We start from the raw sequence: 144,179 nt of genomic DNA, 5'->3' as shown, positions 1-144,179 counted from the left end.
TTAGGAAATAACATCCATAACACCATTTCCCTGCTCAGTCTTAGCCATTGTTTCCATCCTTTCACTTCTGATGACAAGTGAGTTTCAATTATAGTCCTTTTTATGAAGACTCAGTGTATAAATTATGCAGATTCAAGTCTCTAATTTCAGAGTAAATTTCAAAGATTCTTCTTACCTCGAGATGTAACACTCAAGGTTACATCTTGAGTAACAGCTGTGTAACACTTTTGGTTAGTTCTTTAAAGGCTTTATGACAAAAATTTTTGTTTTAAGTAATGCCCATAAACTCCCTACATTCACTTATGAAAGCGGAAGCTGGAAGAATTAAATAACAAGGTTTAATCTTCACTTAATTTGTTAAACTCAGGTAAATAATACTGATGTTCATCCTGTAACATGTAATTTGAAAGGAAAACTGTTTTTTGTAGCTTTTAATTGAGTATGGCTCATGGCTAGAACAAACTGATCAGGAGGCAGACCTTCACCTGGTGCAAAGTATTTTTGAAGTTAATGCAGCAAAAGCAATGTACGTCAACAAAGAACTAAAGTATTATCAAGGCTCTGATTCTGGAAAAAAACCCTGTGTTGATCCACACTGAAACTGAGGGAGCTGCATGTAGGGGACAAGGCTTCAGCTGTTTGGATTTTTAGGCTCAGGGCTTAAGGTTGGGAAATAATTTCCTGCATTACCATTTTCATTTTTGAGCCTTCCCTGGCTGTTTTTCTGTGACAAAATGAAGAACCCTTTCCTCATTCCACAAAATGTTTTTGGATATCCAACAAACTTCTTGTTTGGAGCTATTAAGCCCCAAAATGTTTAGATGGCATCAAAACAGAGAGAAATATGAAATTATCTTGAAAATCATGCGCACCTTCCTATTTGTGTTGCATGACAATTAAACAGCTGAAGGTCGGCTACAGTTTTACAGCTATTAGGTTTGGATTGCTGTGCGTCACGAGCCTTTTCACACGAACCTGACAAATCTTTCTCATTAACAACAAATGACAACCTCACTGGTGCTACAATGCGTGTTACATTTAATCAATTTGCTATTTGTATTCATTTTGTGCATCTCCTATTTTGAGTCATGAAAAATTGAAAAGTAATTACAAAATGGAAGAGCATCATGGATAACAAATGAGATAAGATGAGAAAAAGTACTATTAACTGGTCAGTTGTGCTTGTCAGTACATTTAAAGTAATTAAGGCAAGGAATAAGATAAGACCATTTATGCCTTTGAAGTAAAACAGAGCATCAGGATAACCACTAGTATAGTACCCTGGTTATGACAAAAATTCAATCATCTAAACATGTACAATGTTAAGATGAGCTTTAAAGAGCTGTTTAACTACTTAAAGAAGTCAAAGTAACTTCCCTGAGTGAAATATTGTAATGCCTGGCAGCACAACCATGCTATAAATAGGTCTGTCAGCATCTCTATTATAGCCCCCACTGCCAGGGGTTGCTAACTCATCTCTTTTACATTTCAACAGCCTCAAAGAGGGCAAACAAATTAGTGACTCGGATGCCTATTTCTGTATTAAAAAAGGAAGAACAAGTTAAACTGTTTTCAATCAAGATAATATCAAGATGCTGACAAACATTTAGGATTTTGTTTACATTTTCCTGTGAACCAGAGCTTAATGTAAGCATTACCTTAAAAAATGGAAGTGGAAGGAGCCTTGTGTCTCTATGAGACAGAGGCAGGCTGATGCAGTTTTGCACCTTGGTAAGACCTTGAAAAGCGCAACAGCCACACTATCTGCATTTAATGAACAGCTGCAGAGTACCTCTACTTGTTAGTTGATAAGCCTTTTACCAAATCTATTAGTCCACATTACTTCTGTTGCTGGTGTACATAAACACAAAAGAACAAAGGTTCACATTCAGAAACAACTAATGTGCCTAATTTAATCTTGAACAGAACTTTAAGGAACTTGCGTTTCCATGGCCAATGCAGTAGTCCTGGGAAGTCCTCTGTCCAGCTGTTTGCTCTGCGCCCCAGAGGTATGTAACTCTCTGGGCTCCACAGTGTCAGCCAGGATCATGCTGAGCAGTACACTCACATCTGGACCCAACCAGTGCAAGCAACAAGCACTGCAGGGGCTAGTCCTAGTAATCACACTGGATTTGGCTTCTTAAAAATGCAATTATGGACCCTACTTCAAATTAAAATATCTGATACCTAAGATAGTACTCAGAAAAGTAGAGTGCAGCTTGGTCTGGTCACAGGAAGTATTCAGTGTCTGCGTGATAGATCTTCCTAAAAAAACACCATATCTGCAATTAAAATACATACACCAAATTCTTAGTAACTACTTGTGCTTCAGAATTAAAATTCATTATTATAATCATGCTTTAGGAGAGGCAGTGGTCAGGGTTCCTGCTATGCAGAGTCACAAGTGTAAACTTTAGACCATTTCTGCTGAAAAGGGTAGCTTTAGGGCTGAATTAGAACAGAAAACAAAGTAAGAACAGAAAAAGACATGTCTGACAATGACTTTCTTGAGAAAGAGAATCACAGTGACAAGGAAGGGCAAAAGTGCTGAGGAAGGTGATGACTGTATTGCTGTGACATCTGGGAAGTAGAGTTTGGTTATAAAAAAACCTGCTCAGCATTAGCAATTATAGTAGCTTCTCTTTGACATTGCCCCTGAAGTTTAGAGGGAATATCATTGATTTCATAATGAAAGCTATTCATTTTGCAAAGGTTTATTGTAAAGTGTCATGAGAAAAGGCATCCTCAAGACACTGAGAAATATAATGAAAAACCTGCAGAAAGGTGTAAAGAATTCTAAATCACTGCATTGTCTAGATATTAATGTAAGTAGGTACTAAATGCACTGGCTGATTAATGCTTCCTTCCACTTAAGGAAAGAGAATTACTAAAACAATATTTAAAGAAATATAGGAGTGAATAAAGCCAATACTAACAGCACAGTGATTACACAGGAAACAAGACACAGTAAAGCTAATGTGCTTTCCCAGATAGGATTTGGTCTAGAACTTGACAGCTAAAGCTATTCAACTAGGCAACACAAAGTCTTCATTACCTTCACATAAACATTTTTTATCACTTAAGTACCTTGCCAGCTGTGTGTATATATACACTGTATAGTCTATTTCCCATCAGCAGTGGGGTGTGAACATTCTCAATTTAAGTCATTCTAGAAAAGAGTTTCAGCTTATCAGGGAGCTTTTTATACTGCTTGTTCAAAAGAATTGCAACTGTTTATTTGTCACCAATCTGTAGCCAACAAAAATATTAGGGTTTTGTGAAAATCATAGAAGTATGAACTTTCTGAAGAAGAGACTATACATGTATGTCTACTCTGAAGACCCTCTCTGAAGGAGAACAAGGATGTCTGTGTCCTGGATACAGGGTTTTGTAAACAAGGCTCCAGACAGTTCATTGGTATAAACAAAAGAGTAAAGGCAAAGCTAAAAAAGAAGGTGATATACAGGACAGGATTTTCTAGACTGGTGTGAACTTCAAATAGAAAGAGGTTTTAGTGTTTTATAGAACATGTCCCAGTCAGCCTCAGCACAATAAAACATGCTGGCTCCCAGCACTTCATAGTGTTTGCTTGGCCAACAAGACCTTGATCCCTGTTCTGCATGTCAGACTGCCGCATCGGTGCAGACCCTGCTGTGGCTCTCTGCAGGCACAGCAGCCTCCACAGCTTGAAAGGTTGGGGTTGAAGCAGGTATATTTTATATGCAAATGCGTAACAGATATTCCAGGTATTGCAAATACTAGGTGATATAACTATGCAACTTAGGGCCATGCATCCAGACTCCTCCTATTATTAATATATTGTAGGTCTTGTGTTTATTTGAAAGGAAATTTATATATTAAGCACTCTGAGTAGTGGTATGTACGCAATTTCTATTGACTCACAGCTGGTTGGAAGTAATTATATGATTTCTCAATAAGCATCAGAAGTCAGCCACAAAGTTCAATTATTTTGACATAAGAGATCAATAACAGGAATCTGAAGCAATTATAGGCCCATGATTCAGAAGCTGCTTGGCTAAAAATGATCACATAGTGGATCAGTCCCTGACTACAGCTACAAGTTCAGTCAGTGGTGTGGATCTTCACAGCAAAGCACATGTAATCAATGGTTTATGCTTTTAACGTAAGCTGTTATTTTTTTGCATTTCCAGAGCACACCTCACACCATGGACTGAACACATCCTTTCCCAGGGTAATTCTAAATGTAATATTGAAATCTGCCATTACTCTTATCTGTGAAAAGCACACACAACACTTATTTTCTAAATCAAGCACCAACAAGCTGTCTCTCACATTAAATATTGATCAAACTTCTGAGCCAACAAATTTCATCACTGAAGCAAACAGAAGGCAGTAACTGGGATGCCCACTGCCAGGCCCAGTCCTGAGCAACTGCGCTGGATGCTTTTCTAAAGCGCTCCTGCTGCCCTTTCCCTCCTGGAAAGTGGACTGGCAGCAAGCTCTGCTGTCACAGCTCAGCTGCGTGTCCAAGTCATTGCCATGTGCTTCCTAGCTCCACACCATGCTGCCTCCTGCCCACTATCCCAAAGCAACACTGCCAATACCTAAAAGTGTCAATGATACAGAGGTACCGTATCTTTTTAATGATTGCCTTGCTCCTGATGCCTTCTCCCAGTTCCTTTGCTGTAATAAGCAGACAGCTGGCACTAAACACCAGTGGTTTTTCCTGGGTATAGTAATGATTTGACATAAAAGATAATGTTACACACAGTTAGGTACAGATGTGACTTTGGCAGTTTCCCCCTCCTTTCCTGTTTCTTTTTGCTGTCTTTGAAACAAGTCTACAGCAAGCAAAAATGAGCAATGAAGTATTGCTGCTTTTATTTACTAGTGCTTTTAGTTACTAGTGCTGCTGCATCTGGACAGACATTGACTACTGTTTCGTCTGAATGGGCCCAAACAGAGTCCACCCTTACGAAACTGAGACATTTCCATTTTTGCATTGCAATCATTACATTCCGAGATCATGGAAGACAGTTCTGGAGTACAACACATTTGCCTACAATGCAAAAAAAAATTAAAAATATGTGTAATTTGGCCTCCAGCATTTGGTGCTTAGGGTCACAGCCTAGGCTGTCAGTAATGTATTAAACAGCAGGCAGTGTATCTAACAATTTGACTCTGCAAACTATTGGGCTATGCTCAAAATGCATTGCGTTATTTGTTTGCAAATGATTTATTCAACGAAGTAAAAAAACAAAACCAAACCCAACAACAAAACCACCACCAAACCCCCAAGCCTAAGAAGGATTTATTTTAGTAGGTTCAATAGTTTGGATATTGTTCACCTTAGAGATGAACATGTATTGCGTCCTTGTGCAGAAAATTAAGAATTCTAATGTGTCCCTCTCTGGCTGATGGTAACCAGAGACCATGGCTGCAAAAAGACAAGATAAAGCCTTTTCCCTTTTTTCTTACTTTCTATCCTAATCCAACAATCAAAATTTTAAATAGTTTGACCAATATTAGAATGGGTTAAAACCAGGGCAAAAAATGTAATGGAGATTTTGTTTATATTTTTTTCTCCACCAACAGTCAAAGCTTTCAGATTTTATTTTCAAATCCATAAATTTTGACAAGCTTTGCTTAGCAAAACACCTGAAAAGCAAGACAGACTCATGCCACTGAGAAATGTTGAAGAGCATGCTTCAAATTTCTTGGACAGCTGAGTATTAAGGAACCAGAACTTTCTTCAGAAGCAACCAGAAAGACTGTGTGTAGACAAACACTTGAGAAGTGTAGCCTATAAGAAAAATAATGTCTTGTATCTTTCAAGCATGGCATCTAATACTGTTTTATATCCTTAAGAGCTATAAATGAAGTTGTTGATTATACACTAGTATCATCACAATAGCAGTGTGGTCTTAATCAGTCACCATAATAGCACATCTAATTTTCATGTGTGGGTTCATACCGGACAGAAAGATCCCAGCTTGCTCAAGACCATTCAAATCATGCCTTAAAGCGACATGGCTATGTGCTGGTTGTGCTATGTGGGGACTTCCAAAATTAGAGCTTTGCACATGGGGCTCCTTATTATATTCCCAAAGGCTGCTCCTGTAAGCCACTATCCATGTGGGCATGCAAGATCACAGCACTGGCTACTTGTTTCTTTTGAGGACTTCTGTGAGCAAGCTTACAAGGAAACATCCAGGCCTGTAAAAGCTAAAGCATGCCAGCAACCCAAGCGGCCAGCCAGTTCTTCAGAGGAATCTCCCAGGCTTGGCATTACTTGTGTCCTTTGTCCAGGGACAGAAAATTTGTTTCTTAAAACTGGAGCAACTAGCATAACTCAGCAGCCAAACCAGGTTGCACTGCCTGGATTGGTCCTGGCGCCACTGCCACCTGCTTCCATACCATGGCTCATCTGCTCCCTGCTTAAGGCTTTCCAAAAACAAACTCCTTTCTGGCTTTTCCCCAAAGGCCTAAGCGTTCTCTGACCACTGGGACAAAAATAAGGTAGCAGAAGTGAGACTCAGACCACCTCTGTTAAAGGGAGGTAACATCTGCCACTTGACACCACTATGTGGGTTTAGCACTGCCCTGTGTTTTCTGCCATGGTTTTTGCTCTTTCATAAGTATTCATGTGTATTTTATTTGTGGTTTTTTGCTTAATCTGTAAAATCTGAGGTGAAGTTATTTTTCTTTTTCCTTCCTTGGTCTCTGTGGAAGGCATCTGTGCCATTCTGCTTGTATGAGCACCGACAAATCCATCCCCTGAGAGGCACCTGTTTAGTCACAGGGAGGCTTAAGTCTAATTTCTAAGGAAGGAGCCAGTGTGGTGGTGGCAAAACCTGTCCCCTCTGTGTGAGCAACCTGAAGGAAGAAAGACTGTTACCACACAGTCCAATCGATTTGTGTGACAGGGGAAATGATACTGACTTATCTAGGGTGGAAAATGTAATAATATAAAAGTATTCAAAGATAAATCATCTCCAAGCAGTGCTAACATTTTCACCGGCAGCACTCTCTTCCAGCGTTACAAATGAATCAGAGTATCAGCAACTAAGTGATGGGCAGTTATTTAATGAGTTAATCTCATTAGGATACTTGAACTCTCAGAAGAGGCTCAAGCCATTAGCTACGTGAGAGCTTTAAAATGAGACTTTCAAAAGGACTATAAGAATATACTAAAAAGCAGTTAATACACTGTGGACTTTGCCAGGCTGTCTGGCAGGAGGAGCAAAAGGTCATTGCTGGTGAGATTCTCCACAGGCCCTGCAGCCATGGAAGCTAATGGGCCCACTGCCCCTTGTTGTGGTTTAGCGGCAGCTCAGTCCCACACAGTCGCTCGCCCACTCCCCCACCGGTAGATGGGGTAGAGAATCAGAAGGGTAACGCTCGTGGATTGGGATAAGAACAGTTTAATAATTAAAATGAAAAGAAAAAACAACAGAAATACAATGTAAAGGAGAACAATGAGAGGCGTGAAACCCGAGGGGACGATGGGACGAACCGCTGAAACAAACCGCATGCACCGCAGCCGCTCACCGCCTGCCGACCCGATGCTGAGCCTCCTCTGAGCGGCAAACTGCCCCCCCCTCAATATATTGGTCATGGTGTCACATGGTATGGAATGAACCTGCCATTGGCCAGTCGGGGTCAGCCGTCCCCACCATGGCCCTGCCCCTCCCAGCTCCCCCCCCGCCACGCGGCAGAGCTCGGGAAGCTGGAAAGGTAGCTGACCCCCCACGGTGAGGAGAATTAACCCCTTCTCAGCCAAAACCAGCACACCCCTACAGACGATCAAGTAACATCACTAACAGTCTGAATTCCTGTTGTTTCTAAGGTTAGCTTTGCTATTCTGTGCAATTTCACCTTGCTTCCCAATTTTGAATCCTATAGCTTTACCTGATCTGGATAGTTAAACCTAGACTAGCCTTACTTTGTATATAAGACAAAAAATCCCCACAATAATAGTTTTAAGTTAGTTACTTAACCTTACATTCTCCATAGTGATGGCATCCCCTCTAAACATATATTTTTTTAACTTTAATTTAATTAACATAAACAGAGACTAACTGAATTAAGAAGAAAAGCAGAGTCTCATCTAGAACAACATTATGTCATTACTTCAATTTCAGTGGAATACTACAGCTTACACAATCGTGCCTCTGGAATTTACATTGTATAACTAGTTTCTGCTCTATGTTTACTTACATTAGCTGCAGTAGAACTATTCACATCAATAAAGTGAACAGTATTTGATCCTATAACATTAAATGAAAGGCATCAATAGAAGAACCTGGAAAATATCTTCCATCAATAATTAAAACTCAGGGCATTATAGTTTTTTTCTGTCATCATAAATCACAATGAAATGTGGATACCTAATGTCTGATTATTCAGATCTGCTCCACAAAAGCAGTCAAGAAATGTCCACCACTTAATTGCTAATGCTAATTGCATTTAGTCTATGGTTTTAAAAGCAATGATATGAAAGGCTCATATTGTTTAGAGTATTGTAAAATGTAACTGCATTTTGAAGAGTTTGGGGAACATTATTAAAAGTTCATTTCCATGCTGCAGCTGCAGGAGTTGGAATTATGAAAGGAAAGCAGCTGTAAAATTGAAAAGGTCAGGAACGACATTCATCTATTCCAGCTGTCAAATCAAGGGAATATTAACAAAACTAGTCTCTGGTAGAAAAGCTAATTGCCTGCTTTTATTTTGCCTGCCCCAAAACATGTACTCTACTGTGACTAATCTATAGGAAAGACCACTCCGGAACAGCGCATCATTTTTTGAACAGGCCTCTTGTAAACAAATGAACCTCATTTCCCTGAATTAGCAAGCTCTAATGATTCTATAACCCCAATCTGTCTACAAAGCAGCCAAATGTTTCAAGTCACTGTTTAAAGAAAGTAGTATGTGAATGAAGTTCATATACTCCTAGAAGCAGACTTCAGTTTTCAGAGTGCTCAGAGTACAGGGTGAATTTAAAATTTTACTCTAATGTATTCCCGCAAGCAGCATTTCTAAAATGTCTCCTACCAAGGCATGTGTTATTATAACAACATATAGAAAAGTTTCTGTCACAGACCAAATCTTTTATAGATGACCTGGATTTAATGATCCCACAGTATGAACGACTTTCTCTTCAACAGTTCATTCCTACGAGGTGAGACAGTGCAAATGTAACGCACCTAAACACAGGTCACCAGTGGAGACCAAGTCCAAGACCTTCGTTATTGAACGACAGACCCCTGCCACATGCAGTAAGAGCCCTCAGCAAGTAACAGTGAGAGACTTTGCTTTTTTATGATGCACCAAATCCTGCCTTACACAGAGAATGACACTCCTCAGCAACTGAGGCCAAAGAAAGGGGCCCCAGATCTGTAGCATGCCACATATTAAAGGGAATCCAGTGATTAATCTACACAACTTCATTGCAAACTCCTCTGGCTATTTTCTATTGCTCTTTGGTTTTGTGTTTTCACCCTTTATGCTGCAGCTGGTACTAGAGGTCTATATGTACAACTTGAATAATGACACATAGCTGACACTCAGTGTGCAGACTGTATTCCCATAACACACATATACACCACCTTTAAATTTTTATTTGCCCTGTGTTATGTAACACAGATGTGACAGAAACAATCCAACTTGACCTATGACAATATAAGGTCAGTATGTAGCTTTCTAGGCAATGTTTTAAAAATCTTTGTTATCTGACTTTTTCCCCATGGAGAAGTATTGCAAAAGCTAGAAACACTACTGACAATTCATGAAATATTCAGGTGTACAGTTGCAATCCTTTAATAAATGGAAGTGACCTTCAAAACAGACACGCCAAAGATCAAGAGAACTTCTCAAAAGATGGCATTTGTCACTAATCAATGACTTGAAGAACTTATACTCTTCCTAGAAATGAATACAAAAAAGACCTTTCAGAATTATACCACTTTAAAAGCAAATCATTCACAAAACCCACATAAGATAACATTAATGAGCTAACAAAACAACAGAACAAAACATCAAAAAAGCAAATTGAAAGGATATATCCCCTTCCGCCTATCAGTAGCTACGTCCATGCCTGGAGTGCTAGAAAGCCATTCGCACATTCACATGCTGTTCCCAGGGGCTGGATGATGCTATCAGCATTAACTACATTTCTTTTATTGTGATACTGTACATCAAAATATTTATAACATTTTACAAATGGATTTCCTTTTTCATAGTCACACAGGTATCTTGGCTCTAACTGTGTCACTGTATTGGAACAGATGTAATCTCAGCAGAATACTGTGAGAAATCTGGGCTACATTAATGGCTGATCCAATTACAGAGGAAATCTCTAGAAAACCCAGATTTATTAAGAACCAGGAGATAATTACAATATTGTCGTGGTTTAGCGGCAGCTCAGCCCCACACAGTCGCTCGCTCACTCCCCCACCGGTAGATGGGGAAGAGAATCAGAAGGGTAACGCTCGTGGGTTGGGATAAGAACAGTTTAATAATTAAAATTGAAAGAAACAACAGTAGAAATGCAATGCAAAGGAGAACAACGAGAGGCGCAAAACCCCGTGGGAGGAGGGAAGGGAGGGGAGAGGGGAATGAACCACCGAAACAAACCACACGCACCACAGCCGCTCACCGCTCGCCAACCCGACGCCGCGCCACCCCCGAGCCGCAAACTGCCCCCCCAATATATTGGTCATGGTGTCACATGGTATGGAATGAACCTGCCATTGGCCAGTCGGGGTCAGCCGCCCCCACCATGGCCCTGCCCCTCCCAGCTCCCCCCCACCACGCGGCAGAGCTCGGGAAGCTGGAAGGTAGCTGACCCCCACAGTGAGGAGAATTAACCCCTTCTCAGCCAAAACCAGCACATTCTCCACCCCTCATTCCATACCATTTACGCCATGCCCAGGTCCCATATGATGCAATACAACCGTACCAACCACCACCCCTCCCCTTCCCATCCTTTAACATAATACACAGACATCATTCCCTTAATTCATGGACCTTCCCTGTAAAATGTCCATTAAAATGTCCATCGAGTTCACCCAGTCCATGACTCTGGGCTCCATCTGTTGTATCAGTCTTTCCGGGTGGGAGAGATGGTGTGTGTGGCGGTGGGTTGCTGCATACTGAGTCAGTCATCGTTCCATCACTGCTGCACGGCTTGTTTCACAGTTGATCTTCCATGGGTTGGGAGGCTCGTACTCTGATATCATTGATACAACACAGAGGTGACACACAGTATTATATAGCAGTTCGCATTGTGTCATTCAGTTCATTGACTGTTTTCACCCAAAATCAAATCCCCTTGAGGCACACATCGGATTTCTCCATCCTCCCGCATCACCCACCAAGTGCACCCAGGTCCTCGAGCAAAAGCAATCCCACGAATGGGTTTGCCTTTGCCTGAGGCAGGAAGAACCCAGACTGTTTTGCCCAGCATACTTTTTGTGTGCACTAGAGGGACTCTATCCCCTTCCACAGTATGTAGGATTTCTGACTGGGCAGGACCAGCTCGATTGGCAGATCCCCTCATGTTGACTAACCACGTGGCTTTTGCTAAATGTGTATCCCAGTGCTTGAATGTTCCACCCCCCATTGCTCTCAGTGTAGTTTTTAACAGTCCATTGTACCGTTCAATTTTCCCAGAGGCTGGTGCGTGATAGGGGATGTGATACACCCACTCAATGCCATGCTCTTTGGCCCAGGTGTCTATGAGGCTATTTCGGAAATGAGTCCCATTGTCTGACTCAATTCTCTCTGGGGTGCCATGTCGCCACAGGACTTGTTTTTCTAGACCCAGGATAGTGTTGCGGGCAGTGGCGTGGGGGACAGGATATGTTTCCAGCCAGCCGGTGGTTGTTTCTACCATTGTAAGCACATGGCGCTTGCCTTGGCGGGTCTGTGGGAATGTGATATAGTCAATTTGCCAGGCCTCCCCATATTTATATTTCAGCCATCGTCCCCCATACCACAGAGGCTTTACCCGCTTTGCTTGCTTGATTGCAGCGCATGTGTCACATTCGTGGATAACCTGTGCAATAATATCCATGGTCAAGTCCACCCCTCGATCACAAGCCCACCTGTATGTTGCATCTCTCCCTTGATGGCCTGAAGTGTCATGGGTCCATCGAGCTAGAAATAATTCACCCTTATGGTGCCAGTCCAGATCCACCTCAGCCACTTCAATCTTGGCAGCCTGATCTACCTGCTGGTTGTTCCGATGTTCTTCAGTGGCCCGACTCTTGGGCACGTGAGCATCCACATGCCGTACCTTTACAACCAGTTTCTCTACCCGGGCAGCAATATCTTGCCACAATGTGGCAGCCCAGATGGGTTTGCCTCTGCACTGCCAGTTGCTTTGCTTCCACTGCTGCAGCCAGCCCCACAAGGCATTTGCCACCATCCAGAAGTCAGTATAGAGATAGAGCACTGGCCACTTTTCCCGCTCAGCAATGTCTAAGGCCAGCTGGATGGCCTTTACCTCTGCAAACTGGCTCGATTCACCTTCTCCTTCAGCAGTTTCTGCTACTTGTCCTGTAGGACTCCATACAGCAGCCTTCCATCGCCGGTGCTTTCCCACAAGGCGACAGGACCCATCAGTGAACAGAGCGTATTGCTTCTCTTTTTCTGGCAGTTTGTTATACAGTGGGGCTTCTTCAGCATGTGTCACCTCCTCCTCTGGTGATAATCCAAAATCTTTGCCTTCTGGCCAGTCCATAACCACTTCCAAGATTCCTGGGCAACCGGGGTTTCCTACTCAAGCCCGCTGGGTGATCAGTGCAACCCATTTACTCCATGTAGCATCAGTTGCATGGTGTGTAGAGGGGACCTTTCCTTTGAACATCCAGCCCAGCACTGGCAGTCAGGCTGCCAGGAGCAGCTGTGCCTCAGTACCAACCACTTCTGAAGCAGCTCGGACCCCTTCATATGCTGCCAATATCTCTTTTTCAGCTGGAGTATAGCAGGCTTTGGACCCTCTGCACCCCTGACTCCGAAACCCTAGGGGTCAACCTCGGGTCTCCCCATGTGCTTTCTGCCAGAGGCTCCAGGTAGGGCCATTGTCCCCGGCTGCGGTGTAGAGCACATTTTTTACATCTTGTCCTGCCTGGACTGGCCCAAGGCCTACTGCATGAACTATTTCTCGTTTAATCTGTTCAAAGGCTTGTTGTGCTCAGGGCCTCATTTGAAATCCTTCTTTTTCCGGGTCACTTGATAGAGAGGGCTTACGATCAGACTGTAATGTGGAATATGCATTCTCCAAAAACCCACAATGCCCAAGAAAGCTTGTGTTTCCTTTCTGCTAGTTGGTGGAGACATGGCTGCTATTTTGTTGATCACATCCATTGGAATCTGACAACATCCATCTTGCCATTTGATTCCTAAGAACTGGATTTCTCGTGCAGGTCCCTTCACCTTACTTTGTTTTATGGCAAAACCAGATCTCAGAAGGATTTGGAATATTTTCTCTCCTTTCTCATAAACTTCTGCTGCTGTGTTGCCCCACACAATGATGTCATCAATGTATTGAAGGTGTTCTGGAGCTTCTCCCTGTTCCAGTACAGTCTGAATCAGACCCAGATTTATTAAGAACCAGGAGATAATTACAATATACTTCTAGGGATGACCAGATGGACAAGCCAGTCTCATACTCTTTACGGGGGCTGAAGCTGAATGACTGGTACCTATGCCATTGCCTATGTAGTTGGAGAAATTCCCAGTCTGAGGATATGATGAAAAAGCTGGAGACTCACTGCAGATACCTGGGGAGACTGGATCTAAACACATCCTATGCCAGGAAGCAGCATGGCTCACACACTGCTATGAGGACAGTGTGACAGATGAAATGGTGTCCAGGAGAGAATGACAGAGTAGGAATCAAGAAACCCCAGGCAGCTTTTGTCCAAGGGGAGCATTTACACAAAACAGCTCCTTATGATTTAATATCAGGTCCTCTTGAAAACTACATTTTCTCTCCTGAACAGGAAATAAGTGCCACCTTCCAAGTAGCAATCTGATCCCACGCTTAAGCAAGTCAAACAAGCTACCACAGATTTGCACCCATAAAAGAGAGAATGAAAAATACTTGAGAAATCTGACTATAAGCAGCTCCTCTTACCGCTCCAAAGGCAGGTAAAATTTCACAGCATCCTCTGTGATCTTGATAATACACTTCATCAGAGGGAACTGCCCTTGCCTCTAGTAAAACTGCATCTATGAGTAGTGCCATTAAGGTAATTTGGATCTAAGAGGATGTCTGAAGTGAAACATTTAGTTAATTAGGAACTTTGCTGAATCAAGGTCTTTTTTTCAGCTAAATACTTTACTTGAGAAGATATATTAAACAGTAGAAGATAATATTTCTCATTTATAGAGCTTCCTGCCAGCTCCAACCTAGTAAATATTTACATTTCAGCTGCTCTGATAACTAATGTGACCTTTCCGTTGTACACTTTATACCTGTGCTGTATTTTACACTTTCAGTGTTAACATTCTTTCTGGTCCATCTTACATTAACAAGCAATATTTAAATATATGCAAATTTCATATTTTAGCTGATGTTTTAGGAACATTTTTAAGGTCACCCTGTTTGATCTATTACACAGACACAGCAAATTTATGCACCATATATCCTATCTCAGCTTGGTTTTTACCTACATCCATCTTCTCTGATTGCATTTGAATAGGGTTATTTTCTATTTTAAATAAAAGATTTATGCCTTAGCTGTCAGTTTGCCTTTATTTGAAAATTTAATTTTGTTTCTAGAAGTCTAGATTAACTTATTAGATTTAACTGTCCCTTGTGCATTGCAGCAATAGCGGAAGTGTATTTTCCCTTGTGGATAGTGTACATAAACAAAATGCTCTTGACTTAAAAATAAAGAACGTTATTACTTAGACCAATACAACACAGTCAGTCCAGCATACAGAAACTGGAGTTGTCATTTTTAATAATGACGGTGAGTAGTGGGAATTGGCTAATAAATATGACACCTCACAAATCCAGGAGCCTTCAAAACCTGGGAAATGCTTTGCAGAGATGGCATGTTGCCCCACAATGTCTCCTACACTTAGGTTAGTGAATATCCTTTCATGGCACAGCACCACTGGGACACACAAATTGATCCCTTATACTCATGGATTTATTTAAATGAGGCAGAAATTAGAATCTGCGCTGCTGTTACCAGTTGGTCAGAGGCCTATTTATCGATTCAGTGTGGTATTTCACATCTTCAGTGTGATATGTTCTTTAGCATCTCTCAGCTGTGCTACAGTCATAATATTGTTTCTCAAGCCCTGGAATTTCAGGGCTTTCCTAAAAGGATAGCCAACTTATTGCAGTTCTGCCTGTGGTCTTTGCAATGCCCAAAACAGCTGAGTTCTCTGGTGGGGGGTGGGAGGATGGTGGATGTGCCCGCAAGGTTTATCTTTTTAAATGTGTTCACAGATTTTGACCCTTTTTCTCCATTTTTTCATTTCTAGGGTACCTGGGCTTCTGATTGGTTCTCTTATTTTGTCTTTACGTTGCAACACCCACATAGACCTGGACAGAATCTGTTTTTGATCAAAACAGATCTGTTTTGACCCTGTACCTCCTGTAAACACTAAAATCCTACAGCCTGTGATTCCGCACTCTCAATAATATGTACTGCTTTTGTAAGGAATTAACATGTTCCTGTATCAATTAAGTTCATAGTCAGGACCACCAAGAGGTTGCAGTATAATGGTGCCAAGAACAGAGAAAGCAAAAAGCTGAAGGATAAGTATTTACTTGGCTGTGTTAGTAAACCTTCAATCACATAGTGGCAAACTGTGTCCTGATTCACTTTGTTAAATACTGAACATCACGAGCCCAGGTCTTTTGAGGAGAAACAAGAACTCCTTATACAAAGAAAACAAATGTACATATGTGATGGCTTTTATCACTCACAAAATATCAGCTAAGAGCTGAAAGGCATGTATGACCACAAAGCCCTCTACCCTCCCATTCAGGGCAACACAGCAGCTATTTAACATAAGCAATGAAGAAGAACAGCATGGCAACCAGTGAAAAAAGAAGGCATTAAGAAAGGCAGCACAGGGCAAAGCTGAACATGTTCAGCAGCCTTCGGTCTCTGCCACTATATGCACAAAGTGCTATCAGATCCAAGCAATCACTGCAGTAACTAGTGAATCTTGACATGAGCCTGTAAAAATTAAGTGAAAATACCACAAAGCACAATCTCCATGTACACACCACCTTCAAAACAAAAGTGGAGCCTTCCCAAATTTCTTGAAATATCTTGTCGGCTCAGAAACACTGAGAGATAAATATTTTAGACACAGTCATGAGTATGAGCCTCTTGCTATCATATCCAGGTAAGGATCACACATGAACTGTATAACATCACTTTCAGCAATGTATGACCACACTAGTGGAGGTCCTGGGCAGGTAACCATCCAGCAGGGAAGGCTTACACTTATCTGCTCTCTTGATAGCAGGTTCCCCAGCTGAGGGGCATGATTAAATCCATTCCAGCCTATCTCTTCTGATGTGATACCAAGAATTTATCAAGGATGCGTTACTTTAAATCCCATGCCAATAACATTTCCAAGCATCATACCAGACAGAAAAAAAAAGTAAGACCTGCAAGGAAGGAAACTGTGCATTACACACTTAAAGATTGCTTCATTATGCTTAAGTAGTAGAATATATTATCATGACAATTATTTTGTTACTGAAAGCAACTTCGAATACCAAATCAGTTGTACAAACCACTGCACCAACACAGCTGAAAAGACGGTTCCTCCTGCAAAGCAGCGTTGCTTTGATTCAACAAGTAATTAATGAATACATAAACCCTGGACAGAACTTTAATCTATCCCAGTGCCAAATAATTAATCATTCATTCCACATTTAATCCTGTTCTGATAAATGTAATTAATATATCACCACGGCACCGCAGAATAGAGCAGTACCTGGGAGCAGAGAAAGGGAGCCTTCCATTTCTCCCTTGTTGTAACTCTGAAGTGATATGCACTGTCTACATCTGACAGGTAATCCAGAATACAGTGTTCCCCTGCGGTTGTAAATTAGGGTTTATGCATGGCATATATTGTGATTGAGGCTTTTCTTCCTCTGACCTATTATTAAAAAACCAAAGCAAACCCCAATAACTATGAAAAATAAGTCACCTGAGCTTGGTTAACCATTTTTCTGATCTGACAGCATTTGGGAAACTAGAGTTTGCTCTAATGTCTTGGTCTATACAGTGTCACTGAACATATGCCAGGGCGGTGGATAGAGAACAAAGCATGTGCAGATTGTCTGCTTCTGTCCTCAGAGAGAAGTGCTGTGAGTAAAAACAACCAGATAAAGATTTAAGTCCTAATATTACTGCAGGAAAATACCGACATCTTTTTTTGAAAGCTTGAAGTGTAATCAAGAAATGTGTTGATGTGTACAAAATTAAATTGCAGGAAACCCTATGTTGATTTTTTTCAGGATGACATATCACAGGAATCCATGTATTGCAGCAAAGAGTTTTGTGAAGAAGAGTCTATAACAAACAAGTTTCCTTGGGATCCTGCTGCCCAGTTACTCAGAAACAGAGAGGCATCCAGTATGACCACAAATTATTCTCTCTAAACATATTCTAACTACACTATTACCGTTTCTTCTCGTTCAAATGCAGAAAAAAACCCCTTGATTGATAACACCAATTGCCCTGACAAGTATTTACAGTTCTTACAAGAAATCCAGCTTGTGGCACAAAACTTTGCCAGAGTCATATACTGGTGCTCAAAGGCAGCTGTAATTTCTTCCCTTCCCAAGATCCTATATCATGCTACTACCCCAGCTATCATTAATCTAATTCTACATTATGTCCCAAATCAGTAAAGAGACAAGTGGAGTATGACTAAATACAGCCACCTGGAACCAGGCAGTTTTAATCTGGGGACCTGTCAAGAGCTGGTTTATATGCGAACTAATTCGCACACCTGACAACTGCTTATCTGTGGTGACTGATATCTTTAACATCTAGATGGAAAGTCTAGTCAATTATGCTGGACAGCATTTGCACATTTACAAAGAGCTTTGATTTAGGATCAAGGATTTATCAGCTGAAATTAATTTCAAAATGCTTTGCTTTCCATTAGCTCCAAATACTCTAAAAATTCACCTAAATTCTTGCTACTTGAATAGAACTTAAAACTGCTATAAACCTGAGTCGTACCCCTATCTCAGAACACTTCTCAATGCTAAAATAAGACTTAAGTACCTAGTAAGTGCTAGTTTTATGTTCGTAAGAAAAAACTGACCTGAGTAGAAGCAATGGATCATTGAGGCAAGTATCCTGCTTCTGACAGCAGCCAACACCAGAAGCTTCAAAGGAACACTCCCTCCCCCCCGTAAAACCTAAACAACAGGAGGTTTGTATTTATTGTGTTTCTTTTTTGAGTCAACAGTTCCTTTGCACGGGAGACAACTTAACAATTGGTTGTATATGCCACTTCTTTAACTTGTGCTTGCAGCAGTGGATGATACTTATACACTTGCACCAACAGTCACATGGACTCGTTGCCCAGCTGCTGCACTGTCACCTCATTTCTGAATCCCACAAGGAAACATTTTCCATACTCATGAAAACCGCATTTGTTTCTAGGATACTGGAAACCCTCACTGAAGCTACATGTTATAATCCAATTGGGGTTTTTATTGCTTAAGACCAACAAAGCCTTAATTTGCTGTAGAAACAGTGTTGTATGATGTTTGATTTACATACACACGTGACATTATTACATCTTTGCTATTGCATGTGGATTTTGTTTCTATTCATTCATTCTAATTATTTAAAAAGGGGGCAAGTTTAAATTATTGACAGATGTGAATATACCATTCTACATTAGATTTGATGAGGTTGCATTATGAAAAGTAACTCCTGTAAGAAAAATGTATTTCTGCTTTATAAGAAAACCAATGTTAAATTGAAATGGTAGCTATCAGCCAAGGTTAGACCCATTCATGCTAATATGACCTTCAATTAGTGAAGCACACATCTCGAGATCCAGGTATTTTATCACACACATAGTATAGGATGAGGAAATGTTGGTATCCTCGAAAAATTCTACTTTGATGTGACCTTCTATTCAGCCAGGCTCATTAGGCAAAACAAAAATAATTGTCCAGCTTCTTCCTGGGCTCCCTTTAGAAGGTTTTCAGGAAACCTCAAATTACAAATAATGATTTAACACATGGATTCATGCATAGCAACTTAGACAGTTAATGCATTCATTCTGTGCGATTCCCCAAAGATGCTGGTTTACAGTGTTTTCCTTTACTTAACCAAAACAGCTATTAGCTTTTACTTAGAAAACACTACAAACCCACTTTGGTCCAGATTTTTGGGATAATAAATACCATTGTGACATCCCTAAATCAGCAAAGACGACCTCAGTGGTCCCCCTTATTTTCAGCCACATTATCAGGGCCCAGTAGTTTTCTTACTGAGGTGTCTAAAGGGCAGTAAAGCTCTTCTGAAAATCTGGCTAACTTCAATGCTTAAGTAGCTGGATCATGAGACTTCTTTTTATTCTCATCCAGAAGTATAGCACCTCTGGGACGGTAAACAAGTAGATATATATATTATATTCCGTTTGTAAGCTCTAATATGTTCAAAGAAGTTTGTGGCTGCTAAACAAATACTTATCCTAGCCAGAAAGAAATTTAATGAGCTTATTATGTGGAATTTTCCCTAATTTTTACATGAGCCCTTTCAGCAACATGCTGCAGGCAACAAAGGAGTTACATATAATTATTATTTATAAATAGTCATATTCCTTTTAAGTTACCTATTAGAACACAGAGAATTAAATTAGAGAGAGATGCTTAAGTACCTAAGAAGAAACAAAAAATGCATGTAAGAGATTTTAAGGAAACAACTGGAAGGCTGACTATTAGGAAGGAACCACCAGGGCTAAGAACAGTGCAAACTTCATAAGACTGAAGAGGATATTAAATCATCCTAAGACTCAGCATTGAAAGACACAAGAATTGGTTGAATAAAGGAGAGCTTCCCAGAAAAGATCAAGGAGTTGGCAGAGGTGGAGGGAAGAGACAGCTGGTATACATTGCCATTACTGAAGTCAGCTGAGATATAACAACTTACGTTATAGTTAAGGATTTGGCTGTGCGAACCTAGTAGATTGGATGAGAAAATGGACTAATACAACTGGGTCATGTTATATTCTTAGTACAGGACAGAGAATCTGAAATAAACTTTGTCGTATATACAAACACTCTATACCCTTGCCTTTAGTTTGCTGGCATATTCTGAGTACTCAAATATCTCATAATGCTGCCCCCCAAACTTCTCTTCTCTTCTGAAATTATTTCATTTATATCTCTCTTTGGCTGTACCTGTCACCACGTATCTACACATTTCTCCAGCAACTGTCCCAGTCCAGTAAGGATGGAGACATTCCTGGGTCTTCCAGCATGATACAAACCTTAGAGTTGGGTGTTTGGTTTTGGGTTTGGTTTTTCTTTTCTTTTGCTGTTGTTGGGTTGGGTTGTTTTTTTTTTTACTCAGTTAAATAAGTAAGTAATTTGAAAACAAATAGAGCAATGCATTTTGAGCATAGCCTTATAGTGTGCTCAGTCAATTTGTTAGACACACAGTCTGTTATTTAATACATTTCTGAGTGGAAGTCCTTAATATTTCCACTTTCTTTTTCCCTAAGCGACATTAATAGCCAGAGAAATTAGTCTCTGGAAATCCTCTCCTTTTCTCCCCCCTGTTTTACTTAAATCAATGCGATCCGCAGCCTTCAAGGTGTTCAACAAACTCCGGCTTGCGCGCGGTCGGTGGGAGTGCCCGGCCGTTTCTGCAGCAGCATCCCCATCTGCTGCCCCGCGCCGGCATAGCAGGAGCCACGACACCCGCCCCGGACAGACATCGGCCGCGCAGCCTCTCAGTAACTTCGCATTTACACTTCATCCAAGACATTTCCTTCAGTCTTGCGTTGCCCGTGCACGCGGTCTAGTCAAACAGACTGACCCGGCAGTGTGCTCTGCAAAGCTCCTGCTGGTTTCACGGGTTAGTAATATTTACGTGACATTTTCCAGCAGAGCAGTTCTAAAATCTTGTCTTACTCTGCATTAGTGAAGAAGAACAAAACCAACAAAGGAAAAAACTCTGATATGATTATGATTAAATACAGCCATCAACGTAAACACTGAAGTGGCACCTCTGGCTGAGCATCTTGTGGGGCTAGTAGAGTCAAGGTATGCATGTGGCAGCAGACCAGGGCAGCATATTAAGAGGAGTGTAGCTGTATTTCCCAGAATAATATTTCTAAATCATGCCTTTAGAGTAAATAAATATCTTCGTAAGATCACATTCTGTCAAGCTGCCACAATAATTTAATTTACAACCAATTAAGATACGTAAACTGTTAATTTCACATGCACACTCTCTGCTTGTCTGCATTTGTGGGAATGCATGTAGGCTTTTTTAAGAGGACGTTTTTTCTCTTCACCACTGTTTGACAGAAGACCTTCTGATGTCTTACAGAGCAGCAGTAGCCCACAAGACCACAGCCTGAGAATCAGCCCCACAGATGGAGCTGCAGGGATCCTTCATTAAATGTGGGCTGATACTGCTCTTAGCTTTGCTCTTTCAGCTTGTTTGGGTTTTGTTGTTTGTTTTTAATTTAACTTGTGTTTATCACAACTTCTGTTGGAGATACTTCTGTGCAGAAAAACCTAAAATCATGTCTTGCACGCAGGTAATAAAAGCACTGATTTGCTAGTGTGGCATGTTTCTCAAACTAGTTGCGTTCATTTTAGCAATGTACTTTATGAAAGCTATATTTTGCCTGCAGCAAAACAAACTTTCAGCTGTTACAGAGGAATAATTATTTTTCATATTAAAATGTAGCTATATGACAGTTCATTGTATCCATTAAACAGCTACCTATTCTTCAGGCTGGAATCAGAACTGCTTTCAAAGAATATCCAGCTTGCTACTGAAATTATTCAAATAGGTCAAGTGTAACACTGTAAATATGATCAAGGCAAAAAGCCAATCAATAAAACTGTCAGTTTTACCCTAATAAAGCAGGACAACCTTTGCTATTTCTTTGTTGCAGACAGTTTATTGTCCAGCTGTATGCAACAACTTGAGGACATCTGGCCACTTAACCAATGAGTATGAAGTCCAGAACGCCAAGGGAGCCATAAGCAAAACAATCAGTTGTCTAACTCTCTTTTGTACTGAAGACCCTGCACACAGCTCTGAAATAAACAGACTGCATGGGTTTGGTGTAAAAAGCATGAGATTTTAACATTCCTGGGAGCTGTCAGAACATGACAAGGAATCTTGACTGAAAGACAATCACATCTAAAGAACTGCGTATTTTCTAGGCTAGGTCATACTGCTTATATGGTGGGGCATAAGTCTGGGAAATGCAAAAGTGGATTTAACTCAGCTAGGAGGTGGTAGTGCCTTGTCTTACAGCTGTGCCGTGGTTTAGCGGCAGCTCAGCCCCACACAGTCACTCGCTCACTCCCCCGGTAGATGGGGGAGAGAATCAGAAGGGTAACGCTCGTGGGTTGGGATAAGAACAGTTTAATAATTAAAATTAAAAGAAACAACAGTAGAAATGCAATGCAAAGGAGAACAACGAGAGGCACAAAGCCCCGGGGGAGGAGGGAAGGGAGGGGAGGGGAGAGGGGAACGAACCACCGAAACAAACCACACGCACCACAGCCGCCCGCCGACCCGACACCGCGCCGCTTCCCCCCCCCCCCCCCCCCCGCCCCCATATACTGGTCATGGTGTCACATGGTATGGAATGAACCTGCCATTGGCCAGTCGGGGTCAGCCGCCCCCACCATGGCCCTGCCCCTGCCAGCCCCCCCCCGCCACGCGGCAGAGCTCGGGAAGCTGGAAAGGTAGCCGACCCCTACAGTGAGGAGAATTAACCCCTTCTCAGCCAAAACCAGCACAAGCTGAAACAAGCACCTGCCTTCGAGAGTGCTTCCCCACTTCTTTCCATCAGTGGTCAAAGCTAAATTAAGCTGACTGGAGGCCCTGGTTTCAGTGCAGAGGCACTATGAAAGTGCTTACTGGCCAGCACCAGCTCCCTGTGCCTCCCTTAAGCCACAGCTGGATACATCAAAAGCATCAGTAGTTGCAGCTGGGAAGCATACACAACAGTCTCAGCCAACACAGGGTGGCTGTCAACTGTTCTGCTTTCTAACAAAGTTTGCCTGGCTTACCTGTAACCTAATTCAGAGGCATGAAGGACGGCCTCAAGGCTATGTCAAAAGAGACAGTGCGGTCAATGCTCAGTAGTGCCAGTGTAAGACAATGACATTCTTTGATCTAGTTACCCTACAAGCAGCTCTTGCCCAGAATGAAACATCCACCAATTTACACAACTAACCCAACCAGCTCCTTCACACTGCAAACCCTCCTGTAAGGCATCAGGTAGTCCTGTGCACACAGAAATCCCCTTGCCTCAGCAAACACATCAAACTCTAACTTTCATTGCTACAGATTAGGGCATAAAACCAGACCTGACATCTGGATTTTCTGGTTTATGCAACAGAGATAAAGTTCAATATATTGATATGAGCTGTAAGACTTATTTCCTTCAGGGTGCAAAGCATGTGGATTTCTACAGCTGCAAGTGCCCAGCTTCGGTATGACTGCAGGTACAGAAGCTGCTGTGGTAGCCCACAGGCAGCTGATGTTAGACTAGTCTGTGAGACCATGTTGGTGGGAAATGCTGGCATATCTGTGTGTTTTCACTTCTGAGAGTGATCCCACATCCTGTGCCTTACCCAACTTCCTCCAGGATAGTTCTGGAATGCAATTATGCATCATGATGATAACTGCCCTCATCGCCATTTTCTCACGACGCATTGCTCCTCCCTGTCTGATCAGTCTAACACAGGGATCTGTGTTATCTTACAAAAAGGGCAGTGGTGGATTTGGAAAGCCAAGAGGCTTAAGTGATCTTCTTCCCTCACCTGTGCACTCAGAGGGTCAGTTACAAGGAGGCTGGGCTAACACAGACACTGAATTTGCTGGAGAACTGATGGGAAGTGGTTACCAGCTCATCTGTTTAATTATTGTAGTAAGTTGTCACACAGCCCCCAGGCACCCTGAGACGACGGAGATTTCTAAGATACAGGAAACAAACATTAACCGTTACACAGGAGAGGAAAATAAGAGAAGGACACAACAAGCCGGTGGTGGTGGTGTGGGGTAAAAACAGCAACAAATCCCAAATACCTCTCCAAGCAACTTCTCCAACCTCTCCAAGGAACTCCTCTCCAAGCAAGTTCTTCCTTTACTGAACTACAGAGCCATCCTCTGTCACCTACCGTTTTGTTTGTGCTTGTTCAGCCGTGGAGAAATCTGCCTGAAGAAATGAAACATCTCCTCCCAGAAATGAGGTAGCTGCTAAGTGAGAGTACTGGCTTCACACAGTCGTCAGGAAAACGCCTTAGGAATGAGCTGTTCAACCTGCAATGGAAAACAATTTTGCTTTTTTTCTTACCACTGGGCATAAGTCTTCCCTGTCTCTCTCTTGTGCTAATGAAAGCAAATTTTACTGGAAACTGAATCCATTTACAAATATTTTGACAGATTGAGACAGTTGCTCAGGAAAAAATTATGTGTATGCAGATAAAATATAGCGTCATGTGAACAGCTGCTGTACAGACCCATAGCCTGTGTGGACTTCATTTTATTTATGCTTTTTAAAGGATACATGGGCGTCCCTGTAAAACAGAAACAAAGCGAACATTATTCCTATTGGTGATAAATTAAGGAAAACCCTCAGATGATTAATCCTCCAAAATGTGCAGCAAAATTGTACCAACACTGCTTTTGTATACACTCACATGTCTCATTCTGTAGATCTCGTCAGCAACTCCCTTTGAGGCTGTCTCAGTTTCTGACTGGAACAGGTCATTATGTGTATGCCTCAATTCATCACCTTTGAAATATCCTGCAAAGACATTGCCATTAGAAGCCAGGGCAGCAAAACCAACTATCTTCCATCTAAAACATGACCTCCATTTTTGTGTCATATCTTTTTTTGCTATTCCTAACATATTACCTATCTATATAGTTACCTTCCTGTAGGGGCATAACTCGTGCTGTACCTGCTTTTTCTGCACCAATTACCATTAAGACTGTGTAGAAATGTCTGCAAAGAAACATTAGCTGAAAGTTCCTGACGCTTTCCCCTAACACTGTCATTGGAACACTATGACCATAAACCCCCCTGCCTATAGCAGTTATAATTTATTTTGTTTCAAATTCTGGACACCTGAGCAGTGAAACAAAGTGTTTCAAATACGAGGATCAGTCTATAAGCAAAGGGCAACAAATTTCAGATGCAGCTGTGGCACTGAGTGACATGAGCACACAAAATACTTCTCCATAAATGCCAGCACTTACTATAACCTCTCTTCCCAGGCTCTGCATAGAGAAATCACAATCTGTACAAAGCTGTGATGCTTACTGCATATACACAGACACATTTTCTCACCTTTACAGAACTTGAGATACATGCTTTGACACCCAAATTCACATACTTAATCCAACACTAGAAAATAACACCAGTAGGGGAAAAGTAACTCATTACGCATTGGTCTCTGGCAGGACAAACTATCTTTTAATACTGTAAGACTGTAATACATAGGTAAAAATATGCTACTTAACTGGATCACCATTTGAACTGGAAATGGAAGTGCAGGGTGCTCAGCCTTGCACAGTCAGAGCTACATTGCACGTGAGCTGCCCCCCACATGACGTGATCCATGAATGGGAGAGCAAGCTCAGCACATTTGCTGACTCCTGCCTGGCCCCAGCGAGGGCAGGGCAGGTGATATTCTAGAGCCTCACAGGGCCAAACCTGGTCTTCAGACAATCAGCACTGTAAGCTGCCTTTACGCTTAAACACAGGAAGCCACACAGTACCCAACATGAGGTCATAAACAATTTAGGGGTGAAAGGCATACACTCACCCAAAGACAAACCCCGCAAGGATAACTTTGCTGCTTGGAATAGTGCTGAGAGTTTTTAAAGGGTGAACAATCCCATGGCTAAAAAAGCTGATAATAAAAATAATCTATAAATGCCCTATTCAAATATACAAGATGCCTCCTATTACTTGTTGCTCTCTGAACACGTCTCTTGTCAATTCTACTTTGCGACTGATGAAAAAAATATCTACAGTGTTTCATAATGACAGGGCACAGCTACTTCAAGGCTGCTGCTGAATAAGGAGACCTTGAAAACAGCTATGACAGTACGTTGTTTGTTTGCCACATCAGAAAACAAATGCCAAAGCACTTCATTCAGGGTCTTCTATTTATCAACTCCTTAAAAGAAAACAGGAGCAAAAGACAGGGACTAGAAATAATACCATAAGGAACAATGTTCTCAACACCACTGCCAGTTTACTGGGGAGCTGCAGCTTGTGAACTGGTATGCCAGCTTACAACCATGCACAGCTCAGGGAACAGGGACTATTTAGCCCATATTTTCTTTTACACTGAAAGTTTGGTGAGCAACAGCTGAGCTTTTATTTAAGAAACCTGTTCATAGGCTTGGCCATTAACAGCTGGATTATATCTTTGTATTGTTTGTCTTTTGAAATTGTATTTTAGAACACAATCCATTTTGCATTTGCTGCCCCCTGATTAAAAAGCTTTTTTGGATCAGTATCAAAAGACAAAAATACCTACACTTTCACACAGGATGATAAGAAAACATCACAGCAAGGAGAACAAAGGGAACAACAACTGCCTGCGTACCTGGGATGCTGCCACCATGCCAGCACTTATGGGAGTCTGCCTGGAGTGCAGACAGGGCACAGGAGTGCTCAGAGTGGTTAGCCTGTGAACCACAAACCAGAGTTCACCGTCTGGTCCCTTAAGGTGAAAATACTGCAACTTCTAACCTTACAGCAACAGTATCAAATTGATTTTATAAAGGAAGCTTTCTGAACTGTAGAAAATTTTTTTATTACTTTGTTTAGAAATACTAAGTGGGTGCATCTACCCAAAATTTCTTCATAATAAAATGTATTGCAACTTTATTAAGATGCTTATACAACCGCTAATTAAGATTAATAGTTTCAGGAGATTCTGAGAAAAGTAACACCTGTACTCAAAAAACTTGATGACAACATCTGATGTGTTAAGAGAGAAAAGTGATTACTCTAATGCACTATAATGCTTGATACATAGTCTCATGGCTCTCCCCTGCTGTGTTTTGTATAATCTATAAAGTCAACAAAGCACAGATAAACAAATCAAAGGTAGGACTCACATGATTCATATTTCAATAAAGAGGAATTAAAATAGATAAAGGCTCCCAGACAAAGAAGAAAAAAATAACATTTAATGTAGTATTTCAGCCCCGACCTCATTAGAACTTTGTGATACTGCAGATCCATCCTCTCTCTAATTATTCCACATAGTAACAGTTAAGACTCACCTGACTTCCATTTATGATTTACATCTACAACATAAAAACTCAGTACTGTTACATGGCAGTTGGATATAGAAAAAGTTGTATTCTTAAATTACATAATTCAGGAGGAAAAAGTATTCTAGGGAATTTGCAAATGTCTTTGCACAGCATTGCTAGTCCCCCACAGGCTGATGCTGTGATGTGGAAGATCCTATCAGTGGGGCAGGATTTTCCACATCTCTTGCCTCCTTTCACTGTCCCTGGTTATTAAGAGTTTCGAAAATACTCTAACCACCTCCCCCTTCTGCCCACTCTGCAGGAAGCTTTATACTATCTCTCCTTTTCCCCTTGTCTTCTTTTTCTGTTCCTTTTTTAAAACAAAGACCTTGCTGTTACCAGTTCTAATTTTAATCAGAAGAGTTTTCATGAATGGTGCTTTCCCATCCATCTCAAACACTCTGGTTTTTCTTGTTTCACTGTGCAGCTGTGATTGCCCCAGCACAGTGACTTCTCAGCTTTTTAATGATGAACAGCCATGGGTGAAGGAACAACAAAAGATACCTGAATTGTCAGATTATTTTGATAGAAATTATCTATAAATGTACTCAGACTTCTGGAAAAAGAATATATACAAGGGACACATCACAACACAAGACCACAGTTGGGGTGGTGACATTTGTTATGAAACCCAGAGAAGCAAGGTAAATTGCTGATTCTTTTAAACCTCTTTGACCTCATTTGCATGACCTCCTCAATCCACGGGTCTCTTTCCCCCTCTGGGACACACTTCTTTGGATTTTGTGCACAGCTATTCCACAACAATGACGCCAGGCACCCAGAGGCAACTTTATGAGGTAACCAAAGTGCCACTCAGGGAAGGCTGAACACTTCTGTGGTCTTTGGCTTACTCAGACACCATAACGGAGTTCTTGCTAAGCTAGAAAGGCAGAACTCAACAGCACAGTTATAAAAAGCATCAATCTCTCCCATGTCCTACAAAGTATGAATCATATCCATGGCAAAATGAAGTTTTTTAGGTGTTTAAACCAACCTTTAATAGAAGAGCAAGAACTCGGACAGCAATGGGGCTCAACCTGAGGAATTTTCTAAGTGCACTTAGCAAGATTCCAAACCCACAAACCCCTGTTCTGGTAATGCACCATATGGGCAGGTAAGCATATACACAGGATTTTTTAAAAACACGTAAAACAACCCCTCCAGACACACACAGAGCCAGTTTCTACTGTCCTAAACATTGTATAAGTCATTCACATCAGGGCAAAGCAGACAGAAAAGGATCAGAACAATTACATGTTAGTACTGTTACACTCTTTGTGTCAGTGTAAACATCTTCACAAAATGCAGAAGAAAACCCTCCCCCTAAACCAATGTTTTTTGTAATCTATTGAACTGTGGGAGAAAAGAGAAAAATAAACCTGGCGGTAAATAACACATTTGAAAAACATGACATCCCTGTACAAACTGTCTGATGAATGTTTGAGAATCTCTGCCTTTTACTAGAGATCTGCATTTGCAACAAGCCTGAATGGTTGTCCTTAACCTCTCCCTCATCTGATAAAACAGCAAAGTCACCGCATTGAAAATTTCTTTCCATGCACTATTTTCACCTGCATCCTTCTAACTCATCTCTCTGGATTGCAAAGAAACTGAAGAACTGCTTAAACGAATAGGTGAAGAACAGAATGTGAACACTTTACCAACACAACACGCTAACAGGAATCACATCATGTAGTCCTTTGTTTCTGTGAACATACAGATTTGCTTTGGTGACAGCAGCAGCACATTGCTGAAGCTGCAATGGCACTGACAGCCTTGTGTGGGGCACAAAAGCACAAACACTTTTCCTATGACAGACCTTGACAGTACTGCCCAGGAGCTCACAGCTTTGAGTACTATGAGAAATAGCTTGCTGCTTTTCTGTACAACAAAAATATTAGTGGCTACCAGCTGTTGGTAAGCACTTGCCAAAGACATTAGCTTCGTTATTTAAGTGAGAAATAAGGAATTATTTCCCTGCAAGGCTATCTCTTTTCCAGATACAAAGAGGGCAATACACTTTTCTCTTACTCTTAGATGAATTATTTTGTACAGAAAAAAATTCTCTCACTGCTCACACGAATCATGTTGTCAAGAATCACTGAGAAAAGGAAACAAACACTTCAAAAAATACATGTATTTCTGACACTTGGGATATGTAGATGGTTGGTACAAAGATCCACTCAAGAAACTAAATAACAGATGACCAAATCAACCAGAAGGATACAATGGCATGCTGGTGTTCTCATATCTAACCACCTGAAAAACAAATCTGATCTTTTTACAAGGTATTCTACCTTGTGCATTCTTACAGAGAAAAATAAGGCACTTGCCAGCATTCTTCTGTAAAGGTAACCCTCCACACATCCTGCAACTACAGATATCCTGCAGGAGGGAAGCAGCAAGCCCTGTTGGTGGTGTAGAGAGAAGAGCTATTGCCTCCATAGCCCAGACCCCCATGTGGAAATTTATTTCTGGTTCAGAATCCTTTACCCTACAGATAACCAAGAACAGAGCAGCAAATGAGAAGACTTACATGCAGCAACAAACAAGAATAGACAAAGACTCTGTCCTCAAAGTTCAGGTCAGAATCTAAATCTGCCCAAAGTTCAGCAACATTCAACCCTAGAGTTTTCTTCGAGGCCAAATCTGGGAAAAAGAGAGAATGAAAGATCTCATTATATGTGTCCATTGTATGGAAAATTCTCTTCAACGCACCATGTGAAATGCTTTATATTTTAGAAATCTATCAACCAGATCTAGTGCACATTGAAGTTAACAGAAAGCCTCCCACAGGCTTTACTGGGCTTTGGTTTAGGTTATGTGTTTTAATACTTTTTCCCCTACAACAGAGAATCACAGTAAATTATAGAGGTTCTCCTTGCTCTGTTCCCCTCCAGGCTGCAGGCAGCATGCACAGAAGCTTCTTTCCATCTTCTTCCATGTTCATCTTTGATGGGGGCTCCATTAAACTCTCCTGGTTGTTACTTCTCAGAAGGATTTAATGACTGGTGTTCAACCCTGTTAGCACTTAAAAATAGCATTTACGTAAGGAATTTATGCTAAAATGGTCTTATGGCTTGCATGAGAATGTAGAAGCAATAATAATAATAAAACAGATAGCAATGCCTTTTTTAATTCAAACTCTGAGGCAGGCTGATGTCACTACTCATAAAACAAGTGAAAAATCATAATGTCCCATAATATCATTTTCACAATTAAAATACATGGGGAAAAAAGCTTTTTTCCTGTGTTTATCATAACAGAGATGATAAAACCAGAAATGTGTTGTTTAAACTTTTTTGCAAGTTTTAGTGAATACCAGAAGAAATCAATACCAGCAGTATTCTGTGATCAAACCCCAACCTTTCCAAACTTCTGTGTAATGCCCTGGGGGCCAAGATTCCTGAATGTAATCAAGCATTTTTAAAGGCCAAAGACCAAAACTTTGGTGATTAAATACCCCACTTAGCCCTGGGAGAAGCATTCAACATATGCTCCTTCTGTGGCATTATAGATTAATTTTATTTAGTCACATCCATAGCAGGTTTTATTACTTCTAAGCAGCATCCCCTAATGTATAAAATTGCCAGACAGAGACTCTGAAAATGAGAACTAATATTTGGTGGGAAGAGACATCAGAAAGCCCATTTACTGTTTTAAAGTGCAGTACATGGATGACCAATGAAATAATCTATTCCAAAGCAATTTTCTTCCTTTACTACTGAAAGGTTTCATTGCCCTGGATAAGGCGCTCGGTAAAAAAAAAAAAGTGCAGGCAGTTCTTCATGATGATGCATTAACCAAGGTTTGGGGCATTGGGCTTTTTTTTAAAAAAAAAAACCAACCAAAAAGCACAACACACATGCATTTGGGCATTACCAGGTTTCTAAACCAGAGAAGACCAAAGTTTCTGAGTCACATTTTCAGGGAGGAAGTAGAGACAGTGCCTTTGTTTTCTTGCTGTCAAAAAGTATAGTATGATTAAAATATAAAAACAAAGCTTCACATAGTTCCATAAAGCATGTCCAGTCTCATCAGCATTAGAAACATCGCTCAGATCAAATGTTTCAAGAGTCCTTGTGCAAGTCCTGCCAGCCAGGCTCTCAGTGATCTCTTGTCAGCATCATGGGACATGCTACTAAAAAACTGTTCCATGTTTTGACCATTTTCAAAACCCTCTTGCCAACCCTCCCTTGCTTTAAATTCATCTCTACCCAACTGCTCAACCAAATGCTGCCTTCTCTCTCCTGCTCCATCTCATCTGCTGCTGTATCCACTCTTTTTCCGCCTGCTTGGGGCTGTTGCCACAGCTGTTCATACAGCCAAGGAGCAGTGCCGCTGAATTTTGCAAGAGAAGAGCAAGTGCAGCCCCTTGCTTTGTTAAGAGACCCTCTGCATTATTTGTTTCAGAGGCATCCACCTTCACTCTCAGATTTCTAAATGGGAGAGGGGAATCAGGCAAGCAGGCAGGCAGATGCCTATGTAAAAAAAGCCTTTCTTATAAATAAATCTTCCAGATTTTAGTTTACAAACTAGATTAATAATGCAACTACTGGATAGAATTTAGAGAAATTTTGAACAATGGTTTATAAAAATAAGATAATTTACCCTGTAGTATATGAAGACACTGTCTCAGTATTAGTGATTCTCTCTCACCCTGATAACAGGAATAAGTTGGGTTTTCTTTTTGAAGATATCAGGTTCTCATAAATGTAGACTATCATGCTATCACTTTAGTGGCATGGTTTATGGCCTCTAAACATCTGAGCATCTGCTAGGTACTTGAGGATTTATTCACAGGCTGCCACAATGAGGCAGTAGTAAGTTGTGGTGACTGCAGTATTTACAGCACAAATGATGCCAAGGTGCTAATTAGTGGTAATTTGACTCGGCCCATTTTGGACCTCTGAGAATCACAGCTCTTCAGAAGCAAGCAGGTCTGACATACACTCATCTAAGGAAAATTTCGACATCCTATTTCCCTATCTATTATGATATTTCTCAGGGAAAACATTAAGAAATTCAAAATATCTGTGTTCTCCTAAAATAGTAGCCCAGGCCAGCTGCTACTGCAGATTGATTTCTAGAAGAAAATATTATATATATTTGGTTTAATGGGGATTGTCAAAAGTATTAGGGCAAAGCTAGGAAGAAAACATGTCACTAAGTATAGGTTTGTGTGTTGAGTTACATACTGGTTTGAAAGTTAATAAAAAAAAGACACCCACACCCATCCCATGTTTTTTCCTTGAGATAAGCAAAAGCTGTTTCCCAAAGAGAGTGTCAGGAACAGGGGAAGCCAATTTCTCTGCTTTCATTCTCTGCCTTTTGGGCCCTGACAACTGTACTTGCCTTCCTCCCATTTTCAATAGATTAATCAGGCTAGTGAGTAAAAACAGCTTAGAGATCCAAGTAGGTTCATCCTTTGAGAAACATGATGCAGTAAACTTTCTTGATCAGGAATATTTTTCTAGTAAGATGAGCTTCATAATTAGGTTCCATAAAAAAAGAGGACTTTGAGGCTACTCTCTGCCTCCAAATACTTGTCATTTGACCCAGAAGGCAATAAGTGAAAAATTCTGAACAAATAAATGAAAAAGCTGACACATTTTTCTGAGCGGTAAAGCTTTCGTTTGCTAACAAAAGGCTTGATTCCCACTGCTTTTATTATCTGCAGAATGACAGGCCAACGAAAGCACTACTCAGCGATTGACAGTGTAGCAGAATAAGGCCAATTGAGTCATCACTCAGAAAAGAGTAACTGCTCCAGTGATCTCTCAGGTGGATGAAATGCTGGGCAAAGGACTACTGGACATCTTCTATGGATTATACTTAAGTAATAATTTTAAAATACACTTTAATAATTTTAAAACCTCACTTAAATGCTTTAAATACCTAAATTTAAAAAACCCTCTTAAATAATCCTGTTTTGTGTTAGATCAACTGCATTTGTGCTTTATGTGTCCATTGTAACAAAAGGAATAGGCAAAATATTAGATAGATAATTTCTGATAACTGCTCATCTGATCAAACTATTGGTACTAAAAATGAGTGGCTCCAGAATCTTCATGGGGACGGGTAGGTGGGAAATAAATAAACAAACACTGCAACTTCTGATACATTAAAAGTAGGAAAATACTTCTGTTGATTAAAAACCTACAGATCCTACAGTTGAGAATAAGCAATAAGTATACACTGAATTAAAGCTGAAATAATTTAAAAGACTACGGAACAGCATTAGGAATCATGTAAAGCTCTTGTCCCATTTTTTTCTGCTAAACCTACCAGAAAATTAAAAAAAAAACCAAACCCCCCCAAAACCCCTATGAAAGATGCAACAAGAAATTGTGGTGTTGTGAGTAACTCCTAAGAGACCATTCTGTCATGTGTCAGGTCATGTTCAAACTCACCTGCGGCTTTTACACTTAAACATTTCTCACATGAAGTTGAAGCCTGCACTCACAGAAAAAATAAAGCACTGATCACCCCTTCTCAAATCACAGCAGAGATCATCCAAGGGCAACCACAGCTCCAGCTCACCTTGCATTAGACTTGGCACCATACCTGGTTGTGTGGCTAACGCTTCTGCCCACTGCGGTTATTGACACCTAAGGGAATCCAGGATGAAGGGGACTGCAGAGGAGGGGAACACACAGAGCAGAACACAAGATTCTCTTTTCCATTGATTGTTAAAAATATTACTTATGCAATAGGTCAGGAACTGGCCAAATACCATCTGATAAAAATAGCTTTCTGAGATATTTTCTGAGATATGCCAATTCATGAAAATAAACATAGCAGCATGAATTTAAATCTAATTTCAGGTTTTATCCTCTCCCTTCTTTGTCTATTAATGCTTATTTTTCACCCTTATTCTAATGAGAACTGTAAAAACATCAGTAAAGGAGGAATCTTTTTATATATATACATGCACACACTGGTGATAATGCCCTGCAAATACAATGATGTTCTAAGGTTTTGTTGCAGTGGCTTTTTACATTTTCCTTTACTCGGACAACCAATCCTTCCTAATGCCACACAAGATAAAGACACACAAGCTGGAAACCCTGCTTTGCAGAGGATAATGCACTTCAGTTGTTCTTCACTCTTGTTTAGTTCTATTCCAGCTTTGTGTAGTCTTGTACCATCTATTTCCATGGCATAATAATACCTGTGGAGTTCCCCAATAGCAGAAATGGGGAGATCTTGTACATATCCTTTCTCTCTGCTGGTTTCTGAAGGATGAGATCACATTTTAATGACTCCAAAATCAGTCCAGTCTCCTCAAAAAGCAGACAAATATTGTGATAGTAGAAAGTCTTAGAAAATTTTGGTTTGCTACTTGTCTTTGAGTGACCATAGAAGACTGCTAAATTACTTTCCTTAATATATCTGATGGCAAACAAAGTTTTGAAGCTCTAATTTTAAGTGTGCAGATGTGAGAATTCAGTTGCAGCAAACATGACTGTTACCACAGGCATCTAAGAGCAGCAGGAAAGGTGACGTACTTGAGAAAACTTGCACAAAACACCTGTATTCATCTACTTTTAATGTTCCTAACAGCATTCTTGCTTTAGAGTTGTCCTGTGCTAAATAACATTGCTGGGGCTTCTGCAAGTCCCCATTTTACACTAGAAGAAAGAAAAGGTGGCTTTAACTTGCAAAATTCCTGTTGTGACTTAGTAAGACATGAGCTTTTCATCCCTCTCAGCAGCAGGGGGCTCCTGGAAGTGAGAAATGTAGAGTTCACTGACTTCTCAGGAAAAACATTTTGAACGTGCTCTCTGCACAAGGACTTTAAAGGTGTTTGTCTCTGCACTGCAAGACAGGGACTCTGAGATCAGGGCTGGACTTTGAGCACTGGCCTAAAGTTTCTTTTCATCATGAAAATCACTCACTATGCACTACTGGGATGAGCAAAGCCCTTCTGTGTACACCTTAACTAATTCTCTTCCATCTTTAAATCAGACAGTTCAGAGAAATGCCACTGTTAACTAGGACTAAAACTTTTTTCAAATAAAGATCCTACATTTACAATATAAGTCACATTTACTGTGGAGCTGCTTGTGCCAACACATTCTCAACCCCCTTTCTGCTTTTCACTAGTATCTTTTCCCCACCAGCGCTACACATTTAGCAGGTAACATCTATTTCTAACACTGCTGATGAAAGCACCACAGCTACTGCATAAGTGTACAATCCACACATATGCACACAGGGTGAGTTAGACAATTAGTTGTCAAAGATGATTAAGAACTGTGGGCAGCTTAATTCAGGCAAGTCAAATACTGCTCTGAAAATGCCTCAGCTGAAAACAAAGCTTTAGAGTAGGCTGATAAGTGGATGTCATTCACAAACTGTTAGAATTTTGGGATATTTTGTTAAAGGCATTTTAAAAGAGGCAATAAGGACAGTTAACCACGAAGATACTCAGCTCTCGATCCAGACTGCAGCCAGCCATTTGCATATGTAACTAAGTTTTCATGCACAATTGCCCTGTTATTCAAAGTATACTAATGACTGCGATGCATTTAGGGTGAAATTTAATGCTCTGAAGAACAGCCCATGCACGATCTAGGAGCTATTACATATGAGTTTGCTGAGGTGTTAAGAGATACATTTCTTAATAGATGAATTCCACTAGAGTCAAGTATTTCCCTTTGTTGATGCACCTCCAGGTTAATCAGCCCTGAAAAACTGGATACAGAATATGACATCTATAGAAATAAAACCTTGGCACTGTTTCAGACAGGAATGATTCTATTATTTAAAAAACAACAACAAAACCACCACCACCAACAAAACAAAACAAAAACCCAATGCACCAAACCAGATTTTTAATTCCTTTTGTGTACAGGTGAGTTTTCCTCCAAAATATTAAAAAAGCATGAGGATGCTTTCAGACCCTCTTGCTACAGTAAACCTATGCCTGAAATCATACACACTGACCTGTTCAAAATGTGAATTTTTCTTCCATAAGTATTAAAGAACTGTTTTTTAACAGGTCTGCAAGAGAATTAACCAGCAAGAAAGCTTTCTATGGCAAAATATACTCTCAGAATTTCCAATATTTTACTCATGCATTAGAGGTTCCCCTAAAACAAGAGAGAGTTACTTCATGTATTCCAGCACCAGTGTGCCAGTGGCACAGGCTGGGGGGCCAGACTTACTAACACTGGGGAAAAAAGGGATCTTAACACAATTAAAATATTGTTAAATATTTTTAAGCTAAACATCTTGTGCTTGGATTTTTAAAGAGCTCGGAGTGTGCATCAGATGGGGGATAATCCATAGCGATACAGTTAAAGTGCAGTTTCAGGATGACCTGCCTCCACATCTCCCTCCATCAGAGCAACTTTTCTTTTAAGCTGTCCCCTCTGCTTCTCAAATGCTTTTGAAGAAAGAAAACTGAAAGTTCTTGACAGTGCTATTAAGGCAAGTAACTTGTGCTTCCCACTCCCTTCTCCTCATGCCAGTATCCTGACTCACCTCTGGATATATCTGTACACACAGAGAGAAGTGGGTTTGGTCCTCTTTTCTTCTGAAAGTACCTGCAGACACATGCTTATAGATATATCTATTTGACCTTCATGGCTGACACACACCAGGTCTGTCCATGGTCTAATGCAAACTGAAGCAACACATCTGTGTTAGTGTGATCCTAAACCAGTCCTAACACAACCAGTTGAGAGAGCAGAGTATTAAGCTAGGCAAGCTGACCACAGCTACATGTTTTTTGCAAGACTGGATGAATCATATGCAGATTTTACTCATGTAAGCGTGGGTTCAAGAAACCTTTTAGGGTTACCTATACACAGGTAATGCATTTTGCCTTTACAATGTGGTAAGGAAGGACTCCCCATTTTACTAGTGGGAAGGAAAGTACGGTCAAATTCAAAGATTGACCCAGGTGACACAGGAAACCTCTGGAAAAGCTCTCAGCCTTTTATCAGTCACTTTGGTTGACTGTAGAGCCTCCCTGCTTTCTGTGTATTTCCAGACTGCTCTTTAGTATTACAAGCAATATCATGTATTTCTTCGATAACAGCTGAACATTGTTGATAACTTCTCTTTTATTCTGTTGCTGTCAGTCTGTATAGAGCTTCTTGCCTGGAAAAAGAAACCAGAAGAGACCAGTAAGCTGAGGCCAGCACCCTTCCAGTGTCACCAGTCTCCTCCAAGAGGAGTGTCTTGACTGGTCTCTCCAGGACCAAGGGAAAGCCAAACCATCTGCATATCTTTTAGTGCTCACACACATTTATTGATCAAACACTCTGAAACCAAGTACAGCCTGTGGCATGGGGCGGTTGGAACTAGGATACATGGGGAAAGAGCTAACCTCTCTCAGTTTAGGATCTCAATTGTAGTAACGTGTTACACCAGCTCCATTTTTTAGCTAAAGCTTAATTTGTTCATAGCTTTGAAAAAAAGACCTGATTCATGAATAGGCACAGGAATATCTTAGTATGATCAATTGATATTTGTATGATAGTATTTCTTGCTTAAAGGAAAAAGAGTGGCAGATTTTGATGAGAGGTTGGAGATGTTCCTCCAAAACCAAGAAGTGCATGCACCATGGGTACAGACAGTATTGGTACTGGATAGAAGGCTGTACTTTGTAATGAATTTTGATTTGTCTGCTTTCATTTCCGAAGTCTTGTTGAGCAGATGTCTCAGACACCATCCAACTCCTTCCTCCTTTCCTGGTCTGTCTATTTAGATTGCAGAACCATGAAACATGAACGTTTTATCCAACAGCACTATAGTACCTTGCATAATGCAAAACTTTTATCTAGAACCTGAAGAGCCACCTAAGATATACAAAGATGTATAGGAGTGAAGGCTACAATGGAAGCTGCTTGGCATGAAGGCTGAACAGAATACTAAATGGGCAAATAAAGAAACGTCAAAAGCTTTAAATATCATCAGTTAATGGCATAAACGCCTCCTCCACAAAGTAATGCATACAGGAATGTATAAAATATCCCTCACATCATTAGAAGAGCTCTTATTCAGCTTTCACAGTACTGTACATCCTTGTTAAGCTTAAATGGATTTTTTCCCCGTGAATTCAGAGAATTTTCTTTTAGCTCCATGCATAATTCTTGAAGTAATTACACATGCAATAAATTAATGAAAATCAAGGAAACTGCCTTGGCTTAGAAAACCAGCTTAATTTGGCATGCTCTGCTGCGTACTTCTAAATGTTCAAAATCTTTCAGGCCTTGCTTAAACCAAATGCCTCCACACTGTGCAAGTAAGCTTTATAAAATAAACAGTAAATTAAATTTGGCACTAAGTGAAGTGTGAAATTCTTAAGCTGTCTCCTAAAAAAGAAGACATCGGGGTCAGATAGGGGCTGCCATTCTCTTGACTCAAAGCACACGTTTGTTTAGAAAGGAAAATTCACCAACAATCAAGTTAGGTGGAAAATAAGTGTTGTTACAAATCTCTCCTGCTCTCTGCAAGAATCACAGTATGTTTTTTAAACTGTTCTTTTGAAGTCCGCTCATTACATGGCTTGCACTGATTCAGGTGAGCTATTTCTGCTTCTTGTCTTCCTTGAACAGGCTGTTCTCCAAGGTGCCTCTGCTGACTTATGCTGCTTTGTGGATAACCCAGAGCTTGCTGTACCATTTATCTGTCTCACTCTGGAGACAGAAAGTGTCAAATTTTACAGATCACTCCACCCAGTTCCTTTCAGTAGCTATCAGTGTACCTCTTCATATGCCTCCCCTGTAAATGAGCAGCAGTTGTGTCCTAACCAGGAGATTTACTGAGGGGACCTCAGCTTTGCAACACCTTCCCTCCCTACAGCCTGAATCTGCTGATCAAAAGAGCAACTGGTAGGAGTTCTGGGCACTGATGCTCAGTTCTCCACACTGGGAGGGTGTCTCACAGGTGTTCAGCATCACAGTGAGGCCAATTCCTTGAAAGAAAAACCCCCAACAAAAAACAAAACACCCCCCCCCCCAAAAAAAACCCCAAACCCACAGAAGGAAAGGTAGAAGTCTAACCTATAAGAACACACTATTTCTTGCAATTATAAATGTGCAAAGTCTGGTTTTGCCTAAAAGCAAATACATTGAAAGAGTGGTATAAAAATGGAAATAATTAAGGCTTATCTGTTGTCAAATCTAAAAATATTTGAAATCCTGAACCTTGAAAGACATTATAAACACATCTTTAGACTGGAGAAATGAAGTAACTCAGAAGTTTTGAAGCTCTACCACTTTCAGGACAGAACTTTTTCAGAGAGCTCTGAACTGCATCTATTAACATTTCAAAATCCATGTGAGTCTCCCTGGAGTACATGGAATCTGCTCTCCGTCTGTACAGTGTTTTCTACTTACAGGAGCTAAGGATCTGAGGACCAGACGCTGCACTGGCATGTCCACTTCATTTCAGGAGTCTGACAGTGTGGTATCACTTAAATAATGAAGCACACATCTGGCAGAAGATTGCTGAGGTTGGCTAAGTTTGTACAAGGTCAGTTCATCCTCTAAGCTTCTGTATGCTGAAAATTAAGCAAGAAGTTTACATGGCAACAAGCAGAACCAACTGATCAATCTCAGAGTTTGTTTTCCAAGTAGCATGCCTTTCTTTTTAAATCAGTCTTTATTGTATAAAAATAGAAGGGAATGATATTGTATTGCTCTGAGACATATTTTCTGAAACTTTTCATTAGTTAATGCATACCTCTTCTAAAATATCATCCTTTTTCTTTTATAAGGAAAGTAGAAAACTACAATGCACCATACATGGCTAAGGGAAAAGTACACATATCTCTTCACAGGTCTACCCCACTACTGTGCTTTGCAAGCTATGGGTGGATAATCCTTGAAGCAAGTGGAAATAATACAGGATCAGGCTTTGGAAATTTTATTTAGTTAGTGCTTTCATTAATTTTCACAGAAGGACAATACCTGCTCAATATGAAGTGTGATATCCAGTATTGTAAGAGAACAACCCTCCCCCTTGGAAAGAATAGATATTGTATATGTTTAATTAGCATGAATCTAGACTCTTTTTTTGATCAAGCACTGTTTCATGTTTTAATATTTAACCTAAGCTTAGGGATGGGATATCTTGGCCATCAGTGATTATCCATTTAATCAAGGACAAGCATTCTTTTTAGAAGAAAATTAAGGAGAGTTGGCAAGAGAAAATAGCCTTAAATTGTCCTTGCATAACACATGACCATATATAGATAAAAAGGGTTAGGGTGCTTCATCTGTAAAGACCCTCAAAGACAGAAAAGCATGCACAGAAGAATCTGAAGTGGAGCCAAGAAGAGTGACTTAATGCCATTATGCAACCTATGTAGATTAGAATGAATATGTATTAGATAGAATATGTATGGACTTATTGTATTAATATAATGAGGTAGCTGGCTTCAGGCCGCTTGATTTGTTGAAAACCACCGAGCATGCAGGCTTGTGCAACCCTGAAATAAATTAGCAATGTCTCTCTTGAGTGTGTGATTATTGATTCATTGCACATTGGGCAACGAATCTGCTTTTCAGACAACAGTATCTTTACACATTGTTATAATCTTGCTTTACAGAAAAAACATCAATCCTGATATAAAGTTTCACCTAGATATTCTTCCTATGTTAGAAGAAATAACAGACATTTTTGTAAACTCAGAGTAACAATAAAATGAGACAAACATAATGAAACATTATTTTTATCACTCAATGAATGGCAACTGATGGTCCACAGCATGAAAAAAAAAAAATCTAGTGAGTAAGTGGTGTAGGTTAAAACACAGTTCTAAATGATTTTTCACACTAACAATTATCCAAAGTAGCCTTTCTTCAGCAGTGGTGGAAATCAGTTCTCTGCATCCCAGCTCAGTGCTTTAACTGCAAGCAATCTCTTTGCCTGAGTCTCTGGCATTTAAAAAGAAAGAAATTCAAATACTTCTTGCAAGTTTGCTTATTCTCCATTATTTGAATATTTCAACTTCAACATCCTATTGTTCCTTTGGTGGCCTTTTTTCTTTCTCCATTTGGTAAACTTTGGTTTTTCATTAATGCTCCTGTCAGAGCATGAACCAGCTGCTATGTTTGATGAAGCCACAGAGAAAGAGGAGGGCTCACCTTCAGATGGACACACATACAAACACTGAACTATCAGCAGGAACACCACTCACTCTCTCTCTGATCGTCTCCTCCTGTTAGCTTGTTCTTCTTTGAAAGGACAACGTCAAGTAGTTACCAAGGAAAGGGGTCAGAAAACACCATCACAACTTGGTTGTACTTAGCTCCCCCTCTAATGGTCCACAACTGCAATGCCAGCAGACATCAGGGCTCAATAGCTGAGCTTGTGAGACTGAGGCTGGCTCCTTCCACAGGGTGACTCAATGCTTCGGTCACCAGATGTGATGCTTTCTGGTCTCATCGTTTCTTGGCATCTATTTCCTGGGGTTTTGCCCTGAAGTGACGGAAAATCTAGAGGAGAATCCTAACATAAGTGCACAGAGAAATCTGAAACAAGACACATGTTTTCCCTTTTAGGCTTTTCCCACAGGTCTCAGCTTTATATTACCATCTTGTGAGAAAGGCCAGACTCCTCTATGCCCAGGATACTGTAACAAGGACTTTAACACTGTAATTTCCCATTAAAACCATGGCCTTTTGAATGAGCTGCCCAGACACTTTTTAGAAGTAATCTTGGTTTTATGAGTCAGTTAAAAAAACCAAAAAAAGTAAAAAGCACCTCTGATGACCATGGAAAGTTCCAATATGTTGGCACAAGTCCATTAGAATGTCAAGTAACACCCCAGAACTCAAATACAATCTGAAGTGTCTCTCACCCATGGTGTGCTTTGTTGTTTATCCCTGAGTACACAAAGAGAGCTAGTCAAGATGCTCTTTTCCTATGGGGCTCAAGAGCATCCTATATGTTTTACCACCAGAAAGATGTTACTCACGCAACACGTTACCACGGAAAGGAGCCACTTCACACTTTGCTCACATTGCACTTCTTCCCTTTGTTTTTCTACCTTGAAAACAAGGACACTATATTCTTCTATATGTGAAAAGCACCAAACACGTTCACTTTAGCATCACTTTTGTTTACTCTTTTTCTGTTCAGAGCAGCAAAGATATACTGTCAGATTAATTTGTGCTAACATTTGATTTCCTTCGTGCCTCTAACTTAGTCGGTCATTGACTAAAACTATTATTTTGCTTTCTTAATAGACACACAACCCCTCTTGGCAAGCTTATTGACAGGTCCATCTCTACTGATGTCTTTCCTCACAGAAAAACAACTACTTGGATGGGGAAAAACAGTTAGAAAATTCAGGAACAGGCTTGTACCCCTTTTGAAAAGGGGTGACACAATCTGGAGATTCAAGCACTCACCACACACTGCAATAGAAGTCCAGCAGCCTTCCCGCTCCTGAGCCCCACAGCTGTGCTATGGCCTTGCAGCCCTGGAGCCTCCCCTCTTCTGAGTAGGGGCTGGGGAGCTGGGAACAACTTCACTGTAGCAATGACTATCCTGTAAACATCATTAGGATAGGAACTTTGCATTGGCTTCTCCATAGTGCAACCAGGGACCTGGAACTGAAAAAATCAAGGGTTTTGCCAGTGCCTCACCTTTTAAGGCTTCTGGACAGTGACCAACAACCCCTAGGCTCCCCTGTCCATGTCTTCCACTCAGCACACGAAAACCCCTGGGGCAAGGTCACAGCTCTGCACAGTTACATACCAACAGCCACGAGGTGGCATGCAGAACAGAACAAATTTGTCCTGTCTGGAGCAGCACCAGAAAACTGCAGCAGTACCATGAGGATCCAGAGACGGACATCCTGGTTTTAGGCAGACATCAAGAGTCTGGACCTCTATTTGAAAACTTCATCTTCTGTGCCTCCCCTGCAGCTCACTGCTCATCTGTCTTGCTGGAGAGTGGACAGTCAGTGCAGCAAGACTGGGCAAAGACAGCAGAGGGGATTATCAGGGTGATGAGAGGGCACAGACCTGGCTTGACAGGAATGCATGCTGAATGGCTGCTGCCACCTCAGAGGCACTGGCCAGGCTTGTTCCATCTACTTCCTCAAAAAGAAAACCCATTTTTTTATGCTTCTCAAAGCTCTGTTTTGGGAAAAGCTAGTTTCACTTTGAAGCACAGTATGTGCAGACCAGCTGGCCATGACAACAGGGACAATGGAGGTAATAAATGATTTTTTTCCCCCCTGAATTAGACTTAACAGCAAGGAAGAAAACCATATTCAAACTGTATCAAGAGAATAAGCCCCAGTTTTCCTTGGTGTCAGGTGTGATAGCCTGCTTTAGCCAAGAATCTCTTGTGCATAGTGTATGTGTTTAATTACTCCAAGCTTCTCTTCCCATGCTGGACACTGCTACCTGTAAATCTGAAAAGCGAGAAGATCGAGGCTTAGTACCCTGCACTCACAGCCTACGCAAGTCAGGAGCAGGACCCAGACACCCTTACAGCCAGGCAGAGTACTTCACTACTGGAAAAAGTAGCCGTTTCATTTTGCCAAACATGCTCACACTGGAGCAATTATCTTTGTCAATCTCTAACAATAATTTTAAAATTTTCTCTTTAGTATCATCACTGAATTCAAACTGTAATTTTTTTAAAAAAACCCACTGTCCTCCTTTCTAGCTCTAATTATCTGGACTGCATCTACACCATGAAGCGGAATTGTGACAAGAAAGCAATCACTGCAGAGATTTCCCAGAAATTTGCTTTTTAATTGGGTTGAAAATGCCTCAGCTTTCTGCATCACATTTTGAACATAACTGGGTTTTCTATGAACACAATCTATGAAATGCAATATTGTAATTATTTAAGTGGGTTGTCACACCACAGGATTCTTTGGTGCTAGGTGCTGTACCTAAATTCAGGCAAAAAGAGTTTCTGTACAAAAGGAATGAATACTTGAGGGTAAGATAAAAAAAAAATACTGGAGAAAGAGATTAAGAAGATAAGCTTGAAATGAAATGCACTGTAAGCATGATTCTGTAATTCTATTGCAAAGAAAAGAAATATCATCTGTTGGTGAAAATCCAGAACTTTCCAGGCTGTTATATACAGGCATGCCATTTATGTCAACTAACTTCTCTGTCCCTTCTTTACTCATCAGTAGAATGGAAATAATACTTAATATAGCTCCCTTACGAAGCACAATTAAATGTTCATAGCGCTTTGCAATCATTTGTTTGACAATAAGGTTGTGGAATACTATTGCTAAAGACAAACTGTGCAATATTTATAGCTAATACAGTATTGGCTAAGCTCATCTTTTCTGCTTTTAAAGTTTTAACTAAGTAATGCTTAATGAAATTTGCTAGACTAACTGCTCATGTTGTCTCTGCTGGTAATGCAAAAGCAAACGGCTGTAAGTACGATACCCTGAAGGCAGACATTAGGAGTTTCTCTGCTGAATCCAGCAGAGAAGTTTCTTGCATCTCCGTTGAATGCCATCATGCTGTGATTAGTTAATCATTAAGTACATACTGCTTTTAATTAACTGCCAACTCTGCTTGGGCATCTGTTCTGAAAATCACATCCGATCATGCTTTTCCCAGTCTGTGGCTATGGAGCTCTTCAATAATACAGTTGTTGCTCCCTTCTCCAGCTCTCTCTGCTGCCAGACAACTCAAGTCCAGAGTGTCCTACGTGAAATGAAATATAAATTATTTTTCTTCCAAGGAATAAAAGTAAATGGGAATTAAATAAACTTATTTACCTCAATAGGTAATAAATGTTGCTACTAAAAAGCAGATCAGACCAATTAAATTTTTTTCTGGAAGAAAGAAAAGGCTGGAAGAACATTTTTATTCTTCAGTATCAGCACACAATTTTATCAGTTAGCTTTTTTTTAAAAAAAAAACCAAAACACTAATCTTTACCTTTAGAAAATAATCTTTTCTATTTTATAAGGGGCAGAGAGACTGATAATAAATACAACATGTTCTGCAAAATAGTTCATTTGACTTAAAGTGAGAGAAAGATACACAGTGCAAACATTCCCTTACAAACACTACATTTCTCCTTCTACATAGGTCAATCTCTGCTGGCTTCAAAAAGCTCCATTTTAAGTGTATTTTAAAATAAACTCCACAGCTTTGGAGCATATACCAGGGAAATAATAAGATTGTAACGTTCTGTTTTAAAGGTCGTAGGAAAAAAGCAACATTAGAGCAAGGAGAACACACAGTAAAGCTGATAGAAGGCAGAGCATCTTCTGCTGGTGCTGAGAATCTGGTTGAAAACCAAGTCAAACAAGAGATCAGAGGATGACTGTGGCCATTTGATGGCATGCGATGAAATAATGGCAGACACCTTCAGATTAGCAGGGGCACCGATTGTGTGACACTGTATTAGCAGTTTCAGAGACACTAAGAATTTGCTGGGTCATGCTCTGTTCCCCAGCCTAGGCATAGGGGGTGGACCAACCAAGAGCTCTGGCCTGCACTAGAACAGACTGACCTGCCAGGTTAACGACAGAGCAGGTGTTTTATGGCATGAAACATAGCTGTGCCAGTACCTGCCTGCTCTGTTATCATGGCCAGCGCTGGTACAGCTAACCAGAAAGCAATAGTCTCAGCCAATGCTCTCATGTTCCAGGTGAGACGCTCAGTCACACTGCTTATGTGTGCTGGCCATGTAAAGGTTCCTGGATGTATGGCAACACGCTGGAAAAATCTGGAAGAGTGGTCACATGACTCTTTCTACTTAAAACTTCGCAGTATAAGACAAGGACATGCAGAAACCCAACATACAGTAGAGACGACCGCAGTACAGCAACTTCTCTGCTGCCACTCCCACACGGCTGTGTGCCATCTCAGACCCTCCAGCTCCAAGCTGTTACTTATCACGTATGAATCTGGGCTAGTAAAATGTAGAATTCATAGTGCCCATTATTTCTATATAGAAATGTATATCAAGGAAAAGGGCACTCCTTGTCAAGTATTGAGAACAGAGAAGAATAAATTATCATTAAGCTTTAAACTTGTGGTTCTTTAAGGAGTGGAGCTAAGAAACTCGTATGAACCTTGCAACATGGAATAAAACACTGCAGTTAAACAACAGCCAGTCTATAGCAGATAGGCATGTAATGATTACGGTTAATGTAACAATCGCTCACCCTCAGATACACATTTTACATAATAACCCTTTTTCAACAAGTTCAAAGTAATTATCTTGTTTTCTTTAAAAATTCCAATGCAGATGTCAAGATGTACCAGCACACAGAAAAGAGGTATTTCATAACGATATAAAAACATGCATTTCTAATTGTTTCCATACTGAACTACACTGAGGGCAGCACTTTTATGTATGGAGTTCAAGGTATTCCTGGGAACAGGCTGTTTTCTGATGACATCATAGGAACACTGTCACTCAGGCAACAACTTGCTGCTATGGCAACCACAGCTTTTACAGATGCTGAACGCCAATGAGGTTAAAAAACTATTTGGAGATTTGCTAGTTAGAAGTTTGCCGATATTTGACACTAGAAGCAACAAAGAGTCCATTGCAGATGCACAGCATTGTGCAGTTCTCAACCTATTATTGGGAAGCTGTGAACAATCAGTTTTATCTTCCAGCCAAGGAGTTCCTTGGGTAATCACACTTTTAGATACATCTTTAAATGCCACTGCAGCTAGAAATAGGCCTGAACACTTTGTGATTTGAGGGGGAGCTGGAAGAAAAGGGCAGCTGCCTCATCTAAAAGAATCCCTAAAAATGTAGGTATTTGGGGATCTAGAATTTTAATACCCTCAGAGCAGAGACCATACAGACTGTAAAAATAGTCTGGTATTATATGAAGATATGTCTTTGAAAAGAAGTGCGATTTTATTTGGTTTTGGTGTTGGGTGGTGGGTTTTTTTTGTTTGGTTGGTTTTTTTCCCTGACTGCAAAGAATTATAGGATGTGAGATAAAAACATCTAGTTTTGTAAGCAACTGTTATCTATGCAGAGACTACTGTCAGATTAGATCAGTCAGTTAGAAAATGTTTTAAAACTAAAAGCCATGTGTTTGTTTCAGAACTTTATGCATTTCACTAACTGCAAGCAAATCTCAGAGGCTCTAGAACGTCTAGAATGTCAGATTAAAGACACCAACCTGGCCTGTAACCTGCCCTCTGCAGGACATTAGACAATTTCCTAACTTTAATCACAGATTTGTTCAGCTGGTTTTGTCCCCAGCTGATGCAGCAGAGGCTTGCAGTCAACATTTCCAATAAATCAAATTTTCTGTATTAGAAAGGGTCATAAACACAAATCCAGTCAGAACCCACTCTTAAACTTGACTGAATGTCAGCAGAGTATTTTTTCATTTTGCAGCAGTAAACCTCAACTCCCTTAGATCCTCCAGGAGTTTTACTGTCTGCCAGGCTGGGGAGCTGCTTGGAGTGGCCTGGCATGGGGAGGAAGAACTGGAGGGGGAGAGGAGCATACAGATTTGCCCCTGGGACTTTTTTCCTTGGCAACACCTTACAGTGAAGTTCAACTAAAACTGTAATAAAAGTGAAATTTAAATGTACACATTAAAAATGCAAAACCTAAGGTATATTGTTTATAATGAGTTTGCTGCTGCATTTGAACTAACTGGCCACTACTGGCATGCTCAGAGGAATAGCGAAAGCCAAATTATAACGCTTATTTGTGGGGTGGTCTTGACAATGGGATACTGAGAGGCAACAGCAAGCTTTGAGAATCGCTCCTGCTCTGGGTCTATATGAAAGCACCCAACTCCAGGGCAATGAAGACAACATGATTTCTATACACCCACCTACTGTACTCCTATGTTTTTTTCCATATATATCCTACCAGGCATTTCACAGCATTCAGGACAATTCTTTTTTAGTCAAGGAGAAGATTAAGGCCATTGCTGGTTTTCACATCCACACATTATCCACGAATCCTGGCTCCTACTGGCAGAGGAGCGCCCTCTCCATGTAATTCTCCCCCATCATCTGTGAGAACAGAGATGTGGAAGAGGCCAATTACCTTTTGGAGAGAAGGAAATTACTTGCTTATAATTGAGTTCTCTGAGCATGGTGTCCGCTATTAGAGCCACACTCATCCTCCCACCTCCCCCTGAGAGCTGGGGTTTTATTCCTATTTAAGTTCTAATTATTATAATTAGTCTGAAAAGGATTTGGGAGTTAGGGGCTATAATATGCCATATAGACCCCTCAAGGCATCTTTTTGTACTAACTCATTATGACCAGTTCTAAACTTTACCATTTAATCTAGTGATTCAGTACCCAAGGTCAAAACAGCTGAGACCCCCTGAGCATCAATCCACAGAGACTCCCACCTTCAGAGAACTACAATTAAAAGGTAAATAATTCCCTTGCTGCCTTCTCTGTGCTATAAGTCAGAAAACTGAATCCAACCTCAGCCTAATTACTACTTTGGTAATTTACGCATTTGCAATGAAAGAGTTGGCAAACGCTTTTTCATTTATCAAAACAGAAACACAGGGCCAGCTACAGGTCATTTCAGACTGGATTTGACAAGCTTTAGAACAGTCAAGTTGCAAACTTTGTCTGCCCATATCACTCAAACTCAAAGAAATTATGAAGAGCTAGGCTCCAAGAAAGTCAAATCATCATCATAACATGCATGGAAACAGTATTCTTCACCATGCTAATTAAAGATGCAATCCTTTTCTTTGTTTACTCCATCACAAACCTCCTGTTGAATCAGTACAGTACAAATTTTAAATTATTTGAATCAGGCTGTGCATAAAAGGATTTGAAACACTCAAAGCTGAATTGAAGTATGAGCAAGTACAAATTCTTAAGATACCATCACCCAAGTTGACAGATTCCTAGAAATTCAACAGATGCTGGCATTTTCCTTAATGACAGCAGCCTCCAGGCCTGAAAATTGTAAAGCAAGGCTTTGAATTTCACAGGAAAGAGCATGAAATGGTATTAAGCAAAGTAGTATGTTACAGACCAGCAGCTAGAGTCCAGTGCAGCAACAGTACATGGAGAACGAGGCAGTTTTAAATACGTCTATTGCTGATTTTTTTGAAAGATAAGTGAATTACATCTGCAAATCAGAAAAATGCATCCATATTTCTACCACCAAAATACACCATGCAACTTGCTAATTATACATGCCATTAACCACAAGTACAAAACTCAATGGCTGTATTGAATTCTTAGTGAAAAGGTGGCTCTTTGAATCAGAATTTACAAAGTGTAAATAATAATGGGCACCAACTTCCAGATAAATAAATCCAAGTTCATTAAAAAAAAACCCAAAACTGCCGTCTAGATGTGTTTTTCTATGGAGCTAATCACAACTTAGTACACATTATTAGAAGACTGTTACAATGCAGAATGTCAAATTTCCATACTGGTTTCATAGTACATACTTACATCACGCTGGAAGATTTGTCAGCTCCAAATCTTTGAGCAAGAAAATGCGTCTAGAGGAGGCAAAAAAATATAAAATGCTGTACTTTTCTCTCATTTTCTGCTAGAACTACGAGTGCCAATTCTTCAGCCTGAAAGCAATCTGAATCTCTGCCCTGGGAGCATAGGTGTAGCAGCTTCAGCACTGTCCCTAGCCATACTATGTCCTCCTAAAGAGCGCACACAGTTAAAGAGGATAGGTAATCTTTGCTCTGAAGCAGGGTCCACAAAATGAATTCTCTTACTCCCAACCGACATCAGTATCACACTAGGGACCAATGTGAAGAAGTTTGCACTGTTGCTGTCCAAGCTCTGTGTTTGCAGGTGACAAATAGACTTCAATTTCTAATGCTGCTGGTTCAGAAACAGCCTTCTAATTTTCCTTCTAATTATAGGCTACTGTCATATTTGTAGCCAGGCACATTAACTACAGAAGCAATACTTCAGCGGCTGCTGTTTCTTCCTCTATAACAATAAAGTGGAAGAGCAAGTTGAAGGACAAAGGTGGGAGAGTAGGTCAAATATTGATACCTTAATCTGGACATCAAGACACTCTTGTAGCTGTTCAAGTGGCTGATGCCATATAAGAACTGTGGCAAGTCCCAGGCATCATGTTACTTACGGTTCCTGAAAGTCAGTTTTTACTGGTGACCATTCAGCTTTAACTACATTGTCAGACACATACAGACCTCTGGGGGCATCATTTAGGGGAGAAAATACTTTTGTTTCCACCTGTTGACCGAGAAGGTTGTATGTTATGGGCTACTCAAAGGTTCCCAGCACCATAGGCAAAAGTTATTTTCCCTTCCTAAAGGATAAGGAACAAAATAATATATTTTGTATTACCGCTGGCAGCAGCAAAACTCCACACAAGGGTGGGGGAGCCCAGGAGGACACATAGTGCTCCAGGGAGGGTTGACAGCTCACTTGAATCTCCAAGCTGCTTCCCTCCTGAGCTGCTGACCCTGAGAAGTTCAGACCCCAACGATGGCAGTTAAAAGACATGCAGGCAAGAACCAATCTGCTCTGTGCCTGGGATACAAGTCCGTGATCCCCACCCCCTTCAAGACTACACTTTCCCTTTCCTCTTCAACCACCAGTTCCCAGAGAGATGGCTGCTCCACCTGCCCAGCTCTCAAATGAATCCCTCTGCACTCCCACCTCTCCCCTCCTCATGGAAAGCACAAGTTCCTCTAGTCCATCTCCTTCTTCTGAGCTCATCTCCTCATTCTTCTCTCAAGACATACAGGCTTGTGCTGACACACAACAGCCAGCTCAGTCCAACCCTGCCTGCCTCCATCCTTCTCCCTCTAAACATCACCAAAATCATGAGTTTGTGGGGAAAGGAGGAGAGTGTGGGCTCCATTCTTCCATCCAGCTCAGCTCTGGTGGGAAGCCAGGCCAAACATAGGCTACTGAGTCCCAGCTCTCTTAAACACCCAAAGGCTATAGGAAGCACCCTGCCCATGCCCATCCTCTGGGTACAACACTGCACTCCCCTCCAGTGACTGCTTGAAAGCAAAGGGTTATTTCCATCCAAGAGAAGTTACATGTGAAATGCTCAGCAGACACATAGACTCAAGCAGACTATAATTATAAATTAAAGGGGAAAATTAAAGTGCCAAGTCTTTGATGTGTATTCCTGGAAGGGAACTGTCAATAACAGGGGAAGCTGCATTTTTTGGTTTTTTTCTCATACATGGCTTTTACAGAAGGTTTTCTTTTAAATCAGAAGACAAACATGGAGGAAGCATGGTTTAGTGGTGGACTTAGCAGTGTTAGGTTAACAGTTGGACCTGATGATCTTAAAGGTCTTTTCCAACCTAAACAATTCTATGATTCTACAAATATTCCTACGGAAGCTTGTTTATAGTGTGTTTTCCCAGGCTTCATCCCCTCCTGTACTTAAAGATCACCTCAACTGGAACTGCACAGATTCCCTCCCAGGTCTTTTTGTGAAGTGTTAATAAGAATCTACACCATGTAATGTTGTAAAAATACTGCCTTCCTCTAACAGTGTGGCTAAATTCTCAATAACAAATACTTTATTTAATCTCTTGGGTCTGATATCTAGCATATCCTACAATCATAAAAAAGTGCAAGTCTTCCCCATAAAACTGCTCTCAGTACATTGTATCCCACAACTGTTAGTTCATTGCTCTTCCAATAGCTCTGGGAAAGGCCAATTGCTATTGATATCTACATCCCAGCGGAAGCACTTTCCTTTGAGCTACTCTGTTTCATCAGGCTATTAGATGACCTGAAGTCCCTGGGAGGCCCAGACCTTTGCAAAAGTATTTTATTCCTGATGTTCCACCTTCTGAGAGGTGGTTGGGGGTGAATGATTTTTCTAGTGTGTCAAAACATGTATTGGTTTAATTTAACGTATTTCTGCAAACAGAGTCACATTTATTCCTCTCCACAAATAGCTACCACATGTGAACACCACTAACATGCCTCCCTTCTCCTTGTAACCACCAGTAACCAACCTCTCCTCAAAACTGCACATCATAGTGAGTGTGCAGCTCTGAATTCAGTGCTGCAGGACAGCATTCAGGGATGAAAGCACCTGCTGAGGGGCTCCTTGCACCTCCTTATTGCAGTCTGCCTCGGAGTTGCTCTGACTTCCCACACATCCCTCTATCTCTTCTGCCCCTTAATTTATTCTTTTGGATGTTACTCAAATAACTAGTGATGGCAGCACTTGCGGATGATGAAATGGAAGTAAATTCAAGCTCTAACAGGGAACACATGCAAACATAGAGAAAAACATCACTGACTAGACATGAAAGAAGCTGCAAATTCTGCTTTCCTATGCCTCTTCCATACCTAAAGTTTAGCTAATTTTTCTTCTCTAGTAAATAGGGGCTCAGCTCTGACATAAAAATTGCCTGTGCTGTACCTTTGGTCCCAATCATACTTGTAACAAGTCTCCAAATCTTGCCAATTGTAGTCCACTCTGAACATACAGAGATTAAATATAAATAATCCTGAATATGTATAAAACTGCTCATTTGTGGAATTTTTAAAACCTCTCTGTACACAGGACCCTAAAAATGGAGAAAAGGACACTTTTATCATGACCAGCAGCCATATGCTATTTTCTAAACACCAAACTACAGGTAGGAAAGCAAATCTGTTGTGTACCACATGGTAGTGAAGACATTCTTCTGTTAAAATGCTGGTTTACAGTGATTCAGCTGCAGATAAGGAGATAATATCTGATTGTATAAACACTGAGAAATTTGTTTCCAGACAGGATGTGAAGTAGAAAAAGTACTTGCTATATTATTTTGAAAAAAGTTTTATAATCCAGTAGCTAGACTGAAGGCTTTTATAGCCCCTCAAGTTTTCAGTGTGGAAAAGACAAACTGGGAACCTTTACGAGGCAACAGAAATAGAAATGCAGCTGCTTAAATTATTGCCCTCTTCAAAATGCTTTTCTACAGTAAACAGTTTTACAGTTGGCCTCAATTTAATGCCTCTGTTCTGGTCACTTGAACATGGCTAAGCCATTGCCCCAGTTGAGCAAGCTGGCCTTGCCCTGCTATAGGGGTACTGCTCAGTTAACCCTTTTTGTCTGGTTGCCAGGATATTGGTCCATGGCACAACACAGTAAAAGCCAGTTTATTTCTTCCAAATTCTGTAACTACCTACCACCCTCTCTAAAATAGACCATCAGTAGATATTTTCATATAGGACTGTATATATTAAATTTAGGATAACAATGTTATCATTAGGTAACATCACTACCATTCAGTTGCCATTCACCACCATCAGGACTTTTTTGCCTCAGCAGCTCAATTACCTTTGAAATTAACATCCTCCTCTCCTCACTTTTATGAAATCTGGCTAACACAGATTAGAATACTGTAGTCAGGGATGTTACCAGCCAGCTGGACAGTAAAAGAGCTAAGACATGGAGAGTCTTCGGTACCAGTGAGTCATTCCAAGCATGGAGTAGACAAAAAATGGGTACTTTGTCTTTCCAACATCTAAACAGGAGGGGAAATAAAGAAAGGGGTGGCGGGGGAAGAGATTAACTGATTTTCTCATATACGTATAATCTAATGGAAGAGAAGATCTAACTAGCCATAACGTGTTAGGAATTCGCTTAATAATAGAAATGACACTGGTTATAGCTTCAATTAACTAAAATCATCAAACCTTTGTTTTCCTCACAGACATACATATACTGTCACAAGTAATTGCAGAATGCTAACTTACTAAGAGTTGTGACGCTTCTTTCTTAATATCTAGTTTAAGAAGACTAACAGAGTCCTTGACGCTGTAAAGAGCTTGAATGACAACCTGATAAAGCAGAAGGAAAGAAAAATGAAATGATTCCTAGCAAAACAAGATAAACATTTACCTTTATCATCATTTAAGAAAAAATCCATAAATAATAATAAATTCCAGTGTATCTGCCCACCTTCTATCAATGTAAAGGGCAGCACACTGATAAGGTAGGCAGCTTCTAAATGCCTATTTATTCTGCTATTCAATTTAAAATACCTACTAATAAGCATTATATGTCTTACACTTACATTCATCTTGGCTGATAACAGCAAGCTATTAAGTACTGCTTCAGTACAGCTGAAGTACTAAAAAACCCTGGTACAATTTACATACATTATGACCACTCAGACCATTTTAGTTTGATGACTCTCAATACCCAAAATGATTTATAACTCTGCAGCAAATGGCTGCTAAGGACCAAACTTTCCTCCCTCTTTTCTCATGCCTGACAGAACAAATTCCTTCTCCACACACCCCAGGCCTGTCTCAGGACTCCTTGACATTTGCTATCTAGACAGGACTTTTGGTTACATACCACCTGCCTACACTAAACATTAAGAATGCATTTCCAACTAATGTAAAGATGCATCAACATTAGAATAAAATCATTATGGGAGTGCTGGAAATAACCATAAGAACCCTTAGTGCTATAAAAGCCCAAACTGCAGAATTAACCTTAAGCTTACAAATAAACACCCTTTACCAGCATGGAAATGAACTGTTTTGACTCACAGACAATATTAACTATGTCCCTTGGTGTGGGATGATCAATTTGGAGCCATTAATGTTGGAACAGAGTTGGTGAGAAATAGCTTCTGTTTTAAAAAAAAAATAATTTTTACCCTCACTCATTTTTTTCAGACCAGACTGGAAGGAGGTGGCAGACAGTTTGGAAAAAAGCACTTTTACATAAAATTTTCTGAGGAAAAAATATTATTAATTAAACCTCTGCAGATGAAAGCTTCACTTATCGAGAACAATCCAGTGTCATGTCCTTTGTTCCCTGCACAGCTTCGAATATTATTTTAAACAGGACAAATTAGAGGATTCCATCCTTACAGCTAAGACTAAGACTGTGAGGGGAGAAAATCATTTGACCTGGGGAACTAAATATTCTGAAAGGCATGTGCTTAATTAATTTTTAATCTGTAAATTGAATAAAGACTCTAGTTTAAAATAAGTGTTTTGGAATTATAAAAACATAGTATTGTTCAGATGTGAAAGAGAGGTTGGTCAGCCCTAATTTACATGCAAAACTCAATTAATTCCTAATTATGAAACCATGACCAGTTCTTAGATAGGACATTTTCCCTCACCCCCAATTCAAGTACACCTTTGCAGCATTTGCTTCTACTGAGGAATGAACACAAATTCCTGTTTGCTGTTTGCTGTCAACAGCAATTAAAAGGGTGGCTGCCATTCAGACACTGCCAGAGATGAGCAGGATTTAAAACACAGTAATAAGAAAAAGATAAATTCCATCCCAACTATCCTGCAGTTAAAGCTACAAGACAGGCCCGTAATTTGTCCAAGTAATCAATACCACTTTTTGATATGGGTGAACTTGATTCTAAATTTTGTCCTATTTTATTCCTATTTGATGTTTATATTCCCTGGAAAAACCATCTTAAGCATTTAGTTTCTAATTATAGGATTTGCTGAAAACTGGTTAAAAAAAGGTTTGTATGACTATGATTTGTATTGGCAGTAAAAAGTAACGGAAGGTACCACCTAACTACGTGAACCGAGAGGCCAACACATTACATCGAGGTTCCAGCGAAATCAATTCAGTGACTATCTGCCCAGCTTAGCTTCCTGCAGTTATCAACCAAAAGAGCAGCTTCCAACAGGGGACTTTATAACACTCGTACCATTTTTGTGAGGCTTGACTTACCAGATGAAGAGACAAATCCATCTTCCTACTACAGCAATTACACTGAATTTGAAGAGCATCCCCCCTCTGCTTTATTGACACAATCCTTTAAATCTAAATGATAGTTTTAGAAAGCATACCTAAGCAGTAAAATATTAGGTTTTCTTCTTTCATTTTAATATAATTAAGAGATAATGTCAACAGAACAGAACCTTGCCAGGAGATAATGATGTCATGCTGACAGACAAATAGTAAGGTGGAAAAAAGAATTTAACGAAAGCATATTTTTAATCCAGTGATTTAAATTACTACTATATCAACTGATTAGCATCTAAGTACAACAGACCGGTGAAGTGACAAAGCTGGTATCATAAATATTTGTCAATTCACATTCTTATTGTCTTTGGAGACTGCCTGTAGCAGCCATGGTGAATGCTTTCCTCCACCTCGGTGGAATGTTGTTGCTTGGCATGTACAGGCATCTAATAAGTTCAAACAACAGAAACCAAGCATCTGGTCATCAAAACACTGATTTGATGATTACCCAATTTCTGTATTCTTGCATCTGGGAAGAGGAGGACTCCTGGATGGCCTGGCCCTACCTCCTGGCTCAGCAGAGACAGACCAAGTGACCAACCTTTTGAACATGCACACTGACAGCCTTCCACAGGACATGCAGAGTTACCAAAGGGACAGCCCTGCTCTTTTTGAATTATTTTTTTTCTTATTAGTTTTCATGCAATTCAGCCCTGCAATTTCTGAAGATCCTGAGGTTTTCTCTCAATATGTAAATAGGATGCCTTTTCCCTATTCAATATAATAAAACATCCACTACAGCTGCTGTTATCAAGCTCACTTTTATTCCTAAGCTACCACCAATTCAATTGCTTTTCTCACCAATTCAGCCTTGCAATTTTTGTGTTGTTAGGCCTGGTGCTTGTCAATAAATATGACACAAGAGATACTGCTCTGTCGCATGCACTGGGCACGTTCAGCTATGCGAGCAACAGGAAATGCAGCAGGTCCCTTTAAGAAACCTGCCAAATATCAATGAAAGATCTCCTAGCCTGGTGCTCACCATCATTTCTCTTACAAGACCACTTCTCCACAACATCTGATCCACCATGCTGAGTCTGTTCAACATCAGTATGATATTTTTTATTATTCTGCTGTAAGAAAGACTCTAAGACCTACCAGTATCATGGAAAATCAGGTCTTCACACTGAATATTCAGCTTCTGTCATCAAGGACCTAGCAGATTAAAGAAAGTGATGATTCATTCTATCTTCATCTTTTTGTGCATAGCTTGTACTAGTAATATCAGCTCCTCAACTTTTCAAACCTGTGGGCAAAGCAGTGGTGGGACAGGTGAACACTTAGTGATGTGGATGTATTTGCATTTCTTAGACACCATATGCAGGTATTTGGGATAAAAGTCTCTTTCACTTTTGAGAAGTTACAAGGATTTGCCACTACATAGTCATCTTTCAATATCTGTGGACGTAGTGGACCTTACATATCGTCCATATTTAGACAGGCACAAGATGGCCTAAAACACTGATGACTAAGGTCAAATTAAAAGAAAAAAGAAACAGAATTCTATACAAAGCAAATTGAGACCAGTAAGAAAAAAAACGCTTAGAGCCTAACGTATGAATTATAACTATAAAAGTAGAATCAAACACTGCTAGCACCGTGGTATGAAATACACACAAAGCCAGAAGAAAAGATTTAATATTTGATAGTAGTCGACAAAATGGGAGCATACAATATTAAGTGCAAGGGCACAAGCTAGTATTGGTCTTGGACGAATTACAGGGAAAGTGAATATTAAGTAGGCATTAATAGCACTGCCCTGCTTAGTGATACAATACAGCTGGCTCAGGTGCCTGGAGTTTAGGAAATGTGTTTAAAATATTAGAGGAAATACAAAGAGGCAAGAGAGGAATTAGAGGGTAAGATGTGTGAGGAGAGACTGCAGGAGATAAACTTACATAGTCTCAAAGAAAGAAGACTCAGGGGGCCTCAATCACAGTCTATAAATACCTTCAAGGTAATAATATAAATGAAGGAAGGGAATTTTTTGGTCTCAGAAGATAGCAGGACAAGGAGCAATGGCCTGGAGCTAAGGAAGCAGGAGCGTGTGGTAGGTTCCAGGGAACAGTTCTTCACTCTGGCTTCTGCTCCACTGCAGGGAGGAGCAATTGCTCTCCTTCCACTGACTCCAGGGCACGTTGCCCACATACACACACGTGCTGCACTTGATGCATCCAAGACAGTGCTAATCAGCCAAGGACCCGGGCAGCACCAAGTCGTAACATCAGCACGGACAAAGAGTCACATGTGGTGTGGGCTACCACACTCTGTGGCTGACTCATAGGTCTCCCTCCAAGCATGGGATTGTTAATATGGAGTGATTTTAGCATGAAGGCATTCATTAACCTGGCACCATTTTCCTGAGCAGAGGAACAGCATTGTGTTTCTACATGGCTGCACTTTGCTACACTGGGATTTTTCTCCTTCTTAGAGAATTGTTACAAAGGCTGATTTTGCACATTTTGCAAAGGGTGAATAAAGCTCCAACCACGTATTAGCTACTACATGTGGTGATACGACTTCCTTTTATCCACTTGGTTCACTGGAGAACAAAAATTCAGAGCACTGACCAGTTAAACAGAATGAGTCCTCATGTAGCTTACCTAGGATACATTCCACATACAAAAACAGTAAAAACAGGACTCCTCCATTTTTCAAGGAACATCTTTCTTTGTCCTGGGAAAATACTGTCCCAACATTTTCATTTTTTGTGCTAGTTTATAATCAAATCCCAATTTCAGGTTCTCTGGCTATTTTCTTATCCTCCAGTCTACTTGAAATTGTGATGGTGGCAATTCACAAGCCCCAGAGCAAAAAAGAGAGCAAATTCTGCAGATGCAGAGTGGCACCTGTACCCAGAAGAAGCCAAAGCACTGAAAACGAGGAAGGACTATGGAGATTGTGACAATAATTTGAAGTTTCTGAAGTGGCTTGACTGGCTGACATGGCTGGTGGCAGAACAAGAAAGCAATCCAGTGAACATAGGCAACGTACAGCAAAAAATAATCATTGCACCAGTCTAAAGTACTATGCATAGGGTTCAAAGAAGAAGAGTAAATGAAAATGCCTCTTGCTCCAGTCACCCACAAAGAAGTCACTGCAGTTTCTGTACATTAATGGATGGCTTCCCAGCAAATCAGCTTCTTTCCTCTGGACAGGAAGCAATCAACCTCCTCCACTTTCCAGGAAGACCCTTTCAGCTTTACTGGAGTCCTAACATAGCACTTAAACACAGAACAAAACAAAATCCCCAACACTTCATGACACCTCATCTGTCCAATCTGGTTATGTTGCCCTTGCTCCAATGACAGGGAAGAATTTCAAGCAAAGGGATTTGATGTGTATGCTGTAGGCACTGGTGATATTAATTTTATTTTATTTAACAACAGTTGCTCTGCTTTATTCAAAAAACACCATCCCTCCTGCATCAGGATCTCTATCTACCAAGCTAACAAATTAGTCCAGCGTCAGACAGGAAACTAGGTTGCAGCTAACAACAGCATCATTTTATACACACCCAGATCACCCATCTGTAACTTGGTAAGCCACGTTCCTCCTTAAAGGAACGGCAGAAAGAGGTCAGGAGACACTCCGGCTTTGTATCAAGGTGGCTTTTCAAGCTCCTCTATGTTTTCTCATTTGACATCTCCTGAACTTGTGCTTTATGTTTGGAACCTTGCTGGGAACTTGCATCTTTAATGCCTCAGCCTGAAAGCTACCATGCCTGTCAGAGGAAATTTATGTTTAAGAATGCCAAAGCTGTTATTAACGACACAGAACTTAAATATGGCTGGACACTTCATATATAGTGCTCAGAACCTTTGGAAAAACAGATATCTCAGTACAGCACTGACATACGTGTAAAAACTCCATAGGCAGACTATCCTGAGACGGTAACCTGTGAAGGACTCTTTGCCTTGTTAAACATAATAACCTGCCTAAAAGGGTGTCAGGATAGAGCTCCTGGACAGAGATCTATTTGTTTTAAAAGGTGGGTTTAGTGCTACTGTGTCCCCCCAAGTAAATACTGTTGTTATAAAAAAAGATTTGAGCTGCTGCTAAGACAGATATGTTTCAGGGTTTTAAAAACTGTTTTCTATGTTTATAATTGAACACACATAGCAGTAAAAGCTCCGGTGAAGGCTTCCTAGCTTGTATTTGCATGCTGCAAGTTACAGCTTAAATGTGCTGAAGTATATATTTGTGCAAGCTACCACACCACATATTGACTGAAAGGCTAGGCAGCTTTGTAAATACACAGTGAAAAAAATTATCTGCCTTATTTGCGTGTTGTCAAGAGACTGGAATCACTTCTGGGTAAATAAGATGCAATTTTAAAATTACCTAATTATCTACAGTATCTAACTTGAAAGACCTGTAGCCATTTTAGCCTCTTAGGAAAAAGAGCATACATGTTTTATAATTCTAAAATAATGATTTCTAATAAAATATTATTATTAGGAGATATTACAGCCTTTAAAAATAATTAAATAGTCCAAATTAGAAAGACTACATCAAGCAAGACATACATGGTATCTATGAGAGTTTGGTTGGTAATACCAATTTTCACTGTGAATTGCTTCTGTAGTAGCAATAGTTTTCCTTTAACTTCTTTTTTCCTGTATTTTAAAATAATGGTAGTAAGTAAAAGTAAAATAACTTTTGCTTTGTATAGTGTAAAGCAGAGAAAGAAAATCTCTAGTTTTGGTATCTATCAGAACGTGTTACTAGTGACCACTATTAACATTTATACTTAGCAAATCCCAGGGCTTTTCAACACACATAGAACAATACATAACTCGATAGTAGCTCTTAACAAAGGGCAGCCTTATTTTTTCAAATACCAATCACTGAATATGTGTCTGTCCTAAGTAGTTGCTCTGGACAAAAGACAGCAAGAGAACAAGCAAGCATTTTGAGGTGAAAAACATCGACCCACTATTAGAGGTCTTTATTATTATGCAATCCTGCTTGCTAACAGTAGGGATCCAGAGACCATCAAGTGGTGCAAAGTGATGCAGAACTATGTCACTGTCCTTTGACATCCATTACTACCCATCCTTCTTCTTGGAGCTGTATCCTCTGTACATCCAGATTGGATTTTTATTTTAGACACATTTCTAAACTGACACCTACAGTCAGAGGCTATCTATGTCTACCCTCTACAGTGCAGGGCAGATTTCTCAAAATTGGGAAAAAAAGAAAAAAAAAAAGGAAAGTAACAAAATGGGGAAGAAGGGAGAGGCACAGAAAAAGAATATGGCCCAGTAAGTACTGAGGGAATCTCAGGCTCTAGAGACATGCATTCAATTCTCTGCTCTGCCAAACTCCCTGCATAATGTGAGGAAATCAATTTGTACCTCATCTGTGAAACGGGGATACTCAGTTACACACAGGGGGATTACAAGACTAAATAAATAGTCACAAATTTCAAGCGATTTAGACAGTGTAGAAGTAAAAGCCAAACCAGTACCAACAAAGAGAGAAGCATATTAAGATTTCTGTTCTCCACACACAGAGCAAAATTACTCCAGTGATTTTACCCCCTTCAACAGAAACAACTTCTCTACACCATCAGATTCAACTACCAATTCCAGTGGCACAGAAAGCATCTCTCACCTTGTGTCCCAAATGACTAACACCTCCAGGATGGGTAGCAGCATCAAACAGTTTTAACATTGATAACAGTAGCTTACCCAACCAAGAAGCTACAGCAATGTTTCCTTCCTTGCAAAAGTTATCAGAAATGGGAAAGAAGCTGTTGTCTCCTTAGCTTCCTTAGGCATGAACCAGTTCCTATATCTCCAACTGTATCTCTTAAAGTGCTTGCAAAGAAGAGAAATTTAACCAAAGACCCTAGCTCCAATCAAACCTGAAGAATTACTGAGCTGCAGGTCAGACCATTGTTTCTGAAAAAGGAGAACATATCCAAGATTTATAGAGGAAAAAAACCAGGTATAATGGGTGTCGTTAACAACTCACCAGCTCCCAACAGCGAGCATACAATGTTATGTGAGTTACTGTATTTAGCTTCTGGAGTTATCCTGGGAACCAACCTACACAGCAGCACCACGTGCTGTTGCTGGCAAATGATATTTTAATGCTAACAGCTATACGGGGTTGCTTCCATTCAGCTACAGCATTGCATAATGATGATAAATGATAATGAAAAATTATTACAACTATCAGAAGTATTAGTAAATATTCCTACTGCTTGGTATTACAAATCTAGAGAAGTCTTTAAGACTGATGTCAAACCACATGACGCACACCACAGTTAGTTTTGCAGCCGATAACTTGAATTTTGGGAGCAAATTCAGCACTACTGGAGCAGGAATCTATTAATTCTTTAGCATGTTATAATAATAAGTCATCAATGAAAGATGTTTAAACATAACCTACGGTAGTATCTTGACAGTAAAAAATAGTCGAGGATTGGTGCAGAGGGTGACAATTTCTCTTTCAAGAAATAAGAGTAATTTATGTCCTCTTGTTCTGTCATTCCACCTCCAATGGCAGAATCACACCCGTGTTTCCAGTGACAGCTTTTAAAATCTTCTTTGAATTAGTGAATAATTTAGGTTAGAATGGATCTCTAGAAAACATCTGGTGGAAGAGAAAGAGCTAAGCACATGCACTCCTATAAAGATTAAACCAAAAACCCCAAACCAACCACTACCTCAACCCCTCTCAGCTCAGGAACCTTAGGAAGCCACGGTGATGACCTGGCCTAATCAGTGATGCTTTCTGCTCCTGTAGTGCCATGGAGGGCGGGCTCTGGCTTTGTGTGGTTACCCAACCTTTGCTTACACACCTTGTGCTTTTGGGGCACAGGTGGGATGCAGTGAGAACACCTTCTAGATAGCTGAAAATGGTTTCCCTTAATAGTGTTGTTACTAGGGACTGTAATCTAAAGAGCCTCTGTACCGGATTTTTACCTTCCAAGTAAGGTTGTTTAATACAAATAAATCATGATTTTTTTTTTAAAGTAAATGTCAAATACTCGGCTGACAAAATGTTTCCCTGATCTGCACTGGCAAATGATCAAACTCAGGCATCCCTCTGCATACAGTGCTGCAAAGAATTTCAAGTTTATACAAACTCATTCTGGTCATAGTCAAAATCCTCTAAGCCAATGGCTTAGTTCTGTGCAAAGGTGCATTATTCTATCTTCCATGCCCACTATAAACCATCAGTGAGGTTTGAGGCCTGTTAATGCTTCTACAATATTTTTCATTATTCTTAAAAATCCTATTCCATCAAAGGATAATTTACCCTGCCTGAAAGGTGGAATTGTGTTTTGAGTTTAAATGCTTTTAGTAAGGTTTCCCAAATCACACCTTCCCTTCCACTCAGTCTAGTTCTTTTCCTGCTAACATATCATCCCTCATTGAATTAGCTATTGCTGCTCTTAGACTTGATTGCACCCACCGTACTACCGCCCACCCATAAAATTACTGATGCTGCTCAATATACATAGCAGTTGCTACTGCAAGGCCACATTAGCTCCCTCTGTCCTCTCTCCTCTTCTACTTGCAATTTTTCTTCTGATCATGGGTTACAACCACCTGACGTTTCACAGCTCTTTTTTCACCTAGTGACACAAAAAGAGGCTTTATAAGGCACCAGATGACAGATTCTGTGGTGTTTCCTTGGTGGAATGATGAGCAGAACTCAAAATCTGTGACCCAAAGTAGGAATGGGGCCACTTTTGAACCTGATTAGTCTTTGCATCAAAACTAGCTAGTGCAGATATAAGGCACTTCCAAACTTAAGTCTCATATATAGATTGTGTGAAAGGAAAAGTAAATAAAAACAAAATCCATGGTCCATTTAAAAAAAAAGGTAGAAAAGAATTATTTGTATTATTAAACAATGCATTGCTGTTACAAAAAAGAACAGCTCTAATTTCAGCAGCTACCAGAATCAATTAAAGAACAAACAAAAACTTAATATGCCACTGATGCATTTACTTAAGGCTAAACCAGAAATGGACAACTTTGACCCCTAGAGAGACATTGGTGTTATTTTTGGTTTGGAGACCTAAAATCTTAATGGAAAGAAGTCTTAACTACACACAGTCTAATAGTTACAGCCACTGCATTTAACAGTTCATAAGCAATTCCATTATACAAACATCACTTACAAACTTCCACTTTCATTGCAATATAAGCAACGTCATAGCTGAAACAGGTCAAAAGAGAATGGTAAATACTGGCACGGAAATTAGTCTCTCTGAGAAATGCGAAGTACTGCTGTGTGATGTTAATTTAACTCAGCGTAGTCAGAATTGAAATCACACACACCCCCCGCCCTCCAGCAAAGTGGGAAAAGGGTTAAGTTTACACAGTTTGTACAGCGCAGGAAGATAGTGCTGAAGGGAAAAGAGGGAACTCAAAATCCCCATACACAGAGCTTCATGAAATAGCTTCTCTATGGAGATTCACAGCAAATTCACAGCACCAGATAGCGTAAAATGATCTAAATATTAGTTCAAGCCTGGATGCAAAATGCGTGGTTAACTTAGCTATCACACAATTTCCTGATCTTCTAAAATGTCCTCAAACAGGAAATCCTTTCCAAGCTGTTCAGAAGAACAGCATGCACTGAAAGAGGTCCTCAAATTGGTGTTATAATTAAAAAGTAAAGCTGAAAGCCATGCAGTTCATTAGCAAAATCTAGAAGAAAAAGAAAGTGATTGAGCTAGAACTAACAGAACTGTAACAGAAGACCTGCAGAAGAGCAGCTGGCACATTACTGATTAACACTATATGCTGTGCAAACTTCCTGAACTCTGTATACAGAACTCTTAAGTACCCAACATCCATTTCCTCCTTGCTAAAGGAATCCAGTCACACCTCTTCCCCTGTAATTCTCACTAAAATGTTAGGGGTAAATGCATTCCTCCCCAGAGATAATGATGCCATATTGGAACAAGAAAAAACATGAATGCAGATTAACAGCATGTCGCAGTCCCCATTCAGAAAGTGGAAAACAGGCAGCCTAGGGTTCATGCTGGTACCTGCAGGACCCCAACTGCACCCACGCTTCATCCCCCTCTTGAACACACCAAGACAGTGTGGGCATTTTCTGACTCATATCACAAAAGAACAAACTACTCACCAAATACCTGAGCATTCCTAAGTGTAACAGACTTATAAATTACATTTATAAAAACACCTAATAAATCAGTTTTACATTAGTTAGACCTAGAGCCAATATGGACCATACAAAGCTATATACAGCTATAAATACCTAAACTTGAAGAAGAGTATAAAAGCATGCATATTTTGAGAAATGAATGAGAATTAAACTCCTTCCTGTGGAATAATAAGGAACTGAAACTATTATTTTGGATGCTCAATCCCAACCGAGCTCTTCATAACACTAGAGAGGCTCCATGCGAGGCTGGAGCACAGGAACTCGTAAACCCCACATTCCTGCAGCTTGGTCCTCTACCTGTCCCAAACCTCACATATCCGCTGGTTTAAGCCAGGAACAGGTTGACCTTGCTGAGCTGGCAGGCCACATACTGAAACCTGCCTACAAGGAGAGCACCTGGCAGGCTGAAGGGATGGTGGGTTTAGCCCACATGCAAGAAAAGGCCACCAGGACCTGACCCAGTCTGGTGTGGGCATATGGCTGGGGCCAGCAGTCCCTGCCTCTCCCCTTTCTCCAGGGCACCCCAGCAGTCAGTGTGTCAGCTCAGCCCATCACAGCCATGAGATGTAGCTCCCAGGAACTGCATGCCACCTAGCTTTTGCTGTGATGGGGCCTCCATGCAAAGGTGAAAACCAAAATGTTTACCACACTGATGGCAAAATCTTCCCCTGGAATCACACCAAAACAGACACTGGTGTGACCACCCTTAACTCTTTAATGATCGCTACTAGCCTTGAAGACAAATCAGCCTAGACCAGCTTCAGAGGAAAAAAACAATGGAGATGCCCAACTTGAATTTCATATGCACAGTGTGTCTGTGCTACCCTTCCAATCATTCTTGTCTTCATTAGCTGCTGCACTGCTACTCTCTTGTACAACAAAACGACAGGAGCTTGTGATAATTAAGTTTTTCCAGGAAGTGATTGAGTCCACAAGCAAAAGCCAATTCAGTATTGTTTTTCTAAGCTGAAGAAATTGTTGACATTTATTTCAACCAGAAACATGAAAAAGTTAGTACACCGCAAGCATTTGCATTAAAATTCAATCCCCACAAAACACACAAAAAAAAACTATCTGCAAACATTCCAAAAATTTTTCATTCTTTATTGAGATAGCTATTAGTTTGTACTATAAAGCTGAGTATTTTTTAAAAGTATAGAAATTATATTACACCTAGATGCATATATATATATAATTTATATTAGTTAAATCTTTGATCTTTTGAAGATTCAGAGTTGTTTGTTGTTTCTTTACATCACCACCAGATGGGGCTCACTTATAGCTGAAATCATTGGACATCAAACAATTTTATATTGCATACACAATGTATGTTATACACTTACATACATTTCTATTGCATGCATTCATTTTTGCAGCATATTTGCACACTTTTCATCTCATGAAAAAATCCACATATGTAATTTACCAATACAACTGGTTATGGATCTTTTAAACTTTTTTTAATAACAACATTAATCTCAGAACTATTTTTACACTTAATGCCCAGTTTAGATCAAGTTTGTAGTGGCAAGAGGAGGGGATGTATTGCTCAAGAATTACAGTGTCAGCTTTCTAACTAGTTTCCAGGTTGAGGGGTTCTGTGATGAGGATTGTCTCATTACATGCCGTAGAATTATAGAATGCTTTAAAACATGCTGCATCCAGCTCCAGTGTAATCAATACTATCGAAATAAAATACAATTCTTTGAGCAGTACTTCAAATCTATTAAAAGACCTCCAGTATTGTTTTGATTACCAACATCTCTCCCTCCCCTCCCCCTTTTTTTTTTTTTTTTAAGGTCAATAAAGGAGGAGTGAAACCTCTTGCTGTACAGCCTGGAAATTCAGTCAGGGAAATGCCCTATTTTTATCACCTACTTTCTCTCTTTCTGAAGGCTTTCCTTGCTACATTATTTTCTCCCTTCTTCCCAGTTATACATGAGCAGTAATCCCCCTAGAAAATAACTGAGCTTCCATTTTAGCGAATCAAATTTCTCAGGACAGAATTTGTGAGTGAGGTAGGGCTTTCGCCCAAGTAAGCAGCACTGGGTACTCTATGCTTGATGTCAATGCAAAATGTACTGTTCTTTGGTTAAGCAGCAACAAGGACCCCCAAATGCCTATGTGATAGAGAGTTGCCATAATGGCAGACAAATAAAGGAGGTAAGAATTGCAAAATGGGAGAGAATAACTTAAAGTCCATCAGACGCTTAGCCACAGTTGTGAGAATATAAAACTAAAATTAAAATGTGTAAATCCATTTAATTATTGATAGTTTAGAGCCATAGACAATACAGTAAATAATTCTGTGACTACATCTTTGAAGACTCCAGGAGCTTGTCAGACCTGGTTCCTGCACAGGCTAATCCCAATTCTGCATTGAAAACTGTATCTCTGTGCAGAGCGCTTCTGACTACATGGTTTGGCAGCACCTACCTGATTCACATGGTGACCGCTACTGTAGCATGTCATCAATATTTTTCAACAAACATAATCACAAGAGCATCTTTGCAGGCAGTGAAATTTCAGACAGCAATTGATTAGCTATCAAGAGTAATCAGTCTTTAAATAAAATCTGTATGCAGAAAAGTCTTTCATACAACATCACCAATATACAGTGACAAAAGTCAGCCCTAGAACAACAAATGTCATGGTGCCAGTTCATTTCTCTAAATGGGTGCCTGAAGTTGAAACTTCTCAGTCCTAAGACAGGACTCAACAGAAACACACAGCGTTCGCAGATCACATCACTTGATAAGGAGACTGAAAAGTTAAGATTCCAAATAATTGGGCACTTGACAAAAAATATTAGCCTGCTTCTGCAATATTTTATTTTAGTAGATGCTGGATTTTCCTCTGGTATTTTGATTTTTTTCCCCCACTAACATACTTCTGAGATTAAAATATCTGAAACTCTAAAGTTAGGATAATATAAACACTATGGAAAACAACTTAAGACTTCATGATGATGCTTCCTAATTTCTGCCTTTTGCAAAATATTGCTAGAATTGCCCCGCTTTTAGAGATCTTTTTTTCCTGCCCAATGCTGGAGAGACTTTTCTGACTGCTGAGCTAGAAGGGAGATCAGCCACTATTTCTGGACAGCCACTCAAACCCAGTGCCCCTGGCCCTGGCTGCATGCCTGACTGAGCAGCCCCATCGGGGGAGGCAGGCACAGGAGCAGCGTGCCTGAAGTCACCAAGGAAAGGAGGCAGACAGCTAAGCAGGCACACTCTGCCACAATGGTCACCCAGTCCCACTCCTGGGCTACAGCTACAGCTGGGTAGAGGGAGCCAAAAGCAAAAATATGGAGCAACAAAACAGAAATGAAGGGAACTAAGGTCTGCTACTCCAAAAGATATGAGAAGTAGGGAAGAAAAGGAGTTGCCTCCGGCTCAACCATCCCTCACAAGCAGGCTGAAGTAGTGGACAAAGCTATTTTCACACAACTAAAGAACAAGAGGAATCAAGTGCACGGAGCTGGCATAAACAAGCAACGAACATCATCACATACAGCATTGGAATATGTTCAGAAGCTTCAGACCACTTGGGTTGTACTTGCTTTTTAAATGTTTATATGTACCAGCCCCAGCTTCCCAAATCTTCCAGGTTCTTCCACTACATGGCCAATATCTAGTTGTGTAGGGTAACATTTGTGCTAACACTGACTTGCAAATATTTTGTTTCTTCCAACAGATCCAGGATGAGGAACAGAATGATTTTAAATGAGAAACATGGCCAAAAGTTCCTGTATGATTCCAAGAGTCCGATTCCCCTTACACATTTCAACTTCTTTAATCATCTGCCTATCCTGAGGAGTTTAACAGTGACTGTCCCCTTCACTAGCAATACTGTTTTATTTAATATGTTGTTATTAGAATAGATTTAGAGGAGGAAAACCAAAAGGTATTCTGCAGCCAGTACAGTAGCAGACAGACATAGCCAAACACAATAAGTACTTAATTGTTCATATATTCAAAACCAAAACTAGCAGCAAAACAGCTGCTATTGAGCAACTTTAGAAGCTGGATGAATTCACTCCACTAAACACCTTGAGTTCATATCCCAGTTTATTTACTTCTGACTTGAGCCACTGTATCCAGTATCAGAAGCACACTTGCATCAGAAGGCAATATTGCACTTAAGTCTCAATTCCTTTCTTCTTTTTTCCTCCAGACTGGCACAATAGAGACCAACAGATACATCTTTGAAATGTGGTTTCTGTTGTGCTACTGGAGCATGCCTAAGCGGTCATCAGATCCAATTGCTCACATTTTCCCTAACATATAAACATGTTTTTCACCTTTCATGCTGATACCATTGCTTCCTTAACCCTATGAACAGTACCAATCAATACTGTTGGGTCCCATGTAATCTGTCACAAATTTGTGTTTCACATTTGCACAACCAAGACATCATTTCTCTCTCTAAAGCCTGCAGAGTCCTGGTAGATAAGGTCAGATCCAGACAGCCATTCTTAGCCCCAGCTGCATGCTTCAGTGTAAGCTCGTGTCTCAGATGCATCTGAAAATGGGTTATCTTCTGCTGCAACAGCCCTTTGGTAAGGTAAGCACCAGGAAAATGTTTGACCACTGTTGCAAGGCTTTTACATTGCATTCATAATTTGGCAGTTAAGGTTGGTGGACATAAAGAAATCTCTGAATTTGCTCATTCTTCTGGATCCAAAATGCAGAAGAATAATGTTGGCACATCAAATAAACTTTAGTAGACTGACTTGAACATTCATTTATTCTTACAGTGCACCAGCAGCTATAAAGAAACATATTAAAACATAAAGCCCTTCACTGAAGAGCTTACATCTGAATGCTTGACAAGACCATGACAAGCAGTAGGAAGGCAGAGGGATGCACACTGAGAAAAGGAAGAATCACTGTAATAGGATCACATGACAACTTCACTTAGCAAGGGTAGTTTGCAGATCTATGAGCTTTCCAAGAACTAATTACTGCTTTTGTGGGTGAAAAAATAAAAGTGAACACTTAAGAGTTTTAAATGGTGCTGCATAAACATGGAGAAAGAAATAATGTTTGATGCAAAGTGTGAAAAGAAAAAGGTCTCAAGGCTCATATAACTTACAGAGGAGGCGAACAAGAATTGACAGGTCACAGAGATAGGCCAGGGCAGAACTGTAAATGGTTTTGGAGAAGCAAGAACAAGCTGCAGTGTTTCTCTCGGGGCAGAATCTGAAAGGGTCAGAAAAAAAGGCGTAAAAAGCTAATTTCGAGACAACGTAATAAAATATTAAGAAGGCAAGTACTGAAATGTGGCATTTGTACTGAACACACTTGACTGTCAACCCAAATGCCATAAAGTTTAACATTTTAGTTTGAACAGATGCTTAATTGTATGCAGTTAATGAACCATCATAAACCAGGAAGATTCCTGATATGGTTGTAAGCAATGTGTTACACTGCATAATGGCAAGCACAGATAAAGGAATCTCAACCTGATTACAGTGAACAAGGTATGGCAGACACAACCAGCCAAAGAACTGCTAAGGTCCTGATATTTAAAAAGCCTTTAAAAGATTTAAGCAGACAAAATTGGTTTGTCTAACAAAGGTGATGAATGTCCTAGAGTACAGAAGGCAGCACTGGCCTTCACCAAGGTAAGAAATGTGCACTCTATTTATTACCTTTAATGGAGTCCAAGAATAGTTATGGCACAACAAAGTGGTTCAGAAAAGCAGTAACCCTAGAAAGAATTCCCTATTCAAGAAGAAGCTCTCTTTAGTTATATTCCACCCACAATGAGAGGCATACTAAAGTTAGGGCTAATCATACCTTTTAAGGGAATAGTGGAACATTCTCAGAAAAGTACCCCTTATCACAGATTACATCTAGTTCTTTTCATTTACAGAAAGAATTGGAGGACATAACTCCTTCCATTATTGTAACCTGTCCTTAGTGTCCTCTGAAAATTTCACATTCAAATCATAGAATCATAGAATCGTTAAGGTTGGAAAAGATCCTTAAGATCATTGAGTTCAACCGCTAACCTATCACTGCCAAGTCCACCACTAAACCATATCCTCAAGCACCACATCTACCCTTCTTTTGAATACCTCCAGGGATGAAGACTCCACCATCTCCCTGGGCAGCCTGTTCTAATGCCTGACAACCCTTTCGGTGAAGTTTTAGCTAATATCCAACCTAAACTTCCCCTGGCACAGCTTGAGGCCGTTTCCTCTCGTCCTATCGCTTGTTACTAGGGAGAAGAGACCGACCCCCACCTCTCTACAACTCCTTTCAGGTAGTTGTAGAGAGTGATAAGGTCTCCCCTCAGCCTCTTCTTCTCCAGACTAAACAACCCCAATTCCCTCAGCTGCTCCTCATAAGACTTGTTCTCTAGACCCTTCACCAACTTTGTTGCCCTTCACCGGTGCTGAGTACAGGGGCACGATCATGTCCCTGCTCCTGCTCACCACACTATTCCTGATACAAGCCAGGATGCCATTGGCCTTCTTGGCCACCTGAGCACACTGCTGGCTCATGAGAAAAAGTATCTGCTTTGGTTTTACCCATTTTATGTACTGACCCCTTTCAAATTTAGAACAGTTTGTTAAACTAAGGTCATGCCTAAAGGAAAATTTTTAATGACTCAGAGGCTCATGTCATTATGGCCTGCAGCACCAAGAGAAAAGCAAGCATAGAAGCATACAAACAGCCATACAAGCCCTAATCTGGACCTGCCCCCTTCAACAGGAATCAAGCAGATAAAATACAGCAAAGGAAGATACTTTAAACGTGTGGAAGGAAAACCAAGAAAACCTATAGCTGCTGCAAACAAGAAAATAATGGAAAATGCAAGATCACATGCTATTAGCATATGAAAGCAATTGGCACTTGAATGTCTCCTGGGACTTGAGCCACGGTGCATCACAATACTATTAATCTTTGTGAGGAAGGTGTTGATAAGGTTTCAAGGGCAATGGACAGGTGCAGGCATCTCTGGCTCTTCCATTTCCAAAACTGTTTGCACCTGTGAAGTCAAAACCTTCTTCTAGAAGTTTTTCTTATGGCATAGACACTAAAGGCACGTGATGGCAGTGATGTCTGCCTGCTCTGCACCTCCCTCATGCATAGTCCGTTTACCCCAGCACAGCATGCTCTCTTCACACTCCTCCAAACCCGTGAGCCTACACGTACAACTCTGCTCAGGCACTTTGCTGGGGAGATGTCTCAGCAGCCAACCAGGAGAAGAAAGAGTGCAGGCAAAGAGGTGCACCAAATGTAGCACTTCCAAAAGGCTCCATTAGCCCTCGAAAGCACCTGGGGAATGAGTTGCCTCTGCTCAGCATTCCATTTCCCCTCCTCTGCTAAAGGACAGGCCATGCTGTACTCCCTTTCCAGTTCTGGGGAAAGGGGATGCACAAGGAGGTGAGATGAGGTGGTACAGAGCAAGCTGAAGCCCATTCACTATAGGTTTCCAGGATCAGCAGTTATTAGTTTCAGTGTCACCTAGGTGCCGTTTTGATATCAATATATTGCATGTTGCTGCATGAGGACATTACACAGCACCTCAGGGCTTGATCACCAAGACCTTGATTTTTCCAACCTCAGTTACAGAAAGTATTAGATTTATATCATGAACGCATGCACATTATTAACAACTACATTAATTATCTGAAGAGGAGTTAATCGAAAGGATACATGCTACACTCTCACTGACATTGTTTAATCTTTATGTGCAATATGCATACTAAACAAATCTACAGCTCCTGCACCAAACAGCCAGAAATCCAGGACTCTAAAGATAAGACTGCTGAAGTAAGATCACTTCTTATACTTGAAGTTCCCATTTTCTGAAATCTTTTATTTTTTTTTAAAGGATCCAACTATGGAAACACAGTTTGTCAAAGTGCTATTGATCTGGAAGTATACCCCTCCTCCCCCTTAAATGAGCTGCAAGGGGGAACTGAGGTGCCTGTTAAACCTAAACCACTTAAATATATTTAAAGGTAACTTGTGACATGAACTTTAAGGAATGGTTGCTCTGCATGTTTCCCAGCTCACAGCTCCTTGATGCTTGCCGCCATGCTGTAGGTGGCATCCAATCAGAGCAGCTGCCACTGAGGGCCAGGGAGGCAGCTGCCGGGTTTTATTTTATATTCCAGCCACAGTGCAGGGAATGTAAGGCAAGTGTGTACAGCACGAATAATGAATTGTACTAATTCACATAAATTTACTTTTTTTGCCATCACACACTGCTTCTTTTTCTATAGACCAAGACTTCGAAAGTTAATTTTTATGTGTCATATACTTCCCCAGAGTGTAAAGCCTGCCAAAAATACCACCATTCTTCTCCTCTGATAACAGATTATTTATGCAAAGGCAGAAGGTAGTTGCAAACTAAGGTAGTTTCAAATGTTACCTTCATAAAATACAGCAAAGGTCAATATTGTTGGCTAAAGCTCAACATTGAACACAAGTTTTCTGAACTCAGGATATTGGTAGGCTTGTTAAAGGAAGGAAATTATTTTGCAGGGCATTTGATTTGAAAGCATGAAGGGAACATGACTGGGACAATGAGGTTTCAGTAACCAGTTACCTCATTCAGCCCTGAAGAAAATGAAGTAAGAGATGTGTGGTATAGAAATATGGTAGCAATTAAACCAGTCAGAAATATATGTGGGGGAAATCCTGACAACTGGCATCAAGAGGTTAACTCTTCTTTTCTTTTTAATCAGTAACTAGTTCTGTCATCTTTCGGTTCAGTGCAAAATCTCCCCAGAGAAGCGCCTCCATTCTTTGAATGTCCATAAGGCAATTAGGTTTTACATTTTTAAAACTGAAGGGTTTTACAGGATGAGCCAATTTATATGTTTCTGTAATAAGAAAAGACTCAGGGCTACTGAAGTATCTATTTCAAAATGGCTTAGGTGGTGCATTATTGAATCCTACAAAGCCAAGGGGCTTCCAGGTCCCAGAGTCTTTAGCAGTCATTTTGTGGGAACTACCTGGGCAGAATACAGAACAGCTTCATTTTTGGAAACCTGTAAAGCAGCCGTTTGCTATTTGAGTTCCTTCTACATGAGCAGTACAGAGCAAAGTAAAGAGAGGTCCTGGCTTGAACACAGGCACCCAGAGGTAGAAGGGTGCTGCCACAGCACTGGGCAGTTATGTTTCTTTGTTCCTGAGCCTTTTTATTGTCTTACTAAATGCTGGTCAAGCCTCAGTCATAAAAAAATCACGTGGATATAGCTGTGAGCAAAACTGGGTGATAGCTTTCAAACTGGAATAGTATAACAGCTCTATCTATCAATTAAAGCCATTCAGTGAACAAATCTGATGATTAACTAGATATGTAATTAAGCCTTTATTATTAGTCTAATTGGATGGTTAGGGGAATTATTAAAGCTGTTAAGATTCTGTGTAGCAAGCTGACTGTGCAGTACAGGCAATATGAAATTCAGCTCATTACAAGCAAGGCCAAATGAACATATTTGAGTAGAAATTCAAGACAGCTGCATCCAAGTCTTTCAAAACAAACACAAACAAACCTTAAAGCCATGACTTCAGCTCAGCAGAGCGCTCTATAATGCCTCACTCCAACATGCATAGCAACAAGCCAAGCACAGACCCATTCCCAGAAGGCTAAGGAGAGGGGAAAGCTTTTTCTGTGATGGTGGTTAAAGCATCCTCGGGTCCCCCAACCCCCACCCCCATCATTTCTGACACCAGGATAAGGAGGAACTTTGGCAACAGAGGCACCTGACCAGCTAGGCAGGTGAAATACAACTCCTGAAGCATTAAGAGGAGCAAAAATCTGGTTAATTCCTGAAAGAACTTGGTGCTCCAAATCTGGTCTTGAGAACATAAAAGAATGAGAAGGAAAGTACATGCAGACCAAGACCACTGTGTAGGCCTAGTAAAACATTAAGCTTTCCAGGACCATTTAGTCCGTGTTCCACTTGTCCCAGGTCAAAGCCTGGACTCAGAACTAGTAACATGCAGAGTTGAGAACCAGGCCTCCCACGTTCCTTACCAACAGTAAATGTCACTTAGCTGTCACCTATCCTTACCAAAAATTAATAGTAAAGAAACTAATAAGAAAATTCCCAGGTTTCCCTGATGATTGAGAAGGCAATTTATGTAGCATGCAGGCAAGGGGAATTATGGCCACAGAAGAGTTATCTCCATTGGCCTCAGTGAAGTAATGCCTTACAGTTGTTGGATCAATATAATGCTAAGTGGCCTGATACAAATCTGTTGGGGGAAAAAAAAAAAGAGAAAACAATAATAAATTTTTTCCCAACAACCAAAGCAAACTCCTCCTAAATTAGTATGTTCGCTGCACATGTCATTTATTGCCCTTCCCATCAAAAAAGTGCAATAATAAGAAAGTATTCTAGAAGTACAATTCAAATAAGCATAGATGGAGAACAATTAGCCAAGAATAACAATTGCTGCAACTGAGGCTGAAACAAGCACTGATCAGCCATATAACAGCAAAACTAGAAGAGTGCACATCCTTACCAGAGGAACTTCCAAGGACTGCACCTAGCTGAAGTACAGAAGTACACAGTTTTCCCTGGCTTACATATCCTTCTAGACCCAGGTGCAATCTCAGTAGAACAGCAAAAGAGGTCAAAGCTAGTGTCATGTGTGTAGACAGAGATTGTGCCAAGGGAAGCCCCTCAGTTCTGTATATCAGCAGCACAAACTTGTAACAAAAATCTGACAACAGATATATAGATATATTTGGGCTACATTTGCCAATAGCCATCTGTTACACCTCCAATTAATGTCAATGGAAAACCCTACCATCACACTCCAGTTGCAATCAAGCTGTTTTAAGAACTCCAAAAGCGATATGACACATGATCACAATGCTGTTGCACACATACAGAGTATATCTAACTCTCTGTGGAAACCAGCAATAGATCTGATGTGCTTTAACACTCCGGATAAGATAAATCTTGTAAGCGACTGTAAAAATGATACAAAACATTACAGAAGCCACAGTGTGTGTTTTAGATCTGTTTTAAGTTCTTCTCTTCCCCTGTATGAGCTACATGCTATTACTACTATGAATGAATTTCATTCAGAGGCAATTGCCTCAACTCAGAACGATGTAACAAATAATACTATTCTGTATGAGAAAGCCTGGTATGGACAGGGCACTGACACCTCCAATTAAGTAAATGTAATGAAAAGAAAGAAAACAAGATATGAGTCTATTAACTCAAAAACTTGTTTTCTAGAATAATACAAAGAAATTGTAATTAAAATATATGGTAACCAGAAATAAATAAGCAAAAATTATAGAAAAGAGCATACACTAATATTAAAAATAAAAATCTAAGACAACTCAAATTCATACATGTGAGATTAGTTTTGTGCTGGTACAGATCTCTTAAACCAAAATAACATGGTGAGGCGAAAATCGGTAATTTAAAATAAAAGGGAATGTTAAGTATAAAAACCAAAACAGACTTTCAGTTTCCCTTTGCTATAAGTAAACATATAAATAAAGATCTTAAAAGAAAATAACCTTTTCTATTATCCATTAAATCATAACAGTTACTTTCTACTTTTATGTGTCAAAATGTTTCCTTATTCTGTAGAGTATCATGCCACAAGGTTTACTTAATAAATAAATTAAAACCATTACCCTGTTTTAAATTATTTACTTCATGGATTTAAAAAATAATCTAAGAACAAAACTTCACAAATAATCCAAAGATTTTCTCAAAAACTCAACCATAATGCAATTTGAGTTTTTATATTCAAATTAGCACAAACATAATTAAATATTACACTTTAAAACCAGAATACTTTGATATCACAAATCATGGAAGGAAGGAGTTCATTACAGAAAGGTACTTAGTCACAAAAATAATACATTAGAAGAGTAAGTACTAGAAAGGCACTTGGAGCAGCTGCAGTTCGAAAAACAAAAGTTCAAGGGAAGTATGCTTGCAGGGTAATATGGATAGGGCAGCATTTACACAGAAAGAAACCCTAAAGCATCTCATACCAGTGTCTCAAGAAAATGTCATATTAAGATTTTCAGATGTATGCTACTTCTCATTGTCCTTGATAAAATCTGTTGCACATATGCACATACTCATAGGTGGGCAAACCACACTGCCTGCAAACTTAAACATGAGAGAGCTGATCTGGGCCAGATCTCCAGATGTATCACAGAATCACAGAATGGTAGGGGTTGGAAGGGACCTCTGGAGACCATCTTGCCCAACACCCCTGCTTGAGCAGGTATACCTAGAGCAGGGGGCACAGGAACGCATCCAGGTGGGTTTTGAATGTCTCCAGGGAAGAAGACTCCACAACCTCCCTGGGCAGCCTGTTCCACTGCTCTGTCACCCTCACTGTAAAGAAGTTTTTTTCTCATATTGAGGTGGAACTTCCTATGTTTCAACTTGTGCCCATTGCCCCTTGTCCTGTCATTGGGCACTATTGACAAGAGCCTAGTCCCATCATCCTGACACCCACCCTTTAGATATTTGTAGGTATTTATGAAATCCCCCCTCAGTCTTCTCTTCTCCAGGCTGAACAAACCCAAGTCTCTCAGCCTTTCCTCATAAGGGAGATGCTCCAGTCCCCTGACCATCTTGGTAGCTCTCTGCTGGACTCTCTGTAGTAGTTCCTTTTCTTTCTTGAACTGGGGAGCCCAAAACTGGACACAGCACTCCAGATGTGGTTTCACTAGGGCAGAGTAGAGGGGGAGGATAACCTCCCTCAACCTGCTGGCCACACTCCTTTTAATGCATCCCAGGATACTGTTGGCCTTGGCCACAAGGTCACATTGTTGGCTCATGGTCAACTTGCTGTCCACCAGCACTCCCAGGTCCTTCTCAACAGAGCCACTTTCCAGTAGATCAGCCCCCAGCCTGTACTTGTGCTTGGGGTTGTTCCTCCCCGGGGGCAGGACCTTGCACTTTCTCTTGTTGAATTTCATGAGGTTTCCCTTGGCCCAGCTCTCCAGCCTGTCCAGGTCTCATTAGATGGCAGCACACCCTTCTGGTTTATCAGCAAATTTGCTAAGGTTACACTCTATCCGATCATCCAGGTCATTGATGAATATGTTGAACAGGACTGGACCCAGCACAGAGCCCTGGGGAACACCACTAGTGACAGGCCTCCATCCAGACTCTGCTCCATTGATCACAACCCTCACAGTTCTGTTGTTGAGCCAGTTCTCTACCCACTTCACTGTCTGCTCATCCAGCTCACACTTCCTTAGCTTGCCTGTGAGTATCCTATGGGAGACAGTATCGAATGCCTTACTGAAGTCAAGATAGACAACATCCATGGCTCTCCCATCATCAATGCAGCCAGTCACGCCATCATAGAAGGCTATCAGGTTGGTCAAGCATGATCTTCCTTTGGTGAATCCATGTTGACTGTTTCTGATAACCTTCTTGTCCTCTACGTGCCTGGAGATGACCTCCAGGATGAAATGCTCCATCACCTTTCCAGGGATGGAGGTGAGGCTGACTGACCTATAGTTCCCCAGGTCCCCTTCTTGCCCTTTTTGAAGATCGGAGTGACAATCCTTGTGTTACCAATTTTCCCAGACAACACTGGAAAAAAAGATCTCCAAGTTATTGCAATGTTTCAGTTTTATTTATTTTTCCAGTAGTTAAACATTTCGTTTTTATAAAACCCTTTGAAGCTTATATAAAATAAGCAATAGACTTGTGTGAAAACCACTGTCACAGGGTTAATTATAAGCAGGTACTGAGCTTTTCCACAAAGAAAATTCTTTTCAGTTCTTTTAGACTCTGAAAGGAAAACTGCAGGCTGATGAAAACCAGTTGGTTTTTTATAACCCCCTAGTCCAGCAACTGGGTGCACATATCTGTACTGGCATATCTTCATAGACCCTCTCAGCAATGGTGCTGAGGGAGCACCACAGTGCATCTGCCTCCAGTGAGTTGCCAGGATTGAACCTTAAACAACTCAGAAAACCCTTCATCATCTTGTAGAATGATAAAACCAACGAACCAAAAGAAAAAAACAAAACAAAACAACAAAAAAAAAAAAAAACAAACAAACAAACAAAAAACAACCAAAGATTTACGTTTTGGTGACAATTCATCATCTCTGGGGTGGGGTAAGTGTTTCTGAGGTCAACCTTCCAGGACACTAACGCAAATTGGAAATCTTCTGCACATTTTCATAACATGGCACATAAACCTCGGGTGTGTGTGTGTGTGGAAATTCTTAGACCACTGGAAAAAGAAGATACCAGTAGTATAAAGATGACATTGTAACTTATGGAATATATTGTAACATCCCTCCAAGACAACGGTGAATCAAAGCTGATATTTTGCTACTTTCTTCCCCTATAAGAAAGATGAAGACCTGTCATTCATCAAAGTAGGCTATTTGATTTTAAAGGAAAGTATTAAAAAACCCTACCACATAACATTTCAGAGCAACAAACATTTCAAGTGTCATCAGCCAGTTTTTCTCCTAGAATCATCCTTACCTTTATTACAAAGCATGCACAATACAGACTTGTGTAACAACAGAAACAATCACTTGGCATACTTGCACAGAAATGGCATTGCAGCAAGCCCATGCTTTCTGAGCTGACCAAGGGACCACAGGCACGGACAGCCATGTGCTCCCAGATCCAGAAAGAATTCTGTACTGGGCCTGCTGTAGGCAGCACCTACATGTCATTGACAAGGCTGGGCGAGTTCCTCCTGCAGATTTCTGTGTCCCCCCCCATTTAATAGTGTATAAGAGACTGAGACTCCCTAGTAAACAGCAACTTAATTATCACTATCATTATCATTTAGAAAACAAGGATTATAAATTCCATAGTGCATATTTTAGCTTACACCTGATTTATATTACACAAAAGTTTTCTGAAGTGGGAAATTATTGCATAAAAATATTATATCCTCAAAGAGTTAATAAAATTTTATTCTCTGTAGAGTTTCTATCAAAATATTCTCAGTGATGCAGATATCCATGGCAAATAAAGCTTACAGAACCAACATTTCTAAGGCTGTGCAAAATATCAGACAGGGCACAGGGCCAGCTGGAGAATGCCCTTAATTAGAAAATATACATGAAAATTCACTGTCCCAAAGGCTTCTATAGCACTTCTAATTTTAGTAAAGTTGAAAGTGATTTAATTCATTTCAAGTTTTGGAAGAAAGCTGTAGGTGGAAGCAGTGCCTTAAGAGAAAAAACAGAAAATTAAAAAAAAAAAATCTATTTTCATCCATTCATCCTAATCCTAATTCATCTTTTTCCACATAGGAGCCTCTAAAAACGACTAAGAACAAATAAATTACATCCTTCCACTGTATACTGCTCTGCATTGCTTTCTGTATATAGGTTTGGTCTTTAGTTAACTCCAAATTTGCTCCTTCAATTTTTCCTAAGAAGGCCTAATTTCAAGGTTTTGCTGTAGTGTTGAGAGCTACACTAAATGTCATTGTCAAGGTGCTGCATACTTGCCTGTATTTCTGTCCCATTACACTGTAAGGAAAGCACCAGTCACCATTATCAGACATACAGATCTCAAAAATAGAAGCATTTCAAGTATACAAAATAACATGCTTTAATCGATGCACATGGCCAGCTTCAGATTTTTCACAAAGTCTGATCAGCATTGTGTGATACGCAAAAAAAATTTTAAATATTTGAACTTCAAAGTGACAAAACAGCACCTGTCTGAATGAATGCCCCTCTCTAGTAACTTAATGCTTTGGAAGTATAAAGAAACAGAAGATCTTGTGTTACTGAGATTGTGACATTAGGAAATTTTGTCACTTGGTATATAAAAGGAAAACATTCCTCAAAAAGCTTTCTGTAAAAACAGCAAACAGTTTAACCAGAGAATAAAAGTACATTTACCTTCTAAGTAAATTTTACCTGCTTGACTAATAATCTACTAGAACTTTCTGTATTTGGAAATCACTATTTGTAGCCATAAAAAAAGCACAAATCATACAGAGCTATAAAAGGGTGAATGGGACACAATAACCTAACAATTACCCTGAAGCACTGAAGGACTGGGACACTGATGAGAACTGATTACAAGCTCATACCCTTTAAAAAGCCCAGTCTCTGGGCGGGAAGGATATCAGAGAGATATTCTTCCCCAAAAAGCATGAGAAACTGAGCAGTGAGAATATAAAAGCAAGCCTAACAAGGTAATGCACACTTCTTAAAATAAACCCTTTAAAACTGAGGACTAAATTGATTTTTTATGAAGTAGAATTACAAAAGAAGAAAATTGAAATATTCATATATTGTGTCAGTGCTCAGTATTTCTGAGTATTTCAATAAAACTGTGAAAGAGATGCGAAATCACTAGAAATCCAGAAATGGCTTCTTAATCACTAGATTTGTGTCATTAACTAAATACCAACTATGTGTAGATGCCAAAGGAAAAAAAGTAACATTTATTCAGTCTGCAAGTATACTTAAGAAAGGGTGGTCAGAATTATTTTGATTGACTCTACTTCTCAGAAAGGAAATATTGCAAACCTTCAAAATGTAGTCAATGTTAATTACTCATGTAGACAAGGTTTTATTTTGGTGTAGATCTTGAAGTCCCATTTACTTTCAACACAGCTTATGTTTCTCACTCAGGACAGAGCCTTTGGAAAATTTTCCATTGACTGCAGACTCCTCTGGTCTAGCCATCCTGGGACCCTAAATTAGTGGTCCCAGCCTTAGATGCCTCCTGGGAGTTGTGACCTACATCAGCAGGACTCCAAAGTCTCCTGAGGCAGTGTGTCAGCTGCTAGTTAAACAAGTACTCATCACATCCCTAAAGGAAAGCAAGAACCAAAACCAGGCAGAGTAAGACTGAAGAGGAATAGGACAACCAAAACACTTTATAGATATTTTGCAGCTGAGAGACTGAAAAATCTCCCCCGAAATAGCACAGTTAAATGCTGGTAGCTGTGGAGGGCTCAAGGTAGGGATTTCCAGGATGCTTCTGGTTTGACTGTGCCATTCTCATCCCAGCCTCTGCATCTAGCACTCTTTTCAATAATTCTTTTCTCAGGCTGAACTCCAGTAAGATAATTATTTTCCACCCCTTTCTTCCCAATGTCTTAACTCAGTAAAGCTAGAGAAGCCTCTGCCCTTGCTGTCTGCTCTGCATCAGTTTTACATCTCAAGAGCAACTGATGACCACTTCTCCAGAAGGCTTCAGTGGAAGCTCAGAATTGAACACACTATTCATTAGGTACCAAACTATATTAAACCTCCAGTACAGAGTTCAAAAATTTAGCTATTACTTGTCATCTTCTAGTTCAAACATTCAGCCAATATGTCAGAAATCTAAAAAGTATCTATAAAAATGAAACCCTTGTGTACCAAAAAGCTTCTGTCCTGCAATGTGGTGTGCATATATAGGAGAAACTGTTGGAATAAATAGATATGATTCTGGCATCATGTAAAAGAGTACGTTTGCAAATCAGAGGAGGTACATGTACAGTTCATGCATGCATATACTGTTTCTGCTTTGCTGTAAATCCATTTTTTTACTGCAATTCTTACTAACACATGCACAACAGCTGTCAGGATAAATACTTTTAAGGGAGTGTAGTCTCCAAGTCTGAAAGTGAAGAAAATCTAAACATTACTGTGAAAGGAAGACCTTGCAAGGTCAACTGTAGAACAAGAACAAAACCAGCAGCTACACGCAGAGGCATCAAGCTGCAGTATGTGTGGTTCACATGCAGGACTCTAAGGAAACTCTGAGAACAGTGGGTCAAAGAAGAAAAAGGAAGAAGTATTACAGTATCAGCTATGTCATGGTCTTTGCAGCTGAGCAGCAAGAGATACGTGAGGATTGCTGCAAATGAAGGGGGGGGATGGACCCAAAAAAAAACCCCCCAAGACAAGCGCTCTGACAGCTCTTGAATACAGCCTCAAACCCATCAGTGTCTTGTGTCTGTTAAAGAAGGAGCTAAAAAGTGCTTAGCAACCACAAGCACCAAACACAGCACTGAAAGGTCAAGAAACATAGTATAAAAATAATCATCTAAATGTAAAGGGCAATTCTCATTTGTGGTTTTTCTGCTGAACAGACCCAGCCCTTACTCAAGAACAGTTCAAATAAACATACAGGTCAGCTCCAATTATACAGTCTCAAGTCAGTTGAAATTCCAGAATAACCTTGGATATTTTGCCTTACTTATTCACTGAAACTACTTTTACAAAGAAACCTATTTTCCTTAAAGATTTTAAGAAATCTGGTGTGTAACGTGGTGAGGAAAAACAGAATTCAGGGATATTCCCTAGTGTTTAGCAACAATAATACTTAATGTTTCTATGTAAAGCCGTCCAGACCTATGTCAATGTGCTTCAAGAAAGGCAGCAATGGGCATAACTACTGTGACGTGAGAGTGCTGCACAGAGATACAGAGAAACATGCCCAAGATCAGACACAAATACACAGAGAACCCAGGTCTTCTGACTCCAAGTATGGTGTCACATGGATCAGGTCTAAGCCATGCAAAGGAGCATGTCTTCAAATCAGCACAGAGCAAGCTGATTCCAAGCACAGGGAATAAAGACAGCAGCATGTTGTCCTGTGTGAAGGTAGAGCAATGCCTGTGGAGCACAGTGCTGTGGTAGCATACCTATTTTGATTTGGGGACTTGAGTTAGAAGTAGTCTATATGCCATGATGTAGAGACAGTATGCTTAGAGCCCTCCCCAGTCACACTGCACCAAACCACACTGACAGTCCCTACCTCCTTGCTACCTAACAGAGACACTGTCCTCATTGTACGTGCAGTGACAGAAGTTACTAGTAGTGGACAACACTCAAAATATGAAAAGAAGCACCCAAGAGATCCATGCTATCCATTTTGAAAACCTGAGCGAAATAGTTTCATTTGAAAGAAAAAAAAAAAGTACCCCACCATTCTCAATGACTTCAACATTCACTTATTAGTTCAGCATCATTTACAGAAGATATTTCAATCCATAGGGAGTTTTATGCCCTGCAATTTTTTTTTTTAAGGTCTTGATCATCTTCCTCCCTAGCCTTTAAGGTTAAACAGCTTAAATGCAGCTGTTAATCATCTCCCTTGATGAAGTTAATGAGTATATCACACCCTCACCTGAAATCCCATCTCCTGGGAAGGAATCCAATGCAGCACCCAATTCAAGGCTGACTATGTAAAACTATACCTAATTTCTGCCCCATGTTAAACTTCACAATCCCCCAGTCTATATACTCAACCTTTGGCAAAAAAGAAGGTAAGAACAAATGAATGGGCAATTATCTGTGTAGATATGAACTATCCAAGTAAATCTGCAAGGCCCCTCCCATACCCAGAATTATATTCCTCCTAAATACCAACTACTTCTATCCTTCCCAGGGAGAACCTAATCTGTTTCTATAATTTACCCTTACTGATTATTCAAAAAATACCTAACTTCTGGTTACATGTTTAGCTGTGAGCTTAGAAAACAGATAGTCCTTTCACAAGACTCTGAAAATACTCCAGAAATACTAAGTGAATAAGTACATAATTAAAAAAAAAGGCAGACAGGCATTTAAATTCACATGAAAATACATAACTAATTTCCTTGTAACACTGTGGCCAAGTAAAAATTAAAATTTGCATTATCAAACAGGTGTACAATATCTGCATTAATTACATACCAGAGCAGCCTGATTCTAAATTATACCAACTTCATAGACATACTAAAAGAGGGGGTTTTGTCATGCCTGTAAGCATTAATCAGTTTTGAAGCTGTAACGTGTAAATATACACACACAAATGTACACATAGCTATTTATGACATAACCCAAATTATTGCTATTTGGCCAGAAGGGACAGTGAGGATGTTTTAGTGGGCAAGATGACACACATGCTGTTTGTGTGCAAAAGCCTTATGTACTACAACTTTGGCCCTCTTATATTTGTTAACACATTTTATTTAGTGACAGGAATGTGTACATATTTGTAACAAACAGATTTGGAAGCCCTTTTCTTTTTTAAATTTATAAGTCTCTTACATGAGGTTAGTACTCCTCATACATGTAATAGTCATACAACTAAATAGATTCCTATTAACTAAAAAGATTCCTAGATGACCTGATTAAGTTCCAGAGACCGCATATACACACGCGTGCGCAAAATGAAGATAAGGTAGGTTCTTCTGTCAAAGATGTATTTGAGATTAATGGCAAGCTGGCAGACTGAACGGGTTCCACTGCACTGAGGCAATTACTGTAGTAGGTAAAGCAACTGATAAAGATTTATTTAGTGCAAGACTGATATTCATTAATCTCTTTAAACCCAGCGTTAAGTTGTTTAAAGTACTGTAGCTCTTCTCTGGAAAGGTCTGTTGAATTTATGACAGAAAAGGCAGACCTGCATAAACGCGGTGCAGGTCTCCACGGATTATGACATTTCTATACCTCCACAGGGAGGCAAGTATTTTAGATTAGTTTGGTTAGCACTGCAGATGCAGCATGCTGATTTACTAAACTCTGATGCAAGTTCCAAAAATAATTAGCTTATCAAAGATCCACTTTCCTTCCTTTCTTTTATTAGTGTGCTAAATATGGCATTGTTGCAAGGAAATAATTCATTTCACTAGCATTCAGACACAAAGCACAGACTTGTCAAAAGTGAGTCTTTTTTTAACAAGAGTTCATTCTCAGTGCTGGCTTCTTTTGAAAGATGCTTATGTTACGTGACTAACTAAAGAAATGTCATTCAGCTGTATAACTCCTTCCATGCTATTAAAAAAAAAAAAGAATTAGTAAGCATTTCTGAAAATCAGGTTATTTTATTGGTCCAATATCACCAGAGCAAGCATCACAACAGACGACTAAACAGACACATGGCACACAAGCTCTTTATGCACAAGGTTTGAGGTACCACACAAGAAACTTGTTGAATGGAGAAGAGGCAAAAATTTCATACTTCTATGGTAGTTGTTTTGTTAAATATTCATTTAGGGGGGCTTTCTTCCAAATAAAAAAAATCGTTTTGATTTGTCATACAGAAAGTACTCCCTTTGAAACAGGTTCCTTCAGTATTTTACGAGAATTGTTGCACAACACATCAGTAAGAAAGAATATTATTTTAAGAACCGCGGTCAAGGTTCCCAGATACTACTGACGTGCATATAAATAATCAGCAAGACACCCACTACTCCTCCTAATTTTTTATCTTCAGAAAGCATATTAAAATGATTTATTTCTAGCTTGCTACTCCTAGTGAATGCAAGTCAACCTCTCCTTACCTTGCCAGTGACGGGGATATCAACAGAACCCCAGGTACCAGCTCCCCAGTGAACTGTGCCTGGGGCAAAATCAGCTGCAATAATTCCAGCAACTGGAAATAAAAAGGAATGTTAACAGTAGAAGCTAATCCAGCACACATTGAAGTTACATCAACTACTTACACTATGTAGCAGATAAAAATAAAAATCACCAATTCTAAATGCAAAAATGCATTCCATGAGAGCACACAAAAGCAGTGAAACACATTTTAATCAATTTCAATTAGAAGATATTTCAAGTCTATATTAAAACTTTCTCAAACTACTAGAATCATGCAGAAGCAGAATTATAAAAGACAAGTTCATGCATAAAACCAGAGCAAGTCAGCAGGTGTCATCTTCATTTTAATAGCAATACATCAACCATTTGTTGTTGGTGCTGGGTTTTTTTTGTTTGTTTGAAAAAAAGGTTTCATGCTGTAGGCTTACTTAACACAAGTTAGCACAAAATAATGGGGTTGGTCCAGTGTTTCTCTAACATTTTTTCACCCATACTCTTCTTTAGCTCTTCCTTGCTTTCCCTCTCTCTATGTGGCCTCTACAGTTTCATATCTTCATTGAAATGCCTTCCAGAAATGCCTTTTATTCTAGCAACATGTGATGGTTCCATTGTGCTGACAGACTTGCCTTTTCCAAAAGAGCAAAAACCTCTAGAGACTGGGGTTTCCAGATCTGAATGCTTAATTTTATATTCCAGCCCAGCAAGGGCAAGGATTCAAAAATACTGGATCAGGTGATCAAACTACAAGAGCTAGTTACGTTGAAATGTTCCCTCGTTTTCCAATGCTGTTTCAATATTAACATCAAAATATTTTTTAAGATCTGTATTGACATTTCATATAAAATTAATATCCAGCCTATCAGTAACCCTACCCACTACTCACAGAACTCTGTGCCAGTTGTTAAATGAAACCAAAAAGAAAGGATATCCTTATTGCATTAAACATCTGGTTTCCAAAAAAAAAAAACCCAGAAACAAACTGACAACCCACAACACTCCAAAACAAAAAAAAAAAAACAAGTGAGCCCTGCACAAACACCACCCCCCCAAAAAAAACCCCAAACCAACCCAAACTCAAACCCAAAAACCCCACGTTTTACCAGTCAAACAACAGCAAATATTCAGCAACCACCAGTTTCTTTTATCCCAGTTATTACTTGCTTTGCTTTCCTTGGCTATGAGGTAAACAAACTACCTGTTTCAACAAACAAAATTAAAAGAAAACCAATACCAAAACACTTTGCTCTGAATTTGGGGGGGGGGGGGGGGGGGGGGAGGGAGGAAATCTTAGCATCACATACATCACACCAGTGTTACAGCTAGATTTATCTGACAACTTAAGTTTACATTCAGCTTAGAGAATTCCTAATCATTATATTTTTCACAAGTCTTCTATGCTAATTCTGATATTTGAAGAGGACCATTATTAGTTTCCAGGCCAAAATCTAGAAATAAATTTATCTGACTGAACAAGAGTTATATAAAAGAAGTATTAAAGTCTCTAGTGAGACAAATACTTCCTCCTCTTTCAGGTTATTTCTTAAATGCTAGAAGTATAATGTATATCAATGGAAGGAGAATTATGTCTTTCATGTCATCTATATTCAGTTTCAAACTGTATCTCCCATAAAAACAGCATTATAAAAATATTTCCATGAAATAACTTTACTCTATGTGATTGTTACCGAATCACAAAATATTCCTGCTTCTAAGTAATAGACAAGCAAGGCACTCAAAATTTTCACAGTCATCATTGCCTTCTAAAAAACAATATAAAAACAAATTTCCTAGACAACTTACTGATCTACATAACACAGGGCTCTCTCCTACCTTCTCAATACCAATGACAGGGCAGCTTTCTTACTTGAAATACCTCTAATATCATGATTAACTGTAGGTAAACAAAACATCAAGGCCAAACAAAAACTAAAAACTATTTTTGCAACTATTTTCATCAGCTCAACAACAACAAAATATCAAACCCCCAAACAAATGTATTGCACCCTCTCCTCACATGTATTCACCCCAACATCACATCTGTGCTCTAATGAGTTTGTCCTTGCAAATGAATACATGAAGGCTCTCCTTTTGTTCAGGACAGCTTGGTTTCATAGGAAAGGTCTTGAAAGGGATTGCCATGGAATGTACACAGACTGTGTAGTTTAGCTCTCCTCAGGGTTGTAAGGTACAGGAATGAGATTGAGATGGTGGAAAGCAGATGCAGACCTGGGGAAGCAGACACTGAACTCTCTCTGACCTATTCATCCCACTCAGCAGAGCAAAGGAGGCAGTGAGTGCACTTGTGCCACCGAGCTCAGGGTGTCCTGATGCAAGATTCAGACACTAGGTGCATGAGAGGGCTAAAGGGGACTGCATTAGAGATCCTGTCTGCTCTTCAGCAGACTGTTGAAGCCTGGCTAACAAGGACAAAGTGCTCTGGATCTATGCTTTCTGCAGATGGGTATAGAGCAAACAGCAAAAGCAGAACTTTGCCTCTTGTCCTGTCACTGGGCACCAGCAAAATCAGCCTTGCTCCTACTTCTTTGCACCCTTCCTTCATGTGTTTGAAGGTACACTGGTAAGATCTCCCTGAGCTTTCTCTTCTGCAGGCTGAACAGCCCCAGCTCTCTCAGACCTTCTTCAGACGAGAGATGCTCCAGTCCCTTAATCATCTTCATGGCTCTTTGCTGGACTCTCTTCAGCAGCTCCATCCCTCTCTTGCATACACTACCGGCAAACACAAGAAGGGGAGAATTCATGATGCTAGAAAGTTGTTATGAGAAATTAAACATGGTCATGTTACTCATAAAAGGTGAAATCACCTGTGAATTTATTAATATTCATTAAGAGTGCTTGCCAAACCACAGCACCAGACAATCACATTTTCTGTGTGAACCAAATCATTTACAGAAAAGCTATTTTAAACACTGCCTATAAGAATTTCCAATATTTTCATGTCCCAGTACCTCTCATGTCAGGCTCCCTCAGTGCCCTTAGTCAAATGATATCAGCTTCAGAACAAGCGAAAGATTTTAACAAATACATTTTAGAAATCTCAAAGTGATTAAAGTAGTTTTTCTATGCATAGTAATGAGATGGTTTTCAGGTTTGCTCTTAAAGGGCTCAAAGCAAGTTTCAAGGTATGATCTCAGAGCAGAAAGTGACATGCCCACTGGAAAGCTGGTAGTGCCCCCTTTACATTATTATGCAGAAGCTTAATGTTTCTAACCTAGTGGATTTTAAAATACCTGACTTTAAACTCATCATTACCACTGAAACTGACCCTAGGCATCAGGCCAAGGTACTTTAGTTGGAAATTTCACCCGAGGAAAGTGGAAAACATTTAATAGTAGGTAGATTTTAAAAGCCTAAATAAATAGAAATTAATCATTTAAAGGCAGAGCTGAAGGTTAAAATAATCCTAAATGACAATAGTAGAGTCATCACTCACTAAAGGAGTCAAAAGTTTTTGATAACCATTTTTCATGTGGCTGTGTAATTAGTGCTATTTCTCTGCTGCACAGGTATTAAGTATTTATGCTAGAGAGAGGTATCACTGTGCAACTATATGTAAAATATACTTGATCCCAAGATGCAAAGGAATTGAAAAAAATCTTGTTGCTAGAATTAGTCATACTTTCTTGGTACAATTTTTGGTATCCTTTATTTAAAAGCAATTTCTTGAAAATGCTGAAAAACTAAAATAAGAAAAGCCTAAAAGATCCTAAGAAAACCAGGACAACCAAAGGCTTTTAGGTCTAGCTGTCAAGGACAACTGATATCATTAGACTTACATGAACTCAATTTGAGCTCCAGTAGGGAAATCATGTTAGGAAATATGGGTCAAGTCATCATGCAGTAATAAAGCTGTTACCTCCAGACTCAGTTTTTGAAATATTATTTAAAACCTGTTATAGTTTAGTATTTCTAACATTACAGTCATAATTGAACACTGAAGTATGCCAGTGGTTATAAAGGGCCACTTAAATATTTATTCAGATGTTTCAAAGAAAAAAAGAACCTCAATGCCCTCCAGCAAAAAAACCTCCCACCAACATGCAAATCTAAATAACAGTTTAGTCCTCAACCATGTTGACCATAAACATAGGTGGCAGAAAAAAAAAGAAAAAAAAAAGGAAAATATCTTATGCATACTGAAATAGGATAAAGAGCTTAAATGTTGTGTGGGTACAGGTGCAGACCTGGACTGGTATGACCACTACAGCAAAAATAACAAGGACCAAAGAGACAAAAATAATAAATCCCATGTAAATATGATTTACAGTGCCAAATTCAGACAAGGTGGTAAAGTGACATAATCAAGTAGATACAGCACTAAATCTAGGGCACTCAGTTGGTACCATCACAAGCTCAGTATAAAAATTAGGTTGCAACATTCTCAATGTATATTCTCATTTACAGTTTAGGGAGGCATTTCCAAAGCACTCTGTGTTGGTGTAACTACTCCCACTGAAGTCACGAGGACCTTAACAAATGACTTCTAAGGAAGCAGGGTTAGGCTGAGCACCTTTGAAATCCCACTGTAAATGATGCTTGTATGGCATCCTTAGGATTATAAGCACCTCCAAGGGCTTAAAAAAACCCCAAACAATTAGAAACAAAGTGCTCAGTATACACTCAGTAAGAGCTTGCAGAAACCCTTGGACATTCAAACCTGCTTAGCTAAGAAGGAGAACATGCACATATAAACTAGCCCCAGTTTTTAATAACTGCTGCTCATATGAACAAACTGGTAGTTAAAGATTATCAAAAGACAGCTACAGAGGGACAGCCAAGAGCTCCATACGCCATCCCTACAAATCTTCATTCCTCTTGCCTATTCCCAGCTCAAACACTACTTCGTCCCTCTTGAAAATTCATGCTTCGGCTCTAGCTTCTTTCTTACCCTCTCACCCCTGCATGGGGTGGACAGAGCAGCACTGCCTGCAGAAGCCGGTGCACAGCAGATTAGGGGACAGTCACACAACCCTGAAAGGAGGACAGGAAAAAAATATGCTAGTGCACTATACTGCCTGGCCACGGCATGGGTTTAACAGGGATGCAGCCACAGCTCAAAAGATTTAGACATGTTCAGAAAGCTTCTGAATACTCTAAAATTAGGGATCAGAAATGCTGACATTGTTTCAGTCAGTCACAGGAATTAGCTGAATTAGTGTATCTTTTTGTATTATTTTAGTTTTGTACTTTTAAACACATGCTAAATGTTACATCTTTTCCAGGTTTAGTATGCAAGCACACGCACAATGGTTCTATATGTTGCTCAAATTTAGGCCTCGAAATAATAGTTAGATCTTTTTCAGGAGCTAAATACAGTGGAAGCCAATAAAATGAATAATGCACTTTTTTTAATGGATCAGCAAAGTAATATAAATGGGGCATGTTAATTCCCAGGCATGTGAAATTTTTTGTCACTTAGGTACCCACAGGGAATAATGTATGCATCCTTGATTAAGAAAATATTTTTAAATTGAATTTGCATATTTTACTCATTAAAACTAACCCTGACACAATCCTTTTTGGAGGTGCCATGCCCTCAGGTGGGAATTTACAAAATGTCCACCTAACAGGAAGAAATACTGAAACAAAGATGCACATGTGTTTTCTAACGAGAAAAATAATGTGCGTTCTGGACAGTATACGCCTTTGGTTTACAACGGTCTTTGACTTTGCCTAGTACAATCAAAACCAGGTTAGATTTTATTCTTCTTCCTTTAAAGGAGACCTTTATTCAAGTGCATGAAATCAAGCTAATCCAAAGATAGCATAGTAAATTCCAGCACAAGATGACAACTTAAAAAAAATAAAAAAAAAACAAATTGCAAAACACAGGGTCAAATTGAGAGAGAAAAATCTTTCAGTAAAACTAATGTCTCCATCATGTGCCATTACAACCAAATACACACACCAGTGAACTCACATTCAGTCTTCACAGCTTTCTTCTGACAAGTCCAGCAACTATGAAATTCTGAGTTTTATAAAACCAGATTTTAAAAGTGTTCTTATTAAGCCAAGTCAAAGTCAATATTATAACTATGGTCTCTAAAACATTCAGAAGCACACATACTAATGAAGTTTTTTTTTAAAAAGGGCCATTTATATGTCAAAACTACATCTTGCCAAATTTCAGGGTTCTCCTGGCCTCCGTCTAGAAGCAGAGAGGGTAGCAACACTGTAAATAAAAAAAGTCCCAAGACCCTTTGCATAAAAACCCTTTCTCTTCCATATCTGGGCTCTGCTCCTCTTAAACCAATGCCCACAGGTCTTAGTGCCATGTACAGGTGATGGCCAGAGCCAGGCAGCAAGGCTGAAATATGAAAAGGCATATTAGCCCACAGTAGTACATTGTTTCAAGATGGAATGTACTCACCCTTACATACTTCATAGAATGTCCTTAGCCTTCATGATAGAAAATATAAAGGGACATACCGGGGGGAAAAAAAAAAGGTCTTCAAGGAGCCAGAGATCCCTAGATCTGGCCACGCCTCAGTGCCAACATGCACTGTCAACCTGTCAACTAAGAAGCAGAAGAAATAGGAGGTTTCAGAGAACAAATAACTAATAAAATATAAAATGTAGATTATACACAGTGCTTATGCAGTCAAGGACCTTAAATGCCCGAAGGCCATCTTAACAGTAACCTAGCACTTTCTGGGCAGCCAACGCAAAAGCCAGGAGCATAGCATGATGGCTGCCTATACCAAAGAAGAGAACACTGCTGCAAGCTGTTTTCTGGGAATTAAAGACATTCAACTCCAAATATGCAAGGACAGCCTGCGTATTCACTATTCACAAGCATTTCTGAATAATCCCACATATTCTCATCCACACACAGCCCTCTCCAAGTACATTACCCCTTATTTTAACTACCAAAAAGAAAGGAAGGAAAAAAAAAGAGAAAGAAAAAACCTGCCATGGAAGATGAGATGAAAACGCAGGCCACCTCAAATGCTTCTGAATTTTACATTTTAAAGCTCTAACTGTTTTACTATGAACTTCCTAAAGAAAGAAGTGGTAGCATTCCTTAGCACTGTATCAGCTGTGTTATAATTTTACAGGCCTGACAGTGCAACAACTGTACTAGACAGAAACTAGGTAGACTCTTCAAATCACATCATTTATCAGATCCTCAGTCTTAAAAAAACTGTCAGTTTAACAGCTTATTTTATAGGGAGGGCTGCAGATTTCAGAACTCCTTACAAGCAACACAGCTGAAATGTCATGTGGGTTTCAAATATGGTAGAATTCAACTTGACTACCAGAACGAGTCAGCACTGTGTCGGTTACAGTGTGAGTGCTAGAACACTATTTAATTCACAGGTTGCAATCAGACCCATGCAGGTGGGCTCTGGCAAACACAAGAGCCCCACCATAGCTGCTATGGCTCTGTGAAGTGACAAACCTGTCATGCATCAGATGAGATTACAGAAATTGGGACTGACTCTCAGCAAATTAACTAGGACCTCCTGGATACCTTATGCAATTCATACAAAAAAAAAAAAATGAAGAGCATCTATTATCAACATTTAAGAATTACCTGAAGAGTGCAACACTGGCCCTGCTAAGGATACTGCAGTTTCACAGCCATAGTGTGAGTTGGAAAATCCACTTGTACTATCCTCATGGCTGTACTCTACCAATTATAGCTTGTGTCAACTGCAACTACCCCAAAACTTTCTCATAACTTCTTCATAGGCCACATCTCCCTTTTGGAATTAAATTCATACTGAAGTTCATGAACATGATAGTGTTCCCACAGTGCTGGGTCAGCTGCCCAGATCCCAAAAGGCCTACTGCAGGACAGAGGAAGTATTTCTACTAAGTCTGTACCTAACTCTGTGCCTCTATAGCTAATTTGGCTGGATATATTAAGATCACAATGGCAAAGCCAGGAGGGCTTCATTAGAGGCAAACAGCTGCTTCTTCCACAGGACACCTTTCAACTGAAATACATAGAGTCCTTTGGGAATATCTCTTTTGTATTACAGGTTCTCAGTTGCAGTTTAGAGGTTAAAAAGCTCTGCAGAGTTAACTAGCTGTTTAGACCAGTTTAGACAGAGCAAGGTAATCTTCACTTCTTGTTTACTACAGCAGAGATAGTATAAATACCATATTTTTATGTGTATGTGTGTGTTTTATACATACATTGCTGCAGTTCAAAGCTTGCTTTACTTTTCCATAGAAGTTTTCACTTTCCTCTAATACACACCTGCCCAGGATTTCTTGTTACATTTGTAATAAACACTTACAATAGAAGGATGAAATAGACTTTAGAAGTCCTACCAAAACATTTATAAAAGGAAAAAGAAGCCACATCAATGCACGAAATCACCTCCCGCAGGATCAAAGGCATCTCTGCTTTAACCTGACAGTTTCCCTGCAATGGAATGGAGTACACTGCTGGTACATCACAGATGCACAACACCTGAGCTGGCAGGGAGGGGAAGAAAAACGCCTAAAAGAGGGTGTGATAATCAACTGCTGTCCTTAAAATGGCTATCCCAAAATACACACCTGCTACACATGAAGCCCTCCTTAAGAGTGCAGTGCACAGTTTAAAACAAGCATTTTCTCAATGAAAACTCCCACACTACACAACCGCTGCACTAGTGTGCTGGTTTTGGTTGAGAAGGGGTTAATTCTCTTCACTGTGGTGGTCGGGGACCTTTCCAGCTTGCCGTGCTCTGCTGTGTCAGCAGAAAGCTGGGAGGGGTGGGGCCACAGCGGGACAGCTGACAGTGAGTGGCCAATGGGATGTTCATTTCATACCATGTGACACCAGGATATTAAGGGAGGCATTTGCAGCTCAGGGAGGTGTGGTGTTGGGTGGTGAATGGCTGTGTCATGTGTGGTTTGTTTTGGTGGTTCACCCCCCTTCCTCCCCTGGGTTTTGTGCCTCTTGTTTTCCTTTGCATTGCTTTTTTTTTTTGTTGTTTCTTTTAATTATTAAACTGTTCTTATCCCAACCCACGAGCATTACCCTTCTGATTCTCTCCCTCATCCCACTGGTGGGGGAGGGAGTGAGCGAGCGCCTATGTGGGGCTGAGCTGCCGGCTAAACCACAACAGTCTTTTTTGGTGCCCAAAGTGGTGCTCAAGGGTTGGAGATAATAACAGCTGCTAGTCACAGCACCATGTTGTCCTTTTTGTAGTTGATGTTAAAGATTGGTGTTGGTTTGTTTAGTCTGCTGTGTTCTGCTGTGATTAGTAACATTTTGCCTAAGAGATTTGTTATGCAAACACTGGCTTTCAGCTTTATCTGGTATTTGGGGTTTTTGCTGAAACCATTACTGTACTTTGGATACCACCTTGTTGAGGCAATTAGCAATTATACCTCCTCCTCTGAGAGATTTTAAATGGAGGAAATACAGAATAGTACCTTTGCAACTTTGTTCTGTTATGTCTGCCTCTACTACAACAACGTTTTTGTATCTTGAACATCCTTGGGTGGTTAAGGTGCACTTATTGTTAGTTTTTGGGCATGTTGTTTTGGTTTTGACTAAGCAACTTAAGAATATCACCCAGAAATCTGTCCCAAGGCTTGGTAGTTACGAGTGGCAGGGCATGTGGGATAGCATGGGCAAATACCTAGGGCAGTGGGCACCCCCAGTGTTTTGGAGTTTCACCCCTGAACAAGTGCAGAATCCTGAAAAACTAGTAGAATATTTGGAGAAAGTATGTTGTTACGCTGGGAACTCCAGAGAGACACAGATCACTGTAACGTGCTGGGGCCTGGCCCATGCGTACTGAGCCCTGCTCAACAGCATTCAGTGCTCCCAAGGGGAAGAGAAGGTCTCTGGATTGAAAAGCAAAGTGACTGACACTGCGGCCACTCAAACCCCCATGACAAGTACTGGAGCTGGCTCAGAGAATCAACCTGTACCAGTATCAGTTGCCCCATACACAAGACAAAATATTGGAAGCGGACGTCAACTCGTTTAGAATGGAATGATGAAAAAGCAGGGCAGTCACAGGGAGAGGAGGAAGAAGTCATAAATGAAATAAGGATAGGGATCAGGTGGTCTCTGAGTGAGTTGCAAGATATGCGAAAAGATTTCAGCCGTCATTCAGGTGAGCACATTGTCACCTGGCTGCTCCGATGCTGGGATAATGGGGCCAGTAGCCTGGAACTAGAGGGAAAAGAAGCCAAACAAATGGGATCCCTTTCTGGGGAAGGGGGCGTTGACAAAGCAATTGGAAAAAAACCGCAAGCCCTCAGCCTCTGGAGGCGACTCCTGTCTGGAGTGAAGGAAAGGTATCCCTTTAAAGATGATGTTACATATCGCCCAGGAAAATGGACAACTATGGAGAAAGACATCCAGCGTCTAAGGGAATTAGCTGTGCTTGAGGTGATTTATGGTGACCTGGACGATCAACGGTCATCCAAAGATCCAGATGAAGCCGAATGCACACCACCCATGTGGTGGAAGTTTGTACGGAGTGCACCATCTTCGCATGCAAACTCATTGGCAGTGATGTCCTGGAAAGATGACGAGACACCAACGGTGGCAGAGGTGATTGATAGACTCCAGGATTACGACACAACTATCTCTTCCTCGCTAGTCTCTGCTGTGGAGAAACTATCCCAAGAGGTCCAGCAACTCAAAGAAGATATGTCCTGCTCCCCACCTCTACAGAGTAGTGTCTCAGCTGTTAGGAATAAGCGTCCTTTGGCTCAAAGGAGGGGATACACATGACGGGCCACCCTATGGTTCTACCTGCGTGACCATGGAGAGGACATGATGAGGTGGGATGGCAAGACTACCTCGACCCTACAGGCACGAGTACATGAACTGCAAGGAAGAACAGTCACTCAGGGAGGTTCTTCCAGGAAAGCTGCTGCTCCAATTTCCAGTGAGCAGGTCCCCAGACAGAGAAGTAGAATTGCTGATTTTATTTCTGAGTGTAATAGAGGGACTCTTGACTTACATTTACAGGAAGTTAGCTGTGACTGCCATGATCAAAACTAGAGGGGCCCTGTCTCCAGCCAGGCGGAGGAAAAGGATAACCGGGGTTACTGGACTGTGTGGATCCGATAGCCTGGCATGTCTGACCCACAGGAGTATAAAGCTTTAGTGGACACCGGTGCACAGTGCACCTTAATGCCATCAAACTATATAGGGGCAGAACCCATCAGCATTGCTGGAGTGACAGGGGGATCCCAAAAGGTAACTGTATTGGAGGCCGAAGTGAGCCTAACTGGCAATGAGTGGCAGAAGCACCCCATTGCGACTGGCCCAGGGGCTCCGTGCATCCTTGGCATAGACTACCTCAGGAGAGGGTATTTCAAGGACCCAAAAGGGTACAGGTGGGCTTTTGGTGTAGCTGCCTTGGAGATGGAGGAAACTGAACTGCTGTCTACCTTGCCTGGCCTCTCGAAGGACCCTTCTGTTGTGGGGTTGCTGAAGGTCAAAGAACATCAGGTGCCAATTGACACCACAACAGTGCACCAGCGGCAATATCGCACCAACTGAGACTCTCTGATCCCCATCCATGAACTCATTCACCGACTAAGAGCCAAGGAGTCATCAGTAAGACCCACTCACCCTTTAACAGTCCCATGGGGCCAGTGTGGAAGTCTAATGGAGAGTGGAGGCTAACAGTAGACTATCGTGGCCTGAATGAAGTCACTCCACCGTTGAGTGGTGCTGTGCCAGACATGCTAGAACTTCAGTATGAACTGGAGTCCAAGGCAGCCAAGTGGTATGCCACAACTGATATCGCTAATACATTCTTCTCAATCCCTCTGGCAGCAGAGTGCAGGCCACAGGTTGCTTTCACTTGGAGGGGTGTCCAGTACACCTGGAATTGACTGCCCCAGGGGTGGAAACACAGTCCTACCATTTGCCATGGACTGATTCCGACTGTACTGGAACAGGGAGAAGCTGCAGAGCACCTTCAATACATTGATGACATCATCATGTGGGGTAACTCAGTGGAAGAAGTTTTTGAGAAAGGAGAGAAAATAGTTCAAATCCTTCTCAAAGCTGGTTTTACCATAAAACAAAGCAAGGTGAAGGGACCCACACAAGAGATCCTGTTCTTAGGAATCAAATGGCAAGATGGATGTGATCAACAAAATAGCAGCCATGTCTCCACCAACTAGCAAAAAGGAAACACAAGCTTTCTTGGGTGTTGTGGGTTTTTGGAGAATGCATATTCCACACTACAGTCTGATCGTAAGCCCTCTCTACTAAGTGACCCAGAAGAAGAATGATTTCTAATGGGGCCCTGAGCAACCACAAGCCTTTAAACAGATTAAACAGGAGATAGTTCATGCAGTAGGCCTCGGGCCAGTCCGAGCAGGACAAGATGTAAAAAATGTGCTCTACAATGCAGCCAGGGAGAATGGTCCTGCCTGGAGCCTCTGGCAGAAAGCACCAGGGGAGACCCAAGGTCAACCCCTAGGGTTTTGGAGTCGGGGGTACAGAGGGTCCAAAGCCTGCTATACTCCAACTGAAAAAGAGATATTGGCAGCATATGAAGGGGTTCAAGATGCCTCAGAAGTGGTTGGTACTGAAGCACAGTTGCTCCTGGCACCCCAGAGAGAATTGAGTCAGACAACAGGACTCATTTCCGATATAACCTCATAGACAGCTGGGCCAAAGAGGACAGTATTGAGTGGGGGTATCACATCCCCTATAACACACCAGCCTCTGGGAAAATCGAAAGATACAATGGACTATTAAAAACTACACTGAGAGCAATGGGGGTGGAACATTCAAGCACTGGGATACACATTTAGCAAAAGCCACGTGGTTAATCTGCCAATCAAGCTGGCCATGCCCAGTCAGAAATCCTACATACTGTGGGAGGGGATAGAGTCCCTGTAGTGCACACAAAAAGTATGCTGGGCAAAACAGTCTCGGTTCTTCCTGCCTCAGGCAAAGGCAAACCCATTCATGGGACTACTTTTGCACGAGGACCTGGGTGCACTTGGTGGGTGATGTGGGAGGATGGAGAAATCTGATGTGTGCCTCAAGGAGATTGGATTTTGGGCAAAAACAGTCAATGAACTGAATGGCACAATGCAAACTGCTATATAATATTGTGTGTCACCTCTGTGTTGTATCAATGATATCAGAGTACAAGCCTCCCAATCCATGGAAGATAAACTGTGAAACAAGCCAAGTGCAGCAGTGATGGAATGATGACTGACTCGGTATGCAGCAACCCAATGCCACACACACCATCTCTCCCACCCGGAAAGACTGATACAACAGATGGAGCCCAGAGTCATGGACTGGGTGAACTCAATGAACTTTGTAATGGACATTTTACAGGGAAGGTCCATGAACTAAGGGAATGATGTCTGTGTATTATGTTAAAGGATGGGAAGGGGAGGGGTGGTGGGTTGGTAAGGTTGTCTTGGATGGTACGGGACCTGGGCATGGTGTAAATGGTATGGAATAAGGGGTGGAGAATGTGCTGGTTTTGGCTGAGAAGGGGTTAATACTCTTCACTGTGGTGGTCGGGACCTTTCCAGCTTCTCGCCCTCTGCCACGTTGACAGGGGGCTGGGAGGGGCAGGGCCATGGCTGGGGCAGCTGACCCTGACTGGCCAATGGCATGTTCATTCCATACCATGTGACACCATGACCAGGATATTAAGGGAGGCATTTGCAGCTCAGGGAGGTGTGGTGTTGGGTGGTGAATGGCTGTGTCATGTGTGGTTTGTTTTGGTGTTTCACTCCCACCCCCCCCGGGTTTCACACCTCTCGTTCTCCTTTGCATTGCATTTTTGTTGTGGTTTCTTTTAATTTTAATTATTAAACTGTTCTTATCCCAACCCACAAGCGTTACCCTTCTGATTCTCTTCCCCCATCCCACTGGTGGGGGAGTGAGCGAGCAACTGCGTGGGGCTGAGTTACCAGCTAAACTGCGACAATTAGGTTGAAGATTTCTTCCCTCCTCCTGCAACATACCTCATACAGCATGTGCCACAAGCTATATAAACCTGATATTCCAAAGAACAGTTTCATAAAACATGTAAGATCACTGGAAATATCACCAATAGAAAAGAATTGCTGAAAACACCTTTTACATATTATTTCATATGTATTACAAAAATCCAGGAATCAAACCTGATTTTTCACATACATAGACACAGAACATAGAGGTTTTGCTGAATCATTGTGCTTGATTCTTAGAAGTGCCCTTTTAAAGAGGGACTCTTACTAAGTATATGCAGCTTAACCTCAATTCTGAAGTTCCACATTTCTCCATACCATCCTTAGAGTATTAAACAGCTTAGTTTAAATAAAAATGTACGACATTTTCCACCTGGCTGAAAGACTGAAGGATTTAAAACATTTTATTTTGATAAATTGAAAAAAGGAACACTTAAAATAATTACCTGTGCTTACTATTTTCAAAAGCAGGAAGTCAATTATGATGAAACTTAGGCAAATAATAAGAGAAGTCCATTCTTGTAAAAAAAACAGGAAAGTAAAAAACAATGCCAAGAAATAGCACTACATGGTACCAGACCATTCCTGTCTAACCCCTGTTGCTATATTGCGGAGACACTCATTAGCAATGGCATACTAGCAAGTATGGAGCCCATCATCTACGGAGCACCTTGCCCCAAAAGATGCTGCATGGCACATGAAGCACCGCTGCCTCCTGTTAGGATTCCCCAGCAGCACTACTAAAACATCCTGCTCAATGCCACTATACCTTGCCAGCAGGACCCACTTCTACTGGCAGGTCACCACTCGTCAGGAAGAAAAGTGGCAAAATCAGATGTCCTTGCATTCAGCCAGCTCAGCAGTATCACTAGTTGAAAGGATTTAAAATTTGTTTATAAGCCTCTTAGAAACCATTTACAACTTCTATAAATCCCACAGCAAATTTTAAAACATTAGTAACTACAAAAATTCACATCAGCCACAGCCCAAAAAGTTGCATTTTTAACATTTTAATCTAATTCTTATGTAGACTCAGATGACAAACTGAAAGCTGAGATTCCATTTCTTGTTATTAATGATTTATAAAGTCTGATGGCCCAGATAACTAAAATTCATCTTTTCTTGTACCTCTCAGAAAAATCACCTCACACATGCTGAGAGGACAGAAAACATGAAATCTTTGATCAGCTTCAGTACTGGTTTCAGTTAAGAACACAAAATCTTTTTAATCTTACAGAAGTTATGTAGTTCCAGCCTGATTCCTTAAAATATTTATATTCTTAAATTGCCAACTCTCATTTGAATGAATCTGTCGAGTTTTAAAAAATAAAATCTGAATTACTCAATTTCAAGTACATCATTTTGCTGAATTTTAATTTAACAAAATATTCATTGACATTTTCTTGTTGCTCCTGTTTGCTGTACATGTAGGACATGTCCTTTATAAACAGGTTTACTACAAGTCTACAATCACTTTTACAGGAAGCAGGCTGAATGAAAGGAGAAACACACACACCAACCCATCCCTTCCCCAGGAAAGCAGGTCTAAATCTAATAGCAGTGCAGGTCTGGTCCCAGGTCAGCAGTTCACCCAATTTAAAATGTCAATATTGCAAAAAGTTTTTATGAGAAACAGAAGATTTTTTAATTGCTTAAGGAGTCATAAGCACTTCAGCATTGATACTGCCAGCCTTCTAGGTGCTAAAACATGGTCTGGACTCAATCTTTGATACATGTTACACCATTTGGGGGATTTAGAGTTAAGTTCCAGCATTGTATATAGCACAATGTTAAATCACACACAATGCACTATAAGCAATCCTCCACTGGCCCAATCTACTAAAATGATTTACGCACAGAAAGTTTAACTGTGCAGCAGGGAGACTGCTGCACATTTGCACCTTCACAAAGAACCCTTGTCAAGCAAGTCACTAGTATAAATGCCATTTGGGCAGGTTTTATACTGGCATGAGATTTAGAGCTTCGAAATAAACCCACCTTCTTTCAGTATGAAAGGACAACCGACATATTATATGGAAAGTAAGCAGCTTCTTATGCACAAACATATAAATACATTTTATGGCAGTCACATAAAAAAACCACAACAACAACAAAATCAAACCCACCGGCATTAATAAAAGACCTGCCATAATGCAACCTGTTGTTACTCCTCAGAGTGATTAAAATACGACTTCACCATGCTGAAGTGTCTCTCCTCCCCCTCACACCAGCAAACCCTTTCTTCTGCATTTGTTACACATTCTCATTTCTATTATCTGTCTAGCTGTCCGTCCTTAGACTGTCATCTGCTTAGAACAGGCACTTTTCCTTCTTGACCATTCAATGAGCACTGCAGTTGGTGATACCATGGACAAATATTAAATGAACCTCTCTGAAAGAGACAACTGTAAGAAGGAATTCTATTGTATAAAACAAATGTTCCCATGGAAGAGAGCTAAGGTACTTAACTGAACTAGTTCTTACTGAAAAGACTATTCAAAATACTGAAACACTCCCCTGCGCTTTGTTTGCTTGCATGGAGACATACACGGTGCATTTTTAGGGGCCTCATCCTGACAGCCTTTCAGAAGCACAAGCTTCCAATGATATTTTAACAGGAAATGTGACTCGGAACTGTTTGGGGAAACTTAATCAATGCCTTTAGAAGTAAGTCAACACCAGAAATGGGAGTTGGTTTGTGATTCCTCCTTAAAAACCTGGTTATAGAGTAAGGGAAAGATTTTTAAGCAAAACTGTATTTCATCTTGCAAAGGGAACAGTGCATGAATGAAAAACAGGGGCTACAGGTTAACAGTATCTCTACAGCACCTGCTTTCTGCCCTGCTGTAAATTTAGGTAAGCTTGCAGCATGCAGTAACATTGAAATTAGAACCTGTCAGAAAATACTTTCTATATTAGTTGTGTTAGTGCCTGCAAGTTTGGCTTTTCTGCTTGAGGATCTCTGTCTACTTTTATAAAATTTGTCAGAAAAATTATTTCCTTGAAACTTCACTAAAGTGGCAAAACAATTTCACAATTAAAAACCTCATTAAAAAAAAAACCTCAAGTTGTATTCAGGTACAGCTGTGAAGATGGTATGCACAGTTTGCTGCGAAGCTCTACTCAAACCCCCTCAAATCCAGTACCCTTTTGCCCTCAGCATTCACCTTCTCCCCTGTTGAAATCAAGAATGCAGGGTGGATATTGAAATTAACTAGTACAGTAAGTGAACTGCAGAATTAGTGCCAGTCTAGCAAATTAAACAAGGGAATAACCTAAATTTTTTTTCCATTTTTCCTTTTTTATTTCCAACAAATTAGAGGGCTCCAGTAGATTTTATCAAATACTGAGCTCTCCTCTCTCTCTCTCCAACTGTATAAATGCCTTGAACTCCCAAAAGAGCATCACCATTCCTTAGCCCTATATAGTTCTCTTTCATTTACCCACTTCCACAGCACCATTTTCAAAGACTTATTTTAGCTAAAGGGAACAAAAGTAGAAATCCTGAAAGGAGATCTGCAGATTTTTCCAGAATTTTTACTCTGCCCCCTCCACCAACTGTCCACAAGACCTCAACTCCCCCGCTGGGATATCCTTTATGGATGACTCCTGAGGCACTTATAGATTAAAACAAAGGACAAGCCTCACAAGTCTTCCACCACAACGCAAGCCACAATAGTTTAGTCGCCCTCTCTGAACACAAAAGAGAAGCCTAGCCTCACCTTTGAAGTTGTAAGCCTTAGTCCAATTCCAGAAAACAGCAGACAGACATGACAATATATTATATAATTTATTTTGTGAACTACACAGAGGCACACACATACTATGTGCTCTGATTGGACGCAAGCGCTAAACATAGGTATCAACTACTAGGTTGAAAGTGTTTTCTTTAAAAAGTAGTACTAAACTAAACAAACAAAATTTAGAAATAGCCTCATGGAACAACACTGTAAACACTTAGAAAAATAAGGAAAATGTCTCTCTAATGCATAAGCCATTCAAAAATGGGCCCCAAGCGTTGTGCGAGGTTAACTACAATAGAGAGCCTGCAGGCTGCTTCAGAACTGCACAGGCACTGAATGCAAAAAAGAACCACAGCACTTCCACGGTGGCATCAATTCCAATTCAAGCACAATAATAGGGCAGAGTACAGTATTCTTCACTTGCATCACAAAAGGAAAAGATCAGCGATCTCAAATTTTGTTGTGCCCTAAAATGGATGCTAAAAAACCCACAACAAAAAACTACAACCCTATTTTATACAGGGTTCCCCCCCACAAATTACAAACCTCTACTTTATACATGCAACTGATTAATGTATTGCAAATCTTCCTTCCCTAAGATATAATTTTCTTCGCTTTCAAATAAACCATAATTTCCAACCACTCCCATGGCACAGTTTAACCTAAATAAATCCATTCAGGTATGCTTCTGTCATCAGTTATTTTCCAGAGTACTAAATTCTAACGATGTATTATGGAGTGAATTTTGTACATAGATATGATGTTAATTGGTGATACAAATAGAAGGCCAGTTTCAATGATAAATGTATTCTGGTGAAAACTGAAACCTGCAGCTACTTCTCTACAACTCTGGAACAAGACCGTATGTTGTGTCAGTAACTCTGCCCATAGTGGTATCTTTAGAAGAAGCCATCACTGGTACCTGCTCTGTTTTGATGATGTAGCTACACAGAGTATGTCACCCTGGGGTACCCTGCACATGTAAAAGGAGAAGATTTTAAAAGATGACAAATCTGACCATGTATCAAGCTGATCCTACATGCTGTGCCTCTAGAATGGCAATATGCTTCAGGATCAGGAAATAGCTTGCTAAGTCACAAAAATGCAGATCTTGCCAAGATGACAAGTGAAGACTAATAAATAATGGAATGTCTTTTACCAAGTCTAAGTTATGCTATAGAGATGCAAGTGAGACATCTCTTTAATCTGCGGAAAAGCTCATCTTTGTGAAAGAGGCAGAGATTATTTCTCCTTTTAGCAAGGAGTCCACTGGAAATGGGAGTCCTGGAAAACAACTGATGAGGTATGGCCTGATGGAAGCCTCTGATCATTAATTTGCAAAGAATCCCGTAGTTTCTTTTGAAACACCCTGTAAGAAAAAGCATATCAGTGACTTTATATCCACGTGCAACAGTTTAGCACATGGGATGATGTCTTGATATAGCCATACATGTGTTTTTTAAAGCTAAAAAAGCATTTTGGCCATTCACCCTGAGGTCTTAGATGAAAAAGGACATAGACTTTCACTCAGTAACACCTGTGTTGAGCTCTCTAGATCTTAGATGCATAGGAACGTGTCTCAAGAAAATTACAGTGTTTAAATCAAGACTTCAAGTGACAGAGAACCTACTGGGGCAAAATGTTCCAATGGTTAATTACACTATGTTCATTACGGTACATAGGGCAAAACTACTCTGCTCAGGAGACATATTACAGTCACTAGAGGACAACAACCTAATCTGCTAGCTCCAATTTACTTTGTGAAAGAAACTCAGGCTAAAAAGACAAGGCATACACACTCTTTCTTAAAGCAGGAGGTGGCATATTATATTCCACAAATGAGCGTAACCTTCTCTTATCTCCTTATGGCCAACATATCATCCACATCTGTTTAAAATATGCACCCCTTCCTGTGTAACCCAACACGAAGTCTCAGGTTTGAAAAGACTGTAGAGTTCATCATTTCAGACAACGCAAACAAATGCTTTCATCTGAAAATACCGAATAGCATGCAAAATAATAATCTAATAACCTAATGCAATGCAAGTCCTTAGGAGCTGAAACACAGCAGCTTTTTAGTAATATGAACTGTTTAGGGCAAGAAGAGATTAATATTTTATCCCAGCTGAATTTCATGGGGAATTACGATACGAATGTAATTTCCCAAGCTGACTAACAAGCCAGGCCTCTGATGAGGTGTAACACCTCTTCTGTACGTGAAGCAGCCTCAAATCTATAGTTAACACACATGTTAAAGAGTTCAGATTCACATATCATCCAAAGTCAGCACTCCAGCTACACACTGGCTCCTAACACTATTCTTGGTGCTGTTTATAAGCAGAGTACCATACAATTTTGTCTTGAGCATCATCTAAATGCTTTGCACAGGACATTTATCCTATGGGACATCCCAGATGCTTACGCTCATCTTCTAAAATCTGCCAAGATTACAGGACAATAGCATGTAGGATGTACAACAGAAAAGAAATTTCAACTGGCTGCGTAAAATATCTATTCAGACTTTTTAATCTTTAGTTTCTACACACTGTGTATGCGATATGCATTAACAATATCAATTCAGCAGCATTGTGTTTATAATATAAACAGCCTCTTGTTGAAACCTTGAGACAAACAGATATTTTATATAAGATATTTTGATCTGAAAAAGCCTTCTTCAAAAGAAAATGAATACTTACACAGAACAAATGAAGCAATTCTTTCATATTGCTAATTTTCAAACAACAGGTTTACTTCCTCTGAAGCTTGTTTTTAATTAAAAACCACTTTTCTGTCACAGGCATATATGCATTAATTAGAAACACTGTATGAAAAATACATTTTTGTTTGATTTCTCTGTAATCATGATATATGTCTTCCAAGAAGTTTTAGCGTTATGATTACAAATAAACATTTAACCTAACAGAGTACTGCAATCTCTGTACTGAAGCCTTTTTCTACATTACAACCATTTACAGTGATGCAGGTTTATGCATGAAGTTACACAAACACATACTCTTAAATTACTTTAAGAGAGTAATTCGGACATAAATTCATTCTAAAAAGCTTTTCATGCACATTTTAGGATATTCAGCACAACATAAAATTCACTCAGAAGCATGATGCAAAGCACTGCACTGGCATCAAATCACTCCAGTGGATCAATATAGTTCAAAGAGTTTTTCAGAGGGAAACCTCACAAGGATCATGTAACTGTAATCTTCAGCCTGTGCATCTGTTAGATAGCCCACAGCTCTTTGCATCAGTTTATTCTTATCCTCTTTTTACTATTAACGCTTCCAGATCATTAATCACCCCTTGATGTTCTCATGGTATTACCACACTGGGGCCCCAGGTGTTTCCTTAGCTACCTGCAAACCACCATAACCCCAAACAAACCAGCCTCCAACAGCTCAACACCAGCACAGCTCCACTAACCAAACAGACGCAACTGTAAGCAAGAGGATGTGGCTTTTGAACATATTTCTCAGTCTAATGAGGGTTCTGGCAGAGCAGGATGAATGAGTATGATGGTTTTCTCAAAAGCAGACATCTTAACTAAGCTGCCTACCATTATGCAAGGGGATTGGCACCTTATAGCACACAGTGTAAGTGAGCAGGTAAGATGAAATGCAATCTGGGATACCAAGCAAAAGGCTCATTGCACATGATCCTACCCCTTATGAGATGGTAACTTGATGTGTGCTCACAGGTGATCTGGAAGAATTTGTAATGCCACGTGAACTGTCAACTCACTGATGTTGAGCTGCAATCCACTAACAATGTGTAGAGCATGGACATACAAGCTTTATATTGGGGTGATGACACTGAAACACTGGTACCAGTGCCAATGTCTATCACATTGAGCTGTAGTTTACACTCAAAGAAAAAAAATCCTAAACAACCCCATGGGAACAACCCACACATGGGATGCTATCCAGTAAGCATCAAAGCACACCAAACACAGAAACATTATGTGCTTGTTTTGAAAGAGTATATTCTGTTTACCTATTCAGTTTTGCACAGAGGTCTAAAATTAAAGGCTAATTTCTTGGCTGGGAAAGGAGATTGTCAGAAGAGTGTCGACCTCATAAAACAGGCTGTCATGTATCTGGAATTTCTCATGTGTAAGTTTTTTCAGACAGAAAAGCAAAGTCATCCTGTATTGTAGATTCAGCTAAGATTTCCAGATATCCACATGATACATACAGCCCAGGAAACACCAGACTTGCTCAGATACATTTTTGTCCAGGTGATCTGAATATGTGCAACACATCCAGTATACCTGCAGCATACAACATTTCTGACACAATCAGCTCATCAGTAATGATTTGTCTTTAAAGTCCTAAACACATAAGAAGGCTTTATTCTAAGAAGAGGTAACTAGGTGTGCTGGTTTTGGTTGAGAAAGAGTGAATTCTCATCACTGTAGTGCCTGTAGTAGTCAGGGACCTTTCCAGCTTCCCATGCTCTGCTGCAAGAGGCTGGGGGGGCGGGGCCACAGCCAAGACAGCTGACCCCAACTGGCCAATGGGGTGTTCATTCCATACCATGTGACATCATGACCAGTATATTAATGGCGGCAGTTGGCACGCAGGGGTGGTTGCGGCTCGGGGAATGGCAGCATCGGGTTGGCGGGTGGTGAGCGTCTGCGTCATGTGTGCCTTGTTTTGGTGGCTCATTTCCCCCTGCCCCTGGGTTTCACCTCTGATTGTTTTCCATTCCATTGCTTTATTGTTGCTGTTGTTGTTTTATTTTAATTATTAAACTGTTCTTATCTCAACCCAGGAGCTTTACTCTTCTGATTCTCTCCCCCATCCCGCCAGAGGGGGAGTGAGTGAGCAGCTGGGTGGGGCAGAGTTGTCAGCTATACCACAACACTAGGCCATCCTTGATCACTGGAGGAATGATCCTGCTCAGCAACTTTTTCAAAGATGAGATGTGTGGAGAACAAATTACTTTGAAAGGCTATACACAAAAGTCAAATTATGTGCACACTTCTGTATTTTGTATAGTTAAGAGTATTTGGGTTAATTTCTTCTCTGCAAATTGGGTGTTTGCTGTCCACATCAGATCATTATGTGGAAGTGTAAAGAATTGATTAATTAATTGATTAATTAATTGATTGATTAATACAGTTACTTGAAGATAAACCTGAAAACTAATGGTAAGACACTACTGGTCACGTACAGGAAGTCAAGGGAAACAACTACATGAGAATAGCTTGCCCAGAGTGTGAAGCAAACTGAAGCATCAGCTTGCTGGAGTAAGAAATGTGCCACCACTGCATGGACAGATTGTGCTTTGGGTCAGACATGCCAATGTCAGCATAGACAGTAAAGACTTCTTCTGACTAATAAATAAAGCATGCCTGATTTTAAAAGAAGCCTGTCCTAAAGTTGCAGAAAACATCTGCTGGATTCACTGGTCCCAGAGAAGCAATATTTCAGATTCCTTTGGATGCAATGTGGGAACCTCAGTAAGAAATGTGGATGGTAAAGCCAGAATTCAGCTTTGGAGGGGGTAAGTTCCAGGGTCTCAAATTAAAAAGGAAATACCTTTGTGATAGACATGTGAAAGTTGGATGCAAACATTGGAGATATTTAACACAAATAAAATCTACCATCTGATAATGATACAATCTGTAATACTTCATATCAATCCTAGACAATATATTCCTGGATATCTCATAAATCATAGCAAGTGCCATGACAATAGGCAATTTTACAAGTTGCTAAGCTTCTGCTGAGCACAGAATATCTGTATTAAATAAAATCTATGCATTATAATCTATTTTTAAAAGCATTTCTCTCTCTCTTTGATAAGTTATTTTTTTTGCACCAGAAAGAAATTATTACCTATCCTTCTCCTCACATACCCAACAATGTAATGAAAGGGAAGCTACAGTGCTGATCTAGAATTGAGAAGTTCTGCATGAACTACAATTTAAAACAAATCTGATTTCAGCCTTTATCTATTTAGGAAAATTTTATGTATTTCTTTACCACATATAAGCTAGTAACCTACCTTCCATATAATACACTGCAGAGTTATCATTTTAATGAACTGAAAGGACAGCTCAAAAAACCCAAACCCCAGATTTGGGGAGATACCATAATTTACTAACTCAGATTATAAAACATTAAAATTATTATTGTAATTATTACGCTCTTAGCTACATAAAGTTTTCACAACAATTTTCAATTAGAAGTCTATATTGAACAGGAAGCCAAAGTAAACGGAGCGTGTCATTCTGACATTTTACTTAGACCTGTAAAATTTTCAAAATTCAAAAGCAGCTACAAAACAGACATCTCTACAGGAAAAATAAAAACAAAATAAAAATTCCCCATGGCTAAGATCCAGCCATCAGACATAAATTCAAAGAATCAAAAAACATGCATTTGAATTGCTCCTTTACAAGTGGCCAGTAAGGCACTTTGTGAAAATTACTGGTTTTCAAATGATATTTAAGTCTGACTTCGAGAGGAAAAACTCTTTCAAAGAATAATAGATATTTTTTTATTCTATCTTCAATAGTCAGATTTCCATAATATGAACTGCTTGATAGTCACTTTCCCTTTAAATTATTTTTTAACCATACAGGCAGTCACATCTGATTTCTGATTCTCCTTACCTTACTTTTCCTTTCAATTACTTCAGTTCTTAATACGAACAATAAGAGTGCTCATTGCATGTCCTCTGTGGGACTCCTAGAACTTAGATACTCAATAGACAGGTGCATAGATAAGGATTCAAAGTCTTTGTTCCACTGTCCAGACAGAATATGTTTAATCTTTTTTCTACCTTTTCTATGCCATTTAAACTTTAACCTAGTAGTAACTTTTACTGCCTTGATTCACAATTCAAAGGTATAAAGATGAAAAGTCCTTGCCTTGGAACGTAGCTTGAAAACTTCATTCTTAGTCTCTATTTCTTTTGAACTTCTTCTTGTGGTTTTTGTCTTTATTTTTCCAGGGTGCCAACTTTACAGTATAGGACTTGCCAAACCTAACAGCAGGGCTGCTTGGAAAGAAGAAAAGTAGAGCAAATTTGCCCAGAATCAGCTCACCTTAATGGAAAATATTTAAATTACTGACCAGGGTTGATTAGAGGATATTCAGTCCATTCGCCCCCCATCTTTTTAAATATGCCACTAGTGACAGACTCTTGCATATAATCGTAAACATACAGATTAGCCCAACAAGCATGGGACAAAGACCCAATATAAAAGTAATAGAAGAGCCACGCCCTGTACAGCACAAAACACATCATGATTAATTGTACAGAAATAATAATTTACAGTAGCAAGCACGATATATAAGTAATGTAGCTGGGTACCTAAAAAGAAGCCTTTTGAAATAGCTGAGATAGATGTTAAAGTATATTTGTTTCAGAGCAGATAAATATACAAATTTCTGGAAAATTCAAATACCCTCCAGGAGTGTGAAAGGTGGTGCTGCCATATGTCACACTGATTCAGTCATGATTCGGTGATCATGCTGATTCAGTAATGCACCAAGCTGCAAAGTGAGGTGCCAGAGGTATGGATATACATGCTGATCTGGCACCCTACTCCAAGGTAACTAGCCACCAACCAGCTCAGTTTGCCAGAGGTCACCTCTGAGATGCCATCTTGCTATTTCAAAATTTGTGTGGGAGCTATCCTAAAAATTAAAATGTTTCTCTGATTCTTAAAATGTACTGCCTTTCACCTCTCTCTTGGTTTAGGGAGGAAAAAAAGCAAAGTTTGAAATGGTGTATAAAGCCTGTTGTCTGAACTGCTTTTCAAAACTATTACCTAGAAGAGCTCACTTTTGTAGCTCCTTTAAGACTTGCTAACAAGACTGTCACTCAGCTATGAAAAGCAGCATTGCCTGCCCACTGCTAAGGGAAAAAACCCAGCAAAGCCAGAAGGATGCTCTGCACCTCTCCCAGCATCGATCCCTGGAGTCCAATTACCATATCCTGCAGTCAGGCTAGGTGAAGAGCAATCTGCACTTCTGGGCATGGGGCTCACTCAGGTGACCATGCAAAAATAAAACCAGCTTTATATAAGCCAAAGCCAAGTGGTTGCGTGTTCCTTGGAATAAGACAACCTGCAGAGATGGTGATCCAGGTTGGCTGCAGAATTTTCTAGGGCCCTACAACACTTTCAAAGACTGAGATACATCATTTTCATCCATACAACACAAACAGCATTCACATATTTACTTATTATGCAAGGATTTTAATAAGCACAAAGCAAAAAGATAGTTGTGTCCATCCAGCACCCTTTAATCAATTACTATACTTTCATATCAGGAAATTATATCCTATCCCCCCTCTTTAAGGAACTATCACTACATCTAAAAATCACATATTGTGAAATCTAGCCCAAGTATTGCTTAGCATCTTATTCAAACTACTACTTTGTGAAAAAAAACTGAAGGTCAGTATGTTGTTTCAAGAAAATACCCATTGCTTATAGATGATAGCACATCATTCAAACTACTTCAGAGTTACTACAGCTCTGTTCTTTACTGAAGTTATGTGTACAAATTAAAAAAGAGATCAAATGAATGCCCCCTTCAACAAGGTGAAAGCCATTAAGAAGGCAGGATTACAGCATGCAGACTGTCAGGTAGCAATGTGATTACCAACATAAATCCTAGAGCTATAAAAACCATTTAAAGTAATTATGTAAAGGATATGCCCTCACAATGCTATCATTTAAAAACCATTTAACTCATCATTTAAATTTACTACAGATGTAAACTCTTTTCAAACACAGAACTGATGTCCATCACTGCATTCTCCATGCCTTTAAAAAAATTTCAATTTTAATTTGTAAAGCCATACAAAATTCTCAAGTGCTTCGTTCACCATTCAGTCTAGATTTATAATCAGGCAATAAAAAAATTAAAGGGCATACATATACTGTACTTACCAACTTCTGTCATTAAAAAAAAAAGCCATCAGTAGAGATCTTCTCTTAAGCATGAGGGACTTAGAGAAGCACCACAGAGAACAAACAGTAGCTCTGGAGAAGTCAGAAGAACTATTCCAGCTATCTCAAAAATCATAAGTCTTCAAAAATCTATTCAGAACAATTTAGAGTAGGACTTAACTCTGTCTTCACTGAGGGGAGGTGAATCAAAATTTATAAAGAAAAGGTGTGAAATATCTGGGACAATAACAGGTTGAAAAGGAAGAATGCTGCAAGGAGCTGGGCATACACTAGATCTTGGACCTTGCAGCGCTGCATGTTCAGGCATCCTCCACAACCAGGTCATCAATTGTGAGATCCTCAGACTGCCAACTCCTCTCTATGTTCGTGCTTTTTGAAGGACAGTAAGGGCCCTGAGTGTGTTCTAACCTCCTCTTTCTTGGTCCTGTTATTCAAATACCCAACAAGCAGGTGATGCTTGGTGAACTAAAGCGATTCCAAGCACCATTTCTCTGGTTAAATGCTGCTTCTATTACTGCACTTCCTGGCTCTTTCTTATTTTTAGGACTCTTCTACATAAATTCCAACAAGAGAAGTTATTTGGAATATAAAATACAATAAATTGAAAAAAAAAAAAAAAGAGAGGGGAAAAAAAGGAGGGTTACCCCTTTTTTGTTGTTACTCTTGGTACTCAACATTGAGCCAAACAACTGGTATTTTTAGTACTCAGGTACCCACAGACCTGACTGTAACCCATAAATCAGAATGCTACATTTCCTATGAAAACTTATGTCAATTAGTTTCACTTAGTTTCCTTTTCATTTGTAACTTTTAGCTTGATCTGAAAAAGCTGTTCTTAGTTATTACAAACTAATATACAGTCCATACAGACTGTACAGAAAATGGGGTCTGAACATTCCTCATTTAGAGTTATACAATTACCTGAGAAACATGGAAGTTTATACAAGAGTATTGAATGAACTCTGGAAAAAGACCACAGGGACATTTTCAATGCTCTAGGATGCCTATAAAGAAGGCCTGACAGTTTTTTAGTCCCGTTATCTATTAGACTTATACCTGAAAAATTTTTAGGTATGTTAAGCCTATTCTTCCCTGGTTTTCCTGCTTGATTTACAGGTGATATGCATTCAAATGTATAACAAATAATACCCAAAGATATGCTTAGATATTTTATGCACAGATGTGAATCAAAGAAATCAACAAAATTCAGATTTTTAAATAACTTATTCCCTTGGGCATACTCAGTCTTTATTTTTGTTATGCTCATGCTGGCACCAATTCTTTAATTTTCCAGGTTTCACACTCTTCTCCAGATCCCCTCAAATTCTAACACAAAAGCAAAAGGAACATCTGTGACAAATCTTACAGGGATTTTTTACTGCAATAATAAAAGAAATAAAACTATCTTTAACCTCATTGGACCCATTTGAAAATAAACTTTTTTAAAAGTTAGTTACAGGGGGAAAAGAGTCACTCAAGTAATACAGTCACTTCTAAAGTAATTCTGAACATTGTAGAAATTTTTAAACTGTATAAATCTAAGTAGAACCTTGAATCCAGTAGTCAACATACGAAAGCTAATCCTGAAAATATACATATTTATTTGTATTTAGAGCCAGACGTGTCTTCTTTTTAAATAAATTGTTTTATTTGGTAGTCTTGAGACATCATATTGGAATCAAAGAGTACAGCATATTTTGTCTAACAATGTATCTCATGGCAAGTGTTCAACAGATTAAAAAAATGCTTCCTTTACCCTTCTTACGAAAGTAAGTGAAAAGTCCTCATCAATATATTCCCACCCATATTCATCCAAATACCAGACACTGTATCTCAGGCACAATCATGACTGCCTTGAATACAGAGCAAGTCTGAAGTTGCTGTCAATAGACTGATTATTTAGTAAAGCTAGGATATAGATACATGCACCCTACACTTTACAAAACTGCCACCAGCAATATCGATTCTGTAGATTTCTTCCAACAGGTTAGTGTTCATTCTGGCTTCATCTGTGACTTTCTGCAGGTTTTGTTGCTGCGGGCACTAAACTCACAGAATATCCCAGCTGGACGGAGTAAAACAGGTATGTCCTGTACTTTTAATTCAGAGACAGATATTTAGTCTTTTACAATCTATCCTCGAAGGTATAGCAGAATCACAGTTGCCTTGTAAACTTACAACTGTTACTGTGTTTTCTTTGCATCACCTTAGCACACAGCAAAAGTGATGCTCAGGGCTTAACGTGTTGAACACCAACACACACAGAAAAAAGAGACTGCCTCCCTGTTAAAATATCAAGTGAGAGAGACAGCCAGGCAGTGACCAACATAGTTTCTCAATTCCTCCAAAAACACCTTCACAAAACCTGCATAAAAGGAATGAAAACCATATCTTAACCTCAAGATGATTTACAGCCCCTACATATACAACAGAATTGGGTGGGTAGTTATGACAGCACTTTCAAGGACAATCACTGCCATTTACCAGTGTGCTGAAACTATGTTTAAAAAATAAAAAAGAAGCCATTGCAGAGGATCATGAAGTTATCTAAAAGAGACTGCAGATTTAGTACTGTTAATCTGGTTAAATTGGGCAAGAACTGTACACAGAGGCAATTCAATCTCCTCAGAAGTAATCACTGACCTGAAAAATTACAGAACTTGAAACAGCACCTTCTGCTGTCCTCTTTTCTTTGGTGACGTATACATTGGAACTAGTTAAAATTCTGTAGGTTTTCAGATATTAACTAGATGTGATATACCATAATCCATAAAATGCAAACTGTGGGAAGGGTAAACAAAAGGAGATACATACTGCCTTTGTCTCCACTAAGCATCTACTACTGCGCACTAACTACTAGAACAGACAGCACCTTCGGTCTGAAGTTGTAACTTATTTTTTAAAAGTGTATGTGTGTATATATATAATATATATATTTGTGTCCTTAGTAATGCTGAAACCAGGTGAAAGTGTTGGTGTGATCAGCTATGGTCATTATTCCTTATCGAAGGTTACTTACCTGACATAACTAGACTTAGACGCATAACCAACAGACTCAGTCCCTCATCCTCATCTGTTAGTGATGTATGTTTCTGATCTCAACCAGGAGATTGAGTTAGGGAGCAACCTCATATATAGTCACACCTGACATGAAGGGAAACTTTCCCTTAACAAATATATAGTGCTGATCAGCAGGGCTTGCTGAGGGTGGGGATTTTTAGCAAGCAGTTTCAGCTGTATTTTTGTGATTCATTAAGTCTGCCAACTGCAGAAGGAACAGTTCTCTGCTCCATGCTATGGTCAGTGTACCCTGACTAACAGCTGCTGCAAATGGATCAGACAGAGAGAGGAAAGGAAAAAGTCAAAGACAAAGGACATCATTGCCTTGGGCAGCTTCTGATGGGTGGCATTCAAACAAAGCATATGGAAAATTGTAGAACAGTTGGGCAGAGGTCATAAACTGATAACTGAGATTAAATTTCTCTACTACTACAAAATTATAGTCCCAAAGAACCCTATTGACTGCCTTCTCTGAACTTTTATTCTCTTGGTTAACGTGATCAATGTGTTTAATGCTTCTTAAAGTCTACGAATTGTAGCTGTTGGAGTAAAGCCAGACTGGCCAGTGTGGGTGAGCTGGAAGGGCTGAAGACAGTTTGCTAAGATTTTCACTCATATTTCACAGACTAGTTTAGTTAATTATATTGCTCAGCAAGGCTTTTTGATGAAAGATTTGATACATCTGACATAAGAGAAAAATACACAGCACTTGCACCCAGTTCTGGACAGCTCCTGAAAAGGTTTCTAACAGCATTCACCGTAGAACTTCTGGTTATCTCCAATTCCAGCTCTTTTTTTTTTTTTTTTTTTAAACAGAAAGCATCAGTTAGCATCCATTAACAGGATTTAGGTGTCCTTTCAAGGTGAACTGCTCTGTTAAAAGGGTCTTCTATTATGCACGGCTTATAGAATCTGTGCTGAGACAAAATCTCTCTTTGTACACAGAATAATTTCTGTTGGGCTCAATGGCGTCTCCAAAGGGGCAGAAGGAATTAAAGAAAAAAAAAATCCTTCCAGATGTGGATTTACACTTACTGCTTAATCACATGCAGAGTAAGTAAAATGAAATTAATTGTATTGTGGTTCCATTCAGATGGATCGGATGATACAGAAAATCAGCATTTATTTCATAATGTTGCATACAGAAAGCATTTATATGATACCTTAGGTGTGACTGTTTCCAGGGTCACTTTAAAGTGCAACCTTGAGTATATAGCTATTGCTTTAACTTGGAGGTCCAGCACCCCTTGGGCACCCCCTCTGGCTGCATAGGAACTCAGGATTTGAACATAAATGTCCATCCCAGAAGCCTAGGTCAGTAGCTGGCAGCAGAAAGCCCAGTGCTGGCCATGTCAGCCAGAGCTGGAAACAGAACCTGGAATGATCTTCAGAAGAAAACCACATGGCATTAGCCCTTTGCATTCCTCAAGTGAGGAATGCAAAGAAAAGGCTTCCTGTTTTGGGGAGAATTACCTGGGTGTAAGACTTTACTACAATATTGATATAAAACTTGATACTTGACATTCCCTGGGACTATTCCCAGGAGGAACTTTTAATTTCTAGAAAACTGGCATAAGCAGTAGTCAGTAGCATTTAATAGTGCAGCTACCAAATTTTAAGAAACTAACACTTTTCCATAAAAGGAAAGAGATTAAGCTTTCAGTTTTGCCTAGTATTAAATGAGCACCTTTATTAGAGACAATCAACCTATAGTTTCACTAGTTAAGGAAAAATATAAATCATTACTTTTGCATTTCTAGTTATGTTTACTACTAGGTAAATCTCACAGGTTTTTAACCACCACTTAAGTAAGCTAGCTATATAACACCTGCCCTCTCTACTTTGCACTCCAATAAGGCCATCAGGATATTGGGGCCGTTTGCTTTATAGCTGAAGCTCAGCTGCTTCTGTCATGGATGAAGGACACCCTGTATGAGGGGTCACACAGCTGTATGACTCAACTGTATTAATGTATAAAGTGACTTAAGCCACCTTAGCCCAATAGCCTTTCTTGCCATTCATGTCAGCAGCACACAAGACCCTTCATGTAGAAAGGCATATCAAGAGTTCTAACAGCCAACATCCTTGGTTATACCCAAAAGGAGTTACAAACAGCACAATGAAAAGTAACATTTTAAGAACAAAATCCATGACATCTCAAATCTAGTACAGGTATCCCCTCCAAAACTGATGTAACCTTTCCCTGCTTAGATTTAGAAATTTAGTAGCATGTTATCATAACATCGTAGAGTCAAATTAAATGTTGGTTTGGGTTTTTTTCCCTGAAGGATAACTGAAAATAAAACACAATGTTCAAGATTCTCTTCAGGAAGTCAATTTTCATTTTAGAAGGCTGTATTTATAGAGGATGGTATTATTTGGTGTTCAGGGGTACTTTTTTTTTTAATCCAGCCTTTGTTCTTTATCCATTTGTCACACGGCCATGATCTGAAGTGTTAAGGACAGAAAGACTTAATAAATTTCTTCACACTAATTAGCAAGAAGAAAATGCTACAAAAGTAGTTCTACCTTGAAACCAGTAATTCTTTAAAACTAAGAAAAAAGTGTATGGACAGATAGTGGTGAGAACAAAGCTGATCTTAAAGAAATATTCTAAAACTTCTAGACTCCTGAAAACATAAAACAATCAGAGATGAGAGAAGACCAGAAGTACAGATAAAAAACACAACGTAAAAGCTTAAGCAAAGAGGATGAAGAAAGGTAAAATATCAAAAACTAAGTCAACCTCAAAGTAGACACCCAATATAAAGTATAGACATACTAGAGTTTAAGACTTAGCAAATGTTCTTCTAAAGAAATGTTTTGTAACTTTAAGGAAGGTTTGCCCATTTAGCTAAAAGCCTTTTATGTGTTACTCCATTATTAAGGATTATCAAGAGAATTACAGTAAAAGCTATCTTCCTCTCACTTGAAAAGTTCATCTACCATACGTGTCCTTTAAAATTATTACAACTTTAGGTCCTTTTATGAAAGCTTAAAAAGGTAAGACTGAAAATAATACTGTACAGCCTCTATTACAGGATGCATAAAAGAAATAAACAGGACATGCTTGAATCTACCTTCTGTCTAACCAACTTAAGATACACTGTAAGACCTGAACTAACTCAGCTTTACAATTTTTATTGAAAAGACACTGATAAAGTGTTATAGAAACTAAGAAAACTACACAATAAAAAAAACAGTTTCATGCAATAAAAACTAGCCATATTTAATTTCAAATGCTCTCCCTTGATCTTTGCATAAGAAACATTATACTTCAGTTTAGGTGCTAATGTTGTATTGTCTATCACTTCAGTTACTGAGCTGCAGAATACAAACAGATAATGTAAATTGTGAAACAGCTCTGAATTACAAGTCCAGTTATCTGGAATGTGATACAGAGCCAAGCTCAACTTAAGACAGAACTGTACAAATGACTCTGCACTCACCATACAAGATAGCAACCTAAAGACTAGCAGCCATTCACTGCTCCTAAGGACGAATAAAGCACACGAGGATGAGTAAAACCTATGGAAACAGTGCTTAGGCTCCTTCACAGCTACATCCCCTTACACAAAAAAGGAGAGCATGCTAACTGCTATATTACTTAATAAATTATCTCTAGGAGTTCCTTTGGTTGTCACTCTGCCACAGTGCAGCCCATTTTCACTGTGCAGTGTGATTCCTCAAGCTTTCCTTACAAGATGAGTAATTTCAAACATAAGGCTCAATTCAGACACTTGCAAACCACCCTCCTCTGAAGCAGCAACAACAAAAGACAAACCTTCCAATGGAAGCCTGTATTGTCCTTCGTTGCTCCTCTTCACAGTGGGCCTGCATGTTCTGGACAGCCAAACCAATGTTGTACTACATCACTAATATATAGACCCTAATCAAGGCAGCCTGAGCTTTGCTACCCAGCTCCCAAAGGCTGAATGACCACCACTGCTAGGGACCCAGAGGTTTCAACTTCTGCTAGCTTGCCTTAAACACAACACCAGCAAACACAGCCCAGAAAGTTGTATTCAGCAGTGCATTTCTGTATTTATTTGTAAAGCCTTTGTCAGAATACCAAGCAAGAACATCCAAAGCAGCAAGCCCACAAAATTCTGCAAATTTTGGAATTAGCAATACAATGAAGAGCTCAAGATCAGCTTGCACTGCACACCTTTGATAGGCTGTAACACACATCAGCCATAACCTACACATCACTTCCACCTTAAGATTGCTCAGAAGTCATTTAACAAGCAACCTACATGCACACTAGCCTACAAAATGGGAGTAATGTTTAGAGAAGTGCAATGTCAAATTTTAGCATGCACCTTAATTGCAAAATGCTTAATCACTTTAATTCCAATAATCTTTCAAAATATCTTTCCTACCAGTTTCAAAGGAGGACAGACACGTTTTCCATTAGCCAGCAAATAGAGACAAATAAAAAATTCAAAGCTAAAGCATCTCAATGCACAAAAAAAGACACAGATAGGTAGCTAGAAGCATGGATGACTGCCTTAAGGCTGGGAAAATCTTCCTGAGGCTTATTCATACCCAAAACTACTGCAAATGCTTGTAAAAAGCTTGAAAGAAAAGTTAACTGTTTCATTTTAGGTGCTGTTGGAAGACTGCAACAGAAACAAGCCAAATGCCCCAAATCATAGTCCATTACCATAATTCACAAGGCACTCTCTAATCTGTGATCTTCCGAATAATAAACTCAACTGAACAGCCATTCTTTGACAGACACCATCCTATGCCCAAAACCATGGAGGTTTTGGTAACAGCAATATTGCTGAACTCCATGCAATTTTTGAGAGCTGTTAAAGACAAAGAGAAGGATTGCTTGCCACCAAGTTACATAGGGTATTCTAAATTATTTTCTACTGTATACAGGAGATACAAACAAACCTTCTTATTTTTGGTCTACTTTGATTATTAATTTATTTTTGTTCACTTTTTACATGCTTAAAGATGTTAAAATATATCTAGCAATGTTTCACCTGACATCTAGCACATGTAGTAGAATCCTATTCACCTGAAGTGAAATTAAAAGAAAAGTTTTTTTTTTTAAAAAAAAAGGTATTTGACATAACCAGAGTGGCCTTGTTATCTCAGGAAAACCACACACAAAAAAAAAAAAAACAAAATTTGACCGAAAACACCCCTCAAAACTCTAAAAAGGCAGTTTAGCTCCAACAAGGATTATACAAATCCAGGTTAGCAAATAGTGCACACACAGGATGAGGTCCTGCTGGCAGATTTACAAAAGTCCAGCAAGGGGAAGAGCAGGAGAATGGTGGCTGCTGGAAGGGTACTCCACAAAGACCATATGCCTCTTTGTTGCAAGCCTCCTCCAAAAAAGTATCCAGCATGCCCTACAATTCATTTTATGGAAACACTCAAGCCTGTACTGCTAAATGACTGTGTGAAGTGGAAAAGGAACTGGACTACTTATGAATAACTGGCTACGCCTACATTGTTTGTATTTAGCCTGGCAAAAAAAAAAAATTTGTTTGGGGCATTTCGTGAATGTTTGAATACTTGCTAAAGCAACCGTTACTGCTGAAAATACCTTGTTTGTAAATGCAGTAACAGCCATATGTTCTAGTCATACATGACAGTGAAAGCTGATAATTTTTTAAACACAAAACATAATCCACACAAGTAACAGAGCTCTCTAAATTAAAAAGCTCCAGCACTCCTCTCAGCTAGGAGCGTGTGTATGACTAGTGACTGCAGCTGCAATGGTGTGCACACGCACACACACATTGGTATGGTGGGGGGAAAAGAGGTAATAATTGGGTCCTACTGACTCAGTGTGTGAGCTTTTCCAACCTTGAGCAAGATCTCCATGGGAGATAGCCACCACAGAGCCAGATCTGTGGACTTCTGTGCCACAAAAGTAGTGGTTCTTTGCTGCTTAACAGAACTCAGTGAGATTAAGATAAAATGCTTCCTCTCTGCATGGTTCTTTTAACAACTGAAGGATTTTGCATGTGACAAAAGACAGTTAAACCATTTATTTCCTCTTTTTATTTCTTCTGGTAAATGAATAGAATTATTTTAATATTAAAAAACTATACTACTTGTGAAAGCAATGAGTATGCTGCAGTAGACAGCAACTTCTGAGAAATTAATACATGCAATTAGTGAACAAGCTGTTAGTTGAATATTCTCTCCCCTTACAAAAGAACACCAAGAAGATTGTCTTATTTTCACCTTACTTGCCAGCACTGCACATAAAAGCCTTCTTTTCACAATGGGATCAATAAGTCTGCCCTTGAAGAATCTAGTAAGCAATACAGTGTGCCATATTTCAAAAAGAAAATTTACATGGTATATAAAACAGCAGAAAGGCATTCCAACTCAAGCCTTCTCCAAGCAGTGACATGCACTGCAAAAACTCAGATATCTTAGGAGAAAAAATGCAAGGCACAGATAGTCTGACCAGTGGGATTTGTAGATTTTGCTTCCCTTAATGTGAGCAAGAAACCTTCCTCGTCACCTGCAGCTACAGCACCCACTTTAAGGTCTTTGCAGCAGACTACAACAAATTGAGGGGGTCTGACTGATACCATCATCAGTGAGCACCTGGTTCACAGAAGTTAACTAGCTTTTTATTATAATAATAGAGCCAAGTAACATTTGTCACATAAGCACTATCATGATGGGAAGACTTTCATATTACCTGCATGCCCACGTCAGTAAGGATACTGGATTTTAAGGAAGAATCAGGAAACACATTCCTATGGAAATTACTATATACTTCTCAACAGAAGGCAGGAAGCAGAACTTCTGTCGGAAAGAACAAAAAACCCCAATGTAATAGCAGCCTCATACCATTCAGGGTTTGTGCACTAATCAGATTGTAGTGAAGGGAAACAATAAAGGTATAGCACATTAGATGCTATGAGATATTTCAGAATTGATTGTTTCATTGCCAAATTTATTGTCACGTGAACAACCCCAACTAGAATTGCTGCTCTGAACAACTACAATGAACTGAGATTGCTACATGAAGTTAGGTGATAACACTTTTTAACCTCAATTGTGAGGATAGCATCTGATCTAGTCTAGCAGACTAGATGGCAGCTGCATCTGGCATGCCAACAGCATGCTCATGTTCATCCCTGGGACTCTAGGACTAAAATTTAACAGCTTCCCTGTAACCTCTTACACCACCCTGGTAAACCAGATGTCCTACAGAGGCACAAATGGCAACAGCACACCTACTCCTTGGTGCAATCCTTCCTGGAGCTCATCCTGAGGCAGCACAAGTTTCACAAGTGTTCCCTACTCTTAATGCAAGCCTGTGCCTTCAAGGAAGGACACAGAGCCAGGGAATTGCTGCTCATCCCCAGTGATTCCATTTGCGTTTCACAGCAGTCTCACAATCCAAGGAAGCTGCTGCTTGTTGCTCCAGAAGTGCTGAACAGCTCAGCTGGTCAGGGAGTCAGGTTGATTTTTATCATTTGGTAAAGCAACCTTCTCATTTCTCCAAACTCATGTGGTTTTTCTCCCCCCTTAAAGCAAATATTGTTATAAAAACTCAGTAGCCAAGCCTATAAATTAAAGTCACCGTTCTAAGATCCTGTATTCCACAGCATGTAACTGCTAAACTTCAAACAGACTGATGGAAATAGTCTACCTGCTACAGCTGTTCCCAAGAACAAGGGACTGCTGGGAAGGTGGAGAGGATGTGACAGCTTCCTGGTAAAGTCATTAAATCTATTTGCCAGGAAGCTCCATAACAAACGTTATGAAGAACTTGAGAAGCAATAAATAAGGCTTGCAAAAGCAACATTAGCATAATTCAGTGTTGTTGCTTTGTGTGAAACAACAAAGGCAGTTCTGAAGGCAATGTAACCAACAAAAGCAAAACACAGTGGCTACTGGTAAAACTCACAGCTTGAAAGAAAAATTAGAAATTAAGTTTCCAGACTTGTACTGTTTACATGACATGGCTGGAAGTGGAAGACAACAAATAAATCCACAGACACAAAGCATTCTTGGGGCACAACTGACAACAGATCCTAGACCCCTTTTCACCTTGATATAGTCAACATCTCAAATTAAAAAAAAAATAAATAAATCAAAAGTGGTGTAATTATCTCAATATCCCCCATCCAAGGATGCTCTTTTGCCTAGTTTAAAACCCAAAATAATTTTTAGTTTGTTACAGACCACTTGATTTCAGGAAACAGAAATTCTGCATATTTTGAAAGAATGCTTGATAAAACAATACAAATATTGACTGCTTTGTTTTTCTGTTATCATGAAAAACAGTTAATTGCTCAGTCTCATTATTCAGGAATTTATACCACACTCATCCCTGTGAATCTTAACCAATCTTAACTGTCCCAAAACAGGTAGCAATATCAAAAGAGTGAAACATTAACTCAAAGATGTTTTTTGACAAAAAAAGAGACAGCTCTCCTACTTTTATGAGAGTACATCAAATGTATCACCTCAATTTGCACTTATTTTGTGTACATCACTTAAAGGTGTTAACAAGGAGAAAGATAACGGTATTTCTCTAAAAAAAGTTAACATTAGAAATGGAGAGAAGTTTTGGAAGTGAGAAATTACATGGAACCCATATCACCATCTACTGAATTAGCCTGAATTTAATTCAAGCACTGTGATAATAAGACGATCTACATGCTTAGCTACCATAAGAATGATACTAATGGAATTACCTCGGAAATCTGGACACACAAAATATATTTTAGAGGCTGTTTCACAGTGAGGTCACCCAGTACTAAAGCCTGATGAACTAATTTTCCTAAGAGATTTCAGCTCTCTAGTTTACAGAAGACTGTGTCACATGAGAAAAATCTCCTGGGAAACTTGGCCTTAGGAAAGAGAATGTCAGTAGGTGAAGGTTGCTAAAGTTGTGCAACTGGAAGCTCAAGGCAACACGTTGATAGCATAAACTGTTAGTGAAGCATACTCGGAACAAACCATATTAAAAGACCTAAAAAATGCATCATGATGGCCATTAGACAGCTTCAACATGTTACATCTCAAATCACAAAAGCAGGCTAACACACAACCTCAACCTTCCACAGTAGTTTTTAGAAATACAGATGGTATTGGTGTTAAGCACTACAAATGGGACGGTCTGAAGATTTTTCAGAATGGCTCCAGGAAGTCAATAAGTAAAACAAAAAAGGAAGAAAGCAAACAAGCTAATACAAAAACCCCACCAATTTGCTTTAGTTGTTAGAGGACGTTTTTAAAAGTCACAGGGGGAAAAAAATTAGAAAAGCTGTAGGAAATACCTTACTTTTTTAAAAGTCTGATAGAATCAGTAGGGGATGTCTGTAACTAATGAGAAAATGCAGGCAAGCTAGAGAGGAAGATCAGGTCAGAAATGCCAGATATGATGGAAGAACTGTATGATGTGACAGTGGAGGCCCTGGAGACAACAGACAAAGTCAGAAAAGGCAGAGAAAAGGTTCTCTAGCAGAGAGAAGGAGGGGGGAAAAATCTGAGGACCCAGGGAGAGCCAATATATAAGAACCCAAAACTGTTTGCCAAGCCTATTTACACTGATTTAATCACACAGAGTTGACAGATCTCAAACTAAGAGCATAGTGGGGAGGGAACAGTGAAGATAACAACAGGCAAGAAGGTAGATGGTAGATTGCATAAGTTTTGAAAGAGCTTTTGCTAAAGCAGTTTTAAAGAAAGGTGGCCACCATATGCAGCAGAGATCTTGTGAAGGATGAAAGGAAGAAAGAGCTAAGCTACAGATCATGCTGATGCCAAGCGGACAATGAACATGGAGAAAGCGGCCTCAGAAAAGCTAGAGAAAACACTAAATCCAAAAGAGAGGGATAAGAAAGGCCACCCAAGAACATGAGGAATCAAAGTACTAAAGAACAGCAGATTAGAGGACAGAAAAGAGACTGTAGATCAGTGGCCAGAAGCAGAGAAATATAATTTTATAATCTGTGCAGCCTGAAGGGCAAACAGGCAATACAGAGCTAGAAAAAATATTTAGTTATAATACTGTACAAGAAAGGAAATCAAAGTAGCATTAAGAATGTCCATGAAACAGCCCTGCCGTAAGTTCCAAATGAAATTAATTTAAAAGTTATTTTAAAAAGGAGTCAGGGCTATCATCAGGAAAAAGAAAGTAATATTTAGTTGATTTTCCACCTATTAATTTCTTTTTAATAGGGAAGCACCAAACTTTCAGCTTGCCTTCTGAATTTCAAACACTCATGATGTTCTTCACAGATAGTAGAGTGTGCCAGCAGAAGTCATACAGCTACTCAGAATTAAAACAGCGCTAAAACTTACACTAAGGTAATAGACACAGGCTGTATTCCTCTTCACTACACTTTCCAGCACCAAAACACACACAGTTGTTTAATCAACATTGAGCCAAAACCAAATGAACAAACCAAACCAAAACCCAAACAAACAAAAAACCCAACCCAAAACTGCCCATGTTTACCAACTCTTACTGTGGAGATCCCAGCTTTGGAGAGAAAGGAGGGTTGTTCAGCACAGGGTCAGAAAGTCCCACAATTAAATGGGGAAAGGGTGTACTTCTGCTTTAGAGAAGTTAGCATTTGCAGCAAAGCAGCCAAAATGCAAGCATCTCTCATTGACCAAAATGAATTACAGAAATCAATCAGAACTATTTTAAGGCATGCAAAGAAGTGGGACCACAGTAAAACAAGCAAAACAAAAAAAAAGGCAAACACAAAACTCCAGAACAAAAAGCCCACAAACAAACAAAAAGTTAAAGGGAACAGCTGTAATATGAAGCATGTTAAATGAGTCTTAAATATTTGAAGGAGAAGAGAGAATTAGGCATCTAAGGGTGATGCAGAGCTGGTTTTGTTGGGAAATGTTACTGCCTCAAATACAACAAAACCATTGTTAGTGTATAAGAAGGTAAAAAAACCCAAAAAACACAGAGGATACAGAGGAAGGGATGCTTTTGAGCAACAAATGTTTACAGAATTTAAGCAGTTACCACAAAGAGATGGATGCTTTTGAGTTCCATCAAAAGTATCCAAGTGGAGCAATTCCACCACCCTTTCTCTTACAGAGAGCATCACAAACTGCCCATTATCGGCACTTCTGTTCACCTGAAGAAGAAATCCTCAGTGTGAGCAAGGTCACTGCATCAGGCCTCTCCTGAATGACGATGCTTCCCCCCAAATAGTCTGAAATACTGATTCAGATGCAATTTAAAAACAACTTAAATGACAAACATAAGAATATATAGCAAAGGATTTCAAGACAAGGTGATGGTGACAACTACAGTTCTGTGCTGCTTGAGAATAACCTAAAGCACATAGCTTTAACACTCTGCATGTCATGCAATGGATCTTACAAAGGAAAGGGGGAAAAGCTGTTCAGCAGTTTTGAGCTCTACAGCTGAAGGCCTGGATTCTGGCATGCTGTCGTGGTTTAGCGGCAGCTCAGCCCCACACAGTCGCTCGCTCACTCCCCACCGGTAGATGGGGGAGAGAATCAGAAGGGTAACGCTCGTGGGTTGGGATAAGAACAGTTTAATAATTAAAATTAAAAGAAACAACAATAGAGATGCAATGTAAAGGAGAACAACGAGAGGCGCAAAGCCGCAGGGGAGGGGGGAAGGGAGGGGAGAGGGGGAACGAACCGCCGAAACAAACCGCGCTCGCCGCCCGCCGACCCGGCGCCGCGCCGCCTCCGCGCTGCCACTGCCCCCCCTCAATATACTGGTCATGGTGTCACATGGTATGGAATGAACCTGCCATTGGCCAGTCGGGGTCAGCCGCCCCCACCATGGCCCTGCCCCTCCCAGCCTCACCCGCCACGCGGCAGAGCGCGGGAAGCTGGAAAGGTAGCCGACCCCTACAGTGAGGAGAATTAACCCCTTCTCAGCCAAAACCAGCACACACGCATACAAGATGAGTGAAGAAATTCAGCTCCACTTCCTCACCCAGTCTTACACTGGTGAAGATTTCTCCTTGATACAGACCAGGAGAGTTTTGTAACAGCTGGTTATGCCTGTATTTTTGATATTTTGCACCACCCAAGTAGTACAAGCTGATGTAGTATATTTTTTAAAAATGCAAACTAATCACCCATTGGACTGTTGGTTTTGTAGATGATTTCTCAAACTGTTTGTTTTTTCTTTTTATACACAATAATACACAAGTCAAGAGCAAATTCTGCCTCAAAGTTGTTTCTGTAAAGTCTCTAATGCAGACACCAACTGCTGTGTAACGTGCATATTCTCCTAAATGTGCATGAATTCAAATTGACCTCTCTCATACATTCTGTTAACCTTAAGAGTGACAAAAGACTTCCTAGTATAATCAATCCAGTGTAACTGTAGACTACCACCAAAGGGATGGTTCTATTCCCACACTTACTTCCCACAAGCACCAGTAGATTTCCAGTTCCTCCCTTGCATGGATGTGGACACTGTGCTATCACTAATGAATTGTTCAGTTCCCCTGCATGACAGAAGACTATTTCTGTTTAATTTTGGGGAGGCCAGTTTTCCATCAGATCAGCTTGCTGAACCAATCCTCCTCCCTTCTGTAGTCACACCATCACTAGATTTTATGCAAAAGGACAGGCAACGCAAATAAGTAAGCAGAATGGGAGCAGAAATAAGCAGTGCAGCCCCTTTCACCAGGAACCTGCAGTTACTCCAAGCGAGGTGAAACAAGAAATGACAGTGGAGTACGAGTGCAAAACTCTGTAATGCTAGGATCTGCAAACTGAGTCACTGCTAAGTGCATTATTAACACACTTCACTTGCAGTATCCCACTGAAACATCTTTCCTCATTCCTTTCCTTGAGGAACAAACTGCATTTTCCAAATGCTGGCTCCACTTTACAGTGTATAGTTAATAGCAGCATTAATAAAAAATATCAATGGCATGAAAACATCCACGAAACAAATGCACAGAAAAGCACTTTTAGTTTGTATTTATTTGTCTACCTCTGTCCAACTTATATTCTGACACAAACACACGATAGCTGCATGAGTAACTTATCACTATTTCCTGGTTATTAAGACTTGTTCTTATTCCCTAGTTAAAAATGCAATAAAGTACAAATATATCTACATTTGTGGAGAATTTCTGTGCTATCTTACGATGTACAACTTAGACCAACTAGTCATACCACTGTTGTCACTTGAAGTGAGAAAACCCATCTCTCCCCTGCAATAGGGGAATACAAGTCACATAGCCAGGTGCACATTAAGTGCTACCAGGGCCTACCAACAGATGAGCAGAATTACCTCAGAGATGCAGTGAAAGACCAGTGACAAAATACAAGCTACCTGAAATACAGAATCAAACCTCTGCAAAGAGCAGGACTAGCATGCAACAGACACCTGGACACCCGAGTAAGAACTAGCTGTCCCACACCAAAAAAGAATATGCATGTGCACTAGGAATTCACATTACAAGCCTCTACACATCTCCAGTTGGTTTGCTTTGCCATTCTCACATAGGAACATATTTGGGTTGACAGAAAAAACATGGTCTCTTTTGAAAGGCTGTTTTGTGTCACTGTGAAAATCTGCTGCATATATTGTTTCCTGTAGGCATAAGCCTCTAACAGGAACCTAAATTTACTGGGTAAGCCCAAACAGCTACAGTACAAGACACAAGCAGAGGACAACCCCTGTCACAGAACTGCCGCCTTGCCACTTCAGGCAGAAAGGCTCACATGGAACCACCCCCAGGATGCTCAGGGACAGCCTTGGCATAAATATATACATACACACATATAGGCACCCAAGTAGGACCTGCTTTTAATACCTAACTGCCAAACACCACAAAAGCTAATTTGTGGCTAATTGCTCCACATTTTAAACTTTCTTCCTCTCCTGACTATGCAAACTCCTACAAACTCTACCTCAAAAGATCACCTCTTGGCCATAACAAGAGGTCTCCTTACCAGATTCATTTTCCTTAGTCTTTATAACATACATCCTTCATTTCTGCCCAAAGCAAATCTCTCATTCACATTCTGACCAACCCCATGCTTCTTCCTTGTGTAACCTTCATCTTTCTTCTCCCAGTACACATCAGCAGCACTCATACTTTTCTGTATTTTCTTCTTCATCCGTACTAGCTAATAAGGCAACTTAACCCTTCTAAAGATTATATAGCAGATTTATTTTATTGATTCTTGATCTCACCTCTCCCTCTCTGTATCTCTGACACTTCTTTCTGGACATCCCACCATTACTTTCAGTTCACTAAGCTAAAAATCAGACTACATCTCTGTCATTAGGTTTCTTTTTTTGCTGTACTGCATTTACTGCTCTCCCTAGTAATATGGACCATCTGCTTTGCTCATCTTCTTGATTTCTTTCAATATTAAAAGTACAATTACAAAACATGCTAAGAACTGTCCTGCTTAAACTATGGGAACATAGTAAACTTCTTATGATTATCTCTGAATCCAGGTTCAGCGACCTCACTCCCATCCACCCTACCTCTGACCCTACCAAACTATCCCTTATTGCTCTTCCCAACCTTTTCACTCCTGGTTTATGCCTCTCCTCTCCTAAGCCCAGTACCACCTTTCAAACCCTTCCTCTGCATTCATATCATCCTGTATACTCCAAATATCATCTTCCTTTTCCACACAGTTGACATGTACAGTATCTACTCTAATGTTTCAAGTATTTCCCTCCAGAACCTCACCTTGTTAGGTGCTTTCCTACACAACAAGTGCTCAAAAGTGAAAATAAAAGCTGCATATTATTTATGTTAAAGTTATTTATCAGTCCCTGATTAAACAGAGCAAATACAACATACAACTGAGGTGAGTGTGGGCTCATTAGGCAGAACTGCTACAGTCAAGGCAAGCCTGTCCCTGTCATGACCATGAAACTTCAGCCATGACTTGAGGACCTTGGATGGAAAGGGCCTTTCACACTGCATACAGCTCAATCCTCAACGCTCCCAGGAGGGCGGCTGAAGCAAGACTTTGCATGACAATTAGTAGGTGTGCTGTCAAACTGACCGAAATCAGCAACTCGCTTCCCACCACCACCACCGAGCCAGCAGTGACTTCCAGCCATCACCTGCCTGGACATGGCTGGAGGCAGCAGGTATCGGGGCTCTGGAGAGAAGGAACTGCAGGACTGAGCCCCGCAGATCCGGACCCCAAGCTCTGCTCGCCGGGACGCCTCTCTGCAGGCGCCGCCATAAGCAGGCCTTCCCTCACGGCCCGGCCCGCGGTCTCCCCCGCACCGGAGCCTCCCAGGATGGCACACAGCCTCGCCGGCAGGAGAGTCCTGTGCGGGGTGGCAGCATCACACCGGGGCGGGGGCGGAGCCCGCTGCCCCCCGGAGCCCGGCCCTGCTGCTGCTGGGGGCGCTCCGCTCCGCCTCAGCCGCCACCGCGGCCAAGGCGGCACCTCACCCCCCTCTGGGGGCGGCCATGGCGGCCCGCTCTGCCAAGCCCGCGATTACCTCCTCCCGCCGGTGCCCGGCGACCCCCAGCGCCGGGGAGAGGGACGTGCTGCCTGGCATTAATCCCATTAGTCAACCCAGGTTCTGGGTTCGCGAGTGCTCCACGGGAGCAGGGTTTCAGAGAAGCCTGTGGCTATGCAGCAACAGTGGCATGGCTGCCTGAGGGGGACTGGCAGCTCTCTTTTGGCAGCCCAGTGCTTCAAGACATGGTGGTTGAGGAGATAACCACACTTGCCACAGGAAGGGGGAACATGCTTCTCACTGCAGGTTGGGTCAAATGTGGTCACTCAGGCCTGATAAACAACCAGCTCCTGCTGCAGCACTCATTCTCCTCAGTGGCCTCCAGCTGAGCATTGACCCCTTGGGTACCTCCCATACGAGGGTGTGAGGAGTATAGTGTTTGACTGGCCAGGTGTTTCAATAAAGATGAATGCAAATCAAGCTCTCCCAGACTCCAGAAAATGTAAAATGAATATATTCTTTTAAGTGCCTTCCAACCTGGGATTCTGTGATACCTTATATTTACTCCTCATTCTTGGGGCCATCTTGTACTGTGTCTATCTTACATGTACATGAGCCCTAAATACCCTTGGTCTTGGACTAATTTTTTTCAGTGTTACAGGCCAGAAACTCCTACTTTATTTCAGTGGCATAGTCCTCTGCTGTCACCACAGGGAAATGATACAAATAGTTTAAAAACTGATCATTAATAGCTTCTAACACAAACAGTGCTTTCCACCTCCTTCTGCAAGTATTAATTAGTGTATTGGGGGATGCCGAGAAGTTCAGGATTCCTAAGACTACATCTTCACCATTTCCCAAAGCTGTAGGCTTCAAGAGACAGGGCGCAGCAAACCTTCATGTTGTCCATTTTGCAGACTGCACTGCCTACCCTTCCTTTTTATTGTAAGGTTCCTTCAATTCCTGTGGACGTCTGTAATTCTGTTCACCATTAGTTCAGCCAACTGCCATGCCTTCCAGTGTAATCAGTGTCACTCCAGCCTCCACTTTCTTTCTCGGGTTTCTCAGCCCTGTTAATCTGAAAACAGATGAGAAAGAGAGTTAATACTGACACTGGGAGCATCATATTAAAGGTGTCTTTGATCTCCATTCACTTACGGGAACAAGTGGCAGCTAGCTTAGACCTTACTGGTCATCTTCTCAGATCACCTACTAATGATATAGGTGCTTGACAGTTTTATTTGCCCTGAGATGCTGATCAGCCAGCAGGCCAACCAGGCCAGCAATATTACTCCTGGTGTGTTGTGGGAATGCAGGCTTAAGTCATTTTGTAGAAGCCTGTGCAAACACGGCAGTAGTGGTCCAGCCCCTATACTTGGCTCTGTTCCCTGTGTAGAAGAAATTGTCCATTTCTGGTAAAAGAATAAAATATATAGGCATAAAAAATTTGCCTTGAATTTGATCCCTTTTGGATAAAATCATCGAGACCTTGGGCTCAGGTCCCAACAGCCTGTATGCTGGCCCTCTGAACTGAGAACTGAGTGGGCTCCTTAGGAAGCAGGTTGTTCCCTGTTTTCCTTCTAGGCCATTAGCTATTCCTTTGATTAGTTTGCCTTCATCCCTCAGGGTCTCACATTTCTTTTCCGTACATAATATACCATACATTGTATTACTCTTAGCTCAGTTTTAGAGTACTGTAGAACACATTTTTCTTTCTGGGCTTGTCCAATATGAGCTCATATACTTCAGGTGTCTTTTTCTTCCCCTGATCACTGAAAATAAAATATCACAAGTAACCTAATATTTTTGGATGCATCCAAATCTTTAAAAGCTGTGGTAAATCCTAACATCATGGAGATGGGTGAGAATTAGACCTTGAGTACCCACAGAAATCAAATGTATGATTACATCTTTTGCAGTTCTGGGCTCCAAATTAGCCTGTCAGGTTTGCATGTACTGCTTCTGCTGACTTCAGTGGGAACTGCACATATGAAACTAACAGAATAATCAGGCCCTGAAAATTTGAGCTTGTGTTCCCAAGCATAGCTACTGCATTTTTAACTGATTCAGTGTGAGATGCAGCTGTGACCCTAGAGCAACAGCTGGGAGTATGTGCTGGCACCCAGAAAGCTAGTGCTGTCTTTCCCCATGGGATATACTGCAATCTCCAACCTGCCCTGCTTGTATTTAAAACACCAACTTAGATATAATATAAAGGAAGTGTTTCTGTTACCATGACATTGAGCAAGAAAATAAACATTACATTCCCTACAAAAATGAAATACAAAGTAACAGAGCATTTTAGCAAGTCTAATGGCAGAAGTTGGAGCCATCATAACACGTTATAGAAGACAAATGAAAAGGTGGATTTTGATAGCTTGAATAAAAGAAGAAAATATTGTATATTTTGCATACACAAAAAGACAAACTCTAGATACTCTTGTTCCAACCAAGTGTTAGAAAAACACTATTTTTATTCTCATTTTAATCTTCTGTTTTTGAAAAGTTGCTTATTTTCCCCTGAATTCCCCAACTAAGAGGTAGGACTAGATGTAAAACTTAGTAGGTACTTCCTAGAAATCTTCCAAGCAGAAATTAGATTATTTAGATAATAATAATAATAATAATAAACCCAAAACAACAAATAATTCAAAGCTAAAACCCATCAGCTATTATCAATATAATGTTGCATTATTCGTGGAAGAAATATATATTCAAGTATCTCGTACCTGATATAGATGGTTCAGCATCCCAATTCTTCAAATCCAGGCTGACTAGCCACTCATCTAGGAAAGCAAATAGTTACGTAGATTATCCAATCTAAACCTGAAGACTACATAAGTGGTTAGTATTACACAAAATTCGGTGCAAAGAAAATTCAACCAATCATCAAAAGAAAAATAAATTAATAACTGCATTTCTGACACATACTTTAAATCAAGCTTCCAGGATAATATCGTCTTCTTTATTAAAGTAGATAAAGTTGCTGATTTAATATTCAAATTCCAGTCTTTATTTCTGTACTTAAAGTCTTTTTTGTAACAGATGGTAGAGAACATCCAATGATAATTCAGTAGAAATCGCTCCATCAGATACAGGAGTTACACTGACTGCTGGGCTCAAAAATGTTGCAACATTTATGTGCATCTCTCTTCAGGACAGCAGTGAAATTCTAATTCAATATTTGTAACTTTAAGGATCTGACCTTGCACTGGTGTATTATTTAAACATATCATGCATGTAAGTCCCATTTTATACAGTTTTAATTTTGATCTGAAATAAGATGCCTTCCTAAAAAAAATGTGAAAAGGTTCCTTTCAGTTCAGAGTACATCTGTAGTACTCATATGCCTGCCTGTTTGTTATGTTATACTTAGCATAGATGTGGGGGCTTCTTTTCCCTCATTTTACAAGATAGCAAGCCTTCCTGGTACAGATAGGAGTTAGGCATGTTATTTTCAGCAAGTTCATTACCCACTTACTCTGCCCAATTCTATGAAGTAAAATCATGACCAACCAACTTAACATTAATTATTTTGTGAGGTTGTCCATTTTAGAGCTGAATTAGTGAAACGCAATTGAACTGAGCCAAAGGCTTGGACGGGGCTGCCATTTTGACATTCTCATCAGGGAAATGATGCTGTAAACACCCATACTTGATTCACATGCATGGTCTCCTGGTTGCCTACAGTAATGCCCATCTGTTCAGATGGCATCATGCCCACTCAAGTTGCTCAAGGGAATACATGCTGGGCAGTGATTGGCTTAGGTAAGTATTTTTCAAACTGGGTCGGTGTCGACCTCCTTTTGGAAAGGCCCAAGAGGAAAAGGAAACAAAAAGAATTTTCATTTTTTAATTTTAATAGATTGTTTTCATTTAACATTCAGCAAAACCACCACCATCTATAAAACATTCAGTAGATGGTTTTGCTAATTCCTTGGTACCTGTGACCCCAGCAAAGAACAATAAATTTGACTATATTCTTGTTTTTTAAATAAATGAGTTTAACCTGTTACAGAGTCACAGTCCATGTAACATTAAGACCAACTCATCTGCAGAAAAGAAACCTGTCTCAGCAGGCATTGCCACATTCTCACAATTGAACTAATTTCTTTTGTTGATGAAGATTGGTCAACACTCAAATATCTGAATTCATAGGTATTCTTACCATAAGCCATAGCTGAATTTTGTGGGCAGAGAGAGAGGTGAGCAACACTATGTCCCATATTAGTAGCCAGATCAAATTAATGTTATTGTACAAAAATGCAATTCCAAAATATACATCAAATACAAACGTGCACAAAGATACATGTTTGATGTGCAGTATTATGAAAGGATTAACCCCTTTTTGTTCCTGAACTGGAATAATTTCCAAATATAGCCCTTTACTTCTCCAAAGCCAAATAACTTTGCTTTAGTGAAGTGCATTGTACAGTGAAGCCATTGTCTGTCACATTGCTTTATCAAACAAGAAGGGAGGGGGGGAACATGTCACGCTTTCTTCCTGCAAGTAAACTGTGGGGGTTTTTATGTAAAAGAAAGCTACCATTATTACAAAAAAAAAAAAAAAAAAGATGAAAATAATCCAACTCCTTTTCATTTGGGAGACAAAAGCCTTTCAGTGCTGCGTCCATGCGCTCTGACTACTGTTTTGACACTGTGTCAAGATGCTCCTGCTCTGCTCCAAGTCTCAGATCACAGTTGGAGTGTCTTGATACAGTGTTGAATCAGTAGTGTCAGCAAGTCTCAGAGCAGAGTCAAAAAGCCTCAATGTAGCCTCAGACCAGGTAGAGTCAGAGAGACCTTTCCCCTAAACTGAAGTCGGCAGAGGGTGCTCCATTTTTTATTTTATTTTTAATTGTTTGTTTTAGCACATTTCAGCCTAGCTGCACCAGGCTCATGCTTTTAATTACTAGTCTTTCTGCACTAAGGTATCAAAGCTAGATCTCTCCTAACCCTGAAGAGGTGTTAAAAAGCAGCATGGAATAATGTTAATATTTTTTTGAAAGAACAAGTCTAGGCACGGGAACTGAGGACCTGTGCTTTCTCAGAGAAGGTGGCACTGTAGTGAAGGTTTGTTAATGGGCCAGACCCTGCTTTGGCAGCACCCCGTTCTGCTGTGTGATAGCACCGCTGTGCTACTGCAGGGAAAAGTGCAGGGAGCCTGCGCCCTGGGACCCTGCTTTAGCTGACAATGCACCATCCTCTGCTGTGGGCGGCCCAAGTGGAAATGCAATGTCCTCTATCATAGCCACTGCCTATATATGCAGTGCAAAGCCCTGGCTTCCCTGACATCGATAGGAGCCTTCTCAGCAAGTTCACTGGGTGCACAATTTTTTTTTAATTAAAGCAGAGCAGATTGACACAACCACTCTTTTCAGCAAGATGGTGCCATGTGCAATCAGCACAACATAACTGGCATGGCAGAGCTGCGCTGTAGCGGTCTGCACAAGCTCCTGCACAGCCATTGGAGTGAGGACAGTGACACATACGGACAGGGTGCTGTCCTAAGAAATAGGGATGGCAGTCTTGATGCAGTGAAGGACATTGGCCCCATGAAGAGACTGGGGGGGCTGTAGAGATTAGTGTTATACAAGGATGGGGTTAGGGTTTGAAAACTTTGTTAATGACTGTGAAAAAAAAACAACCCAGGAGATAGGTTTAGCACCTGAAAGTTTGCCTTTTTAAATTTTTTAATTATTATTACATCACTTAGAGAAGTAATGTTCATTCTTCCTTGTAAACCCTGCCTCATAGCTTTAGATCATCACTAATACAACAGCACGACTTGAAAAGCTAAACACCACACTAAGGCATCCCTCAGATGGTATCAAATGAAGGGACATTCTAAATAAGCATGGATAGAGACTGAACAAAACATATTAAAAGCATGGGTAGAAAAGGGAATTGGCGAGAGGAAAACTGAAACACCAGTAAAGACCAAGGAGCAGAACATGATGCTAGCTTCTAGCACTGTTTGGTAAAAAAACAGTTATTAAAATAAAATAAAAATGTTTTAAAGACTGAATATGCAAACTATTCCTGGGCTTCCTCCTAGAAAAGATAGCAAAAGTGCACAGATCCCATGATTCCAAGCATTGCTTCCAGAATAGCTGCATCTGGGATGACCAAGCCACATCTAAGGCAACGGGCTCTAAAGCGTTGAATGCTGAGCACTGTACCAGGCATCACATTTTGGGATGAGATAGATGTCATTCCCTAAAAAGGCATTTGAGAAGGAATGAAAAAAGGTCAGGGTTTAGAAAGGAAATAACTAGACTTGAGAGGCTGGATTAGAAAATATAAATAGGTAAAAGCCAATTTTGCTGTAGCTTTACATCTGAATATGTAATCCAGTCAATTTTGTATGCTAACACCAGGGGGGTGCACAGATCAATGTATATAATTTAGATTAAAGGACCACTGCAGAGTGAGATGCATGAGCTTCTCACAGTTGAGCCAAATTTATCCCTGATATAAAGGCAGTGATTTCACTAGACTTTTGGCAGGGATACACTTGCTCGTTTATATGGTCAACACCTTCTCAGTAATTTGTCACTTATGCAGACGCAATGTGTACCCACCCTCACACAAAGGTGTCTTTAATATATTAGTTTCTTCTTCCTTGTTTTGACTGTGCTGTTATTTACATAAAATATTATTAAAATACAGTTAAAACAGTTATACAACAAAGCAATAAATGCTGAATATCATAGCTAATAGGAAAATTTTAAAGAAATGTGTTTCAAATTCTATTTTTGAAAGCTGTGGAACAAAATGGCAGTAGAGACTTCAAGTCACAGGAAATACAGCAAAATGAGAAGTGGGAACAGCAACTTACCTCCCCACAGAAAACAGAGGCTCAGCCAGTGTTTGCTACGTGCTTTGAGATCCTTGGCGTAAGATATTATTTAAGGTGCAAAGTACTTATATTTAAAACAAACAAAACTCACTGACTGTTGTGGTGACTTTCTTGCAGGCACTTTCACAGCAAGCAGAACATGGCGTTACCTTCTTCTCTGCCTGGGCTGGCCCCGTGGGGCTGTTGCACCCTCACCAGCTGCAGAGGAGCTCTCTGACCTTTAGTGACCATTTGCTTTCACCCATGGCAAACAGCGCGTCTGCCTCAGTGCTCTCCCAGCTGTCTCTGGAGGTAAAAGAGAAATTAAAGATTGCATCATCCAGACACAAATTAAAATCTTTACTACCAGGTTACAAACCTGGTAGAAAGTCTCAGAAGAGAATGAATTATGTATTTGAACACTTAAGATTTCCTTGCCTTTATTACAGCATGGGGTCTGAACTCTGCTTTCTTCCCTGCACTTTATTACATGGTTAGAAGTCCCACAGTAGGGAACTTGCAGCTTGAATTTTGAAGCACCTATAGTGTCATACTTTTAATATTTGTCACCAACAGTGCCGACAGATAAAAAGTGCTGGCTCCCCACAGCATAATATGCGGGATTTTCAATAGAGCTACACAACTGCTTTTGCTAAGTGCTTGCGGGGCTCACAGTGCAAAATCCCGCAAATTGCTGCATTCAGGACACTTTGCAGGGCTGTACCAAGGCAAGTGGTATTAAAAAAGTTAGTTGCTTGCAGGAGGGACGTATGCCTAAATGGCTGATTTCTTTTTAGTCCTAAGCAATTTTCTGAAGACATTTCTTCAACTCAGTTCAATAATTCTAACACTTAAGGGATGGTAAAAACTTTTTGTGTCACATACAATTTATTCTGTGCATTGCATACAGTTTTAGAAAAAAAAATCTTTTATGAGCAACAAAGTTTGCTGGCCGAGGAAGACCCAGGAGTAATGTAACCAATCATGGTGACATTCTATTTATGGATTACTGGTTCCTCATCTCCTTTGTTGTCTTTAATTTGTTTTTATCCTTAATTTATAGGAATATCATTGTTCATATCCCAGCCTCAAATCAGTATTATGGTGTAAATTAGTTAATGTGCACAGCAATGCTAAGTGTGTAATAGTTACTCCTGAGGTATCAGGGGATATTTTGTATCTCCTGTCTTATTCACAGGTCAATTAAAAAGCTGATTAAACCCAAAAAGTCTATGATGATAATCGTTGGAAACAGACTGGGATGATAATTGATATAATGACTGCTAAAGGAGTCATTAGGATGTGTGTCTCTCAAGAAGCCTGACTGGCACTTTAAGAGCTAGCTTCATCCTGGGTGTTGGTTGTTGACTTTAATGGTATTACTCCAAAATGTGATTTGGATCAACTCACAAAACATTGCAGACAAGACAAATAATTTTTAAAGGATGTCTCTGCTGAGCTTTGGTGTCTCTCTTGATCTACCCTATTCAATGTCAACTCCTCCAGTACAAATTCTGCCTGTACAGCTTGAAGTATAGCTGTAAGGTGGGAATTCACTGAAGTTTTTCTATTTTTATAAATTTTTTTCCAGCTTAGCAGGAAAGAAGTTCCATACAATAACTAGAAAATGTAGGCCGAGACCATCCACTGCACAGGAAATTTCACTCAGAGGGTTGGACACCCAGCGAGGTCCTATTCACAGATGTCTCTTTGTATTTTTCTGCCTAGAACCAAAGAAGGGGATTCATGCCAAAACCCTGCAGGATATGGAAATCTATCAGCTGTTCTGTGTTTCTGCATGCTTTTCAAAGTGGCTTCTGATTTGGGACGCCCTAAATTAAGATCCATGGGCTTGGGCTTTTAGTGGTTGGGTTTTTTTGTTTGGTGTTTTTTGTTATGTTTTGTTTTAATAAGGACCCAAAACCTGCAGCTTTGCTTCAAATAGGAGTCAGAAACATTCAGTACCTTTGAAAATCCCCTGACATTTCAGTCCTCATACTGAGGACCCAGAAAAGCAAAAATTTAGACCAAAATGATTTCTCCAGGTTAGTCAGTATTAGAGAATAGTGCAGAAGTCAGAAAACCCTTGCTGCTGGTTCTCAGTCCACATGCACTGCTTAGGATTGGAAAGGCTAGAAGGTTATAAATCTTTCAGTGAAAACAATTCCTGCTTCATGCCATCAACATTGCCTAAAGACATCTGTGTAGGGCATCTCTAGAGGAGGCTCCCATTACTAGACCTATGCAGAAGAATAATGAGAAACTTGCATCCGGTTTGAAAGACATTAATGAGTCTCTTGGATACAAAATATTTGTTCTATACCCTTATGGGCAAAGTAACATACAGCTGAGCTGGGGAGCTCTGGCTGAATAGGATGCACTGATAGGTCATGGAAAAGGAACAACACACAGCTCTGCAAAGAAAGAATTGGTTTCTCAGGCCCAATTTGCAGTTCTGGTGCTTACATGTGTCCGAATTGTTTTGAATATATATTTTTCCAGCACCTACTACTTCTCTGTTTGTTCCAGTGGGGTTTCACATGCCATGGAGGTATTCTGGATTCCTTGCTGGTTCTTCTTTCCTTTTCTATTTCTATTTTCGATAACATTTTGAGAAAAAAAAACAACCCAAAACCAAAAACATTTTTCAGCAAATTAAATGAACTGTAGACATATTGACTGAATGTTCCTTTCCCCTCCCTCCAGATTTCTCTCTTACACACAAACATATTTCATGGTTTGATGGTTGGTTTGTGGTTTTTTTTCCCTCTCCCTGACCTTGGTGCATCATTGAGCTAATGATGCGTAGTCAAGTTATCCAGTATCATTAGATTACGTAAGGCTCTGATCCTAGTGTGCCTTACATATGTGAACATTTAACTTCTTGAAGTCAAAGGAAATGCTTGTGTACATATTTGCAGTGCAACATGAAAGAAGATGCGCTTTTCTGGCAATTCCCAGAAAGCAAAGAAGGTTGGTGTATTCTTTGATGTAATGTATCAATAACTGGAATTACTCTGCAAAATGAAGAATAGAGGGCCGGGATGACTCTGGGCTTAATTTGCATTTTAGGGTGCTAAACGCCTCAGTAAGAGAAGGGGAGCTAGCTTTCCTGTTTACTAGTACAAGTACATCATATCTAACAGCAAAGATTGCCTCCCCTCCCAAAAGGGGTGCCAGGTATCTCAGCTTTCTCTTTTCTTATGTCCTTTCATCAGATAATCAATTTGCAGCCTTAAAAAAATTTATACGCACAGAACTTCCCATTCCTCTTTTGACTCTGCCCGCTGTCAGACAACCCTTCTCAAGCCACACCAAAACCTGCAGATTTGTCTATGTCAGACTTACTCTTACAGTGCCGTACAAGCACTGGCAGCCTGTAAACCCGGTGGCCAATGCAGGTACCGCTCCTGGGGGTGTGGGGAAGGGTCAAGGCAGGGAAATGTAGAAAAAGCAGAAAGAGGGATCTGGAATTTGAAAAAAAATAATCCAACTAGCCAGGGAGCAGATGAGAAGTATACATGGCAGAGGGCTATCGCCAAAACTCCAGGTTTATCTTGTAACAGGAACAGCTGGTACAAACCCACAACAGCCAGGAAATCACATACATGGCTTGCTCAGAGGAGAGCCTCCCTGACACTGCTTTGCACTGGCCCTGTGCGTGCACCCGTACACACCTGCAGCTTCAGTGCTGAAACTAGAGTGAAAGGTGGGATTTTATTTAAACACAATTGCTCTTGGCACCATTACAGAAATTAAGAGAGGCAAAACTAATTAAGCCCATGCACTGCACTTACTGGCCCTATCACAGTCAGGTGTTGCCCACCTTCTCCTTTCTGTCTATCCATGTCTTTTTCCACTGGGCCTCATTCTGCTTTCAGTTGAGGCCTCATCCTCCAGGTTTGAGTGTTTTAGCATTAAGGATATACACTGTAATATAACATATTGTATATTTATTAGGAATTATGCAACACTTGATCAAGTCTTAAGCCACAAGAGCCCTCACAAAGAAAAATGTTTCTGGGTCCTACTTCGGGTGAGGCTCTGTCATTCTCCATTAGCAACCCAAATTGTTTCTGCTACATGAGGCTAATGGAAGCTCTTGACCATTTCTTTAGCACCATTTGAAAAGCATTAGCTAAGCTCATTTGCACACTTTCTTAACCCTCCCTCTATGGCAGGCTTGCACTGAGATACTTTGTGAATAAACAAAACAATGTACAGTAGAAGCTGTATCTTTTGCAGTTGGCATGTATATTTGATAGCTTTCATGCATAGAAGCCAATTTCTTGAGGAACAGTGCCTATAAATTGCAACTGGAAGAAGATGATTCACTTATTTATTGCATTGCTTTCAACCAGGAAAAAAAGATGTTCGTTCTTTCTCCCTCCCCTTTAAATTAAAGGCCGGGCAAAGAAGAGCCCAGCACCTCAGGGACATGGCTTCGGCACATGCAGCTTGGAGGGCTTGTTCGCTCGCTTGTTTATTGTGAGCAAAGGATCATGCTAGGGCCAGGTACCTGTTCCAGTCATGTAAAACTGAAGATATAGATAAATTCTTTTAAGTTCAAAGCAAGATTTTAGTTGGTACCAAAAGATTTTAGGACTAAAGATTTTTTTTCAAAAGGCTATGCCTCTTTTAGCAGAATTTCTCACACATGGAGGAGTCCCGCAATACACTAGCTCTAGATCTAGTCCCCCTTTCCTGAGGATACCGTCTGTGCTGTTCAGGGCTTTAAACGCCAACATGCATTTGGGAACATCTGGAGAAGCAAAATCCAGAAAAGCTAGCCTGTATGTTCTCCCACAATCCAGTAAATACTCCGCATTGCCTCTCCAACCTGCTGGAGCAGGTTGACACCACTGTGCTATAAATACAAAGTAGTAAAAATGAGGTATGGGTAAAATAGTGAAAATACTTTTGTGACATTTCTTTACCTGGGGGCTTTGACATCCCTAAAGCCCTCAGAACTAGGCTTGAAGTGTGACATTTCTCATAGGGCAGCTTGTGAAATCCACTCAGGAACAGGGTGGCAAAAACCCCAACAGGCAAGGCTGACGCGAGGGCTGAGCGGTGCTGAGGCTTCTGCCTGGCTCCTGCCTCTGCCCCAGCTGCTGGTGCACCCTGCTGGTCAGCCCCACTCTCTCATCCAGCAGAAAACTAACCCAATTCAGAAAACAAACAAACAAACAGGTTTGATTTTTAAAAAAGCCCCAAAGAGACTCAGCAGCACATCAGCCTCCCGGTTGTGAGAGGACGCTGAGGCAGACAGCACCACTGGCAGGAGGGGTGCCTGGCAGCTGTTGGGAGGCCAAGGAGCCCCTGCCCTGGCTCAGCCTGTGGGATGGCGGGTCTCCACCTCCTTGCACAGCGCGGGAAGGAGTGTGCCTCAGCAGGGCTCAGCCATTCCTGCTCATGGCCACAGCTGAGCGAGCCCCCCTGCCCTCCCCACCCCACTGAGGCAGCACAGCCCTGCGCCAGGCCTGAGCCTTCTCTCCCCTCCACTGAGGTGCCAGGCGAGGCACAGCCAGGCCCCAGTGCTGGCTGCCACTGTTGTG

General features: G+C 40.2%; 2 long non-coding RNA genes across 2 annotated transcripts; both read right to left on the bottom strand.

The window, feature by feature from the left end:
• Nucleotides 1-24,392: 24,392 nt before the first annotated feature.
• LOC135314779 (uncharacterized) lies at nucleotides 24,393-125,811 on the bottom strand. The gene is made up of 3 exons (XR_010374266.1): nucleotides 125,059-125,811; nucleotides 24,908-25,014; nucleotides 24,393-24,527 (listed from the first exon to the last, which is right to left on the bottom strand). It is a non-coding gene; the product is annotated as an uncharacterized LOC135314779 (long non-coding RNA).
• Nucleotides 125,812-132,272: 6,461 nt separating this feature from the next.
• LOC135314778 (uncharacterized) lies at nucleotides 132,273-138,912 on the bottom strand. The gene is made up of 3 exons (XR_010374265.1): nucleotides 138,622-138,912; nucleotides 134,510-134,566; nucleotides 132,273-133,552 (listed from the first exon to the last, which is right to left on the bottom strand). It is a non-coding gene; the product is annotated as an uncharacterized LOC135314778 (long non-coding RNA).
• Nucleotides 138,913-144,179: the final 5,267 nt, after the last annotated feature.

Source organism: Phalacrocorax carbo, chromosome 8 (assembly GCF_963921805.1).
Source record: "Phalacrocorax carbo chromosome 8, bPhaCar2.1, whole genome shotgun sequence".
Taxonomy (NCBI): Eukaryota; Metazoa; Chordata; class Aves; order Suliformes; family Phalacrocoracidae; genus Phalacrocorax; species Phalacrocorax carbo.
This window is presented reverse-complemented; position numbering and strand designations above follow the sequence as displayed.